This window comes from Patiria miniata, unplaced genomic scaffold (genome assembly GCF_015706575.1).
Source record: "Patiria miniata isolate m_02_andy unplaced genomic scaffold, ASM1570657v1 HiC_scaffold_14, whole genome shotgun sequence".
Taxonomy (NCBI): domain Eukaryota; kingdom Metazoa; phylum Echinodermata; class Asteroidea; order Valvatida; family Asterinidae; genus Patiria; species Patiria miniata.
This window is the reverse complement of record NW_024037052.1, coordinates 13,034,915-13,143,234: the sequence shown is the minus strand read 5'-3', so window position 1 is coordinate 13,143,234 and position 108,320 is coordinate 13,034,915. Positions and strand designations below refer to the sequence as shown.

Below are 108,320 nucleotides of genomic sequence, written 5' to 3'. Positions count from 1 at the left end.
AATTAGGGATTTTTACCACTGCATCCTCCCCCCCCCCCCCCCCCCCCCCCATCTCCGACCCCGATCTAATTTGTTAGGGGAGCGCTAGTCGTGTGACGAAGTCCTGACGTAAAGTGCTCAGAATGTGTCCGTGACCAATTATTTGTTTCAATAAAACTTCGCATGCCGCCTCACCTTATCATTCACGTGCATCCCTAATGAGCCCCCGAGCGCATGTGCAGTCACGCCGATGTAAAATCATCACGGATTCAAACTCGGCACTCTGCACTAAGAATCTCTACAGAAACATCACGTCCAATCTTGAGCCCGCTGCAGTACTGATGCGTCAGTCTTAATTACGCGATCCTGGCAGGTTTGTTTGTTTAATTGATACGGAATACATGCGTAACGTGAAACCCGGCTTGAATATTGATTTACATAATGGTCCATTGCATGCGCGTAATGCAGCACAAGACTGTGTGATCTTCTCTTGCCTTGATTTTTTTTTTTACCTCAGGAAATCGGAAGGAATCTGATTAACGTCGTCAATGATGGCGATGATGTGCTGTAGATGTAGATGATGATGATGACAATCAGCAATAATCAGTCTGCTATGCTGAAACAGAATGCAATAGGAACTTATGTGGAATGTACAGACTGAGGTTGCAATAGGCCATCAGCCTCGGTCCAAAATTTTGGCAACCGGTATCAAATGAGGGGAATACTCGTCACAGCGATTTTTGGCACGGTATACACCTCCAGAGTTGGAAAATATGCGATAGCATTGCAGCGGTGGCAGCTTTTTAGGTGTTATCACCTTTTTTTTTTTTTTTTTTTTAAATGTCCATCAAAATGCTTGTTACCACTCTAGGGGCGGTATACCTTGCGCATGCGCACTATAATAATTAATGCCCTGATTTGATACTGACCAAACCCCCAAGCTGATGGCCTAAAATGTATTTTGTAGACATTGCTGAAGTCAAATCTTTGGAAAATGTCTTGTCTCTCCTATTATAGTTCAAATAGGCCTACCCACTTTTAGCGGAGGGACAGTTTATATGGCAGACAATATAGGAAATTGGTTTAGGCCCCACACGAATGAACGCAATTCAGGCCTATTATAAATTATATTATATAGTTCATGAGAAATTATGGGTAAAGTTGAGAAAAGAAATTGATTGTATACATATATAGCGGGATTAGAACCTGCAACCTCCGCATTACCGAAGGTCTTGGATGGATATCCAATGTATTAACTGCATGTTAAAAAAAATAGTCTGGGATTGTTTTTAAAAGGATTGTTTTGTACTTGTTTACAATTGTTGGTGTGTGCAGACTACCTGTGGCGGATTTATAGCTCAGTCTCTACCGTACATTTTGAGAAAAACATGCACAGTTTATGCATGGGATCTAGTAACTGGATTCCGTTGATAACGTAAAAAAAACTGTGCCAGCGGGCATACTTGTTTAAAAACACCTTCAAGTATTGTTTTCTTCCGAATGATACCATTTCAGGTGGAATAATTTCACAGAGTATATATTTGGTACCAGTCCTATCTTCACTTCGAGCAAGATTTTTCTCTTGAAATTGGTAGGTCTGTTTCCACGTAGGTAGGCCTACAAATGTTCCTGCTTTAATATACGACAAATGAAGATATTTACTGCCCGAACTTCAGTGTTTCCGTTGACGTACGATCTGTGACATCGCAGTCAGGAATTACTGCCAGCCACAACTTCCAAAATATGATTTGTCTCTTTTTAATCACCACCAGCACCATCTCATTTCACCACGAGTACCACCTTATCACCACCCAACCCACCACCAAGGTGTAACCACTTCCTCATAGGGAAGGTCTTTCCCTCAGAGGGGAAATTATTACCAAAATGAGGGCTTTTAATGATAGCCAAACAGGAAAATGTATTAACTTCTGTATTACATATTGAGTAAAAAAAAAACGGAACCCAAATGTCAGGACCCTTTTTCAAATGAAGTCCTTCAGGTAGCGCTTTCAAAATCTAGGACATGAAAGCCCAATTCATAAGCTTTCTTTTAGTATAAGAATCATTCAAATCACTTGTGTACTTTTCAAGTTATGGAATTTTAAACATAAACACTGTGTTACACTTTGCACGGATCACAAAAAGGTAAGGTTTCTTTCAGTAAACGAAAACAATTTACAAACATCCCTATGTGAATTGTTCTCGTTTTGCCGAAAGAACACTCCCCTTTTTTGATCAGTGGACGAATTTTTAAACGGTGGTTGTGTTCAAAATTTCGTAACTTGAAAGGTACATTAGCGATTGGAATGATTCTTGTACTAAAAGAAAGCTTATTAATTGGGCTTTCCTATCCTAGATTTTCAAAGTGCTACATGCAGAACTTCATTAAATAATTGGTCCTGCCATTCGGGTTTCCCTCTTTTTTTTTTAAACTCACCCTGTATGCTTTCGTAAAGTTAAAACTGCGCCGATACCAGCATGGCAACATACTTGACTCCGCACACAGACGTCAAAAAGGATCGATAAAAATGAGCCAATTACTAACTCGATAAAGTCGCGGTCACTTTGGCTAATGTTGCATTAATCGAATTTAACAGAAGGCAAACGTCATGATGTATCAACCGAAACAAGAACATAACTTCTCGGCTGGACGTCCGGAGAAGAGATGGCTTAAAGGCTTGGGCCTACGTCACTAAGTTTGTATCGATTAGTGCGATTAGTGTGATCGAGAGTGGGAGGTATCGATAATAATGTAATTACCTGCACCAGGCTTCATAATTATGTGACTTTGTATTGTGGACCATGTGGTGCATAAATAAAACGAACAGGGGGGGGGGGGGCTGAAGTAGAACAAATGTACACTAGGCTAGATACGTATAGTGGCGTATTAAACTCAACTGGGGGGGGGGCGTACTCGAGGCCTGTGCCCCCCCCCCCCCCCCCCCCCCCCCCCCACCAGTTCCCTCCCACACCTAGGCTCAGAATTGGGTAAGGAAAATGAGCTTCATGCATGCAATGCACCTTTATATTTTTGCAGATTCAGGAGATTTAGTTTCAGGGGGTTTTATGGCCCGGAGTTTGGGGACTCCAGCTCGATTTAGCCATGGAGCAAGGAAAACGGAGCCTATATCCTTGTTCTTTAAACGTTTTGTGCTTACGGAGCGTCCTTTAGTATAGTAATAGTACTTGTACAGTATGAAATAGAAATATTTCTTTTTCATAAAGCAACTTTTTTTGGCTTAAAGCCCTTAGCAATTAAGCTCAAACGTTCGCTTAACGCTTATTGACAGAATTATATGCTTATTTTCGACGCCATCTTATTTTCGATCAAAAATCAACAAAAGGGTATTGCGGAAAACAGGCAGGAGGCCGGCAAAAACGCCGACTAAATCAACTAGTCTGTGATAGAGCTAGGACTATGGCATAGCTGTACGCACATGGCAAAGACGGGTTTCCGCGATGCTGCCCTCCATTGTTCAAACAAGGACATGTGGCCTTTGCCGACCCGCGCCACCTGCCTCGTTTCTAGGGCATCGAGTAGTACGCTCCCACCACTACCTGCTTACTATAGGAAACAAGGTTGGAAATAAAGTAAGCTCTGGGGACGAGTTGCCATGCCACGTGTACAAACACTACCAGTGCATTGTTTACAAACATGACAAAGGACGGTCTGAGCTGCATGCGCCGGGTTTACCCAGAATAACCGTGATGTTTTCTTCCTTTTTCTGTTCATAAAAAACTCAGAAATACGTTCTCCATTTCTTATTAGCAGCAGTGCTTAAGCGAGGTAAGTTTTTATCGCAATTTGAAGTACTAAACGACCATTTTTTGGGGCTAGTACATTTTAGACGCATCATTGGAAAGGAAATGGGTCAACTCGTACCCGAGTTAACTCGTACCCGAGTCAACTCGTACCCCAAAATTGACACCCAAGTCAAGTCGTACCCGAGTTAGGTCGTACCCGAGTCAAGTCGTACCCCAGTCAACTCGTACCCGAGTCAAGTCGTACCCGAGTTGACTCGTACCCGAGTCAACTCGTACCCGCAGCTCAAAATAGTTGCCTATTTTCGAAAAGAAAATCAGTGAAACGAACGGAAGATCGGAGGGATATGGCCGGTTGTCCGTGCACGGTGACATCGTTTGTGCCGGGCCTGTGCGCGCACTCATCGGCCAACGTGGTCGTACCGTGCACGGTGACATCGTTTTTGCCGGGCCCGTGCGCGCACTCGCCGGTCCACGTGGTCGTACCGTGCACGGTGACATCGTTTTTGCCGGGCCTGTGCGCGCACTCATCGGCCAACGTGGTCGTACCGTGCACGGTGACATCGTTTTTGCCGGGCCGATTAGCTCAGTTTTGTTTAAGATAATAAAACTTTCTCTTGCACTTGAATTACAATTTGCTAATGTCAAACAATCTTTCACACCCACAAGGGCGGATCCAGAACACAATTTTGGGGGGGCCAACAAAATTTTGGTCCCCCCAAAAAGTGGGTAAAAAAAATTACGGCGTGGGGTTCGGGGCCCGCTTAAGGGCCCCGAAAAAATTTTGGATTCTAGATGCTCTGTGGTGCGATCTGAGGCAATTTCTGACAACTTTAACCAATGTTTTTTTTGAGGAAAAGATGGTGGTGTACTCATTGCCTGCCTTTATTGCAATGTCAAAAAGTGGGTCAAAAAAATTACAGCGTGGGGTTCGGGGCCCGCTTAAGGGCCCCGAAAAAATGTTGGATTCAAGATGCTCTGTGGTGCGATCTGAGGCAATTTCTGACCACTTTAACCAATGGGTTTTTTTTGAGGAAAAGATGGTGGTGTACTCATTGCCTGCCGTTATTGCGATGTCACATAAAAAAAAAAAAAATTGATTTCGTTTTGGGGGGGGCCATGGCCCCCTTTGGCCCCCCCCCCCTGGATCCGCCCTTGCACACCCAAGGATCAACTAACAAATTGGTCCCCTAAAACTTATAGAAAGAGCATCTCTGAATGAAACGAGCCATCATTTTCCTTTATCGTGTTTACTTCCTTGATGCCTCAAATGTAAACAAATAATTAAAAATCCTACATTTCTGTTACCAAAATAATATTCTAGTTGAACTTATCGCAGAAACTTTATTTAAGCTGCACAAGATTTTTTTTACATTTACCGAACTAATTGTACAAAAAATGACCAACATATTAAAGAATCATTATAAATTAAATAACGATGTCCGTGTGACTCTTTTAAGTTTCCTGTAATATATTTTCTCTTCAGATTTGTACTTTCAGGGCCCCAAATCTTCCCAAAGAGATTTGTGCCATGTGCAGTTTTTATTCAATAAATGATGCCAAAAATGGAGTGAGTGAACGTTGAAAAATATTACTTTTACATTACAAAATTCATTTTTTAATAGCAGCTTTCTTTAAAAAAAAAGGTCTTAAATACCAAATTCGTAAAAAGAAAACTATGCCCTTAAAACACGTTCGACCGAAAAAAAAAAAGACGTAGCAGTTCGCACTGTCACTCCGCAATCTCAGTGATCCAGGGTCTCTGAAAAAAGAAAGAAAAAACATCATTACTAAGAGAAAATACTACACAAATTTTAAAATAACACATCTGATGATCTGGATGAAAAGTGAAATTTACCGTTTATCAGCGAGGGCTCCGTCGACTCGCGAGTACCACACTGATGCCGTTTTGAAAATGTTCTCCGCGCGGTACCCGTCCGTTCGCGATGAAGCCCTTGCCGATGAACGGTACATTTTCCCTTTTCAATATTTGTATTTCTGGCGGCGTAACTACTATTTCTCAGTCGCCGTTTTTGAGGGTAAAATCGGAAGTTTTGTTAACCATCCATCCGTACTTCCAAACTAAAAAAGGAGGGGAGTACGAGTTGACCTGGGTGCGAGTTGACCCGGGTACGAGTTGACTCGGGTACGAGCTAACCTGGGTACGAGTTAACTCGGGTACGAGGTAACTTGGGTACGAGTTGACTCGGGTACGAGTTGACTAGAGTACGAGTTGACTCGGGTACGAGTTAACTCGGGTACGAGTTGACCCAAAATCATTGGAAAGGCCTTCTTACGCTGATTTCTTCAAAATGACAGCATGCTGCTAGAAAGACTAATTTCACAGGGAGTTTAGTCCCTTTATTCATAGGCATGGGGGGGTAAGGGTATTAACCCCCCCCCCCCCAATATTTTGTAGAGACTGCCCTTTTCTATTCAAATGCCCTATTTTTTTTACCAGTGCTTACCCCCCCCCCCCCAATATTTTATAAAGAGTGCCCTTTATTTTTAACAAGTGCCCATTTTTTTTTTAACAAGTGCCCTTTTTAAAAAGTAGTCGTGCCCTTTTTTGTGCCATCGGCCGTTCCGGGTGTCTTTTTTTTAATTTCACGCATGTATTGCCCTGAAAAGCACCATTTCTGTCCGTTAGTGTGCATAATCGTAAGTTTTGAACAGCGCCCCCATCGACAGATGGTACCAGCCCCCCCCCCCCCTCCACTATTTTATTATACGAAGGACAAGTGTCGGGAGAAAAAAAAAAAAGGTGTCTACATTTCAGCACGGATGTGCAAGTGCCCTTTTCAAGAAATTTTTACCCCCCAATAAAAATGACCTTGCTACGCCACTGTTACTAAACTATCCTTCAACAAAATATGTTTTTCAACAATAAGGCGAAATTAAAAAAAAAACATGTTTAGCATCCTGCTTTTTGAAAAAGGAAGCAAGAGGCCCTTTTTTTTGGACTCAGGAATGAACAGCTTTATATGGGCTAGATCAGTAGATGCAACCGATAAAGAGGCCAAAATGATGTCACTGTTAAAAATTATCATTGTTTTGGGTAAAAAAAAGAAGAAAAAAAAAGGAGGCGGCCTCCAAAAAGGAATTGACTGTTGATAGCAGCCATTTTGAATGTAAGAAGCAATGACCCCAAAGCTGTGACGTCCTGTTAATGCAAATCGATCTTGTCGCTCAGGCGCGCGAGTTGCAATGCGATGGCTGTTTCTTGTACAATCTCTCAACCGATAGTATACAGATACAACATGGTTTGTGGGGAAATAGTGGAAACTAATGACCCCTGAGGTGTTGGATGTTTTACTATACCTCAACCTCATAAACATTCATTAGGCAGCTGCTGTATATTGGTTCATTCCACCATGTTTTTGATTGTGTAGTATTTGGATAAACTGAAACATTAATTTTAATTTTATGGAGACAAACAGAAAAGAAAGTTAATGTTGTGTCATTTTATTAATAACTCTAACCCTAACCCACCTCACTCCTCCAAAATCCTCCTGGCGGTTTTGGAGGATTCTAGAGGATTGAGGATGAATGGTGATTGAATCAAATGAGGATTCTGGAGGATTGAGGATGAATGGTGATTGAAGCACATGAGGATTTTGGAGGATTGAGGATGAATGGTGATTGAAGCACAAGAGGATTTTGGAGGATTGAGGATGAATGCATTTTGAGGCAGGACTGTCTGATGATTTTGAAGGATTTGGCGTTGGTTATCCTTCATTTAAACACGAGTGCAAAGTTTTGGGATGAGGAGGATTTTGGAGGATTGAGGATGAATGCATTTTGAGGCAGGACTGTCTGACAATTTTGAAAAATTTAGGCGGATTTGCAAAATTTTGGAAAATTTTGGAGGATTTTGGAGGATTGAGGATGGTTGTAAGCAACAAGGGCCTAGGGGGTTTTAACATTCACACAAAACGCTGGATTTATTATTGTTGTCCACAATTTCACCCAGTTCTTCCTCAGCAAAAAAGCACAAAGCGAGCACCACCGGTCACCATTTTGATGTGTGCCGTAATAGACTGGCACATATTACTGTCCTCACCAGTGATCTCAACGGTACTCACGTAAAGTGCATGCATCGTTGGTAAAAAGATAGCACAGTACTCGAACAAATCTAAGGCTGCGACCCAGGTGTGTGATAGTACCTCCCTGGTTTTTGCGCGTCACGCACGTGTACGTAGACGCAGGAAAATAGTAAAATTTTCACACGGTTGAGTTACTGGAATGTACCAATGAAATGCCGTGGCTGCCTGATGAATATTTATGAGGTATAGTAAGATAATATAGCGCGCAGCCATACAGTATGGGCAAATCAATTGTACAGGAAACAGCCGTCGCATCACAACTCTCGACATCGGTTCGAACCTCAGATCGTGCGATTTATAGTTCTTTCCACTATCCACTAGGCCACTACTCGACAAAAGTACATGCATGACTGAGTGATAGCAGCGTTGTGACGTCATTGTTATTTTCTTATGAATAAACATCTAACTAGCTGAATAATCATGATCCATTGACAATGTGTGCTGCAGATAAAAACACCGATGTCGGGGGTGGAGGGTGTGCCGGGTGGCAGAAGGGTGCTATCAAGTGAAAAATGACCTTATTTGAGAACATACAGTCATTGCCAGGTAGAAGGGGGGGGGGGGCTGCTTGAGGCTAAAAAAAAATACTTTTACCATAACTACAAATTAACAAAATGAACTTACTTTGTATTTGTGAGCTATAACCTAGAATTCTAGGGGTGATTGTGAGCACACTGGAACTTGTGCTAAATTTCTTGAAAAGTCTGTTGTTACCTGAAATCAAAATCCTGACTGTCTGTCAGCTTCATATTCATTTATGGATGCTACTTATTTGATAATAAGGCAGGAAAAATCAAAATTCCCTACCTCTAGACCTCTACGATTTCATTAGAAATCCTGCAGACATTTTCGACAAGTCTCTTTACAAATGCCCCACTGAAAATTACAGGTTAATTGAGAAATTATATCCATGCAAACTTGCAAAGAAATTCTATTTTGCCCCCATTTTAAGTTTTAAAGAATATCAGTTTTAATCTCTACTTTTTCTTGCAGATTGTGTTCTCCAAACAACCAAAAATTGAAAAACTGAGAAAATTAGTCTTGCAACATCTGAACAATGGCAAAGGAGAATCGACCAGTATGTGACCAGCAGAATTCTTCTATCAGCCCAGACAGAGAAAATCCAACCAGTGAAGAGTCACAGGGCTGTTCGGTCTGCGACAAAGGTTTTTCCCATCAGTATCCTGTCGTGCTTCTGCAGAGAAGTCATCTTGGCATCAATAAAAGACCATCTAAGTGGCACATCCCTGACAAAGATTGTTTGGATACTGAGCATATCACATACCGCAGGTGGTCGCAGACAAGCTCAAAACCCCTCGCTTGTAATGTCTGTAACCGACATTTCAAACACGACAGTTTTTTTGCGACACACAAGAGAATTCACACAGACACGCCGTTTAAGTGTTACACTTGTGACCGAGCTTTCTATGACATAAGGAGTCTCGAAAGCCATGACAAGTCACATTCTAAGGAAAATCCTTACGTGTGCAACATCTGTCGCAAAGCCTTTGCTGATGGGTCAAGTCTCCATCGACACGTTAGTACTCATACCCTTGAAAGGCCATTTAAATGCGACACCTGTGGCATGACCTTCCGTCTGAGAGATGATCTGAAATGTCATCAAGTCAGTCACAGTAATGAGAAACCCCATAAGTGTGACATTTGTGACAAGGCTTTCAAGCAGAGGGCCAGTCTGTCTGTACACAAGAGAGTCCATCACGACAACAAAAAGATGTTTGTGTGTGAATTTTGCAATCAAGCATTTGCATACAGTGATGCTCTTGTGTACCACAGAAGAGCTGTCCATACAAAAGAGAAGCCATACGTTTGTGACTTTTGTAGCAAGGCATTTATAAATCGTAACCAAATGAATCGTCACAGACGGAGACACACCAACGAAAAGCCGCATGTTTGTGAAGCTTGCGGTAAGGCTTTCTACACAGCTGTCGAGGTAAGACACCACAGTTACACTCATACCCATGAAGAACAATACGACTGTGACATTTGGGGCCAGAGGTTTGAACTGACAAACTACCTGTTGAAATATCAGAGCGATAATTTGAAGGAGAAGCCTTATAAATGCACCACCTGTGACAGAGTTTTCGAACGGCCGAGTTATCTTCGCAAGCACCAATATGTCCATGCAACAGAAAGACCACATGTATGTGAGAAATGTGGCCGGACATTTTCACAGTCATGCTACCTGCTTAGACACCAGAGTATTCATTCGGGGGAGAAGCCTTATAAATGCACTTCCTGTGACAGAGCTTTCAGACGCCAGGATTATCTTCGCAAGCACCAAATAATCCATGGAACAGGAACACCATACAAATGTGACATTTGTGGTCACAGTTTTGCACGGAAAAGGTACCTGTTAAGACACCAGAGAGTTCATGTGGAGGAGAAGCCTTATAAATGCACCATCTGTGACAAAGCTTTCAAACAGCGCAGTTATCTTCGCAAGCACCAAAAATTCCATGCAAGAGCAAGACCATACAAATGTGACATTTGTGGCCAGAGTTTTGCACGGACAAGGCACCTGTCGAGACACCAGCAGGTTGTTCATTTGGAGGAGAAGCCTTATAAATGCCCCAACTGTGACAAAACTTTCAAACAGCAGGGTTATCTTCACAAGCACCAAAAGGTCCATTCAACAGCAAGACCAAACCACCATCTCTCCACTCGAGGAACAGAAAAAAGTCACTAGACAGAAGTTTGTCTGCCAGTGCCCCAATATCGACAAGAACGGCGCAGTGTGTTGTGTTTCATATGCTAAGTTCAACATTGATGAACATACAAAGTGGGGTCCCGGGTGTACAAACCGAAATCGTCTCCACGTGTTAATGCCATACTAAACATGTTACGTAGGGATGGTATGTGGTATCTGTCCGTATCGCGGCATGGTTCACGGGGTCAAACAAAACCCGGCCAATTACTGACTAGATTTCAAGTCTACATGAAAATGTGCACTTTCATTCCATCAAATATTAATGTAGCAAACACTTTTGAGTAATTTGCTCTTTTCACGCTCCGCCATTGAGCATGCACAGCCTCGATGTGGCAACTTTACACAATAAAAATAGCCGGTTCAGTGATCTGAACCCCGACACGGGAATCACTGAACCGGCTATATTTATTGTGTAAAGTTGCCAGATCGAGGCTGTGCATGCCCATGGCAGAAGTGTGAAATGAGCGAATGGTTGTGAAGGAATCCTTTGCCCGCAATATCGTTTGCAATAAAAGAATGAATAAACAAATAAATTTAAAAACACATTGTAGAGTTTGGCTCATCGAGGAGTAAGGCATACAGGTGTGACACGGACTAGAAATCTTGCTTTCGTATTTTAATGTAATTCGAACTGTAAATAAACAAACAAAAAAGAGATCCTTAATACATGTCATCCTAAATCAAGGGTGCTAACTTATCAGTAAGAAAGTGGTTCTTAAAACTCTCCGTTAACCTTCATAATAATCCAGAAAATACTTAGGAAACATATCAAACTTTCCTTAGTTCTCAGTAACGTCCTTCATTAATAAACAATCCCTAATTTCTCTTATCTGGTCTGAAACTGGCAAAAGCTGGGAAACTTCTTATACGTTCATGTACTTCATCTGCATGTAATTTGTAAACAAGTTGCATGTACATGTACATGTACCTTAAGTTCAACATGAAAACTGGTGAAATATGTCTGCTTTTATAAGGGCTTATATCATCATAAAAAACAACTGAAAAACTACTCACTTCTTTGGCAAGACTCTAGGATAACCAGGTGTCCATAATCTCTGAAGTAGAAACTGATTAACTGCTGGTTTGACTACAAACTTTTCGGCTAAAAACTGCTACAGTAAAACATGCTGAAACATGGCTGACAAAACCACATGTAAACAATAAACTACAGTCACAAACTACAGCTCTTCAAGCTACAGTCACAATCTCACAGGTCACTGGCTCAGTGGAACATCCTCGCCCCGATGAGCGACTAGTCCTCATCATAACCTTCTGCCGAGTAGATCACTGCTATCTTTGTGATAGTCCTCTGGTACTCTCCGCTCTCAGTCTTCACCTTCACGTTCCTCACCATGCCATCCAATCCAGGGAAGACCTCGAGAACCCTACCGACACACCACTTGCCCCGGACTGCATTGGTATCTGACACAGTTACCACATCACCAACCCGTACGTTACGCCTTTCAGCTCTCCATTTCTTGCATGGTACCAGGCAGGGTAGAACATCTCGGCTCCAGCGCTTCCAGAAAGAGTCAATGATCTTCTGCACAAACTCCACGCGGTGCCTAGGATTTTTGGTCTCCTGGAATGGCCCCTGAGGAGCATCAGTCGATGCTCTTCCAAGTAGTATATCATTCGGACTCAGGTAGGAACCATCATCTGGGTCATTTGGGATCCTTCCAATCGGGCGTTGGTTTACGAGGTTCGCAACTTCTAGTAAAACTGTGTAAAGCTCAAATGGAGTCAGCACCTGAGCCCCAACAGCCCTTTTCAGCGCGGTCTTGCAGCTCTTGACTAATGCCTCTGCACACCCATTTTGATGTGGTGCTCTTGGTGTGATGAACTTCCATTCCATGCCTTTCTCTGCCCCGAACTGTTTCAGCTCTTCGATGTTCCAACCTTGAATCATCTTTTGAAGTTCCCGTTGTGCTCCGACCAGTTGGGTTCTGTTGTCACTAATCATCTTAGCTGGATAGCCTCTCATAGAGAAGAATCTGCGGAGCACTTGAATGTATTCCATAGTGGAACAGTCTACTGCTAGCTCTAGGTGCACTGCTCTGGTGTTCAGGCAAGTAAAGATCACTCCATAGTGTTTGGCTGTTTTGTTACGTCCAATCTTCACTTGGTAGGGTCCAAAGTAGTCGCATGACGTGAAGTAGAATGGTGGCGTGTATGGTGCCAGGCGTTGCTTCGGTAAATCAGCCATGATCTGTGTCTCAAGTTTGTGCTCTGCTTCTCTGCAAACCACACAGCGGTATTTGATCGTCTTGGCTAGGTTGTGTGCCTTTAGGATCCAGTATCTTTGCCTTGTTTTCGCAACAGTGGTGGCAACACCAGTGTGGCCCTGTTGGTGTATATTCCGCACAATCAGAATGGAAATGTGATGATCATGGGGAAGCAGTGCTGGGTGCTTTGTAGTGTACAACATCGTAGACTCCTGCAGTCGGCCTCCAACCCTTAAGATTCCTGCATCATCGGTGAAGGGACTCAATGACTTGAACTCTCCGTTGGCCATGCGTTTGTGTAGATTTTTCTGTGCCTTGATAATCCAGTAGTTGGCAGCTTCTGTCAGCTCTTGGGGTGAGAGTGGACCCTGTTTAGACTCCTTGTTTACACAAGACTGCATCTTGGCTCGTATGTTCTGGACAAATCGATGAACGTAGGCTGTGACTCTGATTAGCTTTCTCCAGCTGGAATACTTCTTGCCGTCAATGACTTCCTGAGTTTCGGTTGTTATGAATACAGCTTGGGTCTTGTGTCGTTCCTTATCTACCTCTATCTGGTTCACCCTCTCTGCTTCTTGTGGCCAACTTTCTTCTGGGAAGCGCAGGAATTCTGGACCATTTTTCCAACGCTGGGTCAATTGTTTCACAGGTACTCCACGAGAGACGTCATCTGCTACATTCAGCTCTCCTGGAACATGCCTCCACTGTGACGGATCTGTTTGGCTCTGAATCTCGCTTACTCGGTTGGATACAAATGGTTTGAAACCTCTGGCTTGGCTTCGAATCCAAGATAGGGCAATCATACTGTCAGTCATAAACACTGCTTCCTTCACTGGTAGGCGCATTTCTTCCATGATGGCCTGGTACAGCCTTGTACCCATAACTGCTGCCTGCAGTTCCAATCGTGGGATGGTGAGCCTCTTCAGTGGTGCTACTCTAGACTTGGCTGCAACGAATCGGACATCATAGGTGCCATCATATATTTGCCATCGAACAAAGGCACAGGCTCCGAAAGCTTCCTCTGAAGCATCGCAGAAGATACACAGCATGGGTACACCAACAGCATTCGACGGGGTGAGACATCTTTTGAAACTGATCTCGTTCAACCCTTTCATCTCTTTGAATAGTTGAATCCAGTGGTCATGATCTGCCTTGGGTATTTCTTGGTCCCAGTCTAGACCCTGTTGCCATAGATGCTGCATTCCAATCTTGTAACGGATTAGAAAGGCTGCAGCAAATCCAATCGGGTCAAAGATCTGTGCAATCTGGCTCAGGATTTGACGCTTTGTTAACTTTCTCTGCATCACTTCTCGGTCATCGGTGGACAAATTCTTGTCCAAGTCCAAGTTGACCTTGTAGTGGAATTCGTCAGTTTTGCGGTTCCATACTGTCCCCAGCACTTTTTCATCAGTTGTGGTGTCCAGAAACTTCATTGTCTCATCTTCCTTGTCACTGTTATAGTTTTCTTCCAGAGCTTTGTTAGATAGCTGAAGGGGGATTCCGAGTAAAAGGCTGGCTAACACCTCATCTATTTCACTCGTCAGCTTCTTGGCCTCATTTACAGTGTGGACGGAATCGCATATGTCGTCCATATACGTGTTCTCTTTTAGGACTCGTGCTGCATCTGGAGATTGTTTCTCGGCAGCCTCAGCTGTTTTCTTCAGGGCGATCTGTGCCATGGCGGGAGCTGGCTTATCCCCAAACGTCAGAACTGTCTTGACGTAAACATCAGGTGTACGGTCAGCATTCAGGTTTCTCCACAAGAAGCGATGAACATGCTGATCACGCTCTGGAATCAGAATTTGGTGGTACATCTTTGAGATGTCTGCAATGACTGCCACTTCATTTTCACGGAACTTCATAATGACTCCAAATAAGTTGTTTAGAAGGTCAGGCCCCTTGTACCAGTAGTCATTTAGACATTGCCCATGGTAAGTTGCAGAAGAATTGAAGACGATTCGGAGAGGTGTGCTCTTACTTTCTGGCCTCAGAACTCCATGATGAGAGATGTAGTGTACAGGACCTTTGTATGACTTCAGCTCAGCCTCAGACAGCTTCCGGGCAAACTTCTTTTCCACCATTTCCTTCATCTGGGCATCATAGGTTTCTGCATGAGTTGCGTTTTTTGCAAGTCGGCGTTCTGTTGAATAGAGCCTCTTCTCTATCTGGATCTTGTTATCCGGTAGCTGTTTCGGATCCCTTTTCCAAGGGTAAGGGACGGTCCATCGGTTTCCATCTCTGGTACAGGATTCTTCTATTATTTTGGCTTCCTTTAGTTCTGCTGGGCTGAGCTTTTCTGGTTCACATGTGCAGGACTTCACAGCTACTCCCATAGCTTCAGTTTTCCAGAAATCTGTCATGTCTACTGGTGCTGAGAACTTCACATGGAGAACTCAGCTTGTCTTGGTTTGGTCCCCAGGGCCGGTTCCAAAAATCACCCAACCAAGTGGTGATTGGCGGGCAATCAGATTCTGGGCTTCATGGGTTTCACCAGCATGTATGCTTGCATGATCAATGCCAATGAGTAGATCGACTGGGCCGCTACCTCGATGGAGACTGCTTGGATGCAGTTTGAAGAGTTTGGCCATCTCTGATAGGTCAACTTCAGCAATATCGTCGCTTATGCAGGGGATACCAATGGCAGTAATAGTGTAAGTTGGACCTTTGTGCTTCGGACGAAGACGGACCTCATAGACTTTTGTTTGAAGCTCTTCTTCTTCTCCTCCCACTTTGGTGATGGTAGTATTGACATCCTTTCCCTTGAGCTTCAAGCTTTCGGCGAGGGACTTTCTGATCAATGATATCTGTGCCCCGGAGTCAAGAAGGACATTTGCTGGTTGAGTAATCTGGGTTCCCATGATCTGCACTTGTAGGACTGGTAGTAATACTTCTGCTCGGGTTGTACTTACTGCAACGCTGACTGAACCGGTGGCTTGCTGGGGAGTAAGATGCAGTAACTGATGGTGAAAGTGTTTACACTGGATTCCGTTCATCATCTCCGTGCACTGTCGTCTTCTCGAACATGTAGACACATTATGGCCTTTTCCTGCCCTTTTGAGGCAGCTGAAGCAGACATGGTTCTCTTTAACCATCTTAAATCGGTTTTCTGGACTCATCCCCTTGAACTTCTCACACTAGTCTGTCCAGTGGCTGGAAGCGTGACAAATCCAGCACTTGTCACGGAGCGGCATTGACTTTGGGTCTTTCTGCTGAATGTGATTGATGCTTGATCAGGGACTTTGAGCTTCACATCGTACTGATGCCGTTGCCCTCATCCTCGATTTCATTTCGGATGACATCCAGTCTAGAAGTCCTTGTAGTGTCGCCATTTCTTTTTCCCTTTCCAAGTGTCTGGACCACACCTTCCGGTCGTCGGAGTTCATTTTCTGCTCAATGACTGCTAGCATATGATTATTATCCATGTCGTTCCGTCGCCCCACCTCCTTCAATGTGTTATAACTCCTTCTCACAAGATGAACTAACTCACAGAATCTGGCGTCTTCTCCGTCTCGGAGTGGCTTAAACTTCATGATGTCTTGGGTGACGGTGTCAGTAATGAATCGTGGATCACCATATATGGAGTCGAGATACTCCCAGGCTGCATCGTAGTCGGACCCAATTCCCTTAATCAGCTCCAACGGCTTCCTTGTAGGCATGTACGTAACAGTGTGATGGCATCCCTCTTACCATACCTCTTATCGACCATGTGCTTGAAGTCATCTTTAAAGATGGCGTATTCTCTGACATCCCCCGTGTACTTGGGCATCTTTGGCTTTTCCATTTTAAACCCACAGAATTTGTCGACATCATGGGTTGCTGTATTCACTTTCTTCTGCTCTTCCTCCTGATCACCTGCTTCATTTATGCTGATATGGCTATCAGATTCTGTTATCTGCTTGACACTGGAAGTTGTACTGGTTTGCTCCGCACTGGATATTTGCTCTGCACTGGAACTGGACTGCTCTGCACTGGAACTGGACTGCTCATTACTGGAACTAGTTTTCTCTGTACTGGCACTGTTATCTGCTTTCGGGTTTAACTCCTTTTCAGTAGGTGTTGGAGTTAGATGATCTTTTGCCTCACACTGCAACGCTATGAACATTTGTTGGCATTCTTCCAACCATTCCTCTTCGGCAATAAATTCATCATCATCAAAAATCTGCTCGGTATAAGCCTCATGCTTCTGAACTAGGTTGTCATACACCAGTTCAAACTTTTCAAGCTGACTTGAAATTTCAACGGTTGCCCTGTTACCTTCAATCATCAAGCGTAGGGCTTTTCCCTGTCTTGTCAGTGCCGCCTTGGCATTCCGTCTTTTGACCTTCAACTCCTTTACTGTGGAGTCGGTCATTCTGATACAGGTGCTGTGCTGTACTCCCTTCTGATCCCAGGTTAGCAGAACAGAATTCGAATGTTGTGGCTCATCGAGGAGTAAGGCATACAGGTGTGACACGGACTAGAAATCTTGCTTTCGTATTTTAATGTAATTCGAACTGTAAATAAACAAACAAAAAAGAGATCCTTAATACATGTCATCCTAAATCAAGGGTGCTAACTTATCAGTAAGAAAGTGGTTCTTAAAACTCTCCTTTAACCTTCATAATAATCCAGAAAATACTTGGGAAACATATCAAACTTTCCTTAGTTCTCAGTAACGTCCTTCGTTAATAAACAATCCCTAATTTCTCTTATCTGGTCTGAAACTGGCAAAAGCTGGGAAACTTCTTATACGTTCATGTACTTCATCTGCATGTAATTTGTAAACAAGTTGCATGTACATGTAAACAATACAAAACCACATGTAAACAATAAACTACAGTCAATAGAGGGCGCTCTTCAAGCTACAGTCACAATCTCACAGGTCACTGGCTCAGTGGAACAGTTTGTATTTACACTGTTATTTCAGTTTATTATTTGGGGGGACACCCTGTACAATAAATGCACACTATTACCAAAGTACATAGGATGCATTAACCAATCAAAATGTAGTATTGCTCAGAAGATAACTTAAGCCACGCCCACTGACAGTGCTGGCCAATTGGAGTCTGCTATTCTGACATGAGTGACTTACACTAAGAAATTGCACAGTACAGTTCAGTTATACGTCACAAAGTTGGTATCGATTAGTGCGATTAGTCTGACCAAGAGTTGATTTTTAAATCTTGCATGTTATAAACTTCGAGTATAAAACTTGGCTACAAAAAAACGCAAACTTGGTTACAAATAAAAAATATCTAACCAGTTACAACTTTAAATTCAACTTGGTTACACCAGACCTCAATGTTAAACTATATAAATGTTAGAACAAATGTTTTTCCAAATGTGTTCTTGCATCAAAAAAATGAAGGATAGATCATAGCCTTTTGATCTTTATATTTTGAAACAACCAGTGAATATCTTCTTCCTTTCTCTCTTTCTTTACAATAAATACAAAAGTTTTCCTATTATTTTTGAAAACAATATAAATATTTCTAATGGGTGAACTTTTCACTTTATGATGTTAAACATAACCAGATAACGAGGTAAATAACCTCAAGGCTTGGGCCTACATGTCAAAGACTTGCTTGGACTGTTTTTGGTGGAAGAGGATGCCACTATGGAAGACTCTGGTGGTGGTAGTTACTTCGATCCGCTCAGATATTTCCCCAGGCTCCTCACTCTCTGTTGACGATCTGGTTTTGGCACTCTCCCCTTGAAGTTGCTGAAGCCCCTGTCATGGGATGACCACCTGATGTTGCGGTCAATGGGGATGCGCATGGGGGTGAAAGAAGCTCTAGCTTTGGTTCCGTTGGCAGAGGCAGAGGGAGGTTGATGGGTTCTGTGGGGGGAACGGCTGGCGTGGAGACTGGATGAAGGAGGGGCCTGCTGCATGTTGTGATGTTCTTCATGACGGTGAAGGCTGGCATTCCGGATGAATACTTCGCTGCAGGTTTGATATATGAACCTTGAGGAATCGTCACTCTGATGATGGGCCTCCTTGGCATGCCTCACAAGGTTGCCTTTCAGCAAAAAGTCTTTTCCACAGTTGGGAAACTGACTGGCGTGCTTCGTAGCTTGCTGAGGGTGTGCGCCTGTCTGCTACTGGTGGATGACTGAGTTTGGTGAGGACGACGCAGCTGCTGCTGCTCAATCTGCTGGTGCTGATGTTGGGATCAGTCTCGGCTGGTGGTTGCACTTGGGCTGCTGTTCTGTTCTTTCTTTTGTTTCTTGTGTGGTGTGGTATGGTGTCCGATTGTCCTCGTTTTCTGTCGCGGTCACCCCTCTCCTTGGCTGCCCGTGAGTTGTTATCCACCTGGCATGATCTAATGTTAGGCTTATGCACAGGGGCGGATAACTAATGCAGAAGTGGTAGATACGAGGTGGATAAGCTGTGGATAAACGTTGGATGAGCGATGTATATGCAGTGGAGGTGATGTTGACGACATGAAGTTGAAATACAGCCTGACATGTACACATTTAATGGATATTTCACCATATTTGTTTCGTGCACATAATGCACACACTTACGTATGTACATATATGTTCTGCTATGCAGCGCGGTGGTACCTGCTGGACACCCATTGTGAAACATTGGGTGCACGGAGACCAGTTAGCAGTTTTTGAGCTTTTCGTGTGTTGCTGGTTGTATCCTCGGGTTGAACTCTCCACTGGTTCTTGTTCCTCAGTTCGTTCAGCTAATGACTCGAAGTTGGGTTGATCCTCTTGGATTTCTTAAGTGTCGTTTGCTGTCTCACCTTGTGGAACATCTTCTACAATTGAACACCATCTTCATCATCAGGTGGAGGCTCTTGTTCATCCTCGGTCTCCAGCTCCACAGGAATGCTATCTCTTCCTCCTGTTCACCATTTTATTTTCTCTGGGCCTGTGTAGATCTTCATTTTGTCATAATGCACAACCTTTAACTTTTATTTTGGTTTCTCCTGAAACCGGAAGGTCACATCTGATAACCTCTGTAAGGCAAAATACGGCCCAATCCATTTGAACTGGAGCTTTGGAGACGACCCTTTCTTGCGTGCAGTGTTGTGCAACCCTACAAACATTCCAGCTTGGATCTTGCTACCCAAATATGGGGATCATAGTTGCGCTTTTGCCTTCGACGATTCAACTTCATTTTGCTCTGACCTCTTTGGTGTGCCACGCTCATCTTCTGTCTCAGATTGTGAGCATAGTCAGTTGACAGGGGGTCATCACTGTCGCAAGGTAGCTCAGTAAAGGCGTGTAGTGGTAGTGTTATCTCCCGCCCCATAAGCATGGTGCAAGTTGACTCTCCAGGGCTTTCTTGAGCCGTACTTAGGTATGCCATCATCAAGTAGGCCAACTGGACATCCCAATCCTTCTGGTCTTGCTTTACAAACGGCCTAACCAAATTCATCAAGCTTCGGTTGAATCTATACTTGAACCTGTCGGATTTAGGGTTCCAGGTCGATCTCAAGCAATATGCACACTTCTTGGAACACAGCAGACTGGAAGTTCATGCCTTGGTTGCTGTGGATCTCCTTTGGACAGCCATATCTGCAAATAAATTGCTCCACCAGAGTTTCTGCTATGGTTGGTGTCTTTTGGTCTGGCAGTGCATCAATCAACTTCCTAAATGGATCTCCTACGACCATTACATACCCATTGTCTTAGCCGCTCCTGGTAAGGGGACCCATAACGTCCAGAGCGATTCTCTCTATCGGTGTGCCTACTGTGTATTGCTAGAGAGGAGCATGGGGTTTCTTGCCAGGTGATTTCCTCCTTGCACATACGGTGCATTGTCCAACTTGCGAATGCACATCAGCCGATGCTCCTAGTCTCCTACCCAGCCTTTGTCAGACTTAAGCTCGGCACTCACTGCAGACATGCTGTCTTACTACATGTATCATAGAGTTCAGGACACCATCCCGCAGGCATGACAGCAAAATCACTTGCAACTTGCATTGCCTTCCATCATTCGTTTCAAAGTGAGTTTGCTCCTGAATTGGCTGACCCTCTCACCGACTTGTACAACGCCTAGCTGCCTTCTTGAAGGAAAATTTCCCTCAGTTTGGAAGACAGCAACTATTGTGTCCATTCCTAATGAGAGGAATATATCAAGCTTTGACCAGCTTCGGCCAATCTCCCTCACACCGATTTTTGCAAGAGTGTTTGAAACCTTTCTCGCAAAGTGGATCCTCGAAGGCATTTCTTCAAAGCTGGATGTCAATCAGTATGGCAATGTCAAAGGCAGCTCCACTGTGCTCTATCTCGTGGACATGCTTAACTTTGTGCGTGAGGGATTTAATAAACCTTGTCATTTTGCTAACCTTTGTACCATAGATTTTACGAAGGCTTTTGATCGGGTGAACCATAACATTGTCATTCGAAAGCTCATTAAACTTGGAGTTAGACATTCTATCATTCCCACTGTCTGCAGTTTCCTCACTGAGCGTATGCATAATACTAAGCTCTGCGGCCATTTGTCAAAGACTCTGGTATTTCTTGTGGGGTTTCTCAAGGCACCAAATTGGGTCAAATTCTGTTTCTGATTTTGGTTAATGATGCATCAGCTGAAAACTGCAGACATTGGAAATATGTTGATGTGTTTTATATTATAATCGACTCTCGTTATAACATGGTCGATGGGACTAGCCAAATTACCTCTTTATAACAGGAATGTTGTTATAAAAGGACAGCGAAACAAAGAAACACAAAGAGAACCTGAGATTTGGGACCTCAGAATTTGCTCTTTATAAGCAGAACCTCTTTATAAAAGTGCTCTTTATAATGAGAGTCGACTGTATAAGCCTATAATATACCCACACCACAACCACGCGCACAGAAAAGTTTTTAAAAAGTTCTAGGGACTCTCAGAGTTTTTGATTTCACCAACTGACGCTGGTTAGCATAGACATACATGCAGGCCCTACGTATTTACGTGTAAAGGTTGTCGTTCTGAATCATGGTGCCAACCATTGGCGTCGATCGGTGGGGGGCGGGGGGACATGTTCCCCCAACTGTTTTCCTCCCTGACTAAATAACTGTAGCCTACATCAATTATGTACTACCGCAAAGCGTCTAGAATCCACCCCCCCCCTCCCCGAGGGGGGGGGGGCCTAAACTGAGCCCCGCCAACCCCACGCCGTTTAGGCTTCGCACTCGAATTTAGTTCTCATCAGGATACACATGTTTGTAACCCCCCCCCCCCCCCCCCCCCACACACACACACACACACACACAGTTTTTTTCACATACGCAGTGTGGACTTTCCTTTCTTTTCGTGTAGTTAAGGAACACCAGTGGAAAAACTCATTTTTCTCAAACTGTGAAAACTCTTTCAACCCATTTTTTTCCTATGATTCCCTTTAGTGTTTCTCTTCATTCTGCTACGGATAAACCTAACCCAAAAATGCCTCTAAACCTGTTTTCCAGAAATGGGGAAACAAAGTGTGGACGTGGGCAAGTCCACACTTCGTCGCTGCTACCTACATTATTTGGACGTGTTTTATTCGGAAGTCCACACTGCGTATGTAAGACAAGCTCACACCCACACCACCACCATACACACCCACACACACACACTTTTGAGAAGCGATTGACGCCCTTGGTGCCGGTGCCAACAGGCATTCATACTAGGACCTATACCAGTTTGGCCCGACCTCGTCCCCAGTGCTTACTTTATTTCCAACTTCGTTTCCAAGAGAGCAGGTAAAGGTGGGCGCGTACTGTTCAACACCCTGGGGACGAGGCTGAGTTTGGCCTGGCTTGATTTGTACAGTGCTTTGTGTGCTCTAGGGCCTACGAAACACTTAATCCGGGCCTGAGGTAGCCACTGGTATCTATACAATATATAAAAAAAAGTCACATGACTAAAACGGGAGGAATGCCTCCTTTTTCCGAAAATGTCCAAAGTTTGCCGAATTCATTTCGTCGACAATCGGATTGCGCCCGGGTATTTCCGAGTATAATAAAGGTTTTATTAACTGCCTAATTGCTTATTCCAAACTTAAAAAATGAGTGGATAAATAATATTCATTGCTTGCATTTAGAAAACTTGAAATTCAACAATGATTTTGTGCATCAAGAGTGCACTCGGATCGTGTACGAGGGTCGAACTTTTTGCTGCGTAGTACTTCTATTCCGTTACAGGGATTTTCCAAAACTCGGCATGGTCTTCATTCGGCTCCGCCTGCTAACAGTGCTATACTAGGGTGCCTAGCTTTGCGATTTCAGGGCCAGGGCAACAATAGTCAATGTTTTCTTTTTCGAAGCAAGTGATTTATTTTTAAAAAAAAATGATCGGAACATAATGACATTTAATGCTTTGAAAAAAGGCCGTCAATGTCATGTTTATTTTTAGCCTCGTTATGACCTTCAATATTTAGACGTGAGCGTCGGGAATAATTGTCACGCCTGGCCTCTCTTTTTTCTAATTTAATTAAGGATTTTTTTAAGGGAAACTGAAGTCCGAATTAAGTGAAGGGGGACAGGGGGACATGTCTTCCCGCACTTTTTGAAGGATGGGGGGCACAATATCAAATGTCCCCCCCCCCACTAGATTTCTGAACTCGTGTGTCTCATTTACAGGGCCCTATTACATAAAATGTATCTTTGCTAAGAAAATATTGGTTAAAGTGGTCAGAAATAGATCGCACAACAGACCAGGCTGGAATCAATTTTTTTCGGGGCCCTTAATAAGCGGGCCCCGAACCCCTCACCTATAGCTCAGATTAGCTGATTCAATTACTCCAACCTCGAAAATGATGTTTCAATGAATACCTTCTGCTAAAAAGGTTATAATCACGGTGGTCAGGAATTGCCTCAAATCGCACCACAGAGAGCACCTATATAGAATAATTTTTTTCGGGGCCCTTAGGCGGGCCCTGAACCCCAGGCCCACCGTACGGTAAGGGCTTCGCGCTCGATCCACACTCGCATTAGTTATGATCTGAGTTCTCATGTTCTGATCTGCGTGAAGCAACAACCGCTGAGCGTGAAGCGCGCCCTCTATTTAAACTAAAAAGGCGCGGAATTAGAAGCAGGCAGGTTGGATCGGGCGATCGGATGGTAAGATAATGGCTAATTTGTTGTAATTACGTGGTTTTTGCACATTCTTATGATTATAAGTATCTGTTTTCTGATTGACCATTTATCCTAGACCATATATCAAAGCAATGCTGTCGCCGAATTGATAGTTAAATAGGGGACGATCGCCAAGGTGTCGGAAATAGACGCATTCCTCTATGTTCTCGTCCTGCATCGTGTTTATGTGACTTGCCGTTGCAGAATGGTTCTAATTTGTTACTTAATGCATTTCTGGGAAAAAATTCCATACTGGATCACCACCTTTTTTTCAAGTGCCAAAAGTTGCATCCTTTATGGTTATTCCCTCCACTTTCCTCCTCTACTCTCACCCTCTCCTTTCCTTTATTTCTAGTATTATTATTAATCAGTCACTTTACTTACTTCGTCGAGATTCGAACCTCGGACTCTTGCTTGAAACACGAGACTCTTAACTGCTAGGCCGCGCACGATCACTGTTGCAATAATCAATCATTGGACGTATTTGAAGTAGCCATTGAAATAAACTAAATATTCATGAGAAAATAAATATTCATAATGATGTATTGCACTATCATTGGCTGGCTCATGCGACGTCTACTCCTAGAACTATGAGGCTCCACGTAGTGGAGCCTCATACTTCATAGAGTCAGAACCCCGCAAAATTGTTGTCAGCACAAAACACTAATTAAGTACAAAAACGTCCATCCCAACCAAGCTTTTTCCCCACACAGTTTGCCCCTAAACTCCGTACAATACCTCATGACATACTCACGTTATGTGCACCCAACAAACATCGGTGGATTCTGTCGGTTTTTCGGCAAAAATGATGAAAAATATGCCTTTTCCGCACTGAGCCAACCTGACACTTGAAACGTGCACGCGTGCAGAATGATCGCAGTCATTTTCAGGTTCGATCGCTCGGAGCGCGCCGCGGGGGGTACGTACTTGCACTTGTACGCATGCGCATACTATCGTTCCGCTCCGTGACCATACCCCCCGCGCCCGCGGCTCAGTGCGGAAAAGGCATATTTTTCATCATTTTTGCCGAAAAACCGACAGAATCCACCGATGTTTGTTCGGTGCACATAACGTGAGTATGTCATGAGGTATTGTACGGAGTTTAGGGGCAAACTGTGCAGCGGTTCTGTGGGAAAAAGCTTGGTTGGGATGGACGTTTTTGTACTTAATTAGTGTTTTGTGCTGACAACAATTTTGCGGGGTTCTGACTCTATGAGTACGTGGAGCCTCATAGTTCTAGGAGTATGCGACGTCATGGTTGTTGATGTCATGCGTATAACGTACCGCTGTCTTTTAGCCACTCAATCAGTTTTGACTGGCTGCTTCAACTTAGTTTTGCACGACGTGTGCATCCAAAATGTGCTCTAAAAACACATTTTGCCTATTTTTTTTTCGCATTTGCACAGCTTCCTGGATTCCTCTTGGGTGAAATCACAAAGGTGAGGTGAAAATTGATGTGTTTGGCAGCAGGTAAAGTGGTGAGCCAGTATGGACATTTTCCCCATTTCTATTCCCTTTGCTTGTAATCTTACAGACCGCACACAAACTTGGGAAAAAATGTTGCAACCTGACGCCACTTCTGTGCTTGTGTACAAAGTCTATGGAGAGTCAAGAAAATTAGGCTAGGCCCTATTTCCTAACAAAATTGGAAATATTTCTCAGTCCCAGATTCATGTCTTATCATCATTTTTGCAACGAATGACCTTCATTGAGATTATATATATGAAGAAAAAAGCGCCTTCAGGTTGCAACATTCTTTCCCAAACTTGCACCCAAGTACCTTAACGATAACCGCTGTACCCAATTGATTTAAGCCTAGTCCGAGTAACTTGGACCCAACCTATCGCCTTTTTTAACATTTGGACATGGTCTGGCGATAGTAAGGTCCAAGCTAATACCGCGAGCTGGACAACACCGTCCCAAAAACCAACATTTTCCAACAAAAAACATCAGATTTCACCCTCAAAATGTCTTACAAATTACTAGATATGCCACCTGAGGTACAAGTAGACATCGATGATTAAGATGGATGTACTGAAGTTTACTTACGATCTGCATGAAAAGTGAAATTTCTCGTTCAATTCCGAGAGCTCCCCTCGCGATCGTGAACACGTTACATTTCCGACTCGTGTTAATGTTTGAACGATGCGATGTGGTCATCATGCCCAGCGTACATTCAACGGTCCCTGTATCCCGAGTGCGATTCCGTTACCGAGCGCGATGCATCGATTATGATAATGAGTAGACTGGATCTCGTTTGCAAACATCTATAGAAATTTTGTGAAAGGCTTTGAGTTTAGCTTTCCAAGGACCTTTGAGCTTAGCAATATGACATTATGGCCTTGACCCCATGATGATCTTTCACCCCATTTGGGTCATGTGATATGTTGGGGCTGGGCTACTGATACTTTTGACAAAGTTTGGCTAAAATCGATCAAAATATGTGGGAGCAATAGACAATGACATGTGAACATTTGCTACTAACTAAGTAACTAACAGTACATGTACGTGTAGAGCTGAGAGTTATACATGTACATGTATAATAAGGGAATAAATGTGTACTCCGGAGGTTTTTATCACTCTGTTTAAGACCACTTAGAGTCTGGGTATTGATAATTACCCGAGCCGGAGGCGAGGGTAATTATCAGCACCCAGTCTCTAATTGGTCTTAAACAGAGTGATAAATACCGACGGAGCACATATTTATTCCCATTCATAAATACCTTTTCGGTAAAAAAAATTCATATATTTCGTTCAAAACATCCAGATTTTGTCCAACAAATTCACTTTATGCTTTTTGAAACATCCCTCTTGTAAAATAATGGTGTGTTCAGCTGGCGAGTATAAGATGTAAACAACCCTTTTATGGAGATTGACGCGCGCGTATCATGTTCTGCGCGATGTCGCGCAGAACGCACCTGGCGCGTTGCATTTTGAATTTAGAACTATAAAATTCTGACTCCCTGGTAGTGTTGCGCATGCCTACGTGAGGATTGTGAACGTTCAACCAATGAAACGATAAGATGCACTGGATTTTTAGTAGTCCACATTTTATTGTGACACTGCAAAAGTGTTTAAGACCAGCTAGCCATGTCTTTATCATCCGTTTAAGACCCGACCAATAGGAATGCGTAAACTGTCTTAGGTATTTATGAATCTAAATTATAAAATAGGCCTACCGCTTGAGGCTGAAAAAGTCATTTTTGAATGGAACTAGTAAAATATAGAGGTGTCCTAGGCTAAACCACTAGTTTTACCTTAACTAAAAATAAACAAAATGGACTTCCTCTGTATTTGTGAGCTATACCCTAGAACTATGGGGGCAAGGACCCCCATAGTAACTTGTGAGCCACCCAGGAATGCGTGCTAAATTTCCTGAAAAGGCCGATGTTCCCTGAAATCAAAATCCTTACTGTTTGTCCACTTGTTATTCCTACAGTGGAAGCTACTTACCCTACATATCTAATTCTATTTTTCTTCTTTATATTTAAAACCAAATCAACTATTGAAACTCTATTTTTTTTTGTGTGTAGATTGTGTTCTCCAAATACATGTACAAACAAACATTAAACAGAGAAAATTGGTCTTGCGACATCTGAACGATGTCAATTAAGAAGAGTCGCCCAGTGTGTGACCAGCAGAAGTCTTCCATTGGACCAGACAGAGAAAATCCAACCAATGAAGAGTCACAGGGCTGTGATAGAGGAGCTGTCCACAGAATGGAGAAGCCGTATGTGTGTGAATTTTGTGACATGGGGTTTATAACTCATGACCAACTGACATGTCACAGACGAAGACACACCGACGAAAAGCTGTATGTCTTTGAAGCTTGCGGTAAGGCTTTCTTCACAGCCGCTGAGGTGGAACGGCATAGTCCCATTCATACCGAGGAAAAACCATATGGATGTGACATTTGTGGCCAGAGTTTTGAACAGACAGCGTACCTGTGGAGACACCAGAGTGTTCATTTGGAGAAGCCTTATAAATGCAGCATCTGTGAAAGAGCTTTCACAAGGCAGGGTCATCTTCGCAGGCATCAGAAGGTCCATGCAACAGAAAGACACGACTGTGGCATTTGTGGCCAGAGTTTTTCACAGACAAGTGACCTTGTTAGACACCAGAGTATTCATTTGGAGGAGAAGCCTTATAAATGCACCATCTGTGACGGAGCTTTCAAACGGCAGGATCATCTTCGCAGGCACCAAAAATTCCATGCATTAGCCAGATCAAACGTATGTGACATTTGTGGCCAGAGTTTTGCAAAGACCGCGTACCTGTTGAGACACCGGAGTATTCATTTGGAGGAGAAGCCTTATAAATGCACTTCCTGTGACACAGCTTTCAGACGGCGGGATAAACTTCGCAGGCACCAAAAAGTCCACGGAACAGGAAGACCATACGAATGTGACATTTGTGGCCAGAGTTTTGCCCGGGCAAAGTACCTGTCGGTACACCAGAGTGTTCATTTGGAGGAGAAGCCTTATAAATGCAGCATCTGTGAAAGAGCTTTCACAAGGCAGGGTCATCTTCGCAGGCATCAGAAGGTCCATGCAACAGCAAGACACGACTGTGACATTTGTGGCCAGAGTTTTTCACAGACAAGTGACCTTGTTAGACACCAGAGTATTCATTTGGAGGAGAAGCCTTATAAATGTACCATCTGTAACAAAGCTTTCTCAAGGCAGGATCGTCTTCGCATGCACCAAAAAGTCCATGCAACAGCCAGATCAAATAACTGTGACATATGTGGCCAGAGTTTTGCGAACATAGCGTACCTGTCGAGACACCAGAGTATTCATTTGGAAGAGAAGCCTTATAAATGCACCATCTGTGACGGAGCTTTCAAACGGCAGGGTCATCTTCGCAGGCATCAAAAATTCCACTCAACAACAAAACCGTACCAATGTGACATTTGTCACAAGAGCTATAAAGACCAGCGATCGCTGACAAGGCACCTCCGGTCACACACAGAGGAAAAGCCACGACATTTGTAGTGGGGTCCGCCCGATAGTTCGAAGGTTCTTTGGTCTGAAGGTTCATTAGTCCGAAGGTTCATTTGTCCGAAGGTTCGGTAGTCCTAATTTAGAAAAAGGTTAATTAGTCCGAAGGTTCAATAGTCCGAAACGAAAATGAGGTTCACAAGTCCGAAGGTTCATTATTCCGAATTGAAAATAAGGTACAATAGTCCGAATCGACAATAAGGTCCGAAATTCCCATAAGAGGGGGTTCGATAGTCCGAAAATAAAAATAAGGTTCGTTAATCTGAACATTTGATGCAATAGTCCGAAGGTTCATTAGTCAGAAGGTTCACTTGTCCGAAGGTTCATTAGTCCGAAGGTTCATTTGTCCGAAGGTTCGGTAGTCCTAATTTAGAAAAAGGTTAATTAGTCCGAAGGTTCAATAGTCTGAAACGAAAATGAGGTTCACTAGTCCGAAGGTTCATTATTCCGAATTGAAAATGAGGTCTGATAGTCCGAATCGACAATTACGACCGATAGTCCGAATCGACAAGGTCCGATTGTCAATTCGGACTATGGAACCTTATTGTCCATTCGGACTATCAAACCCTTTCGTCTATTCGGACTATCGAACTATTAAACCTTCGTCTGTTTGGGGACTAATGGACCCTTCGTACTATCGAACCTTCGGACTATTAAACCTTCGGACTATTGAACCTTCAGACTAACGAACCTTCGGACTACTGACCCTTCGGACTAAAGAGCCTTTGGACTATCGAACCTTCGGACTACCGGGCTGTAACCTTTGTAGCAAGGGTTTCAGGAGAAAGCAGCACTTTGTGCGCCATCAAGGGACACACACTGATGAGCATCCACGGGTGATGTTTGCAAGAAAAGCTGCTGAATGAAGAAAAATCTTTAAACGCACCAAATAATTCACGCCTATATGCACTGCCAAAATCTTATCCCTATGACATGTTTTTGTAGCAGATATTTTACAAGTAAGATTTTCCTGTGACATACAAAAAGAGTTCATTGTTATGTCAACACCTTTATGAAGGTTGGTTTACCCTATGAACCCATTTTTATATTTGGGGTTTGGTGTTTCTCTTGTTTATTTCTTATAAAAAAAAAAAATTATTTTATTTTTTTAATGCTAGGAACCCACTTTTGTATTTGGGGTTTGGTTTTTCTCTTGTTTATTTCTTATAATTTTTTTTTTTTATTTTTTTTTTAATGCTAGGAACCCACTTTTGTATTTGGGGTGTGGTGTTTCTCTTGTTTATTTCTTATAATGTCCATTCAAAACTCAGCAATTGAGTCAGTGCAAGCAAATTGCATTAGTAGCTTTTAAAAGACATGCATGCTAAGTACAGTATTAGTCCAAAAGAGTTTACATGTTGTTTTATAAATACATGAAAAGACGATAACAAAGTTAACTTGATTTTACAGCATCTCATGTTTGACATTTGACATGGGGGGGGGGGGGGTGGAGGGGATTAAAAAAAGAGAGGGGGGGAGTAGTTGTAGAATGCGAAAACAGCAAGAAATTGGCATTCATTCAAATTACAGTGATGTCCGACATTGTTTATATTACTGAATAAACTGAAAGATTTTAACCTGAAAATTGTCTTTTTAGATGGCGCAGAAACTTTGGTTTTATGTCAAAAGTGTACCTCATATTAAAGATATAGTCCATCATTTGTAATTTGTGCATTTTGTTCGTTTGAAGCAACAAAAGTGTTCAAAATCGAATGAAGGATACTGAACAACTAACCTGATGAAGTTTCAGCTCGGCTTCAGCTGTATATTCCGAGAAAAACAGCATTCTAGGATCTCAATTTCAAATCGAAAGTTGCTGAATCATGTTTTGAATTGGGCCTGAATTCAGTGTCCGAGACACGTTCTCACTGAGCCGATTGCAGCTACGCGATGTCGCGCACTGATCCGACGAATTATAGCAGCGCGCGTGTGTGCGCGTCATGCCAATGCTTGCGCGCGCTTCGTGAATAACAAAACGAACTACATTGTACTAATTTACATTTTCATACGGTGCGTCTTAAGACGCACCGTTGGAAAGGCCTTCTTTCGTTGATTACTTCAAAATGACAGCTTGCCAGAAAGAAAAATTTCAAAGGGAGTTTAATAGTCCACTTACTATCTTTCAACCAAGTATGTTTTTCAACAATAATTACGCCAGTTACTTTTCGGATTGCTGCAAATGATGGACTATAGCTTTAAGCTTTTATCATTGTATTTGATGCAAGTTGCAGGTTTTTACACAGTAATCTACTGCCAGCAGCTGACAATGAGCTGTAAGACAAAAGAAACCTCTGTTGCAACACTGATTCCTAAGCAGTGATGCGCAAGATATTCCTTCTGTTGCTGTATTCCATTCTTTATGTATGAAAATTAATTTGAAACAGTAAAATGTGTTTCAAAAAAGTTGTGTTCATGATATCCTATCTGAAGTTTGTGTCCCAAGAGCATCCAAAAGCCCCCCCCCAAAAAAAGCTCCATTCTTAATTAATTCCATGACTTAATTGTGCATTGGTTAAAGGTAACTTTTGACAGCAGCTCATGCTTTGAGATTTTTATTCATTGTACACTGTGTCTGAGATTTTTAAATGTTAAAGGATAATTTGGATTTTTAAACTTCCTCATCCTAATATCCCAAATTATATTCCAAATTTCACTGTGGATTCTTATTCCCTTTCCGAATAATGTAGCCTTTCCCTTCCCACCATATGTCCTTTTCCCCTACCACTCACCCAATTTCTTACTGCATCTTAATGTGCTAAACATGTAATTGTTGATTTGCAATTTTATCAATTTTGGGGTCCTTAAATTTAGCTTATCATTTCTAATAGTATAATTGTAATGATTACTTTTTAGTATTTTTAAATTAATGCATTATATATTGTTACAGCTTCACACAATTCCGCTATAGGTGGCGAGAAAGCTGATTTAATAAACCAATTATGACTGAATGAATAAATTCTTCCACATTAATATGTGTTTTTGTTCCATCAAACACTGACATTAATGTAGCAAACGTTAACTTGAATTCACCCTAAAAAAGTCTCTGAAAATGGAAGAAATGTTCCAGAATATTGTAAATTATATATTATCACGGTAATTAAAAAAACCTCAACAGAAGTGAAATAGTATGGAATCCCCCTCTCAGAAAAAAAGAAAACTTGAATAAATGAATAAGTGACAAACACATAGTACCTGTATTTACATTTTTTTTATTGAAGCATTAATATACAACTGTACATTTCTCCAACAGCACGGAATTCTAGAGATTTACAAAATTTCACCCCAGTATTGTTTTCCAGAGTAATAAAAAGTACAACTGCAACAAATTCAGTTGTACTGTTCTTAGGGCATCATCCGCAAAAAAAAAAATTGTGGCAGTGCAAGGCTCTACATTACATTATGGCCCAATTTCACGGCGCTGCTTTATCAGTTAGCAGAAAAAGTTGTGCTTAACTTGGCAAAGCAGAACAATTTGCTAACCTTAAGCACTACTTCATGGCGTGTATGTGCTAGCAGTCGCGCATGCATGCAGATTTCTATTGTTACGTCACTAAGTTAAGCAAACTTTTCCACTGCAGTAAGCCAACTATTGCTGTGCTTTTGCTTACGGTCTCCATGAAATAGACGGAGGCTCTGTTGGCATAAAATCGTGTGCTTAGCACAGGTGGCCAAAATGAAACAAATCTACTGGATGGTTAAAAATTACATTCAAAACCTGCATTCAACAAATAAGGGGGTTGGTTTGAGTGAATGCATGTCAAAGGTGGGCTTTGCTTGAGGGTTCCTTGGGCATGCCCCCCCCCCCCCCGAAAATTTGGAAATCTATGATGCCTTTTCCGGCATTATATGACAATTTGAGAATAAACTTAGGAACTTTAGCATTCTGTTTATTATTTTTGGGGCTATTTTTTCTAGTTTAACATTAGTCAGTGGCTAAAGGGGGTGGGTTGCAATCTCCAAGCCCCCCCTAGATCCTCCACCGACGTGCCAGACCTAGCAACAGTAAACATAGTTTAAAACTCTGGGCAAGTACTCTGTGTGGCCTAAACGCAAGAGCGGAGTTAGGTTAGTTCACAAATGTGAGAAACCATGATTAATTTTCAACAATATTATGAAACCCGTAATGTCTTTGCAGAAAAGCATACTCTGCGTGAATATATGCCAATACATGTACATTGTATATCCCCTTAGGCCAAAAAAAAAAAGTCTCCGGTTTCTGGTATGCAAAAGATGATGTCTCAAAACTGCCAAACTCACTGGTTTGACTAAAATCCTGCTGCTGCACAATTTTAACGTGTTTTTGGATGGGGTTATGATCGAGTATAAGCTTTATGTGGCCTCTCTGGACTCCCATATATTTGCACTAAGTTTAGTCAGGCACCATTTGCAGTCATCAGCTGACATTTGAGGCAAAAAAAATCAGGTAAAAAAAAAAAAAGGCGCGTCGCCGCACCACTTTTTGGGCAAGCTCCATACCAGAAACCGGAGACTTTTGGGGGGGGCCTTGGATAGTGTCATTTGGTTTACTCACAGTAATAAAGCTTTTCATTTTTAACCAATAAAGACGTGCTAATGTGGAAGACCAAAATCAAACCAGTGTTTACACCAGCCGAGATTGAACCCTTTAGTACTTGTATTACATTGTACTGCACTGTATTATACTGTCTGTACAGTACCATAAATTGCCGGGGTGGTTTGGGGCAGTATGAGGCGGTAAAATGGGTTAAATACAAACTCATAACTTGCAGCGCAACTTTTTTTTTCACATCACAGGAATGCATCAAAAACAAGAATGCACAATGAAGTGCCCTTACCAAAAGGTACTTGATGCGCATTTGTTTTACCAATAGAGGGCACTGTTGTGCACTCAGTTATTACCACACATATTTAAACAAAAACAAAAATCTAGATCGGCCATTTATATACTTGTATGTTGTGTGTTTCCATTAGCAAAATACTGCGTCTTGTAACCACCATGTTAAGTGAATGCTCATCTTGCTCATAAATAACGTGCGCGTGTCCTGCAAATGTCTCCTGCGTTCAGCCGCCTTCAATGAGCGTTTGCGTAATTTGGCGGTTATAGGATGCAGCATTTTTATAATGGAAATTTCAGGCAAATGACAGGTCTAGGTTGGGTTTTTTTGTCTGTGGTTATTACCAGAGTTATATAGAGTTATAGTTAACCATTGTCCGATTAACTCTGATCACCGCTAGTATAATAGTCAATGATAGTTGGACTAGTCAAGTTGACTACGTGTATTTGCGACCAGCCAAGTAAGGGTGGCTGCAATTTGGTTCTATCAGCGGGCATCACAATGCACAGCGAGGGGCCAAGACCAAGAAATTTCATGATGACGTTTTGACCATAGATTGATTAGAGATGTTCCCACGTTGCTATGAGTCCGCACTTACGTAACAAATCAACAACTTGTCTCAATGATTCAGCAAGTTCCGGGGCAATGTATACTTAATCATAGTTTGACCAACTTTGCTTGAATGAAAGACAGTTGCACCATGCTAGTTGACTATTTAGAACTTGACCACAGGGCACAGTTGCATCGCTGGTAACCAATAGCAGTGCGCATCCTTAGGCACATCAGGGAGCCAGGACCAAGCAATTCCGAGATGACATTTTGACCATCGATTGATTGGAGACAACAATCCCACGTTACTATCATGGGCAGGCTTATGTTATGGAACAAATCGAGCACTGTTTGGTGTGGTTTAGTCTTACGTTATGGAACAAATCAAGCACTGTTTGGTGTGGTTTAGTCCCACAGTTTAATCTGTCCATCCCAGCCACACGTGATGACTTTGGAGGTTTCGTGAGGATGCCAGAGGCAGCCGATGCAGACTCCGTCGTGGGCCTTGATGCGGCTGTACAGCTTGGTGGATTTCCAGTCCCAGATGTTGAGTTTGCCATCGGCGTCGCCAGACACCACATAGCTGCAGAGAGAAAGGCAAAGGCAAGAATGAAAATGAAAGATTAGTAGAAATACTGGCTGCGTTTTGAGTAGATCACCTGGATCGACTCGGGTAAAGGCAGACGAGTTAGCCACTGGAGCCATGCTAATCAAACGCTTCAACGTAGGCCATCATGATCCTCGCGTGACATCCGTAGCTAGCCACAGCAGTAGTCATTGACAAAACGCCCATTTTAGACTGAGTCTTCCTATAAAATTTACTGCTTTTCCATCAATCACAAAAACGAGCAAAGAGCCCAATAAGTATTTACGTTTAGGCTTCAAATAAAGATGATTTTGGGGTACAGCTGAGTTTTTTGGCTGTCCGGTCGCCATATTTGTTCATTTCTTGGATGTAAAGAACAATGCATGCGTGTGACAAATGGTATGTCTTGTTGGCTTGTGTGCGATCAATCACCTACAGTCAAAGCATAGCTGTATCAAGTTACATAAACAGTCACAGCCAGTCAATCCTGCTTTGTGTGGGCATGGAGCACTCAACTGTTCAAAACAGTCACTTGACTGGTTTTGACTGAAAGGACAACTGTGCACACAATGTATGTTTGCCTATGAGGGTTCAGGTTCATATGTAGAACACAATACAAGGGGCAAGGAACCAGCAACCTTTGCGTTCATTCTTAGGCTGCATAGCGCCCTCTATAGTCCATGCGCGGAGCTCATACCTCATATCTGGGGAGAAGTCCATCTGGCAGGCATAGCCAGCCACCATGTGACCTTTGAAGATCTTTTTCTTGTTGAGGCGGAAGCGATTGTGAGCGCCGTAGATCAGAATCTGGTTGTCCATCGACTGGCACCCCAGCCATTTACCTAAGTTGATCAAACAACAATGCAACATCAAAACTGGTTGAAAACATCAAAACTGGGGAGTCGGGTTGGTGTAGCGGTTGATTCTTCGCCTTCCACCTCTATGGCCCGGGTTCGATTCCTGCCCTGGTCCACATGTGGATTGGGTTTTCAGTCCCTACCTGATTCTGTGGGTTTTCCCTGTATATTCTTGCAGGGGTTTTCTCCCACCTCCAAAACTGGAATTTCTTCTAATTGTCTTCTCTGTACAGTTTTCTTTAGGCTTGCGAGCTGCAGTGCTTTTGAGGAATCCTTGGTTTCATTACCAGAAATTAATAATATCAGCAAAAAACCCTTTAAACAGTTTCTCTGCACAGTTTAAAAGAATTGTTTTTCTATTTTCACTGAACTTTCTTCAACTTCTTTTTTTGTGTTTTTTTTTTTGGGGGGGGGGGTGAGGGGGTGTAACAAGCTGGGTGGTTTGGGGGACGGGTACAGGGTATAACAGTCAGGGTGGTTTTGGGACGATTACAGGAGGTAACAGGCAAGGTAGTTGGGGCGGTACAGGGTCTAACAGGGAGGGTGGTTTGGCGGAGGGGCACAGGGTGTGACAAGCGGGGCGGTTTGGGGTGGTATATATAGGCAGGGTGGCTTGGGGTGGTACAGGGTGTAACAGTCAGGGTGGTTTTGGGACGATTACAGGGGGTAACAGGCAGGGTGGTCGGGGCAGTATAGGGTGTAACAGGCAGGGAGGTTTGGGGGAGGGGCACAGGGTGTAACAAGCAGGGCGGTTTGGGGTGGTACAGGATATGATAGGCAGGGTGGTTTGGGGCAGTACAAGGTGTAACAGGCAGGGTGGTTTTGGGACGATACAGGGTGTAACAGGCAGGGTGGTTTGGGGCAGTACAGGGTATAACAGGCAGGGTGGTTTTGGACGATACAGGGTGTAGCAGGCAGGGTGGTTTTGGGACGATACAGGGTGAAACAGACGGGGTGGTTCGGGGCAGTACAGGGTGTAACAGGCAGGGTGATTTAGGGTAGTACAGGGTGTAACAGGCAGGGTGTAACATGCAGGGTGGTTTGGGGCAGTATAGTGTGTAATCAGGCATGCAACTGGGAATTTAGAAAAAACGAGGAAACTCCAAACCACACAAGATTTTGTACAGTATTTTTCAATTTGTAATGGCACTCATGAGAAGTAAAAAACGAGGAAATCAGCGGATCCGAGGACAAGTTGCATGCCTGTGTAATAGGCAGGGTGGTTTGGGGCAGTATAGTGTGTAACAGGCAGGGTGGTTTGGGGCAGTACAGGGAGTAACAGGCAGGGTGGTTTGGGGCAGTATAGGGTGTAACAGGCAGGATGGTTTTGGGGCAGTATAGGGTGTAACAGGCAGGGTGGTTTGGGGTGGTACAGGGAGTAACAGGCAGGGTAGTTTGGGGCAGTACGAGGTGTAACAGGTAGGGTGGTTTTGGACGATACAGGGTGTAGCAGGCAGGGTGGTTTTGGGAAGATACAGGGTGAAACAGGCAGGGTGGTTCGGGCAGTACAGGGTGTAACAGGCAGGGTGGTTTGGGGATGATTACAGGGTGTAACAGGCAGGTTGGTTTGGGGGAGGGGCACAGGGTGTAACAGTCGGGGCGGTTTGGGGTGGTACAGAGTATGATAGGCAGGGTGGTGTGGGGTGGTACAATTGTTAAACTGAACAATTTGCTTAACTTTAAAAGTAGCTAGGAATTTGATCAGCCTTAATTGTTATTCTTTCACGTTTTGGGTGTTTGTTTTTGGGGGGCTTTTCGTTGTTGATGTGTTGGGGACGGCAATGCCTTACCGTTATGGCTGAGAGAGACGCTAGGCATAGAATGCATGGTTGGATCAGCGATGTACTTGTAGTCCACGGGAATATCCCACTCCCACACCCTCATGCTCTTGTCGTCTGACGTCGACACGAATCGCCGGCCCTGGTCTACAAACGTGATGGTGTTGACTGCCCCCAAGTGTCTGTCGTATTCCTGCACGATCTCATTCTCTCGCATGTCCCACTGTAATTGATAGAACAGCATAAAAAAAGGTGTAATTAGGATTTTCAACAAATAAACAGTTATAATTTTCATTGTTTTGCCAAACTTTGTTGACTTTTGCCAAAATAGACTGAACTAAGCATGAAGTGAAAAAAATGCGTTTCCCCATGGCCAAGAAAAAACTTGTTTGCTTACGGTAATGCCCTAAAAATTATTCAGGTAGGTATGTGGGAAAATAATTTTCTTTTCTAAATATTTTTTTTATATTATTTCATATTTTCATGTCATTTTAAATTTTTGGCCAAATGTGCCAATAAACTTTTTGAGGCTGGCAATTGGCCTAAAAAATCAAGGTAGGTCGGGTTACCGTAAACACGCAAAAAAAAAATAATAATTTTACACCTAGCCTCAAATCTTTCAAGATACGGTTTTATTTGATTTTAAAAGATTCAGGACTCTCTTTTTTAACTTGTACAAATTGGAGAAAAATGTCTTTTCCCCAACCCTCTGAAATCTTTCAAGCTCCAACACCAGGTTATTTTGATTTCGACAGATACAGGACTCTCTTTTTCTTTCTTGCATGAATTGGAGAAAGCCTTATTTACCCTATCCTTTGAAAATCTTTCAAGATCCAACACCTTTTATGTTTGATTTTGATAGAATCAGGACTTTTTTGAAGTTGCATAAATTGGAGGAAAAAATGCACCCTAAACCTTTAAATTCTTTCAAAATCCAACACCAAGTTAGTTCGATTATGAAAGATTCAGGATTGTAATATCTAAATGGGGTTTAATGTCCCAATTTTCTTTTAGTACAAAGAAAAACCAGTGGATTTTTGAGGATCTGGGACATTTTCTAGCAAGAAATGCAAGTGGATATTTTGCTAAAGGACTTACTTGCACAATCTTTTTGTCGGACATTCCAGCGACAAAGATGTGTTGTTTTTCCTCTTCTGGATGGTACTTGACGCAGTAAGGCACCTTACGATTGGTGTAACGGCCCAGACACTGACCTAGGTAGAAAAAGAAAGATGAAAATTGAATGCAAACCAAAAATCAATTATTCTTATAAGACTTAACGGTATTCTCAAAAGTCTCTCATAATTTATTGGTTATTAATATTTCTAGAGTACTGACACAGCACACTGGGGATACTATGGACATTGTGTGAACAATAGAGGGCGCTGTCACCAAGCAACAACACCCCACGTGAAGGACGCTTGCACTTCATTGGTCTACACTTGCCATTCACTGGACATTTAATCTACCAGTGGAGGTGGTCCTTAATTATCCATCAACTTTTTTCACCACTGCTGGGGTACTTGTGTACAGATTGCATAGCCTCTGCGCAAGAACGATAGAGGGCGCCATTCCCTACACACTAGTATCAAGTGCAGACCAGTAAATAAACTGCCATAGACCCCAATGGTAAATGCCCTCACTTCCGAAAATCAGGAAAAAATTCTCACAACTCTCCAGGGTGCTCGAGACACACATCAAATTAAAGCTTATTTCATCATCTCTCACTTTCTGTTCAACATTTTTTGGGGGGGAAGGTGTTAACCAATGAATTTTGGGGAAAATTTTACGGCAAAGATGATCACCCCTAAAAGTAGTCTTGAGGTTCGGCGCCATTTTGAAAAAAAAATGATCTCTCCGCTCCATTGGAAAATACAGCAATTTTAGGGCCTAATTCCGTCCAAATTTCACAGAAATACGAGCTCCAAGTCCTGGGCAGAGGCCATAAAACCCTCTAATAACAGAGAATTTGAGGACATGTAAGTTTTTTTCAGTATGATGTCATTAGTCAGAGATGCCACTTTTCCGGTTTTAACCGGAATTCCGTTTTTTAAAAAAAATCTCACAAAATTCCGTTTTTCCGGCCGTCAAATTAACCAGAAAAAGAGAAGAAAAACTGTGGAAATGCATTGATTTTTACCTCGATTTAGTACATTTAGGCGCACGCATGGCACAACGTCTTTGTGTATGTTGTTGCCGAGCCTGCATGCGATACAAGCGGCCAACGTACTTGCACGCAGTATACAACGGCGCCTCGCGCGTGCTTCACCGCGTGCGGGCGTGTTGTGTGCTAAGCACACGTAGCATTCAGCCTGGAAATCAAGTCTTTCATTTCAGCTATCGGTGGTTTCCGATCACAGTGATATATGTGAATACAAAAAATGCGGGTACCAACCATGTTTTCGTTCAGCGCATCGCGTATGCAAGGATCATGTACACCGACAGCAGTGTTGTGGAATCGTGCATGTTTCGTGTCGAATATTACGTTGGAAATTCGGGTAGGCAGAATAAATATTAGGAATATGGAAAAAGTCAAAGTGATTGAACGAACCGACAGCTTAAAGGCCATAGAAGCAAAATTGAAAAATAAACAGAACTTGGCTTGGCTACAAGATAAAGATGACAACGGGGACTTTGTGTCGGACACGGAGTGGCTTTTTCACACACAAAAAAGTTCCGGTTTTTTCAAGCAGCCGCTCCGTTTTTTTTCAAGCAGACCCAGTTCCGTTTTTTTCAAGCAGACCCTGTGGCATCTCTGATTAGTACCTGTTTCCGTGTCCCAGACTTTCAGATAGCGGTCGTAGGAAGCGCTGATAAACTTGGTGCCATCGTTGCTGAAGCAGGCATCTCGCACGGCTTGCTTGTGCCCGTTGAACGTTCGGATGAGTTTCCGTTCATGGTACACGTCCCATAACTGATTTGGTTTTTTTTGGCAAAACGAAAAAAGAAGGATATAAGACAACAGAAAAATTATAAAAAACCTGATCTCTGTTTTATTCATTGAGATGCTGGTTAAAAAGCTTGGCGCAAGACCCAAACAGTTTTGAAAACAAACTGAATGTTTAGAGCCTTAGTTTACAGATTCATAAATTTGGAAAAGAATATTTTTCATTTAGCAAATTTTTTAATACAAGGTCAGGACTTCTTGGACCCGTATGTACATGAAAATGAAAATCTATCAATATATTTATTTATGTATTTCTTTATAAGTTTTTTTCGGGGGAGGGGGGGGGGGGAGGAGGGGGGAGTTACTTGCATAAAGCCCAATAATGGAATGAGTGCCTGGATGTGGGAACCTCTCATGTGAGTGAAAAAAATAATTGTAGTCGAAAATTATATCCGTAACCGTCTGTATCTGTATGGTTACGTTGCAGAAACCTATTCAGGCATTATCGCAACGGAGTATAGGTACTCAAGGCACTGGAAGTTATGTCTATTATTAGATGAATGAAGTACATGAGAAATATGAGACCCATTATGTAGCACCTTATTAGGGTTTACAAGGTGCTGCGCGGCCACTGCCAGGACACCGGGGCGAACCCCTTCTCTTAACGACAAGTGTTACTGGGTTCTTTAACGTGCATTACACACAACACGGGACCTACGGGTTTAAGTCCCATCCGAAGGACGAAGCAAGAATGGTTAAGTGCCTTGCTTAAGGGCACAAGTGTCCGCCGGCGGGCTCGAACCCACATCACTGTTGCCTCTGAAACACCAGAACATGAGTCCGGTGCTCTTAACCTCTAGGCCATGACACTCCACTTTATGGGGAACTATTTTCATTTAATCTTGTGATAAGATAGTAGGCGGTGCTATGTGTCTCAACTTATCTGCCAATCTGCCAACATACACCATTGTGTTGACATGACAACAATTTTGATGACAAAAATGAATGATGGGGGGGGGGGGTTTACATCCCCGGTGCTACCACCTACCTTGATCTTGCTATCCATACCACACGACAGCAACAGATGACCAGACTGCGGGAATAACCTGATAGCGGCCACGCCCTTTGTGTGCCCCGCCCAGGTGTGGATATGCTTCTTGGGTAGGAAGCATTTCTCCGGTAGTTCGGTGGTCCGTAGGTCCACGTCCAAGTCTTGCGGGACGTGGAGGTAGGAGCGGCCCATGTAGTCGTACATGTCCTTGACTGTGTGGACAACGGGAAAGGTAGAAACAGGAACAGGTTTATGAAAGGCACGTACGATTATTGATAATTACCCCAGAAATGAGGTTACTGAATTAATGAGGATAGTCTGAAGATAGGGCTGCTACTAAAAGTCCAGTGAAATTACTGTGCCTGTTATGATATCCTTCAGTAGAAAAAAAGTGTGCTAGCGGGCACACCTTTTGACTGAAGAGTTTGGGCAATTCTGTTACTTCAAATGGAAAAATCCACAAACAATGAACCTTCATGTTTGGAACTAGAGGGGGAACATTACTCCTTAATAGAAAACAAGATCCATAAATGTGTGGCGATCTGACAAAACGAGGATTTGCGGGCGTAAGGAAGGAATCAAATTCTCTTTACAATACTGTTTGTTGCACTTCATTTGAGCACTTTGTCGACAAGCAACGGCTGTTTAAAGTTCACGTGTCAAAAATATTAGAATACCGAGAAAATGGCCTTTAAAGTTTCGAGTTTTGTATTCGTGACAATGAAAGATGCGAAGTGTTTTTCCTCAAAACTCTTGCATTCTATGATATTTTATACTATCTCTTTACAATAAATCTGAAAAATCACAAAAAACAAAACCCCCAATCAGTTTTTTGCATTTTGCTCCACTATGGCATGTGCCCAGTTCCGACTCATTTTGCCATGATGCCTCGAATATTAAGTAGATGCTTTATACTGCAGGCGCCTTTGAGGTGCGTGCGTTTGTTCCACTGCAATAGGCAGGGATACCTTGTGCATTCATTGTTAATGAATTAACAAAACAAACAACTCCAAAAAAAAAGATGGCCGGTTGAATGCAAAGTGTCTATTGACAATCAGATTCATTTTGCTAGAAACTTACGGTGGAGTGTCGTCTTTTCTTCAGCTGGCTTTTCCTCCGCTTTTTTACCCTTCTTGTTCCTCTTGGATAGTATCTCGTCCAATTCTACCTGTTCGTCCTGTACACACAAATCAAATTGTCTTGTAAACGTTTTGCCCCAAGGATGACACAACGGCCGTTTCATGTGTCAGGTCTCACATGGCAGCACACTACATTTGTTTCTCTCCCTGATGATTTGGTCATATTTTGCTACATAAAACAGTCACAGAAAAATTACACTTCACAAATCTAAGACAAATCAAATTTGGAATAAGTACACTCTGTTAAATATTTTAGAAATTGATTTTGCCATTGTAGTAGAAGAAATAACGTAAAACAAACCAGTAGGTTTCCTAAATTCCACTCTTTTTAATGTTAAAGATTAAATTATTTTACACCAAATAATAAATAGCAATCACAGAACATAGATGGCCATAAAAAGAGACATTTTAGATTTTGCATGGTGTAGTATCAGTATCATTTCTGTTTGCGGTAACACCACGTGGTTATAACTACTGCCGCTCAGTAGATATTTAGTTCTGATAAGAACGTGTCCTGCTTATTATCAACTTTTGCTTTAAATAGTTTTGATTTCTGTTTAAACAGTCCTTCTTAGTTTTAAAAGTTCTATATTCATCTACTGTTGTGATAGATGGAAATAATGACAGCGTTTTGACAAATAAAAACAAAAGAAGTTGGAATAGTTTTTGGGTTTACTTCTGAAGGTTTGGAGACTGTTGCCTCATCAACGTATTTGCCCCACGGTCCTTCAAAGTCGTCAATCTCTGACGCGTCGTTCTTGCGCACTCTTTTCCGCTTGTCTCCTGGGCGGACTTTTGTCTTTTCAAACACAGTCTTGGCTGGGAAATATAGAATCAAAGTTACTTTTTAAACTTTTGGGAAATAAGGAAATCTACTTCAGCTTTTCACACACAAAAAAAAGGTGTGAAGATGTTTCACTTGGCATATGTTCTTTTTACACATTGGGGCTTTAATAGGATGTCAGAAATATTGGACTTTCCCGTATCCTCCAAAATTCTCCACTGTGACGGAAATAGCTTTGTGCGACGCCACTAGTTTGGTTGACTACAACGTGTGTCAATAAAAACGCAGGATTCAAAGCGATTTTTTTTTCTGAGAAAATTATGCTACTGGTGTGCCTAATTTGATAAGGATTTGATTGTCCATAATTTCATCTTTGACAAGATTTTTGTTTGGTGGAATTTGGACTTTTGGTTCAAAAGTTATGACAAGTTTTGTGAAGCCCTTCTGAAGCGGGTTGGTCTGATTCAATGACCTTAACACAACGACCAGTTATGTACAATGCAGGTATGCATTGAAGACAATTAAACCAGAACAAAACTTTCTTTGAAAACAACGGATGATAAGTATCACTTAAATTTAATAACTGGACTATCATTGTTTCAAAGCATCATGAATTATTGACTAATAACATTGATTGTGGACTAAAGGATTATGTAAGCCTAATCCTGCCACACATGTCCTTCTTTGTGATCCACAAATACTTTCACCAGTACTGAATTCAAACCTTTCATTAGGTATGTGTGATTTCACAAATCAGACCAGCTTGGAATTTATAACCCTTCTTCAATGTACTCTATCTCTGGACAGGATTGTCCAAATGAGATGGGATAAAAAGCATAGTGAAGAGAAGGAAAGGTACTTTGAAAAGAGGGTTAACATTATGATGAATAGGGGTGGTTTATATTCTTAATATTTTTGTTTCTAATCCTGCGTTTTTATTGACACACGCTGTATTTGTCACTGGTGACTATTACTCAAATTCTCAACTTCGATTTATTTTATTAGTTGACTTGTTGTAGTGCCCCTAATAGTTTTGGACCCACGACTAGTTTATCTGAACATCAATGTACATGTTTATAATACATTTAGAATTCATTACATGATCCTTTGAATGCATGTTTCATCAAAGAAAATTTCTCCGTAGAAACTGAAATAAAACTCCACCACCACCAAGAAGCTGGCAGAGTGGGATATTGTCAAAATTGCTTTCTTAGCATATGTAGACCCAGCCGTGTCTATGTAGTACTCCACGATTTAGCAATTGTTGACTGTGATGTGGGATATGACGTTTTGAACACCCGAGGGGCGCATAGCACCTGAGGCTAAGCCGAGGGTGTTATGCACCCCGAAGGGGTTCAAAACGTCATTTCCCACATCACAGCAGTCAACAATTGTTCTGTTATACCTCTTTCTTGGAGTCTTCTTGGAGTCTTATATAGCGCACGTATCTACCAACAATTAGGTACTCAAGGCGCTGGAAATTATGTCAATTATTAAAGAAAGGTAAATAAAGTTTATGAGAAATATGAGACCCATTATGTAGCACCTTATAATGGTTTACAAGGTGCTGCGGCGCACATTGCAGCCACTGCCAGAAACACCGGGCAAACCCCTTCTCTTAGCGATAAGTGTTACTGGGTTCTTTAACGTGCATTACACAACACACGGGACCTACGGCTTTACGTCCATCCGAAGAACGAAGCAAGAATGGTAAAGTGCCTTGCTCAAGTGCACAAGCACCATGTTCCCACGGTCAGGATTCGAACCCATGCACCATGGCACACGAGTCGAACACCGTAACCATTGGACCACAGCGCCCAATCATGACAATCAAACGTCAACTCACATGCATGTCGCGTGCTAGAAACAGCTGATCGTCTGCTAGTTCGCTGCTCCCACTCATGAGTGAAAACATGGTGAAAATAGCGTGGGTACCAACGATACAAGCATTTTACATCGTATGTACCGTACGTACAAGTCATAGCACACTCCCTGTGGGATATCACTCCACAGGGAGTGTGCCATGACTTTTTATAAACTTAACACGTGATCGTTCTAGGCCAATGAAAATACAGTATTCAAGACAGAGGTATAACAATCAGATACATTTCCTAAAACCTAAGTACAGAAACAGACGTGACTAGTCACAACTTTTAGTCACATGACTACGCGACTAGTGGATTTTACTAGTCACACAGGACTAAGGGAAATCCAATCCTATGTAAAGTAACTGTGCGTGGGCTGTACCTCCTTACAAAACCCACCAAACGCTGTTCAAGAATTTTGGAAGTACCATGGTTTTTAACCGTCATTCAAATTTGCACTGAATTTCCAATTGTATCCATTAAAAAAATTGGAAGTAAAATGTCACCTTCAGCTGTATCCCCAGATTCAGCTGTGCCGATGATTTTGGTCTCTGCTGTCTCTCTGACGCTCGGATCAACAGCAAAACCTTGAATCAAAGTAACAAAGACTCACAATTTAACACACTCAAATGTCTACTCACTCATGAAAAAATCTTAAAACAAAATATTGCTCCCATTGGCTTTCCCGAGTAAGCAACAAGTGGCAGGAACTTGATAACTCAGGCATAGATGTGGCTTTCTTTTAAACTGAAAGTTAAAGATACAGTTTGAAATTTAATAATAATAATTATTGTCTCTTTTGAAAAAAATTACCAAACGCTTTCTGGACTGTGTTGCTGCTTTGTGGCTTACCATAGCTGTTGAACGTTCTTCTCTGGTTCTCAAACTGGAAGTGGTTGAAGTGTGCTTCCTCTACGTAGCCAGACAGCATGTTCTTCTGGGCTGCTTGCTGTTGGGTCTTGAAAGGGTTTGCTGGCCCCACCTAGTGATAGAATCATCCCAAAATATCACAACTGCATATTTCTCTGTAGTTCAAAGATTGTGTTGTTGTTGAGTTTTTCGATACAATACTTGTCCATAACTTTGGAATCTTGGAATAAGAGTCTTTTCTACCAACCACGCAGAAGACGACATGATCTAATAGCGCCCAATTTTTGTTGGAGTCAGTTGATCTCGGTTGAGAACCAAAAAAAAATTTTCTATCTGTTTGGATTCAGAAGGCAGCTTAGATTACATCGGTTGGGGATTTGGGATGTTGGCTAAAGGATAAGTAACAAGTGCGAGTGCACAATAAGCTCTGACGAAAAATGGGGCGCCGATGGCACATATGGAACACCATATTTTTGGTCAATTTTGGGGACATTTCCACTTCATAAAATTGCGTCCACCTTGTTCGAGGAAGATGTCGTACAGCGCAAGTGCGAGTGCACAATAAGCTCAGGCCGTGTTGCAAGAAGTCTTGTATGACAGTCTTGCATGAAATTGATCAAAATGATCACTGCTAGAGCTGAAAATGCGATGCCAATGGCACATATAGAACACCATACCTTTGGTCAAATTTCCGGGGACAGACAGACAGACCGACCACCAAGTGACATGTACAAGCTCCTGCCAGAACTTTAAAAATAAGAATAGTAATAAATACCGTTGGTGCAAAGAGCTGCTCATACTGTGGATTGTAGCTAAGTTCTTTTGTTGATGGATCCAAAGGCTGTATTGTCCCAACATCCTCCTGTAAAATAACCAAAAAAAGGAAAGTTTTGATACGCAAATGTGTGCAAACGAATCTGGAAATTTCACGAAAATAGACATTTGAAAATGGCAGCACTTTCTGATTAGCCTATGAAGAGGGTGAGTATGCTTCTAAAGCAAAAAACCCTACAAACTAAGCCTAAATGTGAAAATCAAAATTTGACAAAGTTCGACATGTTTTTGTACATGGTGGAAGTGTGGCCTTTATTTACGGAGTTAGTCCAGTATTAAATTGGCCACATTTATGGGGCTAATTTTAATTCAGCCATATCTTAGAGAGTACAGCGCCCTCTGTTGATAGGGATTGCCGCCGGCAAACCTTTAGTAAACGTTAGCTTGCCGGGTTTACCGCCGGCAATATATCCACTATCTGGTAATCCTTACCTTTAGGACCCCTTTCCTATATAAGGTTAGAGACTCACCAAAACAGCTGACTAAATGACAATCAAAAGTGACATTCTGATATTTCTTGGCACATTTGAACATTTGGCAATGACACCTCTTGAATATCAGCAGGTTTAATTTTGTAGAAAGAGGGCAGGGCTTTGATTTATGAGGGGTAAAAGACGACGATGACAAACAGAAAATATATTAAAAAAGCAAGATGGCGAACTGCAAAAAGAGGTAGAGTTTAGTCACATTTTCTTTGAAAGTGCTTTCAAAATTACAACTAACAATGTAACATGAGTTTGAAGAAAAAAAGACTGATTTAGCCTGCAAAAGTCACTTTGGGTACTGGACAGTCATCTGCATCAGTTTTTAACAGAATTCGTACAAAATAGAGGTGTCCTAAGGATTACCCACTATCTAAAAATAATGTGTCGGAAATGCACGTCTTTACCATTCGATTTGCTTCAAAATTGAAAACGAGAAAACGACGTTACCTTACTATCCACTTCGGGGGCCGAATTGAGTTGAAATCTCGACTGGAGTGTACGGACATTATTCCCCTGATCCAAGGGCTTCAAATGTGCAGTAAGATCTTCCTGAACTTCTTCTGTTTCGCTGCCATTATCACTTTCGTCGCTGTTTCCGTACGCTTGCAGCGCACTGATGGCCGCCATTTTGGAGAATTTAAAATAAGATACAAAACGTATGGAATACAGGGTTTGCGTTACTTTGCGTGTGTAAGTGGAAGAAATTAACTCAGCCCTACAATCCATGCAGTACAGTGTGATATTAAAGGGGTATTCCACTTCAGGGTGATATTCCATAATGTTTTGAAATCAATTAATGAATGAGTAACTTAGTAATTAAACATTCGTCCACTTGTGTCATATGAGCGACAATATCAGTGATACATTTGGGGACAGTGCTATCAATTCATAATTTTAATAATTACAATAAAGCCTTTTTTTAACAACAACATTCCTCATCACAGATCACAGAAGAAAAAACCTTGATTAATCATAATTTACACAATAATTCCGTATGCTGGGGTTGGGTTTGAATGACGAGGTCTACTTTTGTTGTTGAAGACCCCCCCCCCCCCCCCCCGACCCCCCCCCTTCACTACCCCCGGTCTGCCTCCATCTCGGAACGCATCTTCCACCCACCCCCCCCCCCCCCCCATCCCCTCAGTAACCAAAACACATCTTTAAAAGAAAAGATGACAAAATCAAAGACCATTCAACTCATTTATATGAAAATATTTCACGACCAATGATAATAAACTTAGCATGATGTTAACAAATGCAAGGAACTTGAAGGTGAAAATGCCATTGAGATTGTCAAATCGTCAGATTGGCATAGTGGACCTTATTTCAGTGAGGAAGTCATTTGGTCGTGTTCCCGGAATGTATTTTATAAATTATGAACTTCTGAATGGAGGGTGCCAGACTATTATTTTATGCATTCTAGCCTAATTACTTTCATTTTTTTTTTAATATAGCTTTAAAACATTAGGATATGTTTAATCACACATTTTAAAGTTTTCATCATAGTTGGCCGTTGTTAATGTGTAATTAACTGTATGTTAATGTTTTTATTTCTCTTTGCTGGTTCCAAAAATAAAGATTGTAAATAAAGCCCATGAAACACACTTTTTCATGAAACCCTACACCATAACAAGACACCCCCTCCCCCCCCCCCCCCGCCAAAAAAAATAAAAATAAATTTTAAAAAATCAACCAATAATTAAATATAATCAAGAAAAAAATGACAACTGGCTCCATCCATATGTGCGATAAATAGCAATGACATCATCGTAAAAGGGATGGGCAGGGTATTTCCCTTTAAAACTTCCGCTTTCAGACAAGATGGCGAACACGATAGTCGAGTACATGCACGAACATGGCGGCTATAGATGTGGTTATTGCGGCGGTTCCAGCACCAATTTTTCCCACGGTAGGTTTTAGAAAGGAGGGCAGTTAATCATAGAAATTAGTTGTTCATCTCTTTGTGAATGTCATTCAGAATTTACCTTGGTAAAATATTGGGAGAGAAGTGTTGCAACCTGACACCACCTCGGTTGTGTACAAAGTCTATGGAGAGTCAAGGAAATTTATAGTGCTCTATGGTAATTTCCATGGATTCCTAACAAAATTAGAAATATTTCTCAGTCCCAGATTCATGTCATCATTTTTGCAATGACTGACCTTCATTGAGATGATGTATGAAGAAAAAATTGGCCTCAATTTGCAATATCCTTTCCAAATATTGTTTACATGTCAACTTAGGCCGAATAAAAAAAAAAACATATTTCTCGTCCGGGTTTTTGAAAAAAAGGAGGACGCTGGGCTTTTTATTTCTTATTTTTTATTTGTTTCAAGATGGCCGCCATTTAAAAATTTCCTGCAACCGTTGGTGTTTCCACTGTTCAAAGAAACTTTTAAAATGAAAGATAAGTTGGACAAGAGAACTGAACATATTTACAGTGTCATTTAGACTTGTTTTGGTCTACAATTTATCTTCCGATGAATTTGTGGACTTTTTCGGTGTTTTTTTTACTGCATTTTTCAAGAATAAAAAATAATAAAAAAATCCAGGCGGACTCCAAAAAGGAAGCGGGCGGGGACGAGAAACATGGTTTTTTTTTTACTTCGCCTTAGTCATGTTTGTTAGTTTGACGGCTCCCGTGTGTAAACATTTTAGGCCCAGTATTTAAAAATTAAAAATGGATTTTATTCGGACATCAACCAAAATTGTGGATATGGGGTGGCTGAGGTTAATCTATAGGCCTATTAAACACCCGCAATTTATCTCATTAAAATACCGGATTTCTATCATTGATAGAAATCCATAAAAATATTAATATTTCAAGAAAAAAAGAGATGTTCAGAAATGTAGTAATTGTATTGTGTACAACAGTCAGTGAAAATGTGGAGTTGTGAAAACTTCTGAAATGTTTTCGAACAAACTTGGAAACGTTTCCCAGTCCCAAATTAATTTTTCCAACATGGTTATACATGGTTAACAAAAAAAGTAACGTGTCACTGTCAGATAATTTATGAGACATAATATCTTCATTTGATGGTGTCAATATATTTATTCAATATTTGTTTGCATGCATTTTATAGGAATGTGGGCACATTCTCTTAGCGCTCAGGATTATCAAGACCTCATTGACAGAGGCTGGAGAAGGTACAGTCAATCTTGGTCATCAATTAAGAACAACATTCATGTTAATCAACAACCAGGGTTTCTTTTAAAGAAAACAAACTTGAATGCATAGTTCTATGGAGTCAAGACCCACATTAGTGAGGTACATTAGTAACAAAAATGCTAAGGATCGTTACACAGTGGACAAAAGCACCATTTTTTCACCAAAGCATCTCCATGGTATACCTTTTCGAAAAAAAGACGGACGCAAAAAATTGGATGATGGAAAGGGCATGTATGACGTTATTATGACGTCATCAGCTAATTATTACATGAAAAAATATAAATTAATAATAATCTTCAGAACTGCAAGCATCTCAACAACAAATTTGGTATCAAATTAAAGGGGACAACAAGATCTTTCATTTGAGTGGTATGTCATTGGGATGGAATATAGTTGAGGGTGATTTTGTGGGTCAAAAAAACCTTTTTGGTCAAAAGACCTGTTTTTTCGGCTAAAATCATGGATTTTGGGTAGTCACTTTGACACCTGGTTTTAACATGCAAACAGTATGTGGTATTGTGAGATGTTGTTTTTAAGTCAGAGAGAAAGGCTCAAATTCTATGCCAAAAGATTTTTTGTAATTGATTATTAGTATCTTAAATGTTTAAACTTGTTCCAAAGATAAGCGGAGAAGTGAGGTACCAATAGTGATAAAATCGTGACACGGGTGGACAAAAGCACCATTTTCACACCAAAGCATCTCCATTATTTACCTTTTCGAAAACAAGGTAGGATACAAAAATTGGATGATGGGAAGGGCCATTTATTACATCATTATGACGTCATCGGCTAATTATTACACACTTATACATTAAAATGGAGATATTAGTTAGGAATAAGCCATGGATCGTTTTTTTTCATTTAATATACGTTTCTGAGATCAAGGAAAGCTGTGCAGTTACCAATTTTGTTCTTAGTTCTTTAAAAGATTTAAATACAAATAGTTTGATAAAATGAGGGATGTTTTCTAATTTAATGTATTATATTAAACATGTATGTACATGTACATTTGACTCTCGCTCCTATCCCCTGTTGTGATCAATGATTCGTTAAAATGCAATGTCTTACGTCATGATTATCTCATAAATGTTACCTCAGGAATGATGCCACAAGGCATTATTTTCCACAAAAGTTTCTACTGTCCCTTCGGCTCCGTATTCTACATCAACTGGCAATGGATTTATTGCCCTAAACCCTTCAACATTAGCCAGGAATTGAGCATATACTTCTCCGGCGTTACAATTTAAACCTTTTTGTGGACAACGTAGTTTTTCTGGTGTAGTTTGCATGCAGATAATGCAAGCAGTCCAATCCATGATGACTGTCCTGAAATACGATAGTAACTGTTCACATAAGCAATAAAAAGGTAGAATGTTCAAACCAATTATACGTTCGAATGTTGCAAAATAATACGTTTTGTGGAAGTTTGTAAACTTGCAAAGGTATATTTTACGCAAGATGAATTATATCTACAATTTCTACGAAGACTTCTGTTCATTTTTACCAAAATCTCTAATAATTAATAAACAAGACTACAGATGAAGCTTATTTAAAGATTATTTATTTGCACGATCTCAGTCGCAATCCAGCTTCGTGTAAACAAGAAAGGATAAACTACTCACACAGTGGACCTTCAGAGATGCTCTGCCCGTGTCACACAGAAGATGATGTCTGATGGATAGATGGATGGAATAGGATAGACGGTCCATCAACGACAAGGATAGTGTATTTAATCGAGAAACACACTTGTGCTTGTGCATCATGGATAATTGTTTGTCTTTTTCACGTCCCAAACTAAAAACCTTTACAAACTGCAGGACATGACTTGCTGCACTGGTATTGTGTTTGTAATGGTTACAGCCCGAAAGTACGAAGGTTCTCTAGTCCGAAGGGTCATTAGTCCAAAGGTTCGTTAGTCCAAAGGTTCAATAGTCCAAAGGTTCGTTAGTCCGAAGGTTCAATAGTCCGAAGGTTCGATAATCCGAAGGTTCGATAGTCCGAAGGTCCCATTAGTCCGAACATAGAATACGGTTAATTAATCCGAAGGTTCGATAGTCCGAATAGACGATAGGGTTCGATAGTCCGAATTGAGAAAAAGGTTCGATAGTCCGAATTGAGAATAAGGTTCGATTGTCCGAATGGGCAACACGGTTCGTCAGTATGACTCTTTGGACTATCGGACCTTACTGTTGATTCGGACTCTCGGACCTTACTGTCGATTCGGACTATCGAACCTTATTGTCAATTCGGACTATCGAACCTTCGGACTATTGAATCTTATTTTCAAGCCCGCTGGAACAAAGTTTTGCCAGGGGGTGCTGGAATTTCTAAAGGACGGACAAAATTAATGCTAACGCGGAGCACAAAGCCCTTACGGCGTGGCTTAAAGGGCCCCTAAAAGCTTTGGAATATTGATGCTCTGTGGTGCAATATGAGGCGATTCCTGGCCACTTTCATATGACTTTTTTAGCAAAGGTTTTTTTGAGATTATAAAGAAAATTAATTTTACTTTTTTGTTTAGAATATACTGTTGCTCTTATGACGTTTCTACTGTACTGAAAAGTCGAAAACCCTGTATTTTTTATCTCCATTCTTTGTTCCATTTAATTCTGGACAAAGAATTGTATCATTATGCATGACATCGCACGTAAATATTATTGTTGCTAGGCTGCTTTCTTACATTTAGTAAATTCCGTCGTGTATGTTTTTTTTCCCCGAGCCCTTACGGTGTGAGGCCACAGGGCCAGGGGCCTGCTTTAAGGCCCCTGAAAATGTTGGATTCTGGATGCACTGTGATGAAATATACTGAAGTATATACTTAAACTTATAAAACCCGAAAGGGTGTTTTTGGTTCAAGTTAAAACAAAATGGTTCCACTGGAAGCGGGTGAATTTCTGTTCATAAAAATATTCACATAGGCCTAAACGATGTAGCTCTTGATATATTTGCAGTGTTATTTGTTTGTTACAGGGAATGGCAAATATAAAAGACTAACAGACCAAATGCATCTTTATGTTTATGATCGGTAGGTGGCAAGTTTGCGGCTAGGCAAGGATTTATCGGTCTACTGAGTTTTTATGAGGAAAAACTTGCAAAGGGTAACACATGAATAGCTTTTTTATTAAAACGAAACTACACTGGAACTAGTTTCAATGGAAGCCCGTCCCACTCCTATTAGGTTGGGATGTGTGTAAACCTTAATATTTGTTAATGTTGAGTACAGAATGCTAGCAACGTCAATGAAACTTTTAAATGAAAAGAAAAACCTTCAGGGGAAAGGTATGAACTTTGCCCCTATTGAAAGAAAAACATCGTGGCAAGCATAATCAACTTTGCCACCATTGTCATGGAAAAGGTTATTTTTTCGGGTCAAAGCTTCCATAATGGCGGAAATATCATAGACATGTCATGATTTTAGATACATTGAGAGAAATATCGATTCTGCACTGCCTGAACATTTAGAAAATACCTCCTCCTGATATTTTACAGTGTTACTTTGTGCTAGACGCTCGAAGCGCTAGCTAGCTAGCAACGTCAATGAAATTTTTAAATGAAAAGAAAAACCTTCAGGGGAAAGGTATGAACTTTGCCCCTATTGAAAGATCGAATGAAAAAAATTGTGACAAGCATAATCAACTTTGCCACCATTGTCATGGAAAAGGTTATTTTTTTCAGGTCAAAGCTTCCATAATGGCGGAAATATCATAGACATGTCATGATTTTAGATACATTGAGAGAAATATCGATTCTGCACTGCCTGAAAATTTAGAAAATACCTCCTCCTGATATTTTACAGTGTTACTTTGTGCTAGACGTTCGAAGCGCCGCGCTAAGCCGCGGCAAAACTAGAAACGAACAAAACGAGGGAGATATTTTTAGAGCAAGCATAATGTATAGCGCAGCGGCGCAATTTCAACGTCGTAGAACACTGCTGGCTGGAACACATTTTTGCCCGGGAGTAGGGGGTGCTTAAGCATATTTCAGCACCCCAATCCAAAAAGTTGGGGGTGTTGCAGCACCCACAGCACCCCCCGTTCCCGCGGGCTTGTTATTTTCGTCTCGGACTATTGAACCTTCGGACTGATTAACCTTATTCTAAATTCGGACTATCGAACCTTCGGATAAATAAACCTTCAGACTGATGAACCTTCGGATTAATGAACCTTCGGACTTTTGCATCAAATGTTCGGATTAACGAACCTTATTTCATTTTCGGACTAACGAACCCCCCTTATGGAAATTTTGTGCATTTGAACTATCGAACCTTCGGACTAAAGAACCTTCGGACTATTGGACCTTCGGACTATCGAGCCCCCGTTTGTAATACATTGTTAAAAGACGTATCATCACCATTTCCGGCCACTCTGTTAATCTATTTCAGGTTACCACGTTCCTTTCTGTCTGGCTCCTAACCCATACCTCATTACCCGTAATATACAACACATATAAGAATGTTACGTCTTCCAGCTATAGTAAATGGTCAAAACAAATGGACGTGGTAAAGACCAAATTCAAGGAGCCGCACAATGTCACACAATTTATTTTCTGCGTGACAAATACCGTCATTGTAGCACTTTTGTCCATAATAAAAAATGCTTAGATTTTTCAAGAAAATTTGAAAATAGTGACGTCACTGCAACAGCAAATCAGCTTATTGTTACTTTTAAGTAACAATAAGCTGATTTGCTGTTGCAGTGACGTCACTATTTTCAAATGTCACTGATTATATCACTCTTCAATTCCCTGACCCTCAAAATGTCAAATTAATTACTTGGAATCTCATCACAACGCTTCACGACCTTATTTTCTACAATTAATTACTGTACGAACTTGGTAGTATATTGTGACGTCATTACTACGTCATAAAGTACCCTTCCTGTCATCTGATTTTTTACATCCTACCCTATTTTTGATCGTAACACATTGCCAAAGCATTGGTGAAAAAATGGTGCTTTTAAATACCATGTAACGATCCTTAGCATTTTTGTTACAAATGTAGTTCGCTATAAGATGCCTCACTTTTCCGCTTATCTTTGGAACAAGTTTAAACATATTTATGATACTAATAATCAATTACAAAAACTCTGGCATAGAATTTGAACTTTTCTCTCTAACTTAAAAACAACATCTCACAATACCACATACTGTTTGCATGTTTAAACAAAGTGTCAATGTGACTACCCAAAATCCATGATTTTAGCCTAAAAACATGTCTTTTGACCAAAAAAGTTTTTTTTTGACCCACAAAATCACCCTCAACTATATTCCACCCCCATGACACACCACTCAAATGAAAGAGCTTGCTGTCCCCTTTAATTTGATACCACATCTGTTGTTGTAATGCTTGTAGTTCTGAAGATTATTATTAATTTATATTTTTTTCATGTAATTATTAGCTGATGACGTCATAATGACGTCATACATGCTCTTCCCATCATCCAATTTTTTGCGTCCGTCTTTTTTTCGAAAAGGTATACCATGGAGATGCTTTGGTGAAAAAATGGTGCTTTTGTCCACTGTGTCACGATTTTTTCACTAAGGTACCTCACTACATGATTCCCCTTTATGTATTTTATATAGGTTCGTTAGGCAACCCATTTCACTGTAAATTTGTTTTTTCCCTAAGGAAAAGAATTTAGTAAACAGACGCCACTTCTTTGGTTGTGTACAAAGTCTATGGAGAGTCGAGTGCATTTTGAAATTATTTTTCTGACAAATTTGGAAATGTTTTTCAGTCCAAGATTCAAGTCTTTTCAACATTTTTGCAGTGACTGACCTTCATTGAGATAATATATGATGAAAAAAGTGCAATATCCTTTCTAGATCCAAGCTCTTAAAGGGTATTTCAAGGGTCAAAATTTTGACTCGCAAAAATACAGCTGTTGGATGCTAGTCATGACTCCTGCCACACATGTTCCAGCAATGCATCACATGCTGGGGACGTGCACGAAACAACTTATAATTATGTACACACAATCGTAAAGATAAAAAAATTGGCTATTTAGGACGATGTGCCCCTCTAATGATACCTGTATTTATGTCAATCACAGTAAAAAGATCTTTGATTGAAGAGAAGGAAATTTTCCTGAATTCCTTTCTGATGATTTCAAAACAGTTTCATGTATTTTATACAAGCTTGATTATAATTTTAACTGATAGAATACAGAGGACTAGCGAAACATGAAACTGCCCCAAAAAGAAAAAAAAATCTTTGTTTTAATTGAGATTTGATGTTAACCTCTTCAGGAGTGGACGTTACCTATACAAGCCCTTGATGGACAAGATGTGTTGCCCATGCTACACCATCAAATGTGCTGCGCTGGAGTTCAAACCGAGCAAGTCACAGAGGAAAGTCATCAAGAAAATGATACGGTACATGAGAACCAAACAAACAGACAGGCTGACAGACGGACAGACAAACAAACTAAGAAAGTGAAACACTAACAGAGTTGTAATGACTCGAGGCCATGACTCGATTTGAGTCCTACTCCAGTCACAATTTTTGGTGACTCGACTCGACTCAAGTTCCTAAGGGTGAATGACTTCGACTCAAATCGAGTCACTGCGAGCAAATGACTTGACTCGACTCGAGTCCCTCATCAGAAGACTTGACTCAACACGAGCGAAGGCTAATAAGACTCAATCCCAAAAATAAAAGCTAAACTTTGCGAAAAATATCTGCATTGACTTACCATGCAAAATTTATGTTCGTGTCACTTTGTGAATACAGTACTGCGGCCGCTTGTCGTGTACAAACATACAACGTGTCACAGACTCCCACCTCACGGTTCTGGAACGCACAAATACTATCCAGGAACCGGATTTTAAACACATTTTCCAATTCATTGTTTCATCTTTGGCTTGGGGCGATTTCTTAAAAAACATCTTGGATTCGAACGCCTGGTAAATTTATGCCCTCCTTTTATAAATTAAATAGATACATGCCCACTTTTAAATAATCGGAAAAAGTTTTGTATAAAGCAATTTGGTTTTGATGTTGTCAGCGATCAGCAAAAAGAATTCTAGATCTGAAGCCAAACTAGATAAGACCAAAGTTTCACTTCTTGTTAACTGTTAGAGATACAAATGAGTTTCTCTCTTGTCTTTATTTGTTATAAAGTGTTTAAATATACGTGACTCCAAGGGACTCGAGCTAAGTGTTTGACTCGACTCGACCTTTTTGACCTAATGAGTCGCCTCGACTCGAGTCAATTTTGTTTAAATGACTTGACTCAAATCGAATTAGAAAAATCAGTGACTCGTTAATACAACTCTGAGCACTTGTGTTAGAGCTCCAAACCTACACAATAAATATTTCATATTTTGCAACATAGAATTCTATTTTAAAATGTTAATCCCTTTATTTTGCTGTGATTGAGTAGGTTCCTGAGAACTGGGGAAAGGCCGAGTTGCAACCCCAAACTGTCAGAAGATGCCGCAACAGATGAAGATGGTGATGCGTGCCCAGGAACGTCCGAGCATCCAGCTCAGGAAAAAGAACTGAGAAAAAAGATGACAGAGGCCTCAAGGATCGTAAGACAAGGCCCTGCTGATGCTGCAAATCCAAAGACGGCAGCAGAAACTTCTGAGAGTGATCAGAATTCAGACTCGAGAACTGGCGAGACTGAGAACGAAGTGCATGACCAACCAGCAGCAGCAGCATCAATGAAGAAACATCCAAAACCAGGTAGGAAGAATGAAGCCACGTGCCTAAAGTTTTTTTTTCACACGACCTGTGTTGAAATCACCATGGGTCCACTGTAAGCCAGAGTTGTATTGACTCGAGTCAGTGATTCGACTCGAGTCCGACTCGAGTCACAATTTTTGGTGACTCGACTCAACTCGTCACAATGGGTAACTGACTCGACTTGACTCAAGTCTTTGCCAGCAACTGACTCGACTCGGCTCGAGTCCCTCATCAGAAGACGTGACGCGACTCGAGTCCAAGGCTAATAGCACTCGAGTCCCAAAACATTGCGAAAATATCTTTGCGGTGACTTACAGTACACAGCTATTTATGTCCAAGCACTTCGCATTACCATCAAGTTGTAGCCACTTATCGCGGACAAATATATGCAGTTTCACAGACTCCCACCTCGTGGTTTTGTAATGAAGAGCACAAACTACTATCCCCGAACCAGACTTTAAATGCGTCATCATCAGCTTCGTGCAATTTCTTAAGCCCTTGATGGAACTCCGGTTAGATGTAAACTATTCATAAGATGGAATTTGCATCGGGGTGATGTAAATCAATATTAGGTTTTGCCCTTCACAGATGTATAAACACTGTATACTCAGTGTGTTACCTCCCAAGTGAAAGTTGGTAAAAATTCACTCGGGTGGGACTCGAACCCAGACCTCCTGCTTTCTAGTGCAGACGTCTTACCACTCAACCACCGAGCTTACGGGATCGGTTGGCTAGTTCGAATCTGATGTACACTGTAAACTGGTTTCACCTTTCCATGTGTTGTCATTTTTTTTTGTAAGGACATGGGGCAGACCCATCGAAACCACCGTGCAAGAAGGCCAAGGAGCTCAGACACCAACAAAGACTAGAACGCCTATCACAGACGGGTACCGAGGTACCACTAGACGACAGAAAAAAGTCAAATGAACCCAAATCGCTGGAAGAATTAATCCAAGAAGTGGAGAAGGCATCACATGGCTGTAAGCATAAACTAGAGGTACGTTACTGTCATAGTAAGTAGATTTTCAAAAACGTTTGCTATTTCCCAGGTTTGCAGCATTGCTAATGTTGCCAGCATTATGCTTTTGGGCGTGATCCCTGGCTACATGGCATATACGTGTTTATGGCTTCTGACTAGCGCCCCTTAAACAAAGACATTGACTAGTTGGGGGACCGCCAACATAAGGCTGGATAGCTCAGTGGCTAGAATACTGGAACGGCAATTCGGAGAACGCAGGTTCAAATCCCACCCCCTCAATTTCTTTGTTCAACTCTAAAAAGATTAAAACAATATACAATTGTTGCCTGTTGTGATGGGGTCCATGGTGTTTTGTACACCCGAGAATGCTGAGGGTGCCATTTGCACCCGAGGGTGTACAAAACCCATGGACCCCAATCACGGCAGGCAACAACTGTTTTGTTATACCATGGTAATATTCCAAGCGTCTGAAATTGTGGATTTCCTCCAGTTGCCGTGCAGTAATAGCGGAAGTATTATTTAAAGATCCGCGATTACTGCACCGTGAATATTCGCACAAATTTTTTATTCATTGCACATGAACACAAATTAATTTCCCTTTTCACTGAATAGACCAATCCATTAATCCCTGCCCCGTTACGAGCCAATCACAGCTGCGACCATGTTCTATGCACACGCGTCCGTCCGACATGCGTATGCGCGTGTGCGCGCTGTCTGAAGCCTCTTACCCGGGCTATTTCTATTATACAAGGCGATAGAAACAACACTTTCAACAGTGGGGACGATCAAGGTAATGTCCCCCGTGGGGTACATCACTCATGTACCACGGGGTGTACCCTGACACCATACATACGTGTTTGTGGCACATCACTTGCTCGGTTCTCGACCAATAAAACATCACGATCTATTACCAAGGTATAACAATTCACTTTGTCAGTTTCCCTTTGTTGTTTGTCCGATAATACTTTGCGTAGAAAAAAATGAGGTTTTGCCTCGCCCACTATGCAGGGAGATTGCTTTTCTGCCTGTTGCCCGCTAAGCGGGCGAGAGGTGCACCACTTTGCGGGTGAGTCGCCCGCTTCAAGCCGCCCAATGCAACAAGAGTGGTGCAACAACTAACTTTTTTTCAGCCATATTCAGCACAACTTTAAGTTGTTTGGCAACTCCATGAAATCTGCCTTTGAGTCACAGTCGGCTCTTTGTTTTTGTGTGAATGACCAGATGAGATACGTGAGATCCAGTCCCATGAACCCTCAATTTGAGCAAACCTTCAAGGAAAGCTACGCCGTGTACCACAGATACCAAGTCACTATCCACAAAGACCCGCCCAGTAAACTGTCCGAGAAACAGGTAACATAATGTGTTAAAGTGGTTGGACTCCAGACTTGTTTCAGATTTCTGTTTGTCTCTGGCTATCCTCTTTTCTTGCATCTGTTCTGCTTTGTTTCAGGGGAAGAGGTCAAAAAGCAAAGGTCACAGGTCAAGTCATTTTGAAATTAAAGGGGCATGTCATTAATGGTGAAGTTTTTTTGGGGGGTAATGGGAAAACAAGATGAAATTAAAACAAATTTCAAAACAGAAACGTCTGCTTTGAAGAACTTCAACGCTGACTTTCTCATGCTTGGTTTCATTGTGCGAGGATTTTTCTCGTAATGTCTTTGCAAAATCTGAGTCGATAAACGTTCAACCACCTTCACATTGTGTTCCCTGGCCAAATTTCCAAAACAAAAAGTCCCCAAATTATAATGTTTCACCAAAATCTTGCCAGATGATTGATGGAATACTGACCTTGGCTTTTTGACCATTTTCTCCTCTTTTCCTACCCCTTTATTATCCCTAATTTGTGTTTTTTCATTTTGTTCTTTTTTGTTGGTTTGTTTTGTTTGTTTTATTTTATTATTTAATCTTTCATCCTTTCGTTCTGCACACTTCGTTTCTTTCTTTCCAAATCTGCACATACTTTTTTCCCTTGCTATCATCTGCAACTTTTTCCATCCTATTTTTGTGATCTGTGTGTCAATGTCCGACCACCCATGTATGTCCGTGTTTGTCATCTGTCACCTCTACCCCCTTGTCTGTACTGGAGACCAGGTTAAACTGGTCCGTTCAAGCCCAGAGAGCAGGCAATTCAAGGACACGTTTCGAGAATCTCATCAAGTTTTTGCCAAGTACCAAAAGAAGATACACAATGAACCTGACGATGAATGTCAAGAAGAGGATGTAAGTTTAAAAAAAAAAATCATCCAGACCTCCTAGAAAATGGAGGATAAATTTATTCTAAATTCTCAGTGGAAAGAATACTGAAAACAGAATATGAAAACAGGTTCTAGTCTAAGTATGATAAGACGTTATCACAAAAGCACGCAGTAGTGGCATCTTGACGTACTTAGCAATGCACAGGGCTTTTGATTGTCAACTTTGTAATTAAGTGGAAAGATGATTAGGGCATTCTTATTTATGTCTGTGGTTCTCGTATTATTTTGCCTCTGAAATCGGGAAAATATGAAGAAAGCAGAATTAAGTAGCACCAATATGGATGGTTAAATTAAATGATGCCAAGTGCATTTTGTCTCTAGTTTTGTTTACTGCAATGAAATTATCGTGATTTTATATAACTGAACAAAATGATTAAGCCATCTTTTGCAAGGTCTAGTTGACGTCATTATACAGGGTGAGTCAAAACAAGCAGAACCCAAAGCCAAAAAAATATATTTTCATATTTAATCAATATGTAGCACCAAACATAATAATGACTGGAAAGCCAATTTTATATGCTACTTTTAGATGAAAAAAATACTGAAATTGCTCAATCCGTTCAAAGAATTTCACCATTTAAACGCAATGACCCTAAAACCTGTTTCGTCAGCAAATTAGCAGTTAAGTGTGTATTCTGACTGTTTGGAACAACAAAGAAAATGACACAATACTTGTTTCAACAAATGTCAACAACTGTAGTACACAATATCTTAAACAGCCCTGGTTAGGCAAACAATAGATTTATAAAATCCACTTTTTTTTTAAAAGACAGGCCTTCAAAAGGACTTTGTTGAATATTTTTGAAGACAATTGTGACGACGATTCGTGAAATCGCATTTTTGGACGAAACAGGTTTTAGGGTCATTGTGTTTAAATGGTGATATTATTTGAACGTATTAATTTCAGTATTTTTTTCATCTAAAAGTAGCTTATGAAATTGGCTTTCCAGTCATTATTATGTTTGGTGCTACATATTTTGTAAATATGAAATACAATTTTTGGGGTTTGGGTTCCGCTTTTTTTGACTCGCCATGTATCTGCACCGTGCAGCTCACTTTAAACATTTTGGCTGCGCAGGGTGAGTAAAAAACAACGAAACCCAAATGTCGGTACCATTATTGTAGTGAAGTTCTGCATGTAGCACTTTCAAAATATATGAAAGCCCAATTGATAAGCTTGCTTTTAGTACAAGAATCATTCAAATCACTCATGTACTTTTCAAGTTACGGACGTTTAAACACAACCACCGTTTTAAAGTTCTATCCACGGATCACAAAAGGGTATTAAAGTCTTCTTTCAGCAAAACGAAAACAAATCACAGAGGGATGTGTGTGAATTGTTTTCGGTTTGCTGAAAGAACGCACACATTTTGTGTGATCGGTGGACAGAACTTTAAAACGGTGGTTGTATTTAAAATTCGTTAACTTGAAAAGTACGTAAGTGATTTGAATGATTCTTTTACTAAAAGAAAGCTTATGAATATGGCTTTCATATCCTAGATTTTTGAAAGTGCTAGAAGCAGAACTTCAATAAAATAATAGTCCCGACATTTGGGTTTTCGTGTTTTTTGACTCACCTGTAGTGGCAGCCATGACTTAACACTAAAGGTCAACTATAGACCCCTGATATGATGCATGTGATAGCCAGCACCCTGGCATCTTATAGGATTGCATTGGTTGATATACATTGGTTGCTATACGCTGAGCTTCAAGTAATTTGATATTCTTTTTAAATTTGTTCATTAATAAACATTTTTGTTAGTGGGGGTCCCAGACGGGGGCGGCAATAATAAAAAAGGTTGTTCTTTATTTCTTGGGTCTGGAGCCCAAAATAGGGTTGGTCAAATGAGGACCAGAGACCAGAGAATAAAAAAGGGTTGCCTTACATTTATGCTAGTTCAACAATCTTGACAAGTCTACAGTCAGTGTACATGAGTTTGTTTCTGCATTCAATAGGGGACTTTGAACAATAGAGGACAATAGGGTCCCCAATTCCAGAAGGTCCTCAATTTGGCGATGCGTACAAAACATATGGGAGGTCTTCCTAAAAAGTTACAAATAAAAGAGGGACAAAAGGGGGTCCCCGATTGCAGGCAAATACACAATTGTCTGAGTTTGTCCGACTATTATAAACCCCAATTCTTGATCGAACTAGCTTTGAGATGCAAAATGCATTTGTTTTAAGCATTGCCTCAATTTGGCGTTTCACAATGCAGTGCGCCACCAAGAGTTTACCAGGGAGAGTTCATTTTTCCCAGTACATTGTGGGAGATGGTCGACAAAATGCAGTGCGGTACATTTGAAATTGTTAGTTTTTCCGGTCAGTAGTTTCGTAAGCGTATGATTGAGTATCTGTTTGCCCGTTTCTTTCTTTTTATCAATGTGGTGTTTTTTTGTTAGGCAGCAGAATGTCATGCCCAAATCTATAACAAATTAGCTCAACTTGCATACTGATATTCGTTCAAGTGGGCCGTGCTTTGTCGACCATAAAGTTGAAAAATGGACTCTCCGTGGCAAACTCTTGGTGGCGCACTGCATTGTGAATCACCCGAATTCATGAAAGATCCCTCAAAGCCTGACGTTTTTATCCATTGTCCTTACTATTTTCTCCAGTTCAAGAGATTTCTGGTTGATTCCCCATTACGAGAGGAGAATCTACCTGGGGCCCCGGAATGTGGATACGGTTCCTTCCATGAGCATTTTCTCCTGGATGGTAAAATCATTGCTGTCGGTGTCTTGGATATCTTACCTAACTGTGTCTCGTCGGTGTACTTCTACTACGATCCAGACTATAGTTTCCTCTCGCTGGGTACATACTCCGCACTCAGGTATGTTTAAATTAGAGGGCGCTCTTAAATGTGCTCTTGAATCTGCTGTTATTGGGCATTCATAAATACCTAAGACGGTTTACGCATTCCTATTGGTCGAGAGCCTGTCACGTGGCCGGTCTTAAACGGACGATAAAGACATGGCTAGCTGGTCTTAAACACTTTTCCAGTGTCACAATAAAATGTGGACTCCTAAAAATCCAGTGCCTCTTATCGTTTCATTGGTTGAACGTTCACAATCCTCACGTAGGCATGCGCAACACTACCAGGGAGTCAGAATTTTATAGTTCTAAATTCAAAACGCAACGCGCCAGGTGCGTTCTGCGCGACATTGCGCAGAACATGATACGCGCGCGTCAATCTCCATAAAAGGGTTGCTTACATCTTACTCGCCAGCTGAACGCTCCATTATTTTGCAAGAGGGATGTTTCAAAAAGCATAAAGTGAATTTGTTGAACAAAATCGGGATGTTTTGAACGAATTATATGATTTTTTTTTTACCGAAAAGGTATTTATGAATGGGAATAAATATGTGCTCTGTCGGTATTTATCACTCTGTTTAAGACCACTTAGAGTCTGGGTGCTGATAATTACTCTCGCCTCCGGCTCGGGTAATTATCAGCACCCAGACTCTAAGTGGTCTTAAACAGAGTGATAAAAACCTCTGGAGCACACATTTATTCCCTTATTATATAACACCCAAGTAAATCCTTGTCATTTGATTGGAGGATTGTAGGTCACGCGTCATTCTTTAATCAAACCACTGCATGGCCTAGGTCATAAACCGTGCATTTTTGGTTCCATTCACCGTGCATTTTTCGTTCCATCCCTTTTGATCTATTGCTCGAGCACGCTAGACCAAAGATCGTATAGCGCCGCGCATGCAATCTTTGCGCTAAACCACATCATGCGTTTTATACAGCAGTACAAAACTTGCCTTTGAAGCGGGTGCAGTTACAAACTGAACTTGCCTTGTAGATTCTTTTGCATTAATTTAAGAACTTAAGCCCGGTTCATACTTCATGCGAATGCGAAGTGAATTTGACATCGTGAAACATTTGCTGCGAAATTCGCCCGAGTCAAAATATGTTCAACTTTTACAAATTCGCAGCTAGAAAAACTTGCCCTGACGTCACAAATTCCCGTTCGCTTTCCCGCCGAACCGGGCTTTATGGCATTAATTTTCATATTGTAAATGTTTTGACTTTTAAACCTTTGCTAACTTTGAACAAGCTGGGGAAAAAAGTGGATGCCAGAATACCATGTTGTAAATTTTGTTTTTTTATAGTTTTATCCTCCAATTGAATGACAAAAAATCTACTTGGCTGTTATAAAGAACTAATAATAAATTGTTTTGCAATTGTTTCGCCTCGTTGAATGGAACATTCCATCTTTCAACTCATGAACAATTCTCACCATTGCACTGCTGGTCCCAGAGGGCCGGCCTAGTGTTCACTTTGCACCTATCTTAACTGACTGACTGATAAACTGACCGACTTTCACTTGTGACAGAGCTGGGCAGTGCTATCATGTAGGACACCAATGAATGGGCCCAATCCAGCCCATGAGCGCACATTATGATTTTCAATTGATTCAGAAAGGCTATTCACTGGAAGTCCTTTCACGCATCTGTTGCACGCAATGGGTCGGATTCAGCCCATTGCAGGGCATTCCTATACAATAGCACTGCCCGGTTCTCTTCACCAGCCAACAACCAATCTATATCACAAGGGGCGGGGAGCCAGTCAGTCAGCAAGTCAGTCAGTGAGGAAACTTGCTTCTGTACTCTGCTTGCGTTTTCCCTGGTAATTTTTTTCCCGATTTCATGTTTTTTGACAGGGAGCTTGAGTTTCTTAGACTTGTACATCAAGAATCACCCAAGATAGACCACTATTACATGGGCTTCTACATCCACTCATGTGACAAGATGAGATACAAGGTAAGGACAACAAAATAAACACTGGAATATAAACATTCGGTTGTACTCTTTTCATGTTTTTTTTGTGGCCGAAATGGTTGTCTTACATTATTTACTTTTATAAAAGTATCTTCAAATACGTGTAAGTCTGAACTTAGCATGGGATCTGATATCACACAGGGAATTGTCACTTAAGTGACATGCATTTTATACGGCGCATGTCTTATTTCGACTGTTTGGCGAAATTGGCTTTAAAAAAACGATGACTTGATTCGAAACTGGAATTATGTAGAGCCAAGGCAGAATATGGCTGCCATGTAAGATGCAAACAGGGTTTTTTTTCAACGTGTTCTCTATAAAATGTAAGACATTTTGCGGACAAGACCTTGAAATATGGCTAGTAAACAATATTAAACGCTGAGTTTTAGCGACCTGTGGACGAAAGTGCACCTTTAAGTATAGGCTGAGAGACGTCAGTACAAATATGGAGTGGCTCAGAGTGGTATGGGAGGAATATTATAGCAATAAGGTAAAATCTGGACTTTTTTCGCCTCGTGAAATGGAAAAGTCCAGATTTTACCGAGCGATAATAGTCCTTTCCTTTCACAATTTAAAGCCACTCAACATTTATTTTATATAACTGACATAATTATAGATCCTTGTCATTTGATTTACAGTGAAAATGAACTTCTATTTCAATACAAAATTGGTGGGAAATGTATTTCTCTCTTCCAAACCACCCCTTCACAAAAATGTTTGAACCCAACTCTGTAGCCACTAGCTCTTGGGAACAATACGCGCAACGCTCAATGCGCACACCAGATGCATTTGCACACCAACACTGTGCCATGCAACAAGGATGATCCTAACTGTGGAATAGTATTTCCCATTCCCCATGGGCGAATGGGACTTTTTGAGCCCCGGCGTGAATGGGAGCAATAATGAATGTCGCGTGATGTGAGTTCCACCAATAAAATGACAACAATCTGTAAGGCAGTTATAACTGACATCTCTCACTGGACATGCTGCTCTTGAGATACCAGAAAGCCAATAAAACAATGTTTTGATATTTCTTTGCATTGACAGGGTCAGTATCATCCATCATTTCTCCTGTGCCCAGAGGCGTACACCTGGTGTCCTATTGAGTGCTGTCGTCCTAAACTAGAGGCTAGCAAATACTCCAGATTGGACGAAACAGACGCAGGTATGTCCTTCATATGAGGGTTCTTGGGTTTTTTTTTAATTCAGATTTTAGTCCTAATTACTCCGGCAAGCTCGGTGGTTGAGTGGTAAGACGTCTGCACTAGTAAGCAGGAGGTGGTGGGTTCGAATCCACCCGAGTAAACTTATGACTTTTTTCTCGCAAGCCCGCAGAGAGCATGGAGTATACAGGGTGGTGCAAAAAAAGGAAACCCACTTTTGACGGCAATTTACTTGTTGAGCATATTTCAAAAGTTAGATTTAATGGTATTAAAATATTGATCGTTAAACAGACGTGACGAAAAAATTATTGCAAATGCATATTTAGTCTCTGAGATATGGTAGTTTAAAAAATTCATGTGCCAAACCTGCTTTGTACACATACGGCTTTATTCCATCCGCTTGACTGAGCTCCGGAGCTTGGTTTGAAGATAAACAACACTAAGCTAGACTTACACGTGGACAACAGTGATTTTAGGGACTTGTATTATAACACTTTTCTTGCAATTTTTTAAAGATTTGTTCACTACGTATGGTTGAAGAGCCATACTTCACTACATTATAAAAAAACACAGTTCAAATAAGTTAAGGACGTAGGTTAAAATTCCTGTCAAAAGTGGGTTTCCTTCTTTTTGCACCACCCTGTACAGTGTTTATAAAATACGCCAGCAAAGGGTAGAACTCAATATAAAAATAGATTGGATTGTAACTTAAAAAAATCATGTGTTATTTGTGTATGTCTTTTTCCCCCCAAGTATTTTTTCTTCTTGTGCATGTTCTGTACAAAAGTATCGTTAACCAATGTGTTGTGTGTGCCTTTTTGAACGGCTTTTGCGTATCTTTTCTGTAATATTTTCTAACAATTCTGCACTCTGTTGTTAACACGCAGTCGATGCACCCGTCAACCTGCCAGAAGTCAGGATACTATACATGCAGATGGCCATGAGGTACTCCGACTATCGAGGCTTCGCGCCCAACGCCAACGATGACGAAGAGGTGTCGGAGTACGCTCAGTTTGTGGGCAAGAAGTGTGCAGGAAGGATACTGCTGTATCGACACTGAACGCACACAAAAAAGGCAGGTTTCTCATTTCAATTATTAAGAAAGAGTTTATTGGCTCTGTCCATGCACAGAGGTGGCGTTTTGTGACCACTGGCTATATCCACTGATCTCTATTATTGACTGGATAGCTCATCCCCATTACACCATGCATTAAAGGGAAGATACAACATTTGCAAACATCAAAAAAAAAAATGAAATGATCAAATTATCACGTAATACCTTACTGGATTGTTAGGGAAGGACAGTCTAAAGCATCCTGTAAAATTGTGGCTCCTGGTGTGCTGACATTTTCAAGCAAAATTGTATTTTGCCAACGCTGGTCGGCCGACCAGCGTTGGAGTTCAAAAACTGCTCCTATTTGTTTCATATTTACCTGTGAAGGAGTACAAGCCCGCTAGACTGATTCTCTGACCTTACAATTCCCCAAAGTCTATAAATTGCTCCGTTTCATCTTAACTGGGATCAGGGAACCAGATTACAAGAACATGATTGGTTTTCTTGGTTTCTCCAGCATCTACAAGCCCGAAAAGTGAAACAAGTCAGTTTAACAATATTTGCTGTTACATACTAATCCCCCAAATCCATTTATTTCTGAAAATTGCAGCAAAAGCAAATGCTGTACATTCCCTTTAACTTTTTCGCATGTTGACCAGTTTGCCCCAGTCTTCCAAAAAGGGCTGACGATGTACAAAAAAAAATTGCACGTAAAAATGTAAAATCTGTTTATTATAAGATGGAATTTTGCGTCAGGTTGATATAAATCAAATTAGGTTTTGCCCTTCACCGACGTTCAAAATCTGTTTTGATATATTCAATGTAGCCTGGTTTTCATTTTGAAATTTCCCAACAAATGGCATTCAAATCCTTTCTTTTTCATTTTTCGGAGGAGTTACTAAGTAATTTGTCAAGTTGGTTACGGGTACTCGATCCCGTAATCTGGAACCGGTTCCTGACATCAGTGGTCGGGTACTTGGGCACCTGGTTCCATACACAGCCGGGTACCCACAGCAGACTTTTTTGTGTGTGTATACAACGGAATCTAGTTACAAGACCCAAAAATTGTGCATATATTTTCTCTGTTTTCTCAAAATGTATAGTATCAACTTAGCTGATACTTCGACAGGTTAGTTGTTAGTCACGCTACTTAAGATTTTGAGAAAGTTTGTTGCTTTAAACAAAAAATATAGCAAAATTGAATGATCCTATATACCGTTAATATAATATTGTTTGTACAAGAAATATCATGTAATCTGCTGTAAATACATTTTTGATTGCCCTGTTGGATATAAATATACATGTACATGCTGAAGACTTCGTGACTGAACTGGTGAACAGTCAAGCTCCATATTTTCAGTAGATCTGTTGTTACCTCTCAATCATACGTGATTTTTTTTCTCTCATCAGTCTTCCTATGCTTGTCTTTTCAAAATGAAAAATGTTGTGTTGGTAAACTATTAACAAATTACAAAAAATGTAGTTCATTCTTAAGATGGAATTTTGCATCGGGGTGGTATAAATCAAGTTAGGTTTTGCCCTTCATCGACATTTAAACACTGTATACTCAGTGTGTTACCTCCAGAGTGAAAGTTGGAAAAAAAATCAATCGGGTGGACTCGAACCCACGACCTCTTGCTTTCTAGTGCAGATGTCTTACCACTCGACCACCGAGCTAACGGGATCGGTTGGCTGGTTCGAATCTGATGTACATAGCAGCGGGTACCGCATAAACTAATAATTATTAATATCTTATAATAGTTTATGCGGTACCCGCTGCTATGTACATCAGATTCGAAATAGCCAACTGATCCCGTTAGCTCGGTGGTCGAGTGGTAAGATGTCTGCACTAGAAAGCAGGAGGTCGTGGGTTTGAGTCCCACCCAAGTGATTTTTTCCAACTTTCACTCGGGAGGTAACACACTTAGCATACAGTGTTTAAACATCGGTGAAGGGCAAAACCTAACTTGATTTAGTTCATTCTTCTTGCTGTGAAGTTACAGTGAATTGAAATAGCGCCCTCATTAGACATATCTAGGGCAACCTTGCTTCTCCTGCTTCATTAGTACCGAGCTCGGTATAGTTTATTTTGTTGTCATTGTGACATTTTAGTTTCAATTGTACTGTTTTAAGGTATTATTAGACTCTCTAAAGTGATAAATTTTACTGTTTGCAGAACAAAAAACATAGATTTGGCTTGTTTTCTTGAATTGTGTTCCCCAAATTCTCAATAAATGCTATAGGATCAAATGATCATTTCGAAACCCTGGCATTTGTAATTGTCTCTAAAAATAGCTTGCTTTGTTGTGAAGCAGTCACAGCTCAATCAACACGGCCCTGAATTCTGGAAGAAAAGCAACTCTGGAAATTTCCAAATTCCTTTCTTCTTATGCACTGTTGACATTCAATATGATCTCACAGTGAAAAGAATGCATCGGAAATAACTTCCATTTTTGATAATCCTCAGTACCTGTATTCTCAAGCTGAAAAACTCAAGGTTAGAAAGAACACAATCCACGTGGGCTGCATGTTCCTCCTTTGTTCGACTTTCAGAGGGTCCGACTACCCTTTTGTGTACATATAAGGATAACATTGGATTTGGGTTCGAGACAGTACTTTCAATTTTGGCGCAGGATTGCGTAATCTGTCACAGGACACCTGCTATTGGTATTGGTATTGGCCAATTGCTTGAACAGTGGTAGATAAACATATGAACAAATTTGGTACTTTGGGTGAAATGCAGAGTCCTTTGTGATAGATTTGTGTGTTGCAATATGTCCACATGCTGTCCTTCACTTGTTCTCTTCAGACAAATTTCGCCTTTTGTGGAATAATTGCCAAACAAGTACACAGGATGGTGTGCAAAGTGTATGAGCTTCAGGTTCAGTCACTGAGTTAGACTTGTTTTTCTACTCTCTGGGAGATTTTGAGTGGGTGATGCCAGTGCCAGAGACAGTATAAATCAGACAAGTTTGTTTGTACTTAACGAAATCGGTGAATAAACCTGAAAGTTTGTTATTTCAATTCTTATATATCCATCATCTAAAATAGGGTATGTAATAGTTTTGCCATGGTCTATAACATTTCAGCAGATTCGCTGATTAATTACGCAAGACAATCGCATCTTGACCTCTAGATTTTGACCAATCTGCGGGTGCTTTCTATATCGGGTCTTCGGTCATTCACTGTTGTCGCGTCATAGCCATGGATAAAAAAAAACCTAGACCAGCAACAAAGGCTGTGGTCACGCGCTCTGTAATATGTTACGCGAACACTGCATTCGAATGACCAATCATAGTTTTAGTCCTGATTTGGGAATGAAATGATGTCACGATTTAGTTAAGTCGACTCGCTGAGGCGCGAGATCGCATTAATCTGCATACTTTGACATATCAGACATTATACAGGAGACAGGGCTCCGTGAATAACGGGTGATACTCAGACTACATCGAGTAATGGTCAAGGAGATTACAGACTTGGAGTTTTGGATCATTTCTCTGAATCATTGATTAGATATCCTGGTTAATTGGCTTAGTAACGGACATTACATTTTCTTCTGTAACACTGAAATTGCCAAAGTCTGCATTTTACAGATTCCTTTACAGAAACTTCTAGATCTTTAACAGAAAATTCTAGACCTAAAAACATCAGACCGTACTCCCTGGACATTTTATTGTGTTCATATCTATGGGGGGAAAGGGGGGGGGGGCAAACGAAAGTTGGAGACGGCCAATTTTGTCAATTTCAAACAAAAATAACAAAGCAGTACAAAAGCTCTTTATTTCTTTCCTTTTTCTGGTATTTTATTAACATTTTCTGTCAAACACACAAGCAAACAGACCAATACTTTGTGACTGTCAAACAGTCCCATATAAACACGAACCCCAGAAACAAAAACAAAATCCACATTTTGAAACTTAAAAATTAATTCACAGAGCCACATGGGGACATTTATACAATTTTCAGTTTTATGTACATGTAACTTGGAAGCACTACAGTCTCTTTGGCTTAAAAACATGTTCCATGCTTTCTAAATGAACACATAGCAATCGCTGCGGTTGGCTGCTCAAAACTGCTTTGAATAAACATCCACTGAAGGCCATCTGTGGCTCGAAAGAAGTCTTACAAATAAATAACTTGAACAACATCTCGATCTACCCATCAACAACTTAAGGTTTTGCCTTTGTAGAAAACTTCAAGACACCATTTTGTTCTATAAAATTTTGAAGCCAACCGAAGGTGGAACGAGTGTGAATAAAGCTCTCCATTTCCATCTGGCTTTTTGAAAAAGAAAAACACAAATGTTTGTTGAATGTACTCATGAAAAACAACATCAGTTTACACATTACGTGGGCAAATCAAACTTTGGAAAAATTCTCATAAGTCAGAAAGCCTGCAGCCAGATTGGAACACTTGTACACGTTGCTTAAATGTAAGTGTAAAAGCCTCTGTGGAAACAATCATTTTGGTTTTAGTGAATGAAATGTTTTTCTTGTTGATTTTGTCCTCTTTAATTAAAAATTCCTAGTTGAAATCAGGAATCATCCAAATTGGTCAGGGTGGCAATTCTTAACTCGACCAGACTTTTCCCGATACCAGATGACCAAGTTCCCCCCCCCCCCCCCGAAAAAAAAATCCAGCTCAGAACGAAATAGACCTACATATACTATATACATCGTAAGACTTGGCCAATTCTCTCAGCACATGTCCAGAGTCTCAAACAGATCCTATGTACAGTTGCTACACATACTTTCTGATATAGAATATCTTTATACGACTATTATAAAAGTTGACAAAAGTCATGCGCCAGATCTCGTGAGGGCGTCTGTTATCTGTGGTTGGTTTTTGAACGGACGATTTGAATTTTAATTTGAATTAGGTCGTTAAGTCACTTACTTCGACTCTTGCAGTGGCATATTTATTCGCCAAATATGGACTGTTGGTACAATGCATGATGGGAGCTGTCCCAGCCTGCACTGCTGTAAAACTTGTCAACTTTGTTGCCATTTTATCAACCAATTTCGATACAAGCATTCTCAGGAGAACTGGTTGAATGACTTTTGCCAAAAGGTGCATTGATAGGCATTGCATTGCAATTCCAGAATAAGATTTAATCATTATAAACTACTTTCCAAACTGAAGCCTTTCAGTTTCTTGGGAAAAAGCTTCTATTTAGCAACCACAAAATTGTGTTGATAAGCAAAGGTTTAGCAACGAAGGTACACGTTTTGTAGAGTTGCAAACAGTTAATAAAACGTCCACTAAATGTTAACACTGAAACTAGTCCAATTTGTGGGAAGTCATTCTCCGAACGAGACCAAGCCTCATAAAAATGAAGAAGTCTTTACTCTCTCAGAAAAGAGCAGCCTATGATTTTCCTCTAAATATTTATTTTCAGCCTTGACAATACAACCTGGGATAAGTTTTGTTTACTTGGCAGAACTTCTAGTATCCAATCACAGTGGTTTTTTTTAAAGGCATTTGGTAGCCTTATTTGACCAATCACACAACTTGTCTTAAAGGGTTCAAATGCTTTGATTGTCCAATCAGTGCTGTTCTTAGTCTCTTCAGAAAAAAAGTCACACTCTGAATTACAAGGACATTTTTTGTGAAAGGTTTTTATTACTATTATAAAAAAAACACAAAGTTAACAGAATAACACAAAACATGTTTGAAACAGTTTTTGAAAATGGCTAATTAAATTAAATTTATTTAGATTACGGTAAAGCATACAAAATTACAGTTTTCAGCACGCATTTCTGTTATTTATGCAATTTCACACTATTCGCAATGACACTTTCACGCTGCTATTAAATATTGATACAAACACGCGGACGTTATTACAGTTTCAATTTCTTGATTACGTACATCAGAAAAAACAACACAAGTTAGGTAATCTTATTTTTTAAGTATTACATTTGCATTCTTGTTCATTCTAAATATTTCATATCTGAATCAAGTCTTTTCTTAAATAACAGTTTTGTTTATGTACATCTCTGTACAATGCAAGGCTTACAAACTTCATATCCCTGCTTTCCAAACCAAACGTTTATAAATATTATTTTTTTCGTTAGCTTACAGCTTCTCAGAAACTTGTTACTGAAATTGGCAAAGTCAACTTTCTGTTTATCCTTTGATTTTCTCTGTTCTAGTTGACAAAATCCTTCCTTGGAATATGAAATATGTCGTTTTCATTTAATGTCACCTAACATTATAAAACGTTAAAACTGATATGTGTGTGTTCTTTTTTGGAGTTCCTTAACATTTTTGCTTTAAACCAAACGGTGAACACATCCTCAAAAGTAAGAAACCACCAGTTTTTATCTCTTGTAAAAAAAAAAGCCCGGTGGTTTGAAACAACAATGAATTGTAACTTAGCTCATAGCATGAAAAACATTTGTTTGATTTTCAAATTTCACTTTTCTTCCAAACGCCTACAACTTTTCCTCTTTTTTTTTTTTTTTAAACATCGTTTTTCCATCTTGTTTCATAAAAAATATTTACTTTGTAATAACGTGAATTGTACATTTACAAAACTCCCTCTGGGAGTCTTTCTTTTTCCTTTTAAAACAATCAAATTATGATACATCAATTTACAATTACAAGAAAAAAAATGGCGATTAAAATACTCTTACGCCCTTGTGTACAACATATCTACGATCATTTTTCGGCTTCTTCTTTTTTTTATAATGAAGAGTTTTTTTTTCTGATGCCCATAGTCTGGCATTTTTTATGGATTTCAAAATAATCATGCCTGCATGCTATAATTTATTAGTGCAATCACCAGGAATCTATTTAACTAAAAACTTTCTTGTAACTTACCAAAATACAATGATTGCCCAAATTTCTACAGTGCACAAAGCTGGCACTTTGCTTGAACGTCACACGAATTCACACTATGTGTAAATCTGAATTAGGATCTTGTTTGTGCACAAGGGTTAAAAGTATACCTACCAGTCACATAAGACTTACAAACAATCTTAGGTGGTTGTCAGAGCAACTACGCCATTTACTGCTTAAATGACACAGAGTTGCTGGTGCAACGCTACGACTGGCCTGGCCCTTTAATTGACATACTGAACTCACAAGGCAAACCAACACTTCAGGGAGGAATATTTTAAAGGGACTAACACTACTTCATCTTGAAAGTCACTTCTTGGTCGCTTTTTGTTGAATTCTTTGGAATGTCTTTCAGGAAATTCCATACAGATTTCAATTAATTTTTTTTGCCATTAAATATTAATAAATAGGAATATATTATTTCTTTTATCTACAACCTATTTCTAAATCTACGCTTCGCAAAAAGGCGTCTAAATCTACTGTAGCGTTATAAATTACTTGTTTACAATATGATAACAAAATCGTGGGCAAGGCAGTTTTAAAATACTAGCAAATACAAGTTTGTTTTAGTGCAGAGATTAGCCTGTAGAATCTAAATGAATTTCGACAGCCATTCTTGGTCAGGTATCCGCAGCCCATCCATAACAATATTGTGAAATTGTATTTAGGGCACCAGCTATCAATGGGACAAAACAAGATGGCCGCCGCATAATTAAAACACATCTGATCAACCATGCACAAGACATGTACCAGTGTATAAAAGTCAAGTCTTCATTCCATTCCAAGGGAACAAGGTTGTCACACGTCTACTTTTAGAAAGAGAAACAAACCGCGGCCTGCAAATAGGCTGCGGCATTCCTTCTCGATGAACAAGGAGAAAATGATACCGGCAGCAACTCTTTCACTCTTGAGGCAATCTTCGCGATTCTTTGAAGAATGTGACTTTGTGTCAACTTTCATTATTTAGTTTTGTTGTACGTTCAGTGCCTTGTTATTTCTTTTTAAACCTTCATTGTGTAAATATTTTGTTAAAACGATCGGCAGAAGACAACTGCACTTTTTGACAGGCTATTATTTTCTTTATGAAGACCACAGCTTCTATTTCACGTGAAAAGAAGTAGGATCACTTGTGGCAATTGCTGTAACAATCCATACGCAACTGTGAAAAAACAATCGTTTTTAGTATTTGTAAATTGTACTTGAATTGAGATAATTTGGTCATTATTTGGTCCTAGATTTCGACTTTGATGTTGATATTGGGCTGGATTCTACAAGCAAATCTTGCACCTCGTTACCAAATGCTTGGTGTTTAATAAGATTATCACTGTTTTAGATTCACAGATATTGTATAAATATTAAGGTTGCAACCTTTAATTAATTAAATCATTAAGGAAAGATAATTTGCTTGATGCAGTCAGTAAGGTCTCCAGACGTCCTCTTTTCGGTCTTCGTCTACTGGCAGAGGATGCATCCCAGATGGGTCTGGGGCGTGGTGTAAGGACAACGGGATGGGCATCCCAGGAGCTGCTTCAAGAGAAACAATGTTACCTGCGGCAACATCGGTCCGCGTGGGGTCATAGGTCATGAGCGTGGACATGTCGTGACCTCCTGGGTGGTGCGATATCGTCTGCGACGGCATGTCTCTGGGCTTGATGTCTTCCGACTTGCTCTCGGATCTAGTGGTGCTGGGCGGGAGCACATGAGGCGTGCTCTCGAAGAAGTTTTGCACGGGCTGGTGAGACGGCGAGCTCATGTACAGGTGGGGGTACAACTGGTAGGGCGGGGAGCTTGGCAGATACGGTGGGGAGGTCAGCGTGACAGGGGTGGAGGGACCGCCGCCGAACAGATCGGGGGACGGGAGAGGGAACGCGCTGGGTGTCATGGGGAGGAATCGGGTGGAATCGATGCTGGGCGAGAGAACGGACGAGGAAGGGAACCCCGACGTCACGCAGTTTGGGTAGATGAACCGTGGGTCGTTGCTCGCACTGCGCGGGTTAGCCGATACCCCCAGCATGTGGCTCAGGGAGTTCTCGGCGCTGGTGACCGAGGTGAGCTGTGTGAGCTGCCCCATGCCGTCCATGGTGTCCATCTTCAGGTCGGCCGCGGTGGTCCGGGTCGGGCTGATGGCCGGGAGGGCCGTAGTGGCTTGGGGCTGAGGGGTGAAGAACCCTGCGGTCTGGTAGGAGTAGGGCCATGAAGTGGAGGAGGGACGATTCAATGCTATGGCATCCTGCTGCTGTTGCTGCTGCTGCTGGTTATCTGTGGATTAGACAAAGAAAAGGCAATAACGTCAATCATCATGTTACAACTCAAAGTAAACATGTATTTAAAGCAAGTATAACAAAGTAAGCAAAATTCAATTATCCTATTCGCAGGCAAATTGCAAAAAAGTAGTTGCATATAAATATTAAAGGAAAGACTTTTAATTTGTAGGTAAGTGTTTACTAAAACCTGGACTTCTTGGAGCGTAAATGTAGCTCCACTCCCCCCCCCCCCCCTTCACATACACACCCACACACAAACACAATGGGCTTCATCCAAATTTGGCAGTGCGACTGACTGGCTCCTGTGTGCAATTTTGTGAAGTTCTTGCAACATCACAAGTCACAAAAAAAAAGATCATTACTTCTAAAGCATCTCAAGTTTCTCTGCAAACATTGCATGAGGTTGAAAATGAAAGAGGGTTATAAAATCCCTTTATTTACCAAAAAAAATCGGGTCAGCATTGTGCCTTTATGGACTCTGCCCTTCACTATTGTGATTGTGAAATCACCAACTGCAATTTATGTTACAAAAGAACTGGCAATCTTCCTAAAAACTGGGGGGGGGGGGGGGGGGTTTGCACGGCACGGTGATCATGACTGGCGCTTTTGTTGACATACAAATTGTTTTCAAGTTTTATACAAACATATATTAGTCGATGGCCAAAAAACTTGGCTCGGAAAAAGCTGGATTTGAAAGACGTGCGTGGCAAACAGTCTGGGCTGGGGCAGGCCGGCTGGACGTTTTGCATACAATGGCCAAAGTTTGTCAGCTCAACGTTCAGAACTATAGCTGCCAACTTTCATTCTCTGCCAAAACAGAAATGTTTGGCTCCAAACAATGCTTCGTGTAGTTGGCGTGAGCCTTTATGATGGGTACATAAAGCTGGCTTGATAAGAAGGCTGGTGGACACGAACTACATGTGTTAAATTCAGATTGTGAGTTAATCTAAGACGTTTTGTAAAACAGAAATGTGTGGCTCCAAACAATGCTTCGTGTAGTTGGCGTGAGCCTTTATGACGGGTACATAAAGCTGGCTTTATAAGAAGGCTAGTGGACATGAACTACATGTACATGATTGTGAGTGAATGTAAGACATTTGTAAATTTGTTTTTTAAGATATGTTTGTCAATAATATGTATTTTGTAGACATTTCGTGAAATGGTATTATTTGCATTGGTGTGTTCAAGTCAATTTGGGTCTAATCAATATTAGGTTTTGCCCTTCGCCAACGTCAATTTGGGTCATTTTTGTATAGTAAAAAAAATGTTAATGCGACCACCCAGTGAGGGAATATGACCTTTTGCTTGTCGTCAGCTGCCAAGTAAATTACCATAGCAGCTGATCGAGTATGACCTTGCTGTATCCCAATAAAATTATGACAAGTATAAACTTCATCGGAATGGCATGACATAATAAACCCCACACCAAAAAAAAAAAAAAATTGAGTGAGTCACCAGCGTATGACTGACTGACCACGGCTTGAACGATTTCAACATATCCTCTCGGTTTACAATAGGTTATTGTTCTCATTTTTTTCTTTTTCACTGACGCAGAAAAAAAATTCTGGAGACGGCATTGTCACATGTTCTTTTATATACCTAACGGATAAAAATGGATATGACATCTGCTTGTCCTTTTTGTCAAATTGTGATTAAATTATGATGCGCAAAGCCAGATACAAGTTCAAAAATTCTATACTTGTTGCAGTTTGTGAGGAAAAAAATTACAATAGATTTTCTGCATGACTGAATGACTGTTCGTTTACAGCAAGGCCTGATGCAATTACACCAAAATCAAAAATTGGTAGGTGCACAAACTTTAACAGTTTCTTTTTCTGGCCAATCTCCAAGAAATATAAACAACCGTGTGCATGTGTGTATAGGAAGTCATACGTGGGGAGCAAAACACTTTCATTTTGAAAAATATAAATACAGTGCAAGATACTGTGAATGGATTTCACCTGTTTTTGTCAATTACAGGCAATTTACTTCATTGCCTTGGGGCCGTACACAGTATAAGCCTTGAAGCCTAGTCATAACTTATCCTTTGTGTCGCAAAGCTAGGGTTTTGCAATTGTTGGGTTATTGTTTTGGGGTTTTGGAATTTTCTTGTTTGTGGTGAGGACAGTTTACGGTTTGTGTTTTCTTTTTCATCTCTATTTTGGCAATTTTTTTCTTTGTATTCGAGCTTAATTTCATGACTCACAAATACTTTCATTCTTGACAGAATATTTTAACTCATTTGACCATCCATATAAAAATACTTAAATGAAGTATTGCAAACGGGCCAGCAATAGTAAATAATTGCATTTATCAAACACCCCCTCCTTAAAAAGAAGGGCCAATTACCAAGATTCTCTATTCAACCATTAGCCTTCCAAATATGGCCGTTTTTTTTTCTCAGAGGGTACAGAAGGTGTGATATCCTGAATTACTCCTTTGCATAGTTTTATGTTGTCAGCATAACCTTGGCCTCGGCCCACCCTGTGGAATGGCAACAGCCTGAGGGGCCATGTCAACATCAGTCCAATACCCTTCCAGAATTTAATTTGAAACAGATATTGAAATTCTAGAGGGAGAAATATGTTTCTTAATCAGAGGGGGAAATATGTTTCTTAATCAGAGCAGCCCCCCCCCAGTAATGTTTCTTATTCAGAAATACCCCCCTCCCCCTGAAGTAATATCCAAATATATTGTCCATTTGTGTTTTTGCATCAAAAACCTGCTAAATCTTTGCTTTAAAAAACTTACAAATTAAAAATTAAAAAAAAATCACTAAAAAAGAAATGTACTACTTAAGATTTAATCAGTTGGGTACTGTGGTCCAATGGTTATGGTGTTCGCCTCATGTGCCATGGTACATGGGTTCAAACCCTGACAGGGAACATGGTGCTTGTGCTCTTGGGCAAGGCACTTTACTTTGATTACCTCTTTCCACCCAGGAGTATATATGGGTACCTGTGAAGGTAAAGACCAAATTGCGGTGATCGCGAGCTGCTGCCGAAAAAATGGTCTCATTCCTGTTGAACAGGGATAGTAATTGTGATGCGCATTTGATCATATTCATATGGAATTTGCTCAATATAAATGTACAATGTATAAATTATTATTTATTATTTAAGATTTACTGCAGGGAAAAAATAGATAGGGAAAGCAATTGAAATGGCTAAAATAACAACTTGCTTTTGTGTCTACTTTGAATACATCCTGTCCCCAAATTGCTGGCATTTCCCGCATACATTAGCCCTATTCAACCCTTCCCTATAATGAGGGTGTTTTCTAGAGGCGACGACAGTGTGTCATACAACTGACCAGCCATGAGCGTCTGACCATTCATAAGAAGAAGGAAAAAACCTATGGTCATTTTCAGGGTCAGAAGTTCAGAAGATTCTGGACATAGGGCTTGAAAACTGGGTCGGTCAGCGAGCGGAGGATTTGACCTGACCTTGAATTGTCCAAGCGAATAGCCCTGGCCTGTCAGATTTATTATAAACTGACGATTGAGCCCGGACAATGATGGCCAAGATAATGCTTCAAGGCAAATTCTGTTATTAACAACAGTCCGGATCAGAGAGGTTTTTAAACAGAGCTGAAAATTTCTCGCCAAAAAAGGAAATTAATTTTAGAACTGAAAACGGTTCATCTAAGTAGCAAATCAAACAATACAGCAATGCAGCTTTTGCCGAGATGACGCCAGTTAATTGTGCACGGCCGTTTTGAAGAAGGCAGATTGAATTACTCCGAAGTGCGGCCAAGTCAATTGCGGAAATAATGAGATTTATCCTGATTTTCCTAGACGAGGCTAAATGCCCGTCTCTGACATTTTGTTCCCTCATTAGGGCGTAATGCCTGTCCTCTAGATGAACTCGCATGAGTACAATCTCACTCTCCACAAGAAATTAATTTTTGAAGTGATTTGTAAAAATTTCAAAATGAGATCTTGAAGAAAATATGGGGATTTTTTTTTTTCACTGTAAACCTTTGCAAAGATTAATCCAATTATGGGAGAAAAAAAAATTGGATAAAACAAATCTTTCCCAAATTGAAGGCAATGAAACTAAAAAGACTGACCTAATAATATTGCAGATTTTTCAGTAAAGTTGGTTGAACTTTGCCAGCACAAAGTTCTGTGACCTTATTAAATATTGAATTTCACACCCCCCCCCAAAAAAAAATCCACCCTAATTTAATGAAGTCTTATACAAATATTTAACCGTGAAAAGTTGAAATTAAAAAACACAATAGTTAATTTTTAAGCTACAATCATAGGAACGTAGAAATTCCTTTCACGCCCATGGCTACATTTTTGTTCCATTTTATATTTTGGGGTGCATGAATGTAGGGATTTCCCCCTTACATCAACAGTTCCCAAATTCATATACATATAAGGCAACAATGACCCATCTGGCAGTCAGTAAGTAAACAAAACAAGCACCGTAACTGCTACTAATTTAAGGATATTACTCAGACCAACAAACACTTATCTTAAACTTCATTTCCTAAATACTATCGGCCAGCGTTGTACCGGTACGTGCACCATGCTCAGTATTCATTGATCCTGTTTTGGTTGCCCGACACGACAAGGAAACCACAGAGTTATTGCGAGGCTTGTTCATAGTTATCCGGATAATTCACAAACAAACACATTATGCTGCTGATGCAGGATCGTGGCAGTCTGAAAATAGTTTTTTATTGCTCATTTAGTGCCGATCGTGTTACGTAGGAATGCACTTGTTTATTTCTATCTTACAAAATGAAAGCCTAGTAAACAGATTCATCGTATTGCATTCATTCAAATGGAATAACAAATATTTGAGAATTTGTAAAGGTTGATCATGCAGAAGGACTGCAAAATTATCTTCAATTTTTTTAATCCATGTTGAAATTAATTTGTTATTTTTACATGTTTCATGCTAAACCATTTTGAGAGGTCAGATTTCCATCTTGGAGGTCAGCAGCATATTATTATTTTTTAACAATTTGGTGAAAATGCGTGATTGCATGATAACCAAACTAAATGGAATCATCTCATTGGAAATTTCGTGTCTGTCTTCCAAAAAAGTGGATTGTGGTAGCTCTGTCATGCAAAGGATGCACCATGAATTAAAAAAAAAATTACAATAATTATTTTTACCGAGAATGGACCTTCGGTAGACGTTTCCATAGGGTCGTGCACAAACATTTTCAAATGTTCATAACCCCTAACCCCCATTTTACCTTATCCTACCACCACAAATGTTGGTATATTTATGTTTTTGGACCCCGGGCAATCGATTTAGCCAATTTGCGACGGTAACATTTTGCCTCTAAATATGAGTTGTGACATCAGAGAGACATTGAAATGTCTCCTTAATCTACCGTGTCTCCCCAGTACATATGATTGACAAATTTTGTCCAACTAAATTATTCTAGGAATAGTATATATTGTAATGAGAGTAGTGCTGGGCGAGTATCCCGAGTACTCGGGAGTAGTGGTTGCTACTTGTTATTCTACTCATGATTTTTCATCTACTCGAGTACTCGTCCTGGCGCGAGTAGAAGTAGGTACTCGCGAGTAGCAATTTTTTTTTACAAGTGCTGACTTAGAAAAAAGTAACCACTTTGCGGTTTCTATGCCAAACTTGTCTGTTGTCTTAATACATCCCCCGCAATAAAGGAATCACTACCTCTACCTGTTTCATTGGGATTCCACTAGCACTCTCAACAAATAAATGCTCAATTAAAATCAGCCAAACTTTTGCCTAGTAAGAATATAACAGTGCTGAAGCATGTGGTGTGTCTTGCACGGTTAATTCATAGTAGTAACTTCCTTCTGAATAATGTTTATGCCATTTTGTCCCTGTTTTTATGGGAATTTAGTAAACTACTCATGAGTAACTCGACTACTCGTGAGTAATTTCTCTGCGAGTAATAGAGTAGGAAAATCCACTACTCGCCCAGGCCTAAATGACAGTTTCTAATCTAACAAACAAACTAAATTTACCCCGGCCAAAATTGCATGATTTTTAAATCTGAGAGAATGTCATTGCCTAATCACCGACAAAAAACCCCAAACAATTCCAGGAAATGTTGTTTTTATCTCTTGTAATGTGGAGAGGTGATGAGAGTTCGGAAGATATTCATGACTTCAGGAAGTAGGATATCCTGTAGCCTTGTTTGTCCTGTAGGAATCAAGGCCTGCTATGACCAGACTCCGATAAAACTGGGGCTTAGGGCTAGCTTGTTGTGGCAATTTCCTGTTGTGTTAATTACATGTTTATGGGATGTACGTGGCTCATGAAACGGCAGTCCTCGATTTTGGTACATGGAAATTCTGTTCATCTTGTGTTGGCCAAGTTGCTCATTGGGGAATTTCTGGTGGTTTATTGTGGTTTTTTTACACATTATGCTTCGGATTGATTGAAAACAAGCGTGTAGGTGTATTTTGGGGCCTTTCTGTTATATTAATACTTGCCCATGGGATTTGTGGGTAGAGTAGAGTTATTTTCGAAATGCTTCGGAACTTTGTAAACAGGTTTTTTTTTTTAACTGCTTCTTGTATTTTCGTGAATGTTGAAAACATCCAGGGAACTCTATGTTTGAATTGACTAGCATTGAAGAATATACTTCTTTATGCTACTTTTTCACCGTAATGCTTTTGTGATAACAGTAATTCGTGGAAAAGTTGAGCTTGAAATTAGTTTGCAGTTTATAAAAATGCTGGGGAAAAACAACAACAATGTTTTGAACTTGTGTAAATGTTGAACACTGACCTTTATATGTCATTTTCTGCACCTGCCATTTTTTGGTTTTAATGAAAATTTTATTTGTCAGTGTGTTATTTACATTACCAGATTATGACTACATGCAACAGTTGTAGATGGTACCAACGTGTACCTGAATTATTATTTGAGGAAACAAACTAAACAAACAAGAAGAACAATTTCGAAATTCATGTTTTTATGTTGCCGGTTTTCTTGTGAACGGTGCCAGTGAGTTCCTGTATACAAGATCCTGGTACAATCCAACGATCTCCCCATGTGAAATTTTAATCGAAACATGTGACCTCATAATGACCTGAATGCAACAAGGACCTCCGTCTCAGCTCAGGAAGTTCACATACCGGGTACCAGCCAATGCACGGGTACCGGTTCCATTGCCGAGAAATTCAGACTGCCGTTTCCTGTGCATGCACTTCCCCTTTTATTTCGAATCGCATAACTTGATAACATTACATTGACGAATTGAAGATGACTTCAATTCTAAAGTAATTCTAGTGAGAACTAGAATTCAGTGTCATGTGATCTTCAACAAAGTCACATGGTCATACTGACAGCCAAATACTGTCAGGTGGTTTAACAAAAACTGTCCAATCACATAGTTCCTGTCAATTTGGACTTATTTCAAATCTCACCAGTGAAAATCAAATTTCCAAAAATCAAATCTTCAATTTTTTTTCAGCCTTGCAATTTCTTGTAATGGCATATTTTGATACCGTCTCGTCCAAGGTCAAAAGCTGTACTTTCCAAGCTATTCTGATCAAAACGCAACTACTTGTAGCCATGTACCCATGGGGTTTGGTGTTATGAAACTTTATCTGCCATACAACTGAATGCATAGTGCACAATGTGGCCATGCATACCAATTTCTCAGATGTGTGTGCGACTCTCTTGAGTTCAATTTAGCACAGAAGTATGCGGATGTGTAAAGTCATCTCAAGTTTCATAGTTTACCAAAGGCCTCAAAACTGATATTCATTACCTTGGACAGTTCTCCATTAAAATATAAAAACAGAAATCAGTTCTTAGTTAGAGCAAGTCTGAACGTGTCTTGCATTCACAGGCATTTTGTGAACATCTAATGCACACTGGGGCGGGGAAGGGGGATATCACGTTTTGAAAGTGCACAAAAGTACTCAAGTAGTAAATCTGTGTACCAGACATTAAAACTTTTCAGAAAAATGATGATTTTCATCAAAACAGAACACCAACCAAAAGCGTGCTTGAACCACAAGTTTGAATTCCCCCTTCAGTGAAATTTCTTTATCCAACTGAAACATTTGGTATTTTTTTAATGGAATTAATGACCAACCTTGCGTAACCGCTGTCAGATAGTTGTTTGTGGAGTTCAGGACCTGCGGTCGGATGTTTCGGACCTGAGGCTGGGGCATGGGCTGGCTCTTGGCCGGGGAGAAACCGGACAGCTCACCGATGCGGTTGGGGAAAGGCAGACTGGGGTTGTGGAGATGCTGAGGCATGCGAGGCTCCTCGAGCTTAGGTCTGTGTCCTGGCAGAGAAAGAGAACGGAAACTGAAAAATTAGACGTGGGCTGAAAAATTTCCAGGAATAGAGCGTGTAAATTCTAGCAGGTCCACGTTCACTTTTTTATGAACGTCTTGGTACCAAACAGTGACTAGTCTAGTCACTGACTCCCATGTTTTGACCTTACCCAATTGTTATCTGCATGATCGACTGAACGGAACTTGAGGTCAACCATTTGAATTTTATAATAGTCATCAATTCGCAAAATTTTCAACATGTTGTATTAAATTGTAATGCTTTCTTTTCTTTTGAAATACCCATTTATTGCCCTTGATTGGATGGGCCCAGTCAGGACACAAAATAAACGCCTAAAAATTGGACGTTTCACACGTTGTAGATCCTATACATGGTGACCGGAGGTGCTGTATTCTCGTCAAATATTGCAGTTTTTTTAGGTCAACTTACTGTTACACGCGCTGTTGGTAATGAAATAATAGCATTTAGATACTAAGGGTAAAAACGTGGGTTTGTTTTGATGGTGGCAATATTTTGATAATAGCTAAATCAAAGCACATTCAGGCACATTATGAAATATGAGTGGAAATACCATTAGAAGCTGGTCAATTAAAGGCTAATTATTAAAAATCTTTGATTAAAGATATCAAGTAAATATTAAATATTATTGTTAAATTTATATCTATTAACAGTGGTTTGGAGATCTAAACAAATGTGGCTTAAATTTAATCAACAGTTATAAAAAATAACATTAATAGCACATCAAAGCTTTCCATTGATAAAATAATTTCAAAAGAGCAATGATTATGAAAATAAGTCAAATTTCAATCAAATGCTCAGAAATTGTACATGAATTAAAAATCAGCTCCCAGTCGACATTGGAGGCAGAAATCAACATGTTATGTCAAAAGAGGAACAATCAGTCCAAAAACCAACCTAAATGGGAATCATTTCTGAGAAAGTCGTTAAGTATGAGTAGTTGTTCTTGAACCACTGTCTGTCTGCATAATCTGCCAGAGTGCATTGGCCTCCAGCACAATTAACCCAACCCTCTGGAGCAACAACTTCCAAGAAAACTATCCCCCACCCTGGCCCATCCTTTTCAATCAAATTAGGGCCGCTATCACTTTTTGTGTGTTATCTCATTGATCATTTTCAGTCATGTGTTGGGGAGACCAGTGTTAATCTCAAAGCCCAAGCCTTTTTCTTGTTTCTTTTCTAGTCTGGCCAGGGCTTTGTTTAGCTAATAAGCCCCCTAGATTGTTCCTGACCACAAACTTCCTGTGGTCAGTCAGGCACTTCACCTTTTCAGGTGAAATCTTTTTTTAAAAGCCGCTCTTAATTCCCGATTACATAATCTTGCTGTTTTCAGGGAAAATATCAATGCGTACAAACTGAACTCTTGAATGCACAAAATACCTCTGCTGTATTTGAATCATTATCCTAATTGATTTTTCATGTTGCTTCTTGAAACTTTTTTGACCGATCAGTCTGCTCCTTTAAGTGCATGGGTTGAACGAACTTGTCCACACACATCCTCTTCTCAAATCAAACTGTCCTTGTTTCTATTCAGTATCAGGACATTCAGGGGTTAAAGTGGCAGTAATCAATCACATAATAATGTCTTGTGTTTAGGATGATGAGTCAGAGGGTTTTTCTTAGAATCTCGTGATAAGACTCAAGGTGAAACAAATAATTAAGCATCTGTCATTGGTCGCACAGATGATTCTAGCTCTGTCAACGGAAACTGCTCTTTCTATTATTCATCTTAACCCAAACAAATATACCAATGTCTTCTGTCCCTAAGTTATTAATAGATTGAATCATTTCGCATGAATTCCCAAATGTGATCATCATGGGCTGGTGCCGCCACTCCGGCGATTCTATTTGTGTTGCTCAGTGCCACGAGGGACAAGGGAACAAGACATTGACAGCGATTGTGTGTTTTGACTGTTGTAAAGGTTTTATCTGAGTCAATCTGTGTTGCGTAATTTGTTTTCCTGTCATTTGTAACAACACATCCAATCATTGGCCAATTTCACATCATGGACTTCCCAACTTATCTTTTAAATCCCTCAAGTAAATTATCTGCCTTTCACAACTCTTTTTCTTTTGTGAGACTTAATCACACAAACCAAATGCACACATATGGATGGCCAAGTTCCTGTCCCATTGATCACTTCTTGGAAAAACCAACCCACGAAAGGAGGTCAGGCTATGCAAATGAGATCCAAACCCACATGAGACATGCCATCCGATTGGTCAAGCACCATGCAAGCCGCGCTCCAATTGGCCAGAGGATTACTCACTGGATGTGGGTATGTAAGGCTGCACCTAATTGGTTGGGACTGATTGAATCTTGACTTTGATTGGCTAACATGGGTAGTCGGTGATGAGAGTTACATCATTTGACCAGGACTGAACCCTTAATTTATTTGTAGTACTTGTTGGAGTTGAGATAATGACCCATGACTCACAGGAAGTAAGATGTGATGGAATAATGGATATTGTTGTATTTTATTCCGGTCTCGATTTCCCAATATGTCTCCAGGGTGCAAATGCTTTTCTCCACACTTGTGGTTATTTTTTTTTTCTGCATCTAGTTTATCAATCATTTGTGTAACCTTGGATGAAATAAGTTGGGATGGATTTTGAAAATGTGGAAATTCAATCAAAAATTGAGTCATTTCGTAACGCCAAATTTTCACTCATTTTCCAGCTGAATACAAAATACGCTGTTTTTTGTACAAATGAAATCAAATATATTTTCGAAACCAAAATTAAAACATGTAGAATTATTTATTAAGCGATGCTCAATAAATATGCAAATATTCCTTCAATGAGCCACAACTTTTCATCCCACCACCCATGAAAGATGTTCCCACGGGAAACAAAAGATAAACCCGTAGGCCCTAGAACATTTTCACAAATTTCCTGAAGATGAGCTCTCAAGTCTATCACTGCAGAAATAGCCCTAGAAAATCCATTGAACTCTCTCATGTTCTCTTCTAAGACGCTTTTTAGTCATCCGTCCCCAGGCATCAATGAAACTGACACTCATCATACCCCCATTTTTTTTCCTCCATCAACGATTGCGGTTGGGATCGCATCATCACCAGGTCGACAAACTTTCTTCCCCTGCTGATGCAGGAGGAGGCATCAACGTGACACGCTTTCTTTCTTTTTTCGCAAGACTTATTACCCATTCTAGTCATGAAGGAGGTCAAGCATGGTGTAGGCCTAGTTTCAGCATCTCACCTCCTCCTTTCCTGAAATCACGACTTCGACTCATCTCAAGTACCAAAATCACAGTCTAGGCTCTCTAAGTAATCTAACTAAGAATTTGTCATCTTAACACTACCCATTTGGACACCGGTGAACCATAAGTGGATACCAGTTAAACCAATTTATCCATCCTGTACTAGGGCTGTGCATATCGAATATTCGAAACGCGATGGTCAAGTTTAACTTGATCACCCTAAGCTGGCCGCCCATCGGGATTTGCGCGTGCCTGCGCTTGTTAAGAATTGAAGAAGAGCTTATTATAATAATTTAAAGAACAGGTAGCGGACTGTCTGATATTTGACCGATTTTACAAAGAAATCTGAGTTGATATTTCTCATGGAATCTCGCAAATAATGTACAAAAGTGGCTTTTGACAAACGTTTGCAAACAAAAAAAACACGCAAAAAAAAGAACACCGTGGGGAGGACATTTTTCATCATTTCCTTGAGACTGCTCAAATTTTCCTATATTTGAATCAAAAAAATAAATGCTATTCAGATAATGATCGTATACTCACGTATTCGATGTTTTGTACTTTAGTGAGGGTTTTAGGTTGTTATTATAAAAGGTAACATTTTTAACTCACACTCGCCTTCTGACTATCGTTATGAACAAGTGTAACTTTAATAATGAAACTCAAACAAAAGTACATTCTTTCTCTTTTCATCACTTATGATTACAATTTCCCAAAGCACTGTATTCTAAAAAGACATACTCTAACAGTTCACACATTTTCGGTTGCTTTGAACTTGAGCCCCACATAATGTGTCTGAATGTTTATCCTAATTATCTTCGCCGGAAATCAACGTTGCGATAAGGCTGCAAAATCTAAACTTGCACAACTCACGGGGAATCAGCTTTTTTGTTTGATCACAATTGCTTCGAATGTTTGCTAAATACTTCAACACTAGCGGAAATTGCCTTTGCCCCCCAATCTCCAACCTGGGTATGTTTAACCTAATTTCAACAGCCCTCCACCAACTGTTTTTTGGTCGAACTTTGGTCGTTTTTTATTTTCCAATCGCGACTTTTTGTTGTCAACACAAACCACACCTTGTATTGATATAATACGCCTAAGTTCACGGATTGGGGATGTTTATAGTGTGCGTATCCAACAGATAAAGGAAAGCACTTATATAAGTCAACCTAATTCAGAAAATTCTTCAAACTGCACACGCCGTGAAAGTTCATTACTTTATTTAGGCCACGAGTTAATCGCTGCAGTGACAGTTTATTTGCCATTATTGTAGTGTACAACTTCCCAAAATGAAGTCACTGACAAATTTGGACTGGATAGCTCAGTTGGTAGAGCACTGTTACGGTATTCTGGAGGTTGAAGGTTCAAACCCCGCTCCAGACAATATTCTTTCTTCAAAATGTTGACATTTTCAATCACTAATGACCATCAATTCTGTGAATTCCAAAGAGTTTCTTTTTTTGTGGAATTTTTGCGCACATGAAGATAATCCTCTCCAAAACCATTAGGAATGTTGGCGACATTTTGAAATTGAATTTGCTTTCAACCCCTCTCCCCTCATAAAAAAAAAACAAGTTAAAAAGCTGAACCGCCCTGGTTCACTAGAGAGTGCAGTAGGGCCGAGCATTCCGACACGTGAATGAGTAACATTCACATAGTGACTCACAATCACGGGGGTGCCCCTTATACATCGCCCAGTGTCATTTATAGCATCATCATCACCCCCCCCCCCCCCGGTAAATTTAGACCGTCCAGCTACTGAAATAGAAAACTGTACGACGAACCGCGAAGTGTGAATCACCATTGCTCACCATCGGGTGTACGGGCACGGATCGAGGGGCATATGGAATAAAAATCAATCATTCAGGGAGTTACAGTGAATTGGGTTATTTGTAGTGGCTATATCCCGGCTGATTTTATGTGTAATTTTAGGGGAGTGGTTCCCCCAGGGCAGACGTGGCTTACCCTAATAAAACTGCACTGCAATAAGTAAACCCCTTTATGCTCATTTTGTAGAATATTTTATAGATGTGAATGTCACAATGAGCAGTGTGAGTGTTCTAAACAAATATATGACTTTGCGGTGAAGAGTATTTTGGAGGAATTCTTGAGAATCACAGAATGTCCTTCTTTTTTTTAAGCAGTCAGTTTCAACCACAGCCCACCAACAATTTCTTTTCTTTCTATAAAGACCTAGATTTTTCTGATACAAAACGAACTTGTAACCCTAACCACACCAACTCCATCAAAATGGTCTTCTGGTCATCCTAATGGCCTGAAGCAGTGCTAGGGGTATCCAGACTGATTTTGCCTAGCTTCCTGTACTGCTTTTGTCAAATAAGGCACACAAAAAAGTCTCCGGTTTCTGGTATGCGCGCGCGTCGCCGTAGCCATCCGCGTCGGCAAAATGAAAAAGTTTTTTTTCAATGAAAGATGATGTCTCAAAACCGCCAAACTCACTGGTTTGACTGGAATCCTGCTGCTGCACAATTTTATTGTGTTTTTAGATTGGGTTATGGTCGAGAAAAAGCTTTATGTGGCCTCTCTGGACTCCCATATATTTGCACTAAGTTTAGTCGGGCACCATTTGCAGTCATCAGCCGACATTTGAAGCAAAAAAATCAGGTAAAAAAAAAAAAAAGAAGCTGCGTCGCCGCACCACTTTTTGGGCAAGCTCCACACCAGAAACCGGAGACTTTTTTTTTTTTGGCCTAAGCTATAAAGTCCATCAATGTCAACCAGTGCATCAGTGGTGGATTCCATTAAGTTATGTACATTTTTATATTGGAAGCGCAGTGATTGATGGATTTTGATGGACTTGGTCCGGTTCTTAGTAAAAGACACTAGAGAGTTAGTTAACGTGATTGTCTTTCCTTTTTCTGTCTTTCATAATTCATGTCTCCATCTACCCCCACTTTGGTTGTCCTACTTGGGTTTTTTAAGTACATGTATGCAAAACACTGTTCAACAAACTTTTAAAAAATCGACTCCATTTTTGATTTCAAAAAATTCTGCCAATTCAGGTTTTATGACTATGTATACATTTGGATGACATTAATAATCATTCACTTACAATCCTAGTCATAATTCAGCCCCATTCCAGTTCATATGTATCTAAATGAGCAGTAATCAATTTTAATGATAATCTCAATAATCTCCAAACCAGCCACTGCTCTGCCCTGCTTTATTTAATTCAGGGTTGATAGATGATATGTTAAAACTTGAGATGGTTATGTCGCAATGCACACCAGGTGACAAATCTCTTAAATATGCACCAATGAGATGAATCACCCTGAAAAATGGCGGGAAAACAACTAGACCAGACCGGCTAGTCACCCTTTTTTTTGTCACAACACAGACCACAGTTGTCCTTCAGCATTACTTGTGGTTTTGTGGGGAAAAAAGAGGAAAAAAATTCACCCAGTTGGATAATTTTGTGTAACTTAAGTACTTTTTCATTCAGAATAAAGGAAAATGTGTTATTTTTGAAACAAAGCTAATTTAAAGATGCATTCTCCCTTTAAAGATGTATTCCCCGCGCACTTCAAACAATTGATTTTTTTTTCTCCAAATATATTTTCAATTTGTATGTTTTGTTTTAATGAAAAGAAAAAGTACTTTATTTAGAATCTGGGTGCCTGCAACCCTCTAAAAAGGGCTTTCATTTTGCTCACAAATAAACCCTCCCTGCGAGAGCTGAATTATACGCCTGGCAGCCAATATAAAAAAAAAAAAAATTTGTGGAAAAAAATAATTCAATAACTAAACGTCGGTGGATATTTTTCATTCCATGTCTTGTTAAAAAGTGCATAACTTTTATGTCTCTTGGAAAAAAGCACTTGAAAAACAAATGTATTTTTCGATGTGAACTCGAAAATACCATGCGGAATACATCTTTAATATTTTACCTGCAACTTTGTGATTCCTAAATTAGAGTTGTCTTTATTTATGTCATTTCTTACAACTCCAGCAAACTAACCCAAAAACCCACGTCTTTAATTCACTACACTTCCGAGTTAAACTCCTACCAGGGATTTTCCTTGGGGGGGGGGGGGCAAAAAATGCATTGGAACAACAGCCAACGGCCTTCCTGTCATTCTACTTGCACTGCTAATTTTTTCGGGCTGTTGAATGGAAAGTGAAAGTATTTTGTGCAAGTTGGTATTGCTTATCAGTTGTCTTCGCTACCGCCCGCTTTGAATAATCGCACAGTAGGGTACTTTCCTTACGACTATTAAGTGGAAATACAAAAAGCTACAAAGTTTGTGGTTTTCTTTATGACTGGTCTAATTTCACAAGTTCAAATTCACGAATGTTAGGAATCCCCTTGGTCTTTATATTTAGAACTGCAGGGCTTTGTACCTATAGTGCAAAAATTCCTGTAAAACCCACAGGTGCCAAGGCGCAATCCGGAAGTCAATCATTGAGATGAAAATTGAGCAATTTGTGCAAGGCTCCATTCATAATGTTCGCTTTCTGTACTCCAGACCCGATATCCGATTTGCAGAAACAAAACTGGAAATTGTTTTCATGGAAATATCTCCCAGGGATTTCCAACTTGCTTCAAAGTTTTGTAGTTAATATGGTTATCTGCCAAGCGTAGAATAGAAAGAACATATTTAGGGTTAGGGTTAGGGTTAGGAATATGTGCAGTCCGAACATAGGGTGTCGGAACATAGGGGTGTCGGAACACAGAGGTGTAACCAAATTCGGCGCAGCCTTAAGAAACATGTGGAGTAAAATATTTATTACTTTATTTGGTTCTCTGTCATTCTTTGCTGAAAAAAATGTAGATGTACTTACTTCTTGGTTCTCTGGGTCCATCGACGGTAACTTTTATTGCACGGTTGTAGGTAGCAACCTGAGGTGGGTTGGTCGCTATGATAATGGATAACGTCAGACTCTTCCCTGCAACAAGAGAAAAAACAATGTCAGTAATAAAAACTGAAAGTATCGATAAACAGCAATTAAATAACTTGTTCTGTGTTTATTCTGTGTGTTTTGTTACTGCAGGTTTCATATTTAGGAGTTGTTCATAAACAGTTTAGGTAAGTTTATATCAGGCCAAGTAAAAAAAAAATTAACCAGTTTCTTGTCTCGGCCGCTTCTTTTCCTGCTGGCTTCTTGGTTGTTTTTTTAAATTATACGTTTCCAAGATATTTTGTCTTCTTATTTGCTTCTAGCAAAATGGTATCTGCGTATGCAAGTTCAAAAATCTGATAAAAAGAGCGACGGCTTTGGACACAAATGGTCACTAACTGAAAAAGCCGGACACGAAACCCAATTTTCCTTTTTTAACTTGGCCTGTTGACACTAAACCCCAGCAATCTAACATCAGATTTTTGCAAGAATTTGATGGATTTTGTATGACACAGTCCTGCCAGTTTTTCAGCGTAGTGTTGGAATTTATTAGAATCAGGATAGTTTCCAGCATATTGCCAACAATATTTTGGTTAATCTTTCTGTTTTTCAAATTTTCCATTTTGCTTTTTATATTAAAATAATATCCCACGCCTAATGCTGTTCAAATTTATCCCACTTCACCATGACAATGTCATTTGAAGAGAAAACATCAAATATTTCTTCTTTTCAAGCTGTCAAAATTGGCTAAATATAGCTCTTTTTTTTTTTTTAAGTTCCGGAGCTCATAAAGCCCCCTTGCTGGGGTGCAGACTCCGCATTCTTGAAAAGTTTGTGGTCTGTCTGGGTGATCTACTGTATACGGACAAAAAATGTTAAAAAATCTAATAGCAGCTTAGGTTTTCCATGGAAACCACCATTACTATATTCCTGCGACATGATGAAAAAAGCACTCGGCAAAAAGTTAATTGCCATGCTAACCTTTAAAAAAGATTGTCAGAGCATTTTATGATAACATTACAAAATTGAATTAATCATCACAACTTTTCATGTGGCCTCTGTTTTTTTAAGTCTTAAACCTACCTCCCTAGTGTCTTTTACTATTAATTAAAGTACTGGACCAAGTCCACCAAAATCCATCATTTAGCCTGCTTCAAATAATGCTTTAGGACAAAATCCGCTGAAATCCACCACAAGACTACCACTACTAGTATAGGTGGATTTTGATGGACTTGATCCTCGGGGCTTGCCTACCAAAATCCCCAAAATGGGGGGATGGATTTTGATGGAGTTGGGAAGGTTAGCGTTGAACGATTTCCACATTTACCCAATAGAACCAAAATCATGGAGATTACAAGCTGAAAATAATTGCCCAGCGAAAAAGAAAAAGAAAATACCGAACTAGAGTACCAGTGCCAAGTTGTGTACTTTGTCAGAAAAAAAGTCTTGTATTACACACATTTTTTTTACATTTTTTGGGTACTTTATTCTAATTTTCATTCTTTCCTTATATGTCTGTGTTGCAGGCCATCACTGCCCAATCCATTATGCAGAGAGGGGCCAGCTCGAGTAAACTTCCGGAGCTAGAATCACTTTTCACCGCAAACATTTAAGCAGCAGGGCCCCTGAAACGAGCCCCCAGGGCATGCCGACCCCCTCCAACTCCCAATGAAACAAGTAAGAAATTCTATGCATATTTTGGGCCCTTTTTCTCGGAAAGGCAGCCGTGACCTGCATTTTGGGCTGACCAATCGGAGGGTTGCTTGTCCGTGGCTGAAGGTTGGGCTTTTGTGGGCTGTGGACCGGGAATAATTACTCTATTTTATCAAAGAGGGATAAAAGTCCTGACTGGACTGGCGACTATTAAATTTAAAAGCGGTTTCTTTGGGTGAATATTTTTAAAAGAAATTACGGAAAAGCTTTGCGTACAAGAATGTTAGTCAGAAATACTGTCTAAGTTTACACATATATATGTACAGTATGAATGTATATGTACAGATTACTCATTACATGTGAGGTATAAATTGAAGCTGTATTTTTGTTGAAAAATAGAGATTTTAAACATTCCTAGAGGTAGGAATTTGCAAACATAGTATGAGTTGGTGTAACTAAAGGTTTGGGTTTTAGAATATTATTTTATTCACCAATAAAACTGCAGAAAAATGCTACAGGATCCACTAAATTTTAAGGCCAAATAGGAAAATGTGCATAGTTCTCAAAACACTCAGCATCGTTCGAGCACAAATGTTCACAACAGGTCTGTACACATTTTTTTTTAATGCCAGTTTGTATATTTTGTATATCTAGTAATGTTGTTATTTGTTTGGTTTTTAATTTTTGTAATTTTTTTTTGTAGATAATTTAACCACAGAAAAAGGAAATATACAGACGGCGGTTATCACAAAGAGTATTAAGGAAATCTTTCGCGGCCCTTTGAACTCTGCTATCTGTACAAAGGATTTGGGGTTCCCCCTCCGAATTACCTGCAAGTTTTCAAAAAGGACGCTGCCATAGGTCACTTCATTTATTAACGTTGTTAAACAAGTTCAGTTCCTGGTCGTTTCGGGGTATAGTTTCCCCGCATGAAAAATCCCTTTATGAAGCATTACATCAACTGCAAGTGATGTTTTCCTGTTCGCTTTGTTGTTGCCTTTTGTAACACGAGCACACTGGAATGTTGCAAGAGGTTACTCAACAAAGACATTTATTTGTGACGCAATAAATTTCATCCTCTAAATTACAAGTCATTCTGACTGAGCAAAATTGTAAAAAAAAAAAAAATCAAAACTAAGACTAAAACTAAACAACATTTCTATAGATTTAGTAGTATCTTTGCGAATGCAGACTTATTGCGGACTTTGCTGTGTAGTATTTAATCTAATGGTATTTGTGAAAAATTGAAGGTTGGACATATTATTACTTAATTTCTGATATTTATTGGTTAATTTGACTAATTCTTAACTAAAAGTCTTTCTTTTTTTCCAAAGTTTACTTCAAGGTTGCAGTTTAGAGGAATTTACAAATACAATTTTAGTGGTGTGAATATTGACATTGGAAATGCCATAAACAAGACTTATTTGCACAAAAAAATGTTATAGACAAGAACCTTTCATTCAAACACCAAACTTGCTCAATTTCTGCCAAGTGAACGTCAGAAATCCCATTGCTTCCTTACTCCATTAATACACCCCCTGCACCCTTGCAATGTTACACAGGGTCACAGTAGGTATGCCACCAGGCCCAGCCTCTAGGTCTGTGGACAGTAGGAGTGGTTGTGAAGGTGTGTCCCCACAGGCTCCATCTATGGGTCTCTGTGTCTGTCTGTCACCAAGCTGAGACTGAGAAACTACAGCCCCACTCCCCCCCCCCTCATAACACCTCCTTACATTTCTTCTGGACAAAACTCTAGTTTGATTGCTTCTTCTCTTTCTTCTGTAATGAGCCACATATCACAATTCCCAGACAACTACATGTACATTAGTAAATAGCCTTTGGACCCACTGCATGCACTGCGAGGGTGTCTTTTTTTTCCTCGCTCCAGCGACATTGATGCATGTACTAGCACTCCCCGGCAGACTTTGAGTAAATTGAGAGTCGGTACACAGGTACCGAGTTGGTTTGTAGTGAAAACGGGTAATTTCTTGTAATTTAGAAAACTTCACCTGTTGGCAATGATTTTTGGTGCTTGATATTACAGTTGTTACAAACAAAAACGCAAGGTTAAAAACATGACTTCACAGCAAATTTTTTTGTCTACACATGGCCCTAAATACAGTCTTGTTCTCAATAATAAATTCAGTGAGATGTTTCTGTTAAACAATAAGGAAAAAATATAATTATAATTGGCTGCTAATTTTCAGTGGCAAAATTTTCTTCCAATTTTTCTAAAATTACCTGTCTAATTAAGAACAATTAGAAAACAATGCCTAGCTGGGCATTTAGATGTTCAAGAAAGGAATCTATTTTCTCCCAGAAAATTAATTTCATGTCACAAATAAACAGACAATTTTTAATTTCGGGATATTTCGTTTTAGAAAGCCACTTTTGTCCATCCACACCACGCTATATTTACACTTAGTTGTTTCCAGTAGTAATTACGGGCACTTTACAAATGCTTGACCAACCCCAACACTTCATTAGCCAAGATGGCCACATTTGTGGTCTTGTGGTCAAGCCCGGCCACCAGACCGGCCCAAAACAAAAGGGTCAATCGTAGCAGCTGATTGGTCAAGCAGGACCGGTCAAGTTCACCTGGTAACAAGCCCCCAACTGACCTTATGTACATAGTGGACATGCATGGTGTGTTGTTATCAATAAAAGGTTGAAGTGACCACTGGCTAGATGTTTGAGGTCAACTTTTAGGTATATTAAAGGCTGGTGGAATGTTTTACAAGTCAATTTGCTGAAATATTAACCAAAAATTGAATACTTGAAGATGTTGTGGACGTCATTTGTGGAAATTTGAAGAAAAAATTGAACAAATGTCCAAAAAAGTCAAATCCTTCAATCAAAGTATTTAATTGGCAATGGTTGTAACTTGTTCAACAATTTCATTTCCTGTTTCTTGGTAAAACAACTTATGAAAGAGTTTTCACTGTTTTCTAAAAAAAAAATGAGCTGAAAACTTGATTTCCTTATGCAATATATAATATTGTTAAACAATATTGACATTATGGATGTGTTATGTCAAATTCAGATAATAACGGAAAAGCCTAAAATTAACTTCAAGTCCGAGAATATCTCTAGCTTTTCTATCAACAGCGATTATCTGAAATGCAATTTTTCATGAACTTATCAGTATTTATTTACTGATAAACCAAAAAAAATTAAGTCTACGCAAGAGAACTTGGCATTGTACCAAAATGCCAGCATTATGAAAGATGATTCTGGATTTCATAATCCGACCAAGTGGAACTTTTCTAAATGATCTTTGGAACTTTAAAGTGTACATGGAGTGTGACTGAAGCAGAAATGAGACTTTTTAGACCATTTTTGTCACACTTTTTACAACCATTTTTGTCACACTTTTTACCACAATGCATTGCAGATTCAATTCAGCCCAGTCAAATCATTTTATTGATGATCGTTAGGCCACTCTGAATGCTTAAAGGCATAGAATCATTTGCTTTTCATGAATTTTGTCCGTTTCGAATAACAACACGCAAAATCCAAACAAGAATGTTCAAAACCTAACCTGTTGATGTTTCAGCTCAGTGGATATTACACTTTTCAAGAAAAAAAGTGAAAAATCATGGACGACTTTTTGATCACGAAACACAATTTCGTCAACAGCACTATTTCAAAAATCAGTCTATTGAATAATATCGTTGGAAATCACCTATGCATTTCTTGATACCTTCTAAATAACAACAAGCCAGACGGAATAATTCCGTTAGGTGTTTAGTACCTGTGCGATATTTAGCCAAGTAAGCTTTCTCATAATAACTCCGTTGGTTACTTTTTGGATAAATGCAAATGATGTGTATGCCTTCAATATCTTCACCATCTTAAAATCCACTTGTCCCCTCTACAAACTCATCACGACAATTAGGAAAACTGGGCAAAATCCTTTGTGTAATTTTCCTATCGTCTGCCCATTTGCCAAATCGGACTCCAACTGTTTTAAGTGGAGTTACAGATAATTATCAGCGCTGCCTACTTCCTTGCCCTTTAAAACACCTGGCCATGCGGAGCAATGTTTGTAAACAGCTAAGTCCATGAGGCCTTCGAACTTTTTACAGCAACAATCAACGCAATCTATTCTAATCCCGCAAATAGCCAGCGATCACACAACCTCGTAAAAATGTGTACCAAAAAAAATGTCAACACAAAACACAGGATGCACAGGTGTGTACCGTAAAATCCTCTGATAAACGATTGTTCAAGTCCAAAGGCCGTTCCTCGTGGCGAAAAAAAACTAACTCGCCGTGATCGGTCAAACAAGTTGACCAAAATAATTAGAGGAACTTGAGGATGTTGAGGCTTTATATGCAGAAGTAATACAAGATGTGGAAAAATAGCCCCGGGTTTGTCCATAAAAACTGATGGACGAAAGGGTGACGAAAATGCAACAGTAGTTTGTACAGCCTTGGTCGTGATTGACAGTTTTCTAGAACAAAGACATTGACCATCGTAAGTCACTGCAGCAAGGAATTATATGATCACAGCAGGCTACTTTTGTGATTTCTTAAAGGCATATAGGATCATTTGCACTTCATGCATGTTGTTCGTTTCCAATAATAAGTTATAACACCACTCAAAATCCAAAAGAAGAATGTTCAAAACTTAATTTGTTGAAGTTTCATCTCAGTGAATATTACACTTTTCGAGAAAAAGTGAAAACAACGCACAAGCTTTTGATCACGAAATACATTTCGTCAGAATAACTCTTTATATCCAACGATCAATCAATAACCGATCGTTTGAAATCACCTACATTTCTTGATTTCTTCCAAATGACAGGGCAAGCCAGACGGAATAATTTCACAAGGTTTTATTACCACTAATGCAATGATACACCTTTCAAGTCAGTTCTTTTCCCAACTTCAGTTCGGGTAGAACTCATTTTGCCGCAAAAGTAACATCCGCGCAGCGCAAGCTAATGTCGTCGGCATTTTCTCACATATCATTTCTGTCTTGCCAACAAGTTTGGATTAATTTCCCCCACTCCCTGCCCGAAAACCTGCCATTCGCAATAAAACAAAATTAAGTTCCAGTCGACTGGGTTTGAATGCGGTTTGTAACAATATTACTTCTTCCAAAAAATTATATCAATACGAAGTCCAGATGGTATCGCTAACACCCAGCACAATTTTCAACTTTTCCACAAAAACATCCACGCCAACGTAAAGATTTTTTTTGTATATACCAGGCAATTAATCGTACCCGTTTTACTCATTATTGAACAAAATATGTATTCTCGTTTTAAAAATGCATAACTTCCGAGAGGATGGGGTCTTAAATTTGAGTAAATGGGAGTATTCCTGGGTGTTTTTGCCGTGGTTCTGAGAACGATCGATGGGTGGGGATGACTACGACGGTCGTGCGACCTCATTTGAAAAGTCTAGACAACGTGCTGCGTGCGGGGGAAAAGAATTTGTCTTGCCCGCTGCACGGCGCGTCGTTTATACCAAACTCCTCCACGAGTGCTTAAATTAAGAAACCACGCCAAAACAACCCACAAGATGTAATTAGTAATGTCTAGCTCGAGGTTTAACCTCCCATAATGATTAATTTGTAAGCCCGAGAGGATTTCCCGCTACACAAGGTATCGAAAAGTGGCTGCTGAAAGTTGTAGTGACAAATTGGTAAAGTTAGCTCAAGAACGAAATTTTGCGACAGAAAACTGTACAGGTTTAACCATAATCGTTCTTGGTTTTACAAACTTTTGTTTTTCAGTGGACAACTTCTCAGATCAAAGTAGATCATATTGTGTTTTTGTTTTCGAAGAGTATCAACTTTTTACCGCCGTTTTTTCCCTCCCATTATTGTTGCTTGTAAGTTGTAAATTTTCTAAAAGTAAAATTGTGTTTTTCCTTCAACAGAAGAGTGCACTATACCTTGTTGTAACATAAACAACCAAACTCAGTTCAAGGATCTCCCTCCGTTGATTTGTTAAATGGGTCTGCCAATTAAGAAAGCGCGAAAACATACACCTCAGCGAGCGGGCCATTTCGATCGGGTGTCCCCTGACAAAGGGGCGATTGGCCCGGCCGAGAGAGGTTGCCGATCACTCGTTTGCAACACCGTGGTTCAAGGATAATCTCAAGTAAATCGGCCACACTTGACAAAAGCTTCGTCAATAATGGGGCTACCGTGTCAAGACTGCCACACACAAAGACACGGTTTGTTTTCTTCAAGGATTCTTTGTGAAATAAACAAAACTTGATAAAAAAATACTTCAAGGAGTGTGGAAGAAGTCGATAGCAGCGAGTGAGTCGCGAAGACCTTGGCCTAGGCGATAGACGCTCTGAACGGTCGAACCCAGCCGGTCTCGCCCCGCTAACCACACGTACTGCACGCCTCGAACTTGTACAATTAACGATGGAGGCACCTGCCAATTTTTACTTTGTTCTATGCTAACAAAAGTTGGAGGCGGTTCAAAGAATTGACTGCGCTGGACTTGGCCGTGTTAATCATTCGGTTTTGGGTGGATTAATTCACGGGAATTAATTTAGAACTAACCGCAGCGCATGCCAGCATTTTTTGACTTGATACAATCGGCACGCGAGTGGTTTGGTTAATTTGTCAATGAAGCGGGCATAAAGTGGTGAATGACTATATCCCCACCCAAGATTCTTAATTGCCAACGACTTTTTTTCTCGTTTTTTTTGTTGTTGTTGTTCAAGGGCTCATGAATCAATTGAAAATCAAAACCTTTTTGTCTAGTTTTCGGTTAAAATAGAACAAAGCGTACGCACAGCACTCCAAGTGCAACATCGCTCGGCGGTCTTTTGCCGACAAGTCTTTGTGAAATCAAGTGGAACAAAATAACTATGGATTTTAAAGACTTGTTTCAGAGTGAATTGTAGTCCACGAAAAGGATCCAGCAGTCACCATGACTAATCACAGCTTTTTAAATATAGATTCTGCTATTTTTTCTTCAACTCCGCGGCAACATTTTTGCGAAATTCCCAAAGTTCTGGCATCTTCTGGACGTTAAACGATTGTAGTTTAAAAGTTGATCGAAAACCTACGTTTTGACTTCACAGTAACCTCAAATCTCTCACAACATGCTAGAAAAGTTCGAATATGTTTAAGAACTTAAAATATTTCTTCCGAATTCAACCAAAATCTAGGCGAAAGTCGCGTGTCTCCGACTAGCGACGTCATACTTCAGCGGGCGCGCGGCGGGATGTCGTGGGGGTGCTGTCTCAGACCTCCCGGCCGGTATAAGAAGTGCCGATTCCTGGCGGTGTGAAGGAGACTCACCACCCACACCGTGGTGTCGCGACTGGTCTCCGTCTAGACCGACTCCGGGAGGCCATAAGTTCGCTGAAATCCCGGCTTTCGACACAAAATGTCCTTTGTTCTTTCAGACTTGCTTGTAATAATGAACTAAAGTGTAAGTTTAATACAAACTTGTTTTCGTGCAGTGAGGTTTTGTATACAGTAATTGCATTAGTTTCTTTTGCGTCTTAAAGAAAAACTTTTCAAGTTGATACTATATAACTAAACAATTACATCAATATTTTTACAAATCTAGAAGTTAAAAACATTGATTTTTACTGCATTCGGTTTCACTGTTTCTCTACGCTTTCTTTTCTCGGAAAATTAAAAGAAAACTGAAAATGACTGTGGTCACAACAAAAATCAATCAATACGATCGTATAACGCTTTGTGGGATTTCCCATTCTTGGTTACATAGGAAATGCTGCCGATTTTTCAGAGTGCTTTGAACTTTTCTTTGTTTCCAAAATAATTCCGTCAATGGTCAGATAATTTATCAAATTATGGTGTTGGTTTGTTTTTTTCAATTTTAAAGTTTTTGGTAAAAACATATCCGAGTAGAAGATTGTAGATTTGAAGATTTTGATTTCCCAGTATCTGGTGTTCCCTTCATTGTTTCATCAATATTGTCCACATCAAAATTCCTCATTTTGGTGCTATTTTATTCATCCAGTTAGTCTTTTAAAATCTCTTTTTCGTCCGAAATTCGAACAAACTTTATTTGTACCAAGATAACAGTACAAAAACCTTTGGTACGTTTTTGTTGCCGATGCAATACCGTTCGCACACCCAATCCGCTTTAGTACAATGTACATCAAAGTTGGACAAGGCCCAGCCTAACTTGCTACCGTGTTGGAACTCAACAATGTACGGGGAAGAATGGTACATTTCTCGGTAGACCTCCTGTCAAGGACACGCTACAATGTTACCAACCTACGCACGTCAGGATACCTTGCCCTTTTGTCTCTTCAAAAACCAGTTCGGGTCCAACAAACTTTCCCCTAAATCTTTTCACAAAAAAGCCCCCCACGTTAGTTTGGGTGCATTTTAATTCTGTGTACGATCATGTACGATGTAGCCGATTCTTTTCAAAATGTTTATGACATGACCAACGCAGTGTGTTAATGCGTGACCAACGCACACCAAGCCCTTTTGTTGACGCCATTTAGTGACGATTTAACAGTCTAACATCGATTGGAAGTATTACTGCATTTTCATATCCGCCCCCGAAGGCCTATACGCTGAATTTATTCTGCTGAGAATATTTATTTCACTGTTTACAGTTATAGTTGAAATTTCCATAGAACTGTAGTTTGTAAACTAAAAATTATAAATCAACTACTTTCTTTCACCATTTACTGTATAAAAAGAATTATTTTCTGATGCTCTTAATACAAAAAAAAAAAATGTACAACATTTCGTAATGAGATTGTAAATTCTACTTTCTCAGTCTTTCAATTGGTTAAAAGGAAAACAAAAATGAGAATTTGAATTGAATATGAATAAAGAATTTTAAAATGTACTTTTTACATGCGTTTATCCGGCGATCGTTAATTTAACGGTCTGCAATGAAACCATAGCAAGTGTTATTTGGTGGCCTTGGATATATGAACTTAAAAGTGTTACAAAGCGTGGGCGCGAAATACCGGGAAACGCACGCAATCACCGGTACGTGGTAGGTTGCCTACGTGTTCATCAAACAGCACACGTTGTATAGTGCATTGTAGTATTAAACCCAAGGCCATCATTAGAATGCGTATAGCGTGGAGTTCGTAGTAAGTGAATCAGCTGGAGCCGATTTTTATGAATGAATCACACAATCGCGAACGCGTGAATGAATGAAATTACTCCAACACAAAACAGTTCCCAGCGACCAAGGGGTTGGCTATGGCGGGGTGTGTGTGGATCGTGACTGAACCTATTACTCGTTAGGTGATATCAAGGTATCATCACATACAATGTGATTGAAGAAATGGGTTGAGGATTCCAACAGACAAGTAGATTTCCGATTCTTCAGTGTCGGTCTTTTTGTTCACGGGACGCCCACTGGGTTCATTAGCCTAGGAGGACGGGGGGTCGTTATACCTCCGTGTCCACCGTCACCTCGCAACCGTGGCACGCAGCGAACATCCGCCGACTACTACCGACCGGAACTGGGCCGGCCGGCCGTACCTCTTGAGTCACATGCCCGGCGATTTCCGAGAAATCTCCACTTACGGCGGATGACATTGCGATGCGGGGGCGTCATCAAAAGACGCTCCCCACACACGCCTGCATATCGCTATCCATACGGCGTAACAAAAGAACAATCAGTAATTATCTGAAGATTATACATAGTCGGAAGTGTGTGATAATGGAGAGATATTCCAGTCATGTCACTTATGCCAGCCCATTGTTCAAAATGGAATGTCCCTTTGTAAACATTAAGTTGGAGTCAGAAGCCGTAAGGTAAATCGTGACAGAGCGCTTGATGAATCATCTACTATCTCGATGATGCAGCATCAGATAACAAATTCTTGTAGCCATTAAGTATTTTATCATTAGCACCATAAACACAATCAAGATAAACTGAAAAGCCGTGAGTTTGTTGTTAAATGCTTTATCGCGATTGTTATACCAAAGAGCACGGCGAACAGACGCAAGAGACTTTCTAAGGAGCCACGTTCTTTCACAGTTCACACAATGAAAATGCCAGGTTCTTTTCTTTTTGTCCTCAATGAATGATGCAGTACATTTTTTTTACTCGCGCACGTGGTTCTATTGTCATCTTCACGCCTAGGCTAAAACGACCACGTGGTGCAAGCGGCGGTTTTGACCGCGGGAACAAAACCGCACTCTCAAGATAAACCGTTACCCGTGAGCTTGACCTGAATAATATATTAATTATGTAAATATTCTACAAATTGAGTGTTTTTAAACAAAAAATATTGAAAATGAACATACCTCTACCAGATCGGCCGACAAATCGTAGATCGTTGAATCTAGCCACGTTGTTTTTCATGACGGCGGAGGCATTCCGAAGCTCGGCGCAATGATTTTCGTCGTTGCCGGCCGCGATGGACACCATGGTCCCGTCTTTAATTTCTCCCAGAGACACCACTTTGAAAGCCACGGGTAAACTCTTGTTACATCTCCAGTGGGACGGCAGCACGGAGCAGACGAAGTTGGGGCTCTCGGTCCGGACCAGCTCGCCGGGGAAATCGGCCAGGGCTTCGGAGAGGGACCGCTCCCCGCTCGGTCCCTTCAAGACCGGCTTTCTGCCGCCGCCGACCGAGTCGGCCATTTTGAGGGGGTTGTAATAATGGTTGTTACGATCTCTGTGATTGTCCTTGCTGATCAGCGGACCACTCAGCGGTGAGAGATGGCGGTCTTCCTGCATGATATGCATTTGGCACGGCATGGGTACGGTATTTTTTTCCCTCCACACGTTGGGGATAATTATGAACAAGAATGCCAACCCCGAAAAAAAATTGACTGGCGACCGCTTGACGGAAGCTCCTCTATACGCCAGACGCTGCTGAATTGATATTCAAACCACACCTCACTGTAAACCACATAAAACAACCCGCGCAGAATACTCAATGAGCGGCGGTGATCCACTACACACTTGCGGTAATACTGGTAGCTAAACAGTTCAGAAAAAGTTTATCAAGACGATGTCGAGTTTACAAACACCGATCGGACTTTGAAGCGTCTAAGAACAAAATCTCACTTTTATATCGCGAGTAGATCGAACAATTTCAGTCCTCCAGCGGTGATGGTTTGAAGCGGAATGAAGACATCACGCATACTGCGTCATCAAATTGCGAAGCGATCGTAGCCACGTCCAGTTTTATCGATGCGATTTTAGCTAGCGCTCCACGCAATTTCGACTACGGGATGTGCCGTGAGTCACGTAGTGTGAATGAACTCTGTTGTGATGAGGCAATTGTTCATTGACTGTTTTGTATGTGTGCGCTATGTGTGGGGGCGTGGTGAGAGTGTCGATCAAGCTGTAAGGCCCGCCTACTTATGAATAAGCCAGCGTGCGTGCTTCCGGTGGAAATTTATGAATGACTGGGTCGTGTCCTCGGCAGGTTAATCGGTACTGTACATGTACATTTACATGTACAATGTACACGTGTACTTGTACAACGCGCAGCGTCCGTTAGGAAGTACATGTACAATGTATGTACACGTACATGTATATGCATATGTAACATGTTAGCTACATGTACACATTTGTTAATGTGCAGTCACGTATAATATTGCAAATTATCTATTTGCAGCAAGATATTACAGGAAATTTAAGCAATATAGAAGCACACAATTTGGTAATACATGTAAAATTTCATTTAATGCAGATAATCTAATATTTAACTTAACAGAAAATGCTACGTGCATAGCCAGCCGCTTTCGGAAACTAAAATTTGAAGTATGGAATTTACCAGAATATGCTCCAATTATTAAATGGTTTAGTTCGGATAGTCACTGAGATGATGTTTGCAATTTGTTTTGTTCATTACGTGGATTTTTCATTACAGGAAAACCCCAGTTCACGCGGATATACAAAAGCGAATTTGACGTCATGAAACATCAGCTGCACGTGCGGAATTTCGCCAAAGTTGATGACTGTAAAAATACAGTGTAATGAAATGTTGCTGATTAGAAAATAAATATCCAGTTCATTGTTGCTGCCTTATTTAATGTTTTCGCAGGAGAGTGATTTTGGAATATATTAATGTTGGGCATAAAAAAAAGATCCATAAAGGACTGTTTTACATTTTGACGTTTTTCAATGGTTTTGACTAATTTATTTTTATGCTCATAGAAAAAAAAACTAAGGAAATAATGTTGCATCTTGATGCCACTTTTTTTGTCTCAATGAAGGTCAGTTATTACAAATATGTTAAAAAGACCGTTCTGGCACTGAGAAACATTTCCAATTTTGTTAAAAATACTTTGTACACAACCAAAGAAATGGCGTCTGGATGGTACATTCTTTCCAAAAAGAATTTCAAATGGTTTAGTGCCCCTTGTTTACAATATGTTGCATCCAACATTAATGGACTGCCAAAAGTGCAAACACCTTGAAGTAGAGGTTTTCTGTCAATCTTCAGCTTAAGTGGACAAGAACAAACGACGGGAGCCACACAGAGTACAGTATGGACAATATTCTGGACATAAAATGGCTTCAGGTAACAACAAAGCACATTTGCGTGCATCTTAAAGGGAAGTATCCATGTTGTGCCCAGATATGGAGAAAACACTAAGTTTTGTACGCGTAGGCCTATACCTTGTCGGCTCGAAGCTTGTGAAGCCAGCTTAGTCACCCTCCCGAATTAAAATCACGCCCACAAAAAAAATTTGGGGCATGAGTGAGCCATCTTCTTAATTACCCATACAAAAGTAAGCTCCTCCCACTCGCCCACCTCCATCTCTATGATGAGCCATTCGCACGAAGTTTACAAATGCGACAAAT

The 108,320-nt window shown here is 40.4% G+C and overlaps 6 protein-coding genes and 1 long non-coding RNA gene across 12 annotated transcripts; 4 read left to right on the top strand and 3 right to left on the bottom strand.

The window, feature by feature from the left end:
• Positions 1–3,598: 3,598 nt before the first annotated feature.
• LOC119722137 (zinc finger protein OZF-like) lies at positions 3,599–11,118 on the top strand. The gene is made up of 2 exons (XM_038192182.1): positions 3,599–3,766; positions 8,841–11,118. Exon 2 carries the CDS (start codon positions 8,905–8,907, stop codon positions 10,552–10,554), a length of 1,650 nt encoding a protein of 549 aa, XP_038048110.1. The 5' UTR covers positions 3,599–3,766; positions 8,841–8,904; the 3' UTR covers positions 10,555–11,118.
• Positions 11,119–11,827: 709 nt separating this feature from the next.
• On the bottom strand, positions 11,828–15,160 carry LOC119721802. The gene has a single exon (XM_038191759.1). It carries the CDS (start codon positions 15,158–15,160, stop codon positions 11,828–11,830), a length of 3,333 nt encoding a protein of 1,110 aa, XP_038047687.1.
• Positions 15,161–23,741: 8,581 nt separating this feature from the next.
• LOC119722136 (zinc finger protein OZF-like) lies at positions 23,742–28,996 on the top strand. Of its 3 annotated transcripts, none has more exons than XM_038192180.1 (3): positions 23,742–23,825; positions 25,247–25,279; positions 27,374–28,996. In XM_038192180.1, exon 3 carries the CDS (start codon positions 27,443–27,445, stop codon positions 28,832–28,834), a length of 1,392 nt encoding a protein of 463 aa, XP_038048108.1. In that variant the 5' UTR covers positions 23,742–23,825; positions 25,247–25,279; positions 27,374–27,442; the 3' UTR covers positions 28,835–28,996. The 3 variants fall into 3 exon arrangements, with proteins under 3 accessions (XP_038048108.1, XP_038048107.1, XP_038048109.1); XM_038192181.1 differs by lacking the exon at positions 23,742–23,825 and adding an exon at positions 24,125–24,139; XM_038192179.1 differs by lacking the exon at positions 25,247–25,279 and having other exon boundaries at positions 23,746–23,825.
• Positions 28,997–33,351: 4,355 nt separating this feature from the next.
• LOC119722135 (pre-mRNA-processing factor 17-like) lies at positions 33,352–47,995 on the bottom strand. Its single transcript, XM_038192178.1, has 12 exons — positions 47,787–47,995; positions 46,796–46,882; positions 46,003–46,132; positions 45,657–45,737; positions 43,178–43,320; positions 42,443–42,539; positions 41,360–41,574; positions 40,191–40,338; positions 38,523–38,638; positions 37,437–37,647; positions 35,487–35,631; positions 33,352–34,786 (listed from the first exon to the last, which is right to left on the bottom strand). Exons 1-12 carry the CDS (start codon positions 47,964–47,966, stop codon positions 34,609–34,611), a joined length of 1,731 nt encoding a protein of 576 aa, XP_038048106.1. The 5' UTR covers positions 47,967–47,995; the 3' UTR covers positions 33,352–34,608.
• Positions 47,996–49,130: 1,135 nt separating this feature from the next.
• LOC119722133 (arginyl-tRNA--protein transferase 1-like) lies at positions 49,131–68,618 on the top strand. 4 transcript variants are annotated; one of them, XM_038192175.1, is made up of 10 exons: positions 49,131–49,248; positions 50,421–50,484; positions 56,753–56,878; positions 57,889–58,193; positions 58,994–59,190; positions 61,264–61,392; positions 64,041–64,255; positions 66,095–66,194; positions 67,260–67,377; positions 68,263–68,618. In XM_038192175.1, exons 1-10 carry the CDS (start codon positions 49,161–49,163, stop codon positions 68,433–68,435), a joined length of 1,515 nt encoding a protein of 504 aa, XP_038048103.1. In that variant the 5' UTR covers positions 49,131–49,160; the 3' UTR covers positions 68,436–68,618. The 4 variants fall into 4 exon arrangements, with proteins under 4 accessions (XP_038048103.1, XP_038048105.1, XP_038048102.1 ...); XM_038192174.1 differs by lacking the exon at positions 61,264–61,392 and adding an exon at positions 60,394–60,522 and having other exon boundaries at positions 49,132–49,248; XM_038192177.1 differs by lacking the exon at positions 61,264–61,392.
• A 5,275-nt stretch (positions 68,619–73,893) lies between these two features.
• LOC119722131 (runt-related transcription factor 1-like) lies at positions 73,894–106,765 on the bottom strand. Its single transcript, XM_038192173.1, has 4 exons — positions 105,803–106,765; positions 93,854–93,958; positions 85,604–85,798; positions 73,894–77,528 (listed from the first exon to the last, which is right to left on the bottom strand). The coding sequence occupies exons 1-4, from the start codon at positions 106,257–106,259 to the stop codon at positions 76,684–76,686; spliced, it is 1,602 nt and encodes a 533-aa protein (XP_038048101.1). The 5' UTR covers positions 106,260–106,765; the 3' UTR covers positions 73,894–76,683.
• On the top strand, positions 94,062–96,518 carry LOC119722132. The gene is made up of 2 exons (XR_005270412.1): positions 94,062–94,098; positions 95,437–96,518. It is a non-coding gene; the product is annotated as an uncharacterized LOC119722132 (long non-coding RNA).
• Positions 106,766–108,320: the final 1,555 nt, after the last annotated feature.

Excerpts from the sequence above, each read along its gene's own strand:
- LOC119722137 (XM_038192182.1), top strand. The coding sequence starts at position 8,905 with ATGGCAAAGGAGAATCGACCAGTATGTGACCAGCAGAATTCTTCTATC.
- LOC119721802 (XM_038191759.1), bottom strand. The coding sequence starts at position 15,160 with ATGACAGATTTCTGGAAAACTGAAGCTATGGGAGTAGCTGTGAAGTCC.
- LOC119722136 (XM_038192180.1), top strand. The coding sequence starts at position 27,443 with ATGTCAATTAAGAAGAGTCGCCCAGTGTGTGACCAGCAGAAGTCTTCC.
- LOC119722135 (XM_038192178.1), bottom strand. The coding sequence starts at position 47,966 with ATGGCGGCCATCAGTGCGCTGCAAGCGTACGGAAACAGCGACGAAAGT. Across the intron at positions 35,632-37,436 it reads CGTCTCTCTCAGCCATAACG|GTAAATGGCTGGGGTGCCAG; the intron begins GTAAGGCATTGC and ends TGATCAACTTAG. Across the intron at positions 34,787-35,486 it reads GACTTCTCCCCAGATATGAG|CTATGTGGTGTCTGGCGACG; the intron begins GTATGAGCTCCG and ends TTCTCTCTGCAG.
- LOC119722133 (XM_038192175.1), top strand. The coding sequence starts at position 49,161 with ATGGCGAACACGATAGTCGAGTACATGCACGAACATGGCGGCTATAGA. Across the intron at positions 50,485-56,752 it reads ATTGACAGAGGCTGGAGAAG|GAGTGGACGTTACCTATACA; the intron begins GTACAGTCAATC and ends TAACCTCTTCAG. Across the intron at positions 67,378-68,262 it reads ATTGGACGAAACAGACGCAG|TCGATGCACCCGTCAACCTG; the intron begins GTATGTCCTTCA and ends GTTAACACGCAG.
- LOC119722131 (XM_038192173.1), bottom strand. The coding sequence starts at position 106,259 with ATGCCGTGCCAAATGCATATCATGCAGGAAGACCGCCATCTCTCACCG. Across the intron at positions 85,799-93,853 it reads TGGACCCAGAGAACCAAGAA|GACACAGACCTAAGCTCGAG; the intron begins GTAAGTACATCT and ends TTTCTCTGCCAG. Across the intron at positions 77,529-85,603 it reads TCTGACAGCGGTTACGCAAG|ATAACCAGCAGCAGCAGCAA; the intron begins GTTGGTCATTAA and ends TCTAATCCACAG.